We start from the raw sequence: 144,179 nt of genomic DNA on the forward strand, positions 1-144,179 counted from the left end.
TGAGCAACTTCAGCTGCATGCACCAATTCTGGCAAATTCTCTTTTCATTTTTATTTTATTACAAATATTTTCTAATTTTCCATGTTATGTTGTTTTAGATACATCAGTCATTTAAAAGTAGATATTTAATTTCCAAATACATGGGATTTTGTTTAAAGTATTTTTTAATGTTAATCTCTCATTTTGATACTAATTTCTCATTTAAATGCTTTTTTTCTCTGAAATCTCTCTCTGTGTTTTATTTTTTATTCAGTCTAACTTTATTAAGGCTTTCAGTGACTAAGTTGAAGATCTCTCTTGGTAAATGGCTCATTGCACTTGAAAATATGTGAGTTATTTTCAAATATCTTTTGATACTGATTTCTAACATAATTCCACAATGATAGAGAACAGACTCTGTGTGATTTCAGCACTTTTAGACCATGAAATTTTTGCACCTTGTTTAATGTCCCTGGATATGTTCTAGTATCTCCTAGTTTTTTTAAAAAAATATTTATTTATTTATTTTTGGCTCTGCTGGGTGTTCATTGCTGTGCAGGTTTCCTCTAGTTGTGGCCAGTGGGAGCTACTCTCCAGTTTCAATGCTCAGACTTCTCACTTCAGTAGCTTCTTTTTGTGGTTCCCAGGCTCCAGAGCACAGGCTCAGTAGTTGCAGTGTGCGGGCTTAGTTGCCCCATTGGCGCGTGGAATTTTCCCAGACCAGGGATCAAACCCATGTGTCCTGCCCTGGCAGGCAGATGCATAACCGCTGAACCACCAGGAAAGTACTTACTGTCTCCTAGTTTACAGTCTATGGGAACTTGAATAGAATTTGTATCCTACCATTGTATAAAAACTGTATAAATCTTAATTATGCTGAACTGGTTCACAGTGCTTTTCAGGTCTGTTATATTCTACGTCTCTGTATATTTGTTCTATTAATTTTTGCGGGTTTAATATTGAAACGCCAACTAAAAATCTTTTATAGTGGAACTATAAGTAACCGTGTTCTGTATTTTCCAAGTCTCCTGTAAATGTGTTATCTTACTTTCATAATTAAAAAAACAACAACACTAGAGGTGCAGGAGTCTCTGCCACCCCTGACTCTTTGCATCTCAGTGATATCTTCAAGGCCACAGATGACCCTTCTAGAGCTTGCCCAAATCCAGTCCTTCCCTCTCTACAAGCAACATCTGAAATTATGCTCTCCTGGGAGTCAAAGTGATAGGAGTCACTTCTGGTGAATTTCACAGAATTTCATAGCCTGTGTGAACCTCACTCAGCAGCTTATTTCCTGGAGTGTTGACAGTTAGGGCCAGGTGTCCCCAGTGTTGAGGCTACAAGATAGTGACCCTAGGTTGGTCTGTGTCTCGAGGTGGCAGTGTGTAGCCAAGCCCCAGGACAACAAGTGTTGGGCGTGGAAAGTTGGCACCTCTGCATACTTGCATCACCGAGCCATTGAAATGACACCATTGTTTGTTTCTGAAAGACAGTCCAACCTAGAGGCCCTGCTCACCACCTTAGAAATACATACAAACTAACAAAGTCAAATCTGTCTGCAATACAGGAGATTCAGGTTTGATCCCTGGGTGGGAAGATCCCCTGGAGTAGACCATGGGATCGCAGAGAGTTGGACAGGACTGAGGTGACTGAGCACACTCACATGCAGTATGTCAAAAGGTAGAAGGAGGGGAAGAGGAAGGAAGTTTCACATTTTTCTCATCATCTCTAAAAGACAGGAGTCCATGATCTTCCTCTGTTTGGGACCTGGGACCCTTTTTTGCAGTGCTTGCACGTGTACAAACCTCTGCTAGAGCAAAGAAATACAAAGACACTCTAAAGGACTAAAAATAACTGCATGCATACACAGCTGGGACAAATTCTGAACAATGAGCTACAAAGAGAGCAGATATTCCCCCTGCCACTTCTGAGGATCTGAGAGCAAAAGCAGAGTACTGAGCATGCCCCGTGCATATAACACCATTTAACGGTGTTATAATCCACCTAAGCCACCCCTCCAGTCTGGCCCCTGGACACATCCTAACATCACCCCGTATTAAGATCAAGGTTGAACTCCACTCCCTCCCCAAGTGAGCAAGCAAGCAAGGGAACCTGTTCTCCCTCCCTCTTGCTGCAGCAGAGGCCTCCATAAAGCCTTGCCTGAATTTCTTGTATGACCTGTAATCAGTTTCTACTGATTGAGTAGGCCAAGGACTCTGGTTGGTGACATTTACGTTTTATTTCAAATCATACTTCCCACATTGTTTAATCTTGGTCCTATATTTCGCAGCCTGATTTATTTCTATACTTTTTTTGTATGGAGATAATTGCTTTCATGTTTTGTTGGTTTCTGCCCTACAACAATGCAAATTAGCTCTAGACATATATATATATATATATATATATATATATTTATATATATATAAATGGGCTTCTTAGGTGGTACTGGTGGTAAAGAACCTGCCAGATAATGCAGGAGACATAAAAGATGCAAGTTCGATCCCTGGGTGGGGAAGATTCCCTGGAGGAGGGGGCACGGCAACCCACTCCAGCATTCTTGCCTGGAGAATCCCATGGACAGAGGAGACTGGTGGGCTACAGTCCATACAGTCACAAAGAGTTGGATAGGACTGAAGCGACTGAGCATGTATGCATGCAATAAATATATATCCTTTCCTCCTTGAGCCTCCCTCCTGCCCCCCACTCCCCATCCCCGTCCTTGGTTCTATATTTAACTTGATTCCATTTTCATCTCCTATCTTTTTACCTTGACTTCTCTGTTGTTGAATTCTTTCACTTGAATCTTTCTTATTTGGCTAGATTTCATTTTGGGTAGCTTTTTCAGCAGCCTCTCTGTTGCTTTTGTACTTGAAGAGATATCTTAGCTGTGTATACTATTCACACGTCAATCTTTCCCTTAGACTTTTGTAGACATTGCCCTATAGTTTTCCGTTATCGAATTTGGTATGGAGAAGTCTTTGTTTTATTTTTTGGTCATTCAACTTGTGAGATCTTAATTCCCCAGCAGGGTTTGAATCTGTGCCCCCTGCAGTGGATGGAAGCATAGACTACCAGGGAAGTCCTGAAACTTGCTTTTTTTTTTCTTTTTCTTGGAAAAAAAAAACACCTGCTTTATTGAGATATAGTGTACATACCATAAAATTCACCTGTTTAAAGTGTACAATTTAATGGATTTTAATATTTACAGAGTTTTGCAACCGTTACTGTAATCTACTTTCAGAGCATTTTTATTGCTCCAAAGAGAAACCTCCCATCCATTCGCAGTCACTCATTTTCTTCTCCCCTAGGTCCTGTGGCAACTGTTTATCTATGATGGATCTGTCTATTCTGGACATTTCAAACATATCAATACATGGACTCATACAATGTTTGGTCTTTTGTCTCTGCCTTCTTTCATGTAGCATAATCTTTTGAAGGTTCATCCATGTGTGGCATGTGTCAGTCCCACTTTATGGTCAAATAATATTTCACTGTATGAATGATTGTATCACATTTTGTTCATCCATTCATCAGTTGATGGATATGTGGGTTGTTTCTACTTTCAGGTTATTATGAATAATGCTGCTGTGAACATTCATATACAAGGTTTTGTGTGGACATGTATTTCAATTCTTTTGAGTATGCACCTAGAAGTGGAATTGCTGGATCACATGGTGGCTGGTGGTTTTGTCACTAAGTCATGTCCCCCTTGTAACATAGTAATGTCCAGAACTATGATCACCATAAGTTAACACTAATTTTTTTCCTAAGTGGTAGAATTTCAGGAGAGTCACTAATTTCTTCTTTGTACCTCTTTGAGTTTCAAGATGTTTTAAATAATGAGAATATATAATTTTATATTAAATTCATTATGACTTTAAAAAGTTTTCACCTTCAGTTTTTCAAATACTTTTAAACACGTTTAAAAGTGACTTCATTCCTTAATATCATTAGAGAACTGTTGACCAAAACCACCTGCCTCGGCCAGACCCTAGCACCTGAGTTGTCTCACAACAGGAGGAACATGGTGCTGTTGCCAAAAACTAACTGGGAGAATTCGGGAGGGGCCCAAAGACGGAGGAGATGACCAGTCTCTCGGAACCCTTCACGCTGGAATCCATCTTGATGGAGAGATGTGCGTTACCAGGAAGAACTTTGGGTCAGACTATGGGCCAAGCAAGGTCACTGGCCAGAGACAACCCAGAAACTAACCCCATCACCATAAACCCTGAGACTGCGAGCCACAGGGCAGAGCAGTGCTCCTGGGTTCCCTCACGCTGCTGATCTCTGCTCAGTCACCCCTTCCCAATACAGTCTCGAGTTTTGTCAGCGCGTGTGTCTCTCTTGACAGTTCATTTCCTAATGTTAGGCAAGAATCTATTCCCAGGCCCTGGAAGGGGTCCCCCTTTCTGCAAAAACATCACTGCAATGTTACACTTTACTATTTTTTTCCTCCAGCTTTGTTGAAATATAATTGACATGTAACATTGTATGAGTTCCAGGTATACAGCATAATGATTAGATATATGTATATATTACAAAATGAACACTACAAAAGGTCTAGTTAACATCTATCACTGTAGGCAGTTACATGTTTTCCCTTGTGATGAGAAATTTTAAAATCTACTTTCTTAGCAACTTTCAAATATATTAAACAGTATTGTTAACTATAGTCACCATGCTGTAAAGTTACATCCCCAGGACTTATCTTTTTTTTTTTTTTTAAATTCTTGACTGCAGTGGGTCTTTGCTGCAAAGTACAGGCTCTCGGGCATGCGGCCTTCAGCAGTTGTGGCTTATGGGCCCTAGAGCATGGGCTCAGTAATTGTAGTGAGTAGGTTTAACTGCCCCATGTTATGCGGGATCTTCCCCCATCTTCTACCAGGGATCCAACCTGTGTCCCCTACACTGGCAGGCGAATTCTTAACCACTAGACTACTAGGGAAGTCCCAGGACTTAATGGATGTTTATACCTTTTAACCTCTTCACCCAATTTCCCCTCTCCCAACACTTTACTAATTTTTGACCTGAAGATTCTTCATCTATGACCAAAGTAGCTAAATACTCATCGCTGTCAGAATATTGACCCTTTGGAACTATCAAGGCTTTGCACAGAATATTCCATTAATCATCAGCTGCAACACCTCAGAAATAGAAACTACTATTATCCCAGCTAAACAGATGCGACAACTGAGGCTTAGAGACATTAATCAGCTTTCCCAAGGGTAATTGAAGAAATGCAGGAAACAAAATCATACTTTGTGCCTTTATTGCTCTCCACTTCCCTCTCCAAGCCCCTTGAAGAATTCCCATGACTCTTATGGATAAGTGAAAATTAAGTAGCAAGGCGTACAAGACCCCGAGGCTTGGTCTTCTCTCTCGTCATTCCTTCTCCTTGCACCCTGCCCTTCAGCTTTGCTATTTCTTGTTTCTCCCCTTTTCTGCAGACTATCCCTGACAATTTATAGGGTTTCTCCCCTATGTATTCTACCTCTAGTCTACCAATTTTTAACCTGCCCACTTTCACTTGGTTTAATATTTGTCTCCCTCCAGGCTACATATTCCTGGAAGGCAGAGACTGTCTGATTCATCTTTCTACCCCCATAGAGTCACTCAGGGCTTAATAAATATTTGTCCAATTTCAAGGTCTAGTTCAAGTGTTAACCTCATTCTGTCGCTCCTACCCTGTGTTGACTTCTTCCTCTAAGCCCTGAACGTGCTTGTATTTTACACACCTGACCTACTGCTTAGCATATGCTGCTGTCTGTTGCTGCTTTTCTTTTTGATGTAGGTGGTCTGCGATAAAACAGCCGGAAAACACAAACATGCTTTGCTCTATCTGTCCTCAAACTTAGTCCCAGACCTTGTTCACATTAGAAACTCACGACAAAAGAAAGCAGCATGTTTTCCAAAATGCAGTTTGGTTATATACTTAAATTTTTTTAAAAAAGTCAACTTGTGGGACTTCCCTAGTAGTCCAGCGGCAAAGATTCCACACTACCAATGCAGGGGGCCCGGGTTCGATCCCTGGTCAGGGAACTAGATACCACATGCCTCAACTAAGACTCAGCACAAATTAATTAATTAAAAAAATCAACTTGTGTTAGGTAGAAGTCTAGGATGGCCCCCAAGTTTCCTTCCCCTTGGTATCTATGCCCCTTATAATCTTCTCCCCATGAGTGTGGCTGGGATTTGTGTATATGATGGGATTTTACGTTCATAGTTCTTTTTTTTACATTCATAATTTGATTTCATTATATAGCAAATCTGAAGGGCTTTTGCTGATGTGATTAAGGTCCTTAATCAATCAACTTTAGGCTAATTAAAAGGGGGATCATCCTGGGTGGTCCTAACCTAATAAGGGAGCCCTTTAAGACAAGGGTCCACAACCCCTGGGCCACCAACCAGTATGTCTGTGGCCTGTTGGGAACTGGGGTGCGCAGCAAGAGGTGAGTGGTGGGTGGGTGGGTGAGTGAGTGAGTGAGTGAAGCTTCATCTGTATTTACAGCCACTCCCCATTGTTTGCATTACTGCCTGAGCTCTGCCTCCTGTCAAATCAGCGAAAGCATCGGATTCTCATAGGAGCGAGAACCCTACTGTGCTTGAATCATCCTGAAACCATTCCCCCCACCTTTTGTCTGTGGAAAAATTGTCTTCCATGAAACCAGTCCCTGGTGCCAAAAAGGTTGGAGACCAATGCTTTAAGAGAGGCTTAAGACATGCCTTTGGGCCTTGAAGAAACAAATCACCAGGAGTTCAGCAGGGATGAATTCTGCCCAAAAAAAGTGAGCCTGGCAGAGGACTCAGAGGAGATCCCAGCCCTGGATGATACCATGATTGCTACCTTTGAGACCCTGATCAGGCTCCCAGGTATGCATCCTGAGCTCCTGAACCATGGAGACCGTATGTATCAGTACTTGTAGGTGTGTGGCTGTAGATGGTATTTATAGCTGCCTTCTACGATCCATTCTGTATTCACTTTGCCTTCAGTGAGAACCTCAGCTGGTCCTGGTTCTTTACCTGTTGAGGTGATTCAAACCTTCATTCCTGAAGGGTCTGGGTCATAATTAGTCATGCCTGGATTGAGTTGTAGTTTTCCATTGACCTTAATCACAAGGCATGGAAATACTGAGATGTCCTAAGAGGACTTCTGTATTCCAGATTTCCTCTGGGTTGTTAGGATCAATCAGTACAGTAACTTTCTGCCTCGCCGGTTGATTCAGAGTAACGAGGAATGCAGAGACCAGGTGGCAGTCTTCACTTTCAGTTCCTTGGAATCATTGCTGTCTCTCCTGATGTAAGCATTCCTCCTGTTGGAACCAAGACCTCTAAGCTAGCAGAGCAAAGTCACAGGAATTGGAAGCAGAAGTTTTGCTAGTAGGTCACTAAGGGTAACAGTGAGTGGGACCACTTCCATTTCTACCCCTTGATTCCTAGACCTGTGAGTCTTAGCTGTCAGAGAAATAGCATCATACATTGGACACTAATTCAGGGAAGATTGATACAGTCTTTGAAGAACCTTAACCTAGCCCTGAAAGGTATTGCCATAGCAGGTGCTGTAACTGAGTCTTCAAAAAGCCATTCCAAATGCAGTTAGAGATGATCATATTAAGTGAAGTGAGTCAGAAAGACACATCCCATATGATGTCACTTATGTGTGGAATCTAAAATATGACATAAACAGGCAAGGGTTCGTAGGGTGGGTGGTGGCGCAGAGCCTGGAGGTGGCTCGGAGAGCTTCAGTTTTGTGCCCAGCGGCAGCTTCTACAGAAAGAGACCAAGATGAACACAGAGCCCGAGAGAAAGTTTGGTGTGCTGGTGGTCTGCATCAGCAGAGCCGGCTCCGTACGGATCCGGGACCTGCAGAATCCACACGCTTCCTCGGTGTTCCTGAACCTGATTGGCTTCATGTCCAGACGAGAGCTGGGGAGCATTGATGAGGTGACGCAAATTTCTCTGGAAGAGAAGATCTCTTTCCAGTCAAGAGATCGAGGTTGCTTTATTTTTTTTATTGGAGGCTAATTACTTTACAATATTATATTGGTTGGTTTTGCCATACATTGACATGAATCAGCCACGGGTTTACATGTGTTCCCCATCTTGAACCCCCCTCCCACCTCCCTCCCCATCCCATCCCTCTGGGTCATCCTAGTGCACCAGCCCCGAGCATCCTGTATCATGCATCGAACCTGGACTGGAGATTCATTTCACAAATGACAACATACATGTTTCAATGCCATTCTCTCAAATCATCCCACCCTCGCCCTCTCCCACAGAGTCCAACAGACTGTTCTATACACCTGTGTCTGTTTTGCTGTCTCGTATACAGGGTTATCGTTATCTTTTTAAATTCCATATATATGCGTTAGTATACTGTATTGGTGTTTTTCTTTCTGGCTTACTTCACTCTAATGAGGTGGATGAAATGAGGTTGCTTTTACTTGCAGTGAGAGCTCCAGCCACGAGGACTACATCAGGCAATTCCTGAATGCTGGAAAGCATGTCCTTGTGGAATATCCCATGACACTGTCTTGGGTGGCAGCTAAGGACCTGTGGGAGTTGGCCGAGCAGAAAGGGAAAGTCTTGCATGAGGAGCATGTTGAACTCTTGATGGAAGAGTTTGCATTCCTGAAGAAAGAAGTGGTGGGGAAGGACCTCCTCTTCACAGCTGCCCCATTGGAAGAAGAGCAGTTTGGCTTCCCTGCATTCAGCAGCATCTCTCACCTGACCTGGCTGGTCTCCCTCTTCGGGGGGCTTTCTCTCAGGTCTGCCACTTTGGAAGAGCGAAAGGAAGACCAGTATGAAGATGACTGTGTGCTTGGAGACAGAGAACAAAAGCCCGCTGACCTGGATTGAAGAGAAAGCACCCGGCCTAAAGCGAAACAGACGTTTAAGCTTCCATTTCAGGTCTGGGTCCCTGGAGAATATGCCCAACGTAGGCATCAATAAGAATATTTTCCTGAAAGATCAGAATATATTTGTCCAGAAACTCCTGGGCCAGTTCTTGGAAGAGGAGCTGGCTGCCAAGAAGAAACGCATCCTGCACTGCCTGTGGCTCGCAGGAGAGATCCAGAAACACTGCTGCTCGAAGCAGTGAGGGGAAGGGGCAATACTGCTCTGCTCAGCAAAACCGGAGCCTGATCTTTATCGAGAGTTGACCTTTATCTCTATTCTTACCATTAAATGTGTCTTGGGTAGACAAAAAATAAATAAAATATGACATAAACAAATCTATTTACAAAAGAGAAACAGACTCACAGGCATAGAGAACAGACTTCTGGTTGCCAAGGGTGAGGGAGTTGGGGAAGGGATGGATTGGGAGATTGGGGTTAGCAGATGCAGGCTATTACATATAGAATGGATAAACAACAAGGTCCTACTGTATAGCACAGGAAATTATATTCAATATCCTATGATAAACCATAATGGAAAAGGATATTTAAAAAGAATGTGTATATATATATATATATAAATAACTGAATCACTTTGTTAGGCGGCATAAATTAACACATGGTAAATCAACTATGCTTCAATTTAAAAAAAACAGTAATAAAGAAAAGGGCATTCCACAATTCTGTCAAGCTAGCTGCTTCAGGTTAGTGGAAGACTTGGTAAGACTGGTGACTTCTGGGAGCATGGGCCCAATGCCACACTTATTTTGTCATAAAGTAAATTACTTGATCTGAAGCAATGCTGTATAGAAGATGGTAACCGTGTACAAGGCATTCTATAAGCCCACGGATGGTAGTTTTGGCAGAAGCATTGCCTACAGGAAAGGCAAATTCATATCCAGAATATCTATTACAGTAAGAACAAAATGCTACCCCTTCCACCGTACAGTCTAATGTAATCAACCTGTCACCATGTGGCTGACTGGTCATCCCAGGGGATGGTGCCACTTGGGGGCTCAATGTTGATCCCTGATGCTAGGAGCAGAGCGAGGTCGGCCTTTATGAGTGGAAGCCCATGCACAAAGTTCATCCCTGCCATCATGGTCACTTTGTTCATGAGCTCGTTGGGAAACAACAGGGGTGACTCGGGGGAGAGAGACTGACTGGTATCCATAAAACAGATCTATAGAGGTCTATTCACATACATCCCCCCAAATTTCTTTGTCACCAATTTTATAATCATATGCCTTCCAAGTCCCTGATATCCAACCAAATCATTGGCCACAGCCATGAATGGGTATGTAATCACACATCTGGCCATTTCTCCTCCCAGGCAAAGTGAGCAGCCAGGTGCACTATCTGAAGTTCTGGGAGGATTTACCATCCCCACTGTCCTCCAGGGATGTTCCAGAAAGGGACTATCATACATCTGTCCACTTTCAGGTGGTGCCTGCAAGTCATATAGAACCATCTTTAGCTCAGGCCTGAGACTTTTCTCTGTCTGTCAACTGACTGTAGGGAATGCCTCACGAGGCCAAGAGAGAGGTAGCTGCGAAAGAGAAGGCAATGTAAGAGGGGTGGGGACCACTGGCATTTGGGTGACTTCTTCATGCAACTTGTGTGTGCCTTCAGGGGCTGCCAAGGCCCAGTCGCATAGAAACACCACTTTCATTTGATGATGGAGTGCTGTGTGCACACCAAACTTTATGGTTTGGTGTGACAGATAACACTCAGTTCAGGAGGTGTAGCTCAGGTCATATGGTAATTTGGTGACCCCTGGTCAAACATTCAGTTCCTACTAAGGTCCACTAGGCAGGCCAAGAGCTATTTCTCAAAAGGAGTGTTTTTATCCACAGAGGATGGGAGGGTCTTGCTCCAAAATCCTAAAGGCCTATGATGTATTTCACATACTAGTGCCTGCCAAAGGCTCCAGACAGCATCCTTGTCCACTTTTAACATTCGAGCATCCACTGGTTGTGATGGATCATAGGCTCAAGTGGCAGAGTAGCTTAGCAGCCTGGACCTGTTGTAGAACTTTCTCTTGTTCTGGGCCCCACTCAAAGCCAGCAGCTTTGGGGTCACTCAGTAAATGGGTTAGAGGAAAAGACCCTGATGCTGGGAAAGATTGAAGGCAAAATGAGAAGAGGGCAACAGAGGAAGAGATAGTTAGATATTATCACCAACTCAATGGACATGAATCTGAGCAAACTCTGGGAGACGGTGGAGGACAGAGGATTCTGGCATGCTGCAGTCCATGGGGTCACAAAGACTCAGACCTGACTTGGTGACTAATCATCAAAGACAACAAACCCAAATGAGAGCTACGTTGCCTCCAGAGGCTAACTGGGCACTGCCTCTTTCTTGGTTATAGGAGAGGCCTTATTCATTAACGTAGAAAGGGTATCTTGACATTCTGCACGCATCTGGACTCCTAGCAATGTCACTGAGGTAGAAGGATCCTGAATAACTGGCTATATCTATCCTCTGACACACGTCTTACCAGTCCATCCAGAGCAGTGCTTACCCTTGTGCATGTGTGCTCAGTCGTGTCCGACTCTGCAGCCCTGTGGACTGCAGCCTGCCAGGCTCCTCTGTCGAGGGGAATCTCCAGGCAAGAATATTGGAGTGGGTTGCCATTTCTTCCTCCAGGGAATCTTCCCAACCCAAGGACTGAACCCGCGCCTCCTGTGTTACAGGAGGATTCTTTCCCACTGCACCACCTGAGAAGTCTGAATAGTGCCCACTTCCTACTTCCTAGGTCTAATCGGCACAGTGCTCTCAAGGTAATGGCCCAGTGTGATATCATGTGGAAGGGAAAGGTGATCAAGATCCCTTGGACTAAACTATGACACAGGGCAAAGAATTGATATACCCCTGCAGTAGGACCATGGAGGCTGAAAGCAAGCTGCTCTGAGAAACGTTATGGACAGAGTGAGAGAAAAAGGCATCTGCCTGGCCACAAGTTGCCTATCAGGTACCAAGGGACGTGTTAATTTGTTCAAGCAATGTGACCACATCCACTAGGCAGCTTCAGTTTGAGTCACCACTTAGTTAAGCACGTGATAATCCTCTTTCATTCTCCAAGATGCATCTGTCTTCTGCACAGGCCACATGGGAAACTTGAATGGGGATATAGTGGGACTCAGCACCCCTTCAACTTTCAAGTCCTTAGTCACGGTACAGATCTCTGCAATCCCTGCTTGGATGTGGCATTGTTTTAATTTACTATTTTCTTAGGATGAAAGTAAAAGTTGCTCAGTCATGTCCAACTCTTTGGGACCCCATGGACCATACAGTCCATGGGATTCTCCAGGCCAGAATACTGGAGTGGGTGGCTTTTCCCTTGTCCAGGGGATCTTCCCAACCCAGGGATCTAACCCAGGTCTCCCGCATTACAGGCGGATTCTTTAGCAGCTGAGCCGCAAGGGAAGCTTCCTAGGATGAGGCAGTTCCAATTTGGCCTTTCCCACTATAATAGCCCTCACTCTGAACATCAGGGAACCAAAGTGGGGATTCTGCCAGCTGAATAGACATATTTAGTATGTCTATTCCAATTTTGCATTCTGGAGCTGAGTAAGTAACTACAGGATGGGCTTAAGGATTTCCTGGGCCCACTGTGAGATGGACCTGAGTTAAAACTCCACTGATGTCCAGAACCCCATAAGCTTTGGCTGGAGGGCATATGACATTTTGGGTCTCTTGAAATCAATGCCTATTCACAGCCAGTGTCCCTGAAAGGTCTGATTATTTCCTTTTCGTCAATGCATAGATGATCTGGTAAAAGGTCCCTTTGGGAAAGCTGGGAATAAGATTAACATTATATGCTTTTGGTGGTATACTGGGGCTCTTTCTCAAGGCGTCTTGCTTCACCTTCATTCAAAAGATTCTGGGTCTGTCAACTGGCTCAAGTTTGGGAATTGATTAAGTGGGTGTGACTCTATGACTTGAGCTAGATCTTCATTCACTTGACCTAAAACTTTTCAATTAAAAATTGTATGTATTTTTGGCTGTGCTAGGCCTTTGTTGCTGTACGCAGGCTTTCTCTAGTTGCAGTAAGTGGAGGCAACTCTCTAGTTGCGGTGAGTGGGTTTCTCATCACGGTGGTTTCTCTTGGTGCCGAGCACGGGCTCAGTGGCACTAGGGTTTCAGTAGTTGCAGCACACAGGCTCAGTGGTTGCAGCTTGAAGGCTCTAGAATACGGGCTCAGTAGTTACAGCACTCAGCTTTGTTGCTCAGCAACATGTGGGATCTTCCTGCACCTGGGATTGAACCGCATCCCCTGCATTGGCAGGTGTATTTCTAACCACTGGACCACCAGGGAAGTCCAGAACTTTTCTGCTCATACAGCTCAATTAAGAATTTAGTAGGTTTCCTACCTATTTCAATGTTTAGTAACCCCACGATTAATAAGCCAATGCCACAGATTTGTGCACTACAGTGAGTCAAACTATAAAGATTGTTGCTTTGTCTCTGCTGTCTACTGCGCTAACTGTGCCTACCTGGCTTCTGGAGTTATGAAGCCAGAAAAGCCCGCCTTTGGGGCAAGCCATCATGAGTTCAACAGAAAATGAATTATACCAAGAAACCACATGAGATTGAAAGAGGACTCATGTTATCCTCCCCGTGGTGGATGCCATGACTGCAGCCTCATGAGGCCCTAACCAGGGGTGCAGCTATATACTACGCTGGGTCCCTGAGCATGGACTCTGAAATAATACTGCTTCTATATGTTTGTGGCAATTTATCATGTGCCACGAAAAACTGAAAATGTGCACAAATGTAATAGAAGAAAAAGCAGGGATGATTCACATCCTGAATGCAGTAACTGCAGCACCCTCATAGCCACACAACCCTGACAGCGCTTTAACAGCACCAATCACATGCTATTAAAATGACAAGTAAGCCTTTTAAAACACTGCCATGCTAGTTTGAATGAAAAGATTATACACACTTTCCTTGTAAAGTTTCCACGTCCCCTTTGTAAAACAAAAAGGCAAACTGTATGTGAATCAAGAATTTTATTAAAATCAGTCAGACTGACAGTCAATCACAAAAGGTGTGGAAAAACGTTTATTGATATACACAAAACTGAAGGAATATTGTACCTTGAGTTCTTCTTGAGGAACTCATTGGAGAACAAGTTTCAGACAACAATATGAAAAAAGACATCGACATGAGAACTGGTGGTAAGCACTAAATGCATAGTTACGGAACTAACTGAAGTTTACGGGGGAGTGCGGTATGCCCCTGCTGTTGATGTGCTCTGACAAAGCAGGAAGAGCACAGCTATTGAAAAAATGAGGGGAGACCCCTCAAGGAGTTGGAGCTTAGTCCCTCATCCCTTGAAAGTGGGCTATACTTAGGGACTTGTTTCCAAAGAGTGGTTAATGAAAAGGAGGTGGGGCCAACTATACACACTACATATAAAACATGTGTTTGTATATCTGTCTACTTAAAAAGTCCTAAAGACAATCACATACTCAATAGCACTGCCTAGATTGTGATGTTAAAGCACCACTTGCTAGAAACTGAAACCAGGGACTCACAGAAATGACCAGCTTGAGAAGCAGGAAATAGACAAGATGTGTTGGGACTATTTTGCCATACTAGAGAGCAAAATGATAACAGAAGAGTTAGGAGTCAACCTGAAGATACTCCTACTGCCTGCTAACATTATAAAAAGAGATAAAATTAGGCAGTAAGTAACCCCTATAGAGAGAATACAACACTGCACATAGTCCTACCAAAATAAAAAATCAAATATGAAGTGACCAAGATTCTGGATCCAGAAAATAGAGAATCATGTCTTACATACTATTAAGTATAACCGGCAAAAATTGGACTATGGGAAACTAAAAATTAAAGGATTGAGTCCCTTAAAAAATTGTAAGAAAAAAGGAACAGAAAGGCCATCTATAAAGATTTAAAGGGCATATCAAAGACAATAAGAATATATGCAAGATAAACTGTAATGTTTAGATAGACAAAATTTGTTATTAAAACCATAAACAAATGCAAAACTGTGATTAGTATAAATATCAAGATAGAGAAGTCCATTAATAGCAGAGTTTATTTACTAAGATAAATCACATTCTGGGCCATAAAACACATGTTAGCAAATGTAATAGAACAGAAATCATATAAAGAACATTTTAAGACTACAGTAAAATTAAAATAGAAATCAATAACAGAAAGTGAAAGTCACTCAATCATGTCTGACTCTGTGACTCCATGGACTATACAGTCCATGGAATTCTCTAAGCCAGAATACTGGAGTGGGTAGCCTTTCCCTTCTCCAGGGGATCTTCCCAACCCAGGGATCAAACCCAGTATCCTGCATTGCAGAATTCTTTACCAGCTGAGCCACAAGGGAAGCCCAAGAATACTGAAAATCCCCAAATATTTTGAGATTAAACAATGTACTTCTAAACAACACATGGGTCAAAGAAATTTCAAGAGAAGTTAAATATTTTTGAACTAAATGAAAATGAAAGATAAATTTTCAAAATATGCAAGATTAAATGAAAACAGTGTTTAGAAAGAAATGCATGGCTCTAAATACATGTAGTAAAAAAAGAAAAGAAAGATTGAAGATGATAATCTAAGTTTCCACTTTAGGGAACCAGAGAAAGAAAAGCTATTTAAACCTCAATTAAGCAGTAGAAATTATAAAAATCACCACAGAAATCAATGCAATTGAAAACAAGAAATCAACAGAAAAAAAACAACAAAACCAAAAATTGTTTAAGAATAGATATGTAAGAAATAAAATTTGAATTAACAATCAAAGAACTTTCCAGAAAGAAAATCGCAGGACCAGATGACTTCACTGGTGTGTTTTAAAAAATGTTAAGGAAGAATAAATAGAAGTCCTTTACAAATTCTTCCAAAAGGAAGGAGAGCAGGGAACACTTCCCAACTCATTCTGAGGCCTCTATTTCCCTGATACCAAAATAGACAAATACGTCAAACACAAAAAAAGTGCAGAACAATATCTTTAATGAATATATAATAAAATCCTTAAAAAATTAATAAATCACATCATGAACATCTCAATAGATGTAGAAAGAGAATTGATAAAATGGCAAGCCACTCCAGTACTCTTGCCTAGAAAATCCCATGGATGGAGGAGCCTGATAGGCTGCAGTCTGTGGGGTCGCTACTAGTTGGACACTACTGAGAGACTTCACTTTCACTTTTCACTCTCACACATTGAAGAAGGAAATGGCAACCCACTCCAGTGTTCTTGCCTGGAGAGTCCCAGGGATGGGGGAGCCTGGTGGGCTTCTGTCTATGGGGTCACACAGAGTCGGACATGACTAAAGTGACTTAGCAGCAGCAGCAACACCATTTCATGATTAAAAAAAACAAACATAGAGGGGAACTTAATCTTTTAAATGGCATCTATGAAAAACCCACATCTAACACCATACATAATGGTGAAAGACTAAACGCTTTACCCCTAAGATCAGGAACAAGACAAGGATGTTCTTTCTCATCACATTTATTCAATAGTTACTGAAAGTTACAGCTAGGACAATTAGACAAAAAAGAAAGAAAAAAGAAAGAAAGGTGTCCATATTGGATAAGGAAGAAGGAAAATGATCTTTCTTTGGATATGACATGATCTTGTATATATAAAATCCCAAGGAAACCAATGAAAATTGTTAGGACAAATAAACAAGTTTAGCAAGTTTGCAGGACATAAGATCAATATACAAACTGTATATAGATAAATACAAATTGTGTTGTGAGTGATATTCAGGAAGATGGCAGAGTAGGAAGCTCTAGGAATCTATCCCTCCACTGACCCAACCATCAAATTGCCAGGAACTGTCTGAAGCAACTCCCTTGTAGAGTTGCTGCAAGTAGAGCACTTGAAGCATCCAAGAGAGAGCTGGATGAAGAGGCTGGTAGTTTTTGTCAATTTCAGCTTTAATGAGATGGTGGCTACTTTTATTCATTTTTAAGCCCTGGAGCAGGCAGTGATGGAAAATAGCAGCCCACCCAAACTCCTGGTATGGCTTGCTGAACCCAGAGTGGGTAATAAGGGCTTTGTCTTCTAAAACTTGGAGTTGTCGGTTCTGTGGTATTTGAAGGGTGATTGGCAGCCATGGAGGGAGAACGTTGTTTCAACCCTCAGGTTGAAGTGCCTCCCAGACATGAGAGTATCTGAAGAAACAATTTTTCTCTCTCTCTCTCAGAGTCATTTATGGAAATCTTTGTCAGGACACTGGCTGGCTGTAGAGACAACAGAAGGGAAACTTCAGTGAACACACACAACAAAGGATATATACTTTGCAAAATATAGGATGGAAAAGCTACAAAAGGATGGCTCCAGCTGTGAATGAAGAAAACTCCAGCAATCACTGATGAGTGGGAAAATCAGATTTCCAGAAAGTTACCACAGCATGATGCTCAGAGTATCTACTTCTCAGCAAAACATAGAAAACGTATGAAGAAATAGATCAGTATGTTCCAGTCATGGGAAATAAAGAGTTTGACAGAAACTATTCCTGGGGAAATCCAGATATTAGAATTATTAGTCAAAGACGTTACAGTGACTGTCTTAAATGTTAATCAGCTAAAGGAAATCATGAACAAAGAACTAAAGGAAATTAGTAAGGTGATATCTGAACAAAATGAGAGTATCAATAAAGAGATATATATAGGAAACTATAAAGGGCAGTCAAAAAGAAATTCTGGATCTGAAAAGTACAATAAGTGAAAAACTCACAGAGGGATTCAACAGTAGATCTGAGCAAGTAAAACAAAGAATCAGTGAGTTTCAAGGTTAGACGTTAAGAAATTACCTAATCTGAGGAAAAGAAAGAAAAAAAGGAATGAAGAAAAGTGAACATAGTCTAAGGGACCTGTGGATACTAGCAACAGAACAATATACACATTATAGGAATTCCAGAAAGAAGATACAAATGGGCAGAAGAAATATTTGAAGAAATAATGGCCAAAACTTCCTAAATCTGATGAAATACATGAATACATACATCCAAGAAGCTCAACAAACCCCAAACAGGGTAAATTTAATGAGATCCATATCTTTGTAAGGGATACATTATAGTCAAATGGCTAAAACTCAAAAACAAAGAGATAATCTTGAAAGCAGCAAGACAGAAGTGATTCCTCATGTACAAAGGATCTTCAATAGGGTTAACAGCAGATTTCTCACCTGAAGCCATAAAGATCAAAAGGCAATGAGAAAACATTCTTTAAGTGCTGAAATAAAAACCTGTCACCTAAGAATTCTATATCTGGCGAAACTATCCTTCAAGAATGAAGGGGAAAATAAGGTATTATCAGATTAAAAAAAAAAAGCTGAGGATGTTCATTACCAGTAATTTGTCCTTCAAAAATTCTAAAATGAATATTCAGACTGAAATGAAAGAACACTAGACAGTAACTCAAAGACATAAGAAAATATTAAAAAACACTAGTGAAGGTAAAACTTCATCGGTAAAAAAACAAAGCCAGCGTTACTGTGCTTTCGGTTTAGTTTATGTTTGTAGTGTCTCCATTTTCATGCGATTTAAAAGAAACATGCATAAACTAATTATAAATCCATGATAACGGGCATATGGCATCCATGACAACAGCAACAGAGAGGGTGGAGAGGAGATGGACGGAGGGTGCACTATTACAACAGAACTATTACTCAAAACAGAGTATAATTTCAGGCACCCCATGGCAATTCCTAAGAAAATGACTTTAACAATATTCAGAAAAAGAAAGAAGGGAATCAAAATGGTACACTGAAAAAAAATTAACTTACCACAAAAAAGGCAGTCATGGAGGAAATGAGGAACCAAAAACACAGAAGAAACAAACAGCAAACCCTTTATATCAGTAGTCACATTAAACGTAAGAGCTTTAGATCGGATGTTTGTGTCCTCCCCAAACTTGTATGCTGAAATCCTGCCCTCTAATGTGATGGTATTAGGAGGTAGGGCCTTCCAGAGGTAATTAGATCATAAAGTGGAGTCCTCATGAATGGGATTAGTGTCCTTATCTCAGTGAGAGAGCTTGCTTCCTCTCTGCTTTCCCCCATGTAAGGATAGAACAAGAAGTCAACGGTAAGCCAGGAAGAGTGGTCTCACAAAGACATTAGGCATGCTGGCACCTTGATCTTGGACTCAGGCTTCAGAACTATGAGAAATAAAAGTTTGTGGTTTAAGCCATCCAGTTTATGGTATCTGTTCAGTTCAGTTCAGTTGCTCAGTCGTGACCGACTCTTTGTGACTGCATGAATCACAGCACGCCAGGCCTCCCTGTCCATCACCAACTCCTGGAGTTCACTCAGACTCATGTCCATCGAGTCGGTGATGCCATCCAGCCACCTCATTCTCTGTCGTCCCCTTCTCCTCCTTCCCCCAGTCCCTCCCAGCATCAGACTCTTTTCCAGTGAGTCAACTTTGTCGCATGAGGTGGCCAAAGTATTGGAGTTTCAGCTTTATCAGTCCTTCCAATGAACACCTGGAACTGATCTCCTCTAGAATGGACTGGTTGGATCTCCTTGCAGTCCAAGGGACTCTCAAGAGTCATCTCCAGCACCACAGTTCAAAAGCATCAATTCTTCGGTGATCAGCTTTCTTCACAGTCCAACTCTCACATCCATACATGACCATGGGAAAAACCATAGCCTTGACTAGACAGACCTTTGTTGGCAAAGTAATGTCTCTGCTTTTTAATATAATATCAAGGTTGATCATAACTCTCCTTCCAAGGAGCAAGCGTCTTTTAATTTCCTGGCTTCAATCAGCATCCACAGTGATTTTGGAGCCCAAAAAAATAAAGTCTGACACTGTTTCCACTGTTTCCCCATCTATTTCCCATGAAGTGATGGGACCAGATGCCATGATCTTTGTTTTCTGAATGTTGAGCTTCAAGCCAACCTTTTCACTCTCCTCTTTCACTTTCATCAAGAGGCTTTTGAGTTCCTCTTCACTTTCTGCCGTAAGGGTGGTGTCATCTGCATATCTGAGGTTATTGATATTTCTCCCAGCAATCTTGATTCCAGCTTGTGCTTCTTCCAGCCCAGCGTTCCTCATGATGTACTCTGCATATAAGTTAAATAAGCAGGGTGGCAATATACAACCTTGACGTACTCCTTTTCCTATTTGGAACCAGTCTGTTGTTCCATGTCCAGTTCTAACTGTTGCTTCCTGACCTGCATACAGGTTTCTCAAGAGGCAGGTCAGGTGGTCTGGTATTCCCATCTCTTTCAGAATGTTCCACAGTTTATTGTGATCCACACAGTCAAAGACTTTGGCATAGTCAATGAAGCAGAAATAGATGGTTTTCTGGAACTCTTGCTTTCTCCATGATCCAGCGGATGTTGGCAATTTGATCTCTGGTGCCTCTGCCTTTTCTAAAACCTGCTTGAACATCTGGGAGTTCACGGTTCACATATTGCTGAAGCCTGGCTTGGAGAATTTTGAGCATGACTTTGCTAGCGTGTGAAATGAGTGCAATTGTGTGGTAGTTTGAGCATTCTTTGGCATTGCCTTTCTTTGGGATTGGAATGAAGACTGACCTTTTCCAGTCCTGTGGCCACTGCTGAGTTTTCCAAATTTGCTGGCATATTGAGTGCAGCACTTTCACAGCATCATCTTTCAAGATTTGAAATAGTTCAACTGGAATTCCATCACCTCCACTACCTTTGTTCATAGTGATGCTTTCTAAGGCCCACTTGACTTCACATTCAAAGATGTCTGGCTCTAGGTCATTGATCACGTTATCATGATTATCTTGGTCGTGAAGATCTTTTTTGTACAGTTCTTCTGTGTATTCTTGCCACCTCTTCTTAATATCTGCTGCTTCTGTTAGGTCCATACCATTTCTGTCCTTTATCGAGCCCATCTTTGCATGAAATGTTCCCTTGGAATCTCTAATTTTCTTGAAGAGATCTCTTGTTTTTCCTGTTCTGTTGTTTTCCTCTATTTCTTTGCATTGATCGCTGAGGAAGGTTTTCGTATCTCTCCTTGCTATTCTTTGGAACTCTGCATTCAGATGCTTATATCTTTCCTTTTCTCCTTTGCTTTTCGCTTCTCTTCTTTTCACAGCGATTTGTAAGGCCTCCTCAGACAGCCATTTTGCTTTTTTGCATTTCTTTTCCATGGGAATGGTCTTGGTCCCTGTCTCCTGTACCATGTCACGAACCTCTGTCCAGAATTCATCAGGCATTCTATCAGATCTAGTCCCTTAAATGTATTTCTCACTTCCACTGTATAATCATAAGGGATTTGATTTAGGTCATATCTGAATGGTCTAGTGGTTTTCCCTACTTTCTTCAATTTATGTCTGAATTTGGCAATAAGGAGTTCATGATCTGAGCCACAGTCAGCTCCTGGCCTTGTTTTTGCTAACTGTATACAGCTTCTCCATCTTTGGCTGCAAAGAATATAATCAATCTGATTTCGGTGTTGACCATCTGGTGATGTCCATGTGTAGAGTCTTCTCTTGTGTTGTTGGAAGAGGGTGTTTGCTATGACCAGTGTCTCTGTTAGCCTTTGCCCTGCTTCATTCCGTGTTCCAAGGCCAAATTTGCCTGTTACTCCAGGTGTTTCTTCTATGTGTTATAGCAGCCCAAATTAAGATAGTATGTAAGTGGCGAGGAGATGGAATTAGTAATGAAAAATCTCACAACAAAGAAAATCCCAGAAACAGATGACTTCACTGGTGAATTATACCAAATGTAAAGAAAACTCAATATCGATTATTCACAAATTCTTCAAACAACTTGAAGAAGAGGAAACATTTCTGAAACCTACTCTATGAGGCTAGCATTACTTTGATACTAAAACTAAACAGAGGCACTACAGGAAAGAAATAACAGATGAAAACCTTTATGAATACAGATGCAAATATCCAACAAAATACTAGCAAGCCAAATTCAGCAGCATTTGAAAAGCATCATCCCATGATCAGGTGGAATTTATTTCTGAAATGAAACTATGGTTTGATATATTAAAATTAACAAATACAGTAAATCACATTTTAGAAAGAAGGAACAAACCCACATGATCATCCTGGTTGTTGCAGAAATAGCATTTAATAAAACTTAATGTAAAAAGAATAAACGAGGAATAGTAGGGAAATTCCTCTAAAATCCTCTAAATATGATAAAAGCCATATGTGGAAAACTCACAGATAACATCATACTCAATTGAGAAAGACTGAGAGCTTTCCCTCCAAGATCAGGAAAAAAGCAACAGTGCCAAGTTTCACCACTTTGATTCAACATAGTTCTGGAAGTTCAAACCAGAACAATTAGTCAAGAAAAACAAAAGGTATGGAAAGGATGAAGTAAAGTTCTCTCTGTATGCAAATGACATGATCTGACATACTGAAAAACCTAATGATGTCACAAAAAACTGTTAGAGCTAATATTAATAAATTAAGCAAGTCTGCAGGATATAAAACCAACCCACAACAATCAGTTTTATTTCTATATACTTGCAATGAACAAGTCAAAAGTAAATTGTAAAAGCAATTCAATTTACAATAGTTTCAAAAAGAATAAAATACTTAGTTTATAATGTAAAATGATACAGTCACTATGGAAACTAGTTTAGTGGTTCCTCAGAAAGCTAATGACAGAATCATCATACAATTCATAAATTCCTCTCCTAAATAAATATCCAGAGGAACTGCAACCAGGCATTGAACAGAGACTTATACATCAATTTTCATTACAGCATTAATTATAATAGGCAAAATTTGTATATGATTCAAGTGTTCACCAATAGACAAGTGGACAGAATAAAATGTGTTATGTATATTTAACAATATTATTCAGACATAAAAAAGAATGAACTTCTGATGCCTGCTACAACTTTGATGACCTTTGACAAACTCATGTTAAGCAAAATAATGCAGACACAAAAAGACAAATATTTTACAATTCCATTTATATGATGGCTTCCCTAGTAGCTTAGGGATAAACAATCTTCCTGCCAATACAGGAGACACAGGAGACATGGGTTCAATTCCTGAGTCAGGAAGATCATGTGGAGGAGGAAATGGCAACCCACTCCAGTATTCTTGTCTGGAAAATCTCAAGGACAGATGAGCCTGGAGGACTCTGTGGGGTCACAAAGGGTCAGATATGACTGAACATGCAAGCACAACTTAAAATAGGCAAAACCATAAAGACAGAAAATACTTTAGGGATTACCATGGGCTGGAGAAGGGGGACTAAAGAGTTATCACTTAATGCTGACAAAAGGGTAAAGAAAATATTTTGGAAATAGGGGTGAAGTTTGCATAACACTGAATGTAATTAATGCCACTGAATTGTATCTTAAAATGGCAAATTTTATGCTATATATTTCTTACTACAATTTAAAAATTAATAATTTAATATATAAACAATGAATTATACACTAAGTGAATTGTGTGGTATTTGAATTATATTTGTCAAGCTGTTCCAAACTAAACAAATAATAAGTACATTATCTAAAAATCAATTGTATCTGTATAGCAGCAATGAGCAATCAAAAAATGAAATTAAGAAAGTAGTTCTAACTACTCCCGTTTGCAACAACATGGATGGACTTGGAGGGTATCATGTGTAGTGAAATATGCCAGACAGAGAAAGATAAAAACTATGGTACAACTTATATGTGGAACCTAAAAATTAAAACTAGTAAATACAACCAAAAAATACACTCACAGATATAGAGAACAAACTAGCGGTTACCACTGGGGAGAGGGGAGAAGAGGCAAGACAGAAGTAGGGGGCTAGGAAACAGAAACTACTATTTATAAAATAAATAAGTTACCGGGATATATTGTACAACACAGGGAATATAGCAAATGTTTTATAACTATAAATTAAGAATAACCTCTAAAATTGTGAATCATAATACAGTACACCTAAAATATATAATATTGTAAATCAACTATACCTAAATAAAACTGATAAAAAAATGTTGTTGTTGCTGTTCAGTCACTCAGTTGTGTCCAACTTTTTGTGACCCAATGGACTGTAGCAAGCCAGGCTTCCCTGTCCTTCACCATCTCCGAGACCTTGCTCAAACTCATGTTGACTGAATCAGTGATGTCATCCAACCATCTCGTCCTTCTTTAATCCCCTTCTCTTCCTGCCCTCAACCTTTCCCAGCATCAGGGTCTTTTCTGATGGTCAGTCCTTCACATCAGGTGGTCAAAGTATTGGAGCTTCAGCTTCAGCAACAGTCCTTCCAATGAATATTCAGGACTGATCTCCTTTAGGATGGACTGGTTGGATCTCCTTGCAGTCCAAGGGACTCTCAAGAGTCTTCTTCAACAGCACAGTCCAAAAGCTTCAATTCTTCAGAACTCAGCCTTCTTTATGATCCAACTCTCACATCCATACATGATACTGTAAAAACCATAGCTGTGACTCTATGGACTTTTGTTGTAAAAGTAACATCTCTGCTTTTTAATATGCTGTCTAGGTTTGTCACAGATTTTCTTCCAAAGAATGAGAGTCTTTTAATTTCATGGCTGCAGTCATCATCTGCAGTGATTCTGGAGCTCAAGAAAAGAAAGTCTGTCACTGTTTTTATTGTTTCCCCATCTATTTGCCATGAAGTAGTGATGGGACCGGATGCCATGATCTTCCTTTTTTTAACGTTGAGTTTTAAACCAGGTTTTTCACTCTCCTCTTTCACCTTCATCAAGAGTCTCTTTAGTTCCTCTTCACTTTCTGCCATAAGGGTGGTGTCATCTGCATATCTGAGGTTATTGCTACTACTCACAGCAATCTTGATTCCAGCTCGTGTTTCATCCAGCTGGAGTTTTGCATGATGTACTCTGCATATAAGTTAAATGAGCAGGGTGACAATATACAGTCTTGACATACTCCTTTCCATTTTGGAACCAGTCCTTTTTTCCATGTCTAACTGTTACTTCTTGACCTGCATACAGATTTCTCAGGAGGCAAGTAAGGTGATCTGGTATTCTCATCTCTTTAAGAATTTTCCACAGTTTGTTGTGATCCACACAGTCAAAGGCTTTAGCATAGTCAATGAAGCAGAAGTAGAGGTTTTCCTGGAATCCTCTTGCTTTTTCAATGATCCAACGGATGTTGGCGATTTGATCTCTGGTTCCTGTGCCTTTTCTACTCCACCATCTTTAAGTCATAAAATAAAAAAATAAATCTAATTGAAGGGACCTGCCACAAATATTTTTGCTATATGAAACAGATCACATTTTTCCTACACTTACTGATGTCAGCAATTATATGGCAGTGGCAGGAAGCTGCAATGACATGAAGTCTCCTATGAAAAGGATTGTATCTTAGACTATAATTCTATCTGAATGTGTTAAATGAATTGTGTAATAAATAGTTAACATTAAAAAAAATAAGCTCTTCCATTTATAGTAGCATGAAAATAATATAAGTTAGGAATGAGTTTGACAACCGAAAAACTTTTACTCTGAATGTTATAGAACTGAAAGAAATTAAATTAGAACTAAATAAATGGAAAAACAGTCCATGTTCATAGACTGAAAGGCTTAACATGAAGGGGGAAATTTTTCCAAATTTATCTATAGATTCAACACAATACCTATCAAAATCCTAGATGATTTCCTTGTAGAAATTGACAGTCTATTTCTAAATTCACCTGGAAATTCAAGGGACTCAGGAAAGTCAGGACAATCTTAAAAAAGAATTACAAAATGTAGAACTCACACTTTCCAATTTCAAAACTTACTGTAAAGTTTTAGTAAATAAGACACATGTGGTAGTGGCCCAAGGCGAGATCAATGGAATAGAATCAAGAATCAAGAAATAAGCCTTTACAAATACAACTCACTTACTTTTGACATATTTCCAGGACAATTCAAAGAAGTTTGGTTCAGTTCAGTCACTCAATTGTGTCAATCTCTTTGTGACCCCATGGACTACAGCATGCCAGCCTTCCCAGTCCATCACCAACTTTCAGAACCTGCTCAAACTCCTGTCCATCAAGACAGTGATGCCATCCAATCATCTCATCTTCTGTCATCCCTTTTTCCTCCTGCCTTCAATCTTTTCCAGCAACAGGGTCATTTCCAATGAGTCAGTTACTCTCATCAGGTGACCAAAATATGGGAGCTTCAGCTTCAACATCAGTCCTTCCAATGAATATTCAGGACTGAATTCCTTTAGGATGGACTGGTTGGACCTCCTTGCAGTCCAAGGGGCTCTAGAGTCTTCTCCAACACCACAGTTCAAAAGCATCAATTCTTCAGAACTCAGCCTTCTTTGTGGTCCAACTCTCACATCCATACATGACTACTGGAAAAACCATAGCTTTCACTATATGAACCTTTGTCAGCAAAGTAATGTCTCTGTTTTATGTCATGCTATGTAGGTTTGTAATAGATCTTCTTCCAAGGAGCAAGTGTCTTTTAATTTCATGGCTGCAGTCACCATCTGCAGTGATTTTGCCCAAGAAAATAAAGTCTGTTACTTTTTCCTTTGTTTCCCATCTATTTGCCATGAAGTGATGGGACCAGATGCCATGATCTTATTTTTTTTAATGTTGAGTTTTAAACCAGCTTTTTCACTCTCCTCTTTCACTTTCATCAAGAGGCTCTTTAGTTTTTCTTCACTTTCTGCCAAGGGTGGTGTCATCTGCGTACCTGAGGTCATAGATATTTCTCCCAGCAATCTTGATTCCAGCTTGTGCTTCCTCCAGCCTAGTGTTTCTCACGATGTACTCTCCATATAAGCTAAATAAGCAGGGTGACAATATATGTCTTTGACCTACTCCTTTCCCAATTATGAACCAGTCTGTTGTTCCATGTCCAGTTCTGTTGCTTCTTGACCTGCATACAGACTTCTCAGGAGGCAAGTAAGGTGGTCTGGTATTCTTACCTCTTTAAGAATTTTCCACAGTGTGATCACAGTCAAAAGCTTTGGCATAGTCAATAAAGCAGAAGTAGATGTTTTTCTGGAACTCTCTTGCTTTTTCTATGAGCTTTTTCTATGAGCATTACTTTGCTAGCATGTGAGATGAGTGCAATTGTGCAGTAGTTTGAACATTCTTTGGCATTACCTTTCTTTGGGATTGGAATGAAAACTGACCTTTTCCAGTCCTGTGGCCACTGTCGAGTTTTCCAAATTTGCTGGCATACTGAGTGCAGCACTTTCACAGCATCTTCTTTTAGGATTTGAAAGAGCTCAGCTGGATTCCATCACCTCCACTAGCTTTGTCCACAGTGATGCTTCCTAAGGACCACTTGACTTTGCATTCCAGGATGTCTGGCTCTAGATGAGTGATCACAGCCTTGTGGTTATCTGGGTCATGAAGATCTTTTTTGTCTAGTCCTTCTGTGTATTCCTGCCACCTCTTCTTAATATCTTCTGCTTCTGTTAAACCCCTACCATTTCTGTCCTTTATTGAGCCCATCTTTGGATGAAATGTTCCCTTGGTATCTCTAATTTTCTTGAAGAGATCTCTAGTCTTTCCCATTCCATTGTTTTCCTGTTTCTCTGCATAGATCACTGAGGAAGGATTTCTTGTCTTTTTATTCTTTGGAACTCTGCATTCAAATGGGTATTCCTTTCCTTTTCTCCTTTGCCTTTCACTTTCTTCTTTTCTCAGCTATTTCTAAGCCCTCCTCAGAGAACCATTTTGCCTTTTTGCATTTCTTTTTCTTGGGGATGGTTTTGATCACCATCTCCTGTACAATGTCACAAACCTCTGTCCATAGTTCTTCAGGCACTCTATCAGATCTAATCCCTTGAATCTATGTGTCACTTCCACTGTTTAATCATAAGGGATTTGACTTAGGTCATACCTGAATGGTCTAGTGGTTTTCCCTACTTTCTTCAATTTAAGTCTGAATTTGGCAGTAAGGAGTTCATGATCTGAGTCATTGTCAGCTCCTGGTCTTGTTTTTGCTGATTGTATAGAGCTTCTCCATCTTCATCTGCAAAGAATATCATCAATCTGATTTCGGTGTTGACCATCTGGTGATGTCCATGTGTAGAGTCTTCTCTTGTGTTGTTGGAAGAGGGTGTTTGCTATGACCAGTGTCAAAACTCTGTTAGCCTTTGTTCTGCTTCATTTTGTACTCCAAGGCAAACTTGCCTGTTACTCCAGGTTATCTCTTGACTTCCTACTTTTGCATTCCAGTCCCCTATAATGAAAAGGACATCTTTCTTTGGTGTTAGTTCTAGAAGGTCTTGTAGGTCTTCATAGAACCATTCCACTTCAGCTTCTTCCACATTAGTGGTTGCGGCATGGACTTGCATTACTGTGATATTGAATGGTTTGCCTTGGAAAAGAACAGAGATCAGTCTGTTGTTTTGGAGATTGCACCCAAGTACTTCATTTTGGACTCTTTTGACTGTGAGGGCTAATCCATTTTTTTGTGCGACGAGTTGACTCACTGGAAAAGTGTCTGATGCTAGGAGGGATTGGGGGTGGGAGGAGACAGGGACGACAGAGAATGAGATGGCTGGATGGCATCACCGACTCAATGGACAGGAGATTGAGTGAACTCCGGGAGTTGGTGATGGACAGGGAGAGCTGGCATGCTGTGATTCATGGGGTCGCAAAGAGTCGGACGACTGAGCGACTGAACTGAACTGAACTGAAGGGATTCTTGCCTGCAGTAGTAGAGATAATGGTCATCTGAATTAAATTCTCCCAGTCTAGTCCATTTTAGTTCACTGATTCCTAAAATGTTGATGTTCACTCTTGACATCTCCTGTTTGGCCACTTCCAATTTACCTTGATTCATGGACGTTGCATTCCAGGTTCCTATGCAATGTTGTTCTTTACAGCATCTGACTTTACTTCTATCACCAGTCACATCCATAACTGGGCACTGTTTTCACTTTGGTTCTGTTTCTTCATTCTTTCTGGAGTTATTTCTCCACTCTTCTCACATAGCATATTGGGTACCTACCGACCTGTGGAGTTCATCTTTCAGTATCATATCTTTTTGCCTTTTCATACTCTTCATGGGGTTCTCAAGGCAAGAATACTGAAGTGGTTTGTCATTCCCTTCTCCAGTGGACCATGTTTCGTCAGAACTCTGATGGTGAATGAACAGTCTTTTTGGAGGGTGGGGAGGGATAAAGAGGGAGATTGGGATTGACATATGCACACTAATATATAAAATAGATAACTAATTAGGACCAATTGTATAGCATAGGGAATTCTTCTCAATTCTCTGTAATGACCTCTATGAACAGGGAAATAAGGAAAGAAATCTAAGAAAGAGTGAAGGGACTTTCCTGATGGTTCAGTGGTTAAGATTCTGCACTTCCACTGCTGGGAGCACAAGTTCGAATTCTGGTTGGAGAACTAAGGTCCCACATGCCACGTAGTGTGACCAAAACAAACAAACAAAAAGAGTGGATATAGGTATATAGAGAGCTGATTCACTTTAGTGTACAGCAGAAAGTAACACAATATTGCAAATCAATTATACTCCAATAAAAGTTAAAATATGACAAATAAATCCTCCATAAATTAACAAAAAAAAAAAAAAAGAATAGTCTTTTCAACAAATGGTAGTGGGACAACTGGCTGGGTATGTGCAAAAGAATAAAGTTCGATAAAATCCCTAGAAGAGATCATAGGCAAAACATTCTCCAACACAAATGGTACCAGTGTTTTCTTAGGTCAGTCTTCGAAGGCAACAGAAATAAAAGCAAAAATAAACCAATAAAATCTAATCAAACTTATAAGCTTTTGTACAGCAAAAGAAACCATAAACAAAATGAAAAGACAACCTATGGACTAGGAGAAAATATTTGTAACTGAAGCCACTGACAAGGACTTAATTTCCAAAATATACAAACAGCTCATACAACTCAATAAAAAAAAAAACAACCAAACAACTCCATCAAATTTGAGAAAAAGACCTAAACAGGCATTTCTCCAAAGCAGACATACAGATGGACATTAGGCTCATAAAAAGATGCTCAACATCCCTAATTATTGTGTGTGTGCCAAGTCACTCAGTTGTGTCTGACTCTTGGCAACCTTTATGGACTGTAGACTGCCAGGCTCCTCTGTTGATGTGATTCTCCAGGCAAGAATACTGGAGTGGGTTGCAGTGCCCTCCTCCAGGGGATCTGCCTGACCTGGAGATGGAACCCGTGTCTCTTATGTCTCCTGTACTGGCAGGTGAGTTCTTTACCACTAGCACCACCTGGGAAGCCCCACTAATTATTAGAGAAATTAAAATCAAAACTACAGTGAGGTACCACCTCACACTGCTCAGAATGGCCGTCATTAAATAGTCTACAAATACTGGAAAGGATGTGGAGGGTGTGGGTGTGTATACTGTTGGGAGAGAATGTAAATTGGTATAGCCATTATGGAAAATAGTATCAGTTCAGTTCAGTTCAGTCGCTCAGTCGTGTCCGACTCTCCGCGACCCCATGAATCACAGCACGCCAGGCCTCCCTGTCCATCACCAACTCCCGGAGCTCACTCAAACTCATGTCCACAGAGTCGGTGATGCCATCCAGCCATCTCATTCTCTGTGGTCCCCTTCTCCTCCCGCCCCCAACCTTTCCCAGCATCAGTCTTTTCCAGTGAGTCAACTTGTCGCATGAGGTGGCCAAAGTATTGCAGTTTCAGCTTTAGCATCAGTCTTTCCAATGAACACCCAGGATTGATCTCCTCTAGAATGGACTGGTTGGATCTCCTTGCAGTATAAGGGACTCTCAAGAGTCTTCTCCAACACCACAGTTCAAAAGCATCGATTCTTCGGCGATCAGCTTTCTTCACAGTCCAACTCTCACATCCATACATGACCACGGGAAAAACCATAGCCTTGACTAGACGGACCTTGGTTGGCAAAGTAATGTCTCTGCTTTTTAATATACTATCCAGGTGGTCATAACTTTCCTTCCAAGGAGCGTCTTTTAATTTCATGGCTGCAATCAGTGTCTGCAGTGATTTTGGAGCCCAAAAAAATGAAGTCTGAAACTGTTTCCACTGTTTTTCCATCTATTTCCCATGAAGTGATGGGACCAGATGCCATGATCTGTTTTCTGAATGTTGAGCTTCAAGCCAACCTTTTCGCTCTCCTCTCTCACTTTCATCAAGAGGCTTTTGAGTTCCTCTTCACTTTTTGCCATAAGGGTGGTGTCATCTGCTTATCTGAGGTTATTGATATTTCTCCCAGCAATCTTGATTCCAGCTTGTGCTTCTTCCAGCCCAGCATTCCTCATGATGTACTCTGAATATAGGTTAAATAAGCAGGGTGACAATATACAACCTTGACGTACTCCTTTTCCTATTTGGAACCAGTCTGTTGTTCCATGTACAGTTCTGACTGTTGCTTCCTGACCTGCATACAGGTTTCTCAAGAGGCAGGTCAGGTGGTCTGGGATTCCCATCTCTTTCAGAAAGTTCCACAGTTTATTGTGATCGACATGGAGGCCCTCAAAAAAGTAAAGTCACCATATGATCTTGAAATCCCACTCCTGGGTATACATCTGGAGGAAACTATAATTCAAAAAGATATATAAACTCCAATGTTCACAGCAGCACTGTTTACAAAATCTGAGACATGGAAATGACCTAAATGTCCATTGACAGATGAATGGATAAAAATGATTTGGTATATATATACATTGGAGAATGTATATGGACAGAGAATGGACTTCTCTGGTGGCTCAGACGGTAAAGAGTCTGCCAGGAGTACAGGAGACCTGGGTTCAATACTTGGGTCAGGAAGATGCCCTGCAGAAGGGAATGGCAACACAGTCCAGTATTCTTGCCAGGAGAATTCCATGGAAAGACGAGCCTGGTGGGTTACAGTCCATGGAGTCACAAAGGGTCGGTCACAGCCGAGCAATTTTCACTCATACAGTGGAATATTCCTCAGCCCTCAAGAAGAATGAAATAATGTCATTTGCAGCAACATGGATAGACCTAGACATTATCATACTAAGTCAGAAAGAGAAAGCCAAATACCATATGATATCACTTATATGTGGAATCTAAAATATGACACAAATGAACTTATCTATGAAACAGAAACAGATTCACAGCCATAGAGAACAGAATTGTGGTTGCCAAGGGGGAGGGGGTTGGAGGAAAAATGAATTGGGACTTTGGGGATTAGCAGATGCAAATTATTATATACAGAATGATAAACAAGTCCTACAGTATAACACAGGGAACTGTATTCAATATTCTGTGATAGGAATATGAAAAAGAGTATGTATAACTGAATCACTTTCCTCTACAGAAGAAATTAACATTGTAACATTAATTAACGTAACACTGTAAATCAACTATACTTCAATTTTTAAAAAAGGAATGAAGTTGGACTCCCTACTTCATATCATACATAAAAATTAACTCCAGACAGATTAAACACCTCAATAGGAGTAATAGTTACAGGCTGCAGGGCTTGTTTGGGGGGCAATGAAAATATTCTAAAACCGATTATGGTGATGCTTGCACAACTCTGTGAATATAGTAAAAGTCACTGAATTTCACACTTCAAGTAGGTGAGTTGTATGTTATGTGAGTTTTATCTTAATAAATATTTATAGTTATGGAATACCAGGAACACCTCTATACCCACAAATTTAATAACTTAGATGCAATGCTCCAATTCCTGGAAAGATAGAAACTACCAAGACTCACACAAGGAGAGGTGATCTGAACAGGCCTATGTCTATTTTAAAAATTGGATCAGTAATTAACAAATTCCCCAAAAAGAGAGTATACCAGGGCCAGATGCTTTCACTGCTGAGTTTGACCAAACATTTGAGAAAGAAATTGTATCAATTCTCTGCAATCCTCTCCCGAAAATAGAAGAGAGAGAACATTCCCTAACTCATTCTATTATGGAGACATTGATATAAGACTAAGACATGTACAAAAAAGAAGCAGAAACCAGTCCTTCTCATGAACACAGATGCAATGAATTGTTGGCAAGTTGAATCTAACTATGTGTAGAAAGAATTATACACAATAACCAAGGGATTTATTCCAAGTATGACAGCTTGGCTGGTTCAATAGTAAAAAATTAATTAATGTCATCTAAGATACCAACATGACAACATGATAAAGAAGATAACTCATATGATCATATTAGTGATGCAGAAAAGAATGAAAAAATCCAACATTCATTCTACAATTGAAAACTTTCAGCAAACTAGGAACAGGGAGTAACTTCAACTTGATAAAGAACACCTACTAAAAAACCCTACAGCTAATCTTACACTGGCAAGCCACTCCAGTACTCTTGCCTGGAAAATCCCATGGATGGAGGAGCCTGGTAGGCTGCAGTCTGTGGGGTCGCTAAGGGTCGGACATGACTGAGGAACTTCACTTTCACACATTGGAGAAGGAAATGGCAACCCACTCCAGTGTTCTTGCCTGGAGAATCCCAGGGACGGGGGAGCCTGGTGGGCTTCCATCTATGGGGTCACACAGAGTCAGACACGACTGAAGTGACTTAGCAGCAGCAGCAATGTTACACTGAGTGGTGAGAAACTGTACCTTTACCCTATGACTGAGAACAGGGCAAGCATATCCTCTTTAGCCACTCCTACTCAAGACCTTACTGGAAGACCTCCTGGAAGGAGGGCATGGCAACCCATCCAGTATTCTTGTCGAGAGAATCCACATGAACAGAGGAGCCTGGCAGATTCATAGGGTCACAAAGAGTTGGACATGACTGAAGTGAACTAGCACAGCACAGCACAGTACGAGGAAATAAAAACTATACAAACTGAGAAAGAAGAAATAAAACTGTATTTGTTCACAGACAGAATTACTCTTTACGTGGAAAGTTCTGAAGAATCAACAAAAACATCTGTGAATATAGCAACATCACAGCACACAAGGTTAATAGTAGATAAATGTGGACCACTCTCGCATATACCACCAGAGAACAATTAGAATTTGAAATAGAGAATTCCCTGGAGGCCAAGTGTTTAGGACTCTGTGCTTTTACTGCCAAGGGCCTGGGTTCAATCCCAAGCTAGGGAACTAACATCCCACAAGCTATCCCACTAACATCCTACAAGTGTGGCGTAGCTCCCCCCCCAAAAAAAAACAGTGAAATAAAAAATATAGCACCATTTACAAAAGCACACACACAAATGAAATACTTAGGTATGAATCTAATGAAATATGTACAGGCTGTACATGAGGAAAACTACAAAACTGATTAAAGAAATCAAAGATCTAAACAAATGAGGACAGTCCAAGTTCACAGACTAGAACACTCTACATTATTAAGATGTCAGTTCCTTCCCAACTTATCTACAGAGTCATGTAATACTAGTCAAAATCTCAGCAAGCTGTTTGTAGGTATTAACAGATTCTAAGGTTTATACAAAAAGACAAAAGACCTAGAATAGCCAACGCAATACTGAAGAACAAAGTTGGAGAACTGATATTGTCAACTTTAAAACTAACTGTAAAGCTACAGTAATCAAAACAGAGTGGCACTGGCAAGAGTAGACAAGTAGGCCAATGGGCAGAATACAGAACCCAGGAAAAAACCTCTTCAATTACAGTCAACTGATCTCTGGCAAAGGAACAAAGGCAATTTAATTAAGAATAGTCTTTTCAAGAAATGGTTATGGAACAATTGGACATCCATGTGCACCCCCCACCCCCAAACCAGAAAACTCCACACAGATCTTACAAATTTCACAAAAATTATCTCAAAATGGATCATGATAGCCTAAATGTAAAACACAAAACTATAAAACTACTATATCAAACCAGGAGAAAATCTAGGTGACCATGGGTTTGGCAATGAGTAAAGCACAATTCATAAAAGAAAAAACTGATGTTGTACAGCATTAAAATTAAAAACTGCTCTTCAAAAGGCACTATTAAGTAAATGGCAACATAAGTCATAGACAGGGAGAAAATATTTGCAAAACACTTACCGGAAAGAGGACCGGTATCCAAAATACACAAAAAACACTTAAAACTCCATCAGAAAACAAAGAATTAAAATACAGGCAAAGATGTGAACAAATACTTCATCAAAAATTATATAAAGGTGGAAAATGAGCATTTGAAAAAAATGCTCAACTTCATGTAATGAGAAATCACTACATACCTGTTCGAACGGCTAAAATCCAAACACTGACAACACTAAATGTTGCTGAGGATGTGAGACAACAGCAACTCTTATTCTGCTGGTGGGAACGTAAAATGGCATAGCTGCTTTGGAAGACAGTTGGCAGTTTCTTATAAAACTAAGCACAGCTTTACTTTATGACCCAGCAACCACATTTCTAGGTTTTTAACCCAACTGATTTGAACACTTTTCTACATGAGAACCTGAATTTGAATGCTCACAGCAGCTTTACTCATAATAGTCAAGAGCTCGAAGCACCAAGACGTCCTTCATTGGCTAACAGGTAAACAGACTGTGGCATAGTCACACAGCAAAACGGCTCAGGATACACTTGGCAGATGGAATAACCTCAAATTATGTTGATCAAATAGCCAGAAACAAGTAAGTACATGCTGTATGATTTTACATGAAGTTCAAGAATGGATAAAACCAATCTATGATAACGGCAGCAGATCAGTGTTTACCTTGGGGTTTGGGGATGGGTGCAGAAGTGTATGGACTACAAAGGAGCATTCTTTCTAGGGTTATACAGTAATGCCATGGCTCTTTATTTGGATCTTAGCCATGGTTGTATGTATGTGTCAAAATACACAAAACTGTAAATTTAAGATGTGGTATTAAACTCTCTTGGAGAAGGCACTGGCAACCCACTCCAGTACTCTTGCTTAGAAAATCCCATGGACAGAGGAGCCTGATGGGCTGCAGTCCATGGGGTCGCTAAGAGTCGGACACGACTGAAGTGACTTAGCAGCAGCAGCAGCATTAAACTCTCTGTAATTATACTACAATAAAATTGATTATTTTGGAGTAAAAGTTAAAATGGTTATTTTAGAGGGAAGAAGAGGGCTGTGATTGGGAGACAGCAGTTTGTGACTACCAGAGTTGTATTTCTTACCCTGGGGGATCATTTCAAAGTTGTTCTTTTAAGAACTTACAAGGCTATATATTTGTTTCCTGTACTTGTATCTGTGCTGTGAAAGTGAAAGTGAAGTCGCTCAGTCGTGTCAGACTCTTTGCGACCCCATGGACTACAGCCTACCAGGGTCCTCCATCCATGGGATTTTCCAGGCAAGAATTCTGGAGTGGATTGCTATTTCCTTCTCCAGGGGATCCTCCCAACCCAGGGATCGAACCCGGGTCTCCTGCATTGTAGGCAGACGCTTTTACCATCTGAGCCACCAAGGAAAATTTTATAATAAAAAAGTTCATCCTTTCAAAGCTGTCCCTTTCATCACAGGTTAGGTTGGACTATATAACCTCTAAAATAACTTTAAACTCTCAAACTGAGACTTAATTACTATGATAAAAAAAATAAGGTATTTTCTAGTTAATGATCTTTTACAATACCCAGGTTTTAAAAAATAATATGATAAACTTGTAAGTTTTCTGGACCAGGAGCCACTGGGTGTCTGGACTTCTCAGCACCATCTCCTGGTCATAAATCCCCGGAAAATACAACTAAGATAAAATCACCAGTAAGGATTTATACCAACATTTGTTCATACATCTGTAATAATGAAAATCTAACAACCTGAATGTCTTTCTACAGGTGGACAGAGAAGCAACTTGTGGAAGGAATATACATATTCAGATGACAAAATGCTTGCCCTTTAGCAATAAAAAGCAATGAGCTATTGAAATAAGCCATAGGAGTAAATTTCAGCATAAATTTCCACCATTCTGAGTAAAAGAAGCCAGACTCCCTCCCTCAAAAAATAATATAATGTATGATTTCATTCATATGAAATCACAGAAAGTGCAAACTAGAGTGGCAGAAAGCAGATTAATGTTTGCCAGGAGATGGGTGGAGGGCAGGTAGGGGCTGAGAGGCAAGGTGTCACAGAGGCACAGGGAAACTTTTGGGTCTGGTTTCTTCCCTCTCTTGACTGTGGTGAATGTGTCATAGGTATTTACATAGGTTAAACCTTATCAAACTGTATACTTCAAGGTGCTTAGTGTGTCAACTGGTGCTCCATAAAGCTGTTTTTAAATAACAGTGTGTACACAGATGGTTCACTCCCTCCTCCATCCCCTCCCGCCTTCTGATCACACTGTCCTCACAAGGTGAGGGAAGACAGAAAACACCACTGTTCTCACCTGCCCTGACATCAAAGCTTGCACTGACAGGCTTCTTTTGACCAGTCCTTGGGGTGGCGAAGAGTCGGGCACAACTGAGTGACTGAGCACACACAATACTTACAGAGAGACCAGGCCTCTGATGCAGGATCCCAGATACCCAGGTCCTGTCCTTCACAGGCCAGCACACACACATCGCTTGGCAACACATACAATGAGAAGCAGAGGCAAAGGAGCCCTGTTCTAACATCGTCACTGGATTGCACAGAACACGAGACTATGTCTAGTGCACAGTCAGCAGTGGCTTCAGGTCCAAACACTCTAGTGAAGCAGCCTAGACAATGCAGGCCATGCGGCCACTCTGGAAGAGGGCAGAAAGCCTGCTTCGTTTCTCTTCCCCAGTCCTATACCAGGTGAGAGTTTACCACTCCAGTTCAAGGAAGGCTGTCTCAGGAGAGCCAGACTCTAGTTGTGGTGCACAGGCTTAGCTGCCCTGTGACAGGTGAGATCTCAGTTCCCCAGCCACGGTTCTAGAGATCCTGCACCTCAGTGAAGATCCCCCGTGCTACAACTAAGATCTGACCCAGCCAAAAGCAGAGAAAGCAAGCCCAGGCTACCTTCCCACTCCAGCGAGTTCACAGAAGGTAACCTGGTAAAGAAAATCCACTCTCCTGGGAGTCCTTCCCCCATTACCGCAGCCTTAACTGTCCTATAATATGACCAATTTATAACATCGGTTCCAAAGACTGGATCAAATTTGGCACAGACTCTCAGATTTGTCTAGGACAGACAAAAAGCCAGCCTGGGGACTTACTGGTGGTCTAGTGATTAGGAGTCCGCCTTCCACTGCAGGGGATGCAGGTCAGGTCCCTGGCTGGGGAACCAAGATCCCACATGCCACAGGGCAACTAAGCCTGTGCACCACACTAGAGTCTGTGCTGCAACTAGAGATCCCACATGACTCAACAGAGATCCCCCATGCTCCAACTTAGACCTGACGCAGCCAAAAACAGAGAAAAGCAAGCCTAGGCTACCTTCCCACTCCAGCAAGGTCACCTCGCCAAGAAAATCCACTCTCCTGGAAGCCCTTCCCCCATTACCACAGCCTTATTTTTTGTACTATAAAATGACCAGTTTATATCTACAATGAGGTACAATGTAGTCTCATATTTAAGATAATCAAAAGCCCACAGGTTTCATCATCTGCGACATCTTCAAGATACCAAAGTGAGTGGAACTCTGTGTGGAGCAACCAAACTTTAACAGAATAGACTCAACAACGTGAGAGAAATGCCAGAAGGGTAAACACTCAAGTGACGTGCAGTGCAGCACTGATGAGCTTCATAAAAAGATGCAAACTGCTGATGTACAAAACCTCTTTGAGTCCTTTATTAACATTTGGAGATGTGCCATACGTATAATTAACAGCATCACACCAGCTACAGAAGTACAGATAACCAAGAATGTACTTCGGAACAAGGGTCTCAGAGCAACTTATGGTGTTGCCTGCTCTGAACCTCCACAAAAACCCAACTCTGACACACGCAGGACAGACAATATAACAATTTCACTTTGAAATGGTTCTTTAGAAAATGACAAGAATTGGCAGTTCAAACCCTTTAGAGTGAGATGTGGCAGTCTCTCAAGTGCCACGGCACTGCTTGAGAAGGCCAGCGTGGGCATCTGAAGGTCAGACAGAGTAAGAACCGACTAGGGTGAGGGGAAGAGGTTTGATCTTCAGTGTAGAGAGAAAACAGATGGTCCAAATGGATACTCGCAGTTCAGGCTCAGTATGGGTCCTGCAGGCATCCATCAGATAAATAGTTTATCAACTGGAAGGCTGAAAAACGCCAGCCTGTCACTCGTGTCACTGATTCCAACTGGAAGACCCTGCTGCAACCGGAGTCACGCACGACACAGCAAGCGTGAGAGGGAGACGCCTGAGAGAAAGACTGGAGTCCACAGTCAGATCAGTGCTGATCCTTCCACGTCACTGGATGCTCTGGGTCCCTCTGCTTTCACGTGTGAATTAAGGAACGCTTTCCTTTACCTCAATGTTCCACTTTGAAAATAACCAATCCCTTCCCCCACCCCCAACATCATTCTCCATAAATTCTTTTTCCAAAGTCCTGATTGGGGGTCTAGACTTTTTCCTTTCGCTTCAATTTTGACACCTTCTTGACAGTCCCATTCTTGTTTAGAAGCTTCAGGACACGATCTTTATGATCTAAAACTTTAAGCATGGAGTCTCTGGCCTCACTGATTTGATCCATCACAAGTTTACACCTCTGCATATTTCCCTGAAACAAAAGACATGACACCATCCATCAGCAATCGTCAAGACAGTGTGGCTATTAAAGAACTTCTTTCTCACCTTTGAATTGAGCCACTTTGAGGGCTTCACATAGGAAAAAAACACTTTACTGTTTCTGGATAATACAGGCTGAAGAAAATAATTGGTTTTTATCAAAGATATTAGTGGAGAGAGGGGAAGGGAGAAATAAGGGGAGGGAAAGGGCTTCTTCAAACCTGTATCAGTTCATTTATTCGGTGTAAATCATCATCAGTTGCTGCTTTTTTCTTTGGGATAATCCCTTCCTGTAGGCTGGTGAGTCTTTCGTAAACATCATGTTCTAGATTCGTCTGCAACAAACAAGAAGGAGGGAATCATGACCTCAGAAATACTGTTCTTCATCAAACTCAGGCAAAAAACCCACCTTGAATCACCTGTGTAAACTGGTATCAGGTCTGTTTGGGTGATAAAATCATTTCTCCCAATAACTAAGATACAGTACAGTAAGGAAAGTTAATCAACAATTTACATCACAATTGGCTGTAATTCAGAGTATCTTCTAGGATAACTTTAATTCTGGTTGCACCACGCAGCATGTGGGATCTATCATAGTTCCCTAAGATATCCAACCTGACCTCCTTGCAGTGGAAGCTCAGAGTCTCAACCACTGCACCACCACGGAAGTCCAAGGATAGCTTTTAAATTCTTCCATAAATTCCCAATTTCTCTGAAAAACAAGTCTATAAGTTCCATAAAAATATGCTTTCATGCTAAATTTAAACCTAGCCATGGCACTACTTTAAAAAAAAACACTCATAAAAAGACAATGTTCTTCAGATCATGGCTACTCCAAAGACAGAAAGACTTTGTGAGATTATTTTGATCTGCTCCTCTTTATCTTGTTGAAGGAAGGAGTCTTGCCCAAGGGTTATGGAAAGGGCTGAACACAGAACGCACTGGACAGATGAGATCAACAGCAGTTTACTCGTCAGTATACTCGCGGCCCAGGGGACGAGGACACTGCATGCCGTGCCGAACCACAGAGGGGGCGCCCTCCATGACAGAGAGAGCAAAGAGGGAACGAGCAGGGATTGTAGGAGGCAGGCTCTGTAGTATAAGAGGGCGTGGTGCCCCCAGGAGGACATCACTGGCTTATCTGAGTATCTCAAGCTGGCAGAGAACTGAAGCCCACTGCTCAGGGACAAGTGTGAACTATGCCTGATTCCCACAGTGAGGAGCAGAGTGAGAATGGGTTCACAGGCCCCCTGAGGCCCCCTCTGTTTCAGATGTCACAGCAACACATAATATGAACCTTAACTGTAGGTCTTACAAACTAAAGTTGATCAGTGTATTTTGGTTATGAGGAAACAAAACTTAAGATACATTTAGATTACATCCATGGAATAGATAGTTATATTACACAGCACACATAAAAATTCCACCATGACCCATGTTAACTGGGAACGCTTCAGAATCACTCTAAAGAAAAGGCTCAATGGACTCAGATGTCCTCAGCAGGACGTAACAACTGCTAGAGTGCCACCTACCAGCTGCAGCAACTGGGCAGCACAGAGGTGAACCTTCCAGCCTTGGGCACGACACGATACTCCTTTCTGATTAGCTATTTCCTGCAGCATAGCTTTCTTCTCCTCTGGAATCATAAAAAAATAAATAAATAACAGTCATTGAGAATATAAGTCATAATTTGAATAAAAGCTCTTTTGGCTCACTCCAGCAAAATAAGACTTACTTTGCTAATCTAATGAGTTCAAAAGAGAGTAAGCTAATACTCTAAAGTTTTCAATGAGGGAAACGGTCTTTAGTGGGTTGGAGCCTTGCTCATGTGTGATGTTTGCAAGCATGTGGAGAGTCTGGGCATTAAGCTTAGAAGCTTCGTGGTGTTACCTAGATCTTGGAAGAAATCATAGGTCTCCAACTTGAGTAACATTTTTAAATTCAGGTGGAAAAGTCCAGGAATCAGCACTGTAGTAAACTAAAGATGAACTTTATAATTTGGACTGGGGAATGACAAACTAGGATTGAGGGGCACCTGTAAGAGGTGAGTTCAGATGTATCTGTGAAGTTTTAATATTACTGCTCACCAGGACTTAAAATGGATTTACACATTACATGGATAATCAAAAACTATTTTTAAAAAAGCACAAAAAAGTATCTTATTGAAAAAAGTAATATTTTTCCTGTTTAAAATTTTGGCTGCACTGGATCTTTGCTGTGCACTCAGACTTTCTCCAGTTGCAGAGCTCTAGAATGCATGGGCTCCGTTCTTGTGGTATGTGGGATCTTAGTTCCCCACTAGGGACTGAACCCTCATCCCCTGCATTGGAAGGTAGATTCTTGATCACTGGTCCACCAGGGAAGTCCCTAAAAAATTAACCTTGAAAAAAACCCTACCTATATATTTGTCAAAACTGATATAATGCATTAAGATCAAGACCGAACCTCACTGTAAATGATGGACTCTGGGTGACGATTACTTCGGTGTGGGCTCACCAAATGTGCCACGGTGGGGAGGGACGCTGAGAGTGAGGGAGGCTGTGCGTGTATGGCGACAGGGATGGGGGCAGACATGGGTGATCTCTCCACCTCCCGTTCAGTTCCGCTGTGAACCTAAAACTGATCAGCTTTACTTCCTAGAGCAATCAGCAACACCACAAAACCCCCCAACTTATCTGGCAGACAAATATTAGCAAGAAAGTGATTTAAAAATCTTAAGCTTTTTGAGATAATTACTGATTCATATGCAATTTTAAGGAATAACACAGAGAGGTCCTATGTATTCTTTATCTGGTCTCCTATCTGCAAAACCACAGTGTAACATCACAACCACGCTACTGACAAAGTCCACTGACTCTCTTCAGCTTTCATCAGTCTATATGGTCTTGTGTCTGTCGTTACGAGCATTATATAAAACTTTTCAGCTCAAAAGAATTACAGATTCACAGAAGCTGCAAAGACAGTACAGAGATATATCTGGTAAGAGACCTGTATTTAGAACATAGGAAGAATTCTTACCACTCAACAATAAAGACAAATGAATTAAAACGGGCAAAATATCTAAATACACATTTTTTCCAAAAAACACATACAAATTGCCAACAAACATGAAGATATTCAATATCATTAGGTATTAGGGAAATGCAAATAAACACTGCAGTAAAGTGCCATTTCAAACCCCTTAAGATGCCATAATAATAATACAAAAAGAAGAGTAAGTGTTGGTGAGGACATGGAAAAATCAGAAGTCGTATGCATTCCTGGTGGGAAAGTAAAATGTATTTGCTTTGGAAAATACTTGCAGAGTTCCTAGAATGTTAAATATAGTTATCAAACAACCCAGAAATTCCATTCTTAGGTGTATGTACAAGAGAAATGAAAACAAATGTCCCCACAAAAATGTAGACACAAATGATCATAGGAACATTATTCATAATCAAAAAGTGGAAACAATACAAATGCCCACTGAGGGATGAATGGATAAATAATATGTGGTATATATCCATAAAATAGAGTATTATTTGGCAGGAAAATTGACTTGAGTCCTGATACATGCCATATGGATGACTTTTGAAAACATTAAATTAAGTGAAATAAACCTGTCACAGAAGAATGCATGGTACATGGTACATGATTCTGTTCATAGGAAATGTCCAGCAATGGGAAATCTAGAGATGGCAAGTAGATAAAAGAGGCTGCCTAGGGTTGGGGGTAGGGAGAGTGAAGACGGCAGGACTGGTGATGATAGCTGAGGGCTGTACTAATAGCTAAGAGTTATACTTGGGCTAATGAAAATGTTTTAAAACTAAATGTAGAGATAAACATGCAACTTTGTGAATACACGAAGAATCACTGAATTGTACATTTTAATAGGTTAATTGCATGCTACATGAAAAAGCTTTTGTTGGGGCAAAAATAAAAACATAGTAAGGAGAGGTCCAGTATTTCCCTTTTCCTAGTTTCCCCTCACTGTTTACATCTTAGTAACTGCAGAACAGCGATCACAGCCAGGAAACTGCCACCAATGTAGAGTGAGTATGTGTCATTACATCACATGTAAATTCATGTGACTGCCATGTCAGTCGAGGTTCAGAGCTACTCACCACCACGAGACCTCCTGTGCCACACACCTTTGTGGTCACACCACCCCTTCCTCACGATTAACCCTTGATCTGCTCATTTCTTCTCTATCTGTACAACTTTGTCACTTTGAGATTATATAAAAAGAATCACACGGTATGTGTCTTTTTTCTGGGGAAGGGAGGGGGTGTGTGTTTTGAAAACTGATTTCCCCGTAAGCCTAAGCACAATGCCCAAGCTGTTGCATAATCGACAGTTCTTTCCTGTCCATTGCTGACAGGAGTAGACGGCTCGTTTGTTTAACCGTTTGATGCCATCTGTGTTGTTTCCAGCTCTTGGCTATTACCAAAGACACTGCTATGAACACTTCTATCCAGATTTCTGTGTGGACAGAGGGTTTTCATTTTTCTGGGATAAATGCCCAGGAAGGCAACTGTTGGGTCGTGTGGTAAGTATATGTTTTAGTGAAACTGCCACAGTGTTTTCCAGAGTAGCTCAGTAATGTGTAAAAGACAGCTGAATTGTGATATGACAGTGTTCTGCTAAGCAGCTTCCCCAGTGGAACTGGAGAAATGAAAAAAAAAAAAAAAAACCCTTTAAACCTCTGGAAAAAGGCCCTAAGGGCAAACAGCAAGGCAGAAACATCTATTCAAACAAATCTACTAAAAGGTGAAAGACCAGTAAGTCTGTGGCATTTGAGCCAAGACTGAGCCCTCTCTCCTTCTCCCTCTAGCTTGGAAGGTGGAGACTCTGCTCCAGATTGCTGTAACCCCAAGCACAGGGTTCCCTCTCCTTCAGCTCCCAGAAGGAGCAGGGCATTTCCCATCTCGCGCCCTGTTGCTGAGGCTGTCTCAGGTCATGAGTCTAGTCGACATGTGGGGGCTCCCTTCTTTTGCTCAATCCCCACTTGTAGAAGGGAGACTGTACCTTAGGCAAGATGAGCTGAGAACAGTGGGGCCCAGGGGCCCTTCTCCTGGCTTGTGAAGCGGTGGCATCACCCTAGGAGAGGCAGGCCAAGTGGAAGACAGGCTGCTCATCCCACCTCCCCTCCAAAGAGCACTCACCTGCTAAGCTGCCACTGGCCCACCCCCACCTCCAGAGCCCCAGGCTCAGAGGTTCTGCCTGGAGAAAGAAACAGCCATAAAACAGGAGGCTTCTAATCTCTCCCCAAAGGAGTTGGCTCCATTTTCAAGTGTGAAGTTCAAACCTGAAGATGCTCCTAAGAGCAGTGGAGGGTGTAGGTAAGGCAAGGGGGAAGAAATGTGCAGACATAGTGAAAACACAGCCTAGACTGTGGGCTGACCCATTTGCAGGAGGGAACGGAGAGTGAGACAGCTGGCAGGAGCTCTCCTTGGGGGCAGAACGATTATCAGACACTGACCCCAGAAACCATTCTGGCAAGGAGCTACAATACAACTGCATTAGTTTGCAGAGGGATGTGTGTTTAGGGCAAATTCCAGTATTGTGTTCTTAATAGATCAAATGGCAAGTAATAAGTGGGGTTTATCAGTTGGACGCGGTCAGGGAAACAGTAGGAGAGAAGTCTGCCAACGCCACTGTCCTCCCACGGTGGCTGTGTGCACACTCAACGCTGTCTCCCCAAGGAGTAACATAAGAGGCTTAACACTTGGTGGTGCTGGTGGGGTGGAGCTGATCAGACGTCACTGAGAGAATCCAGCCAGTCACTAAACAGCTAAAAATGCAAATAACTATAGCGGGTCTTTGAGGAAGCAGTGAGACCAGTGCCTGGGGTCGCTGCATTATCTAAAATGTCCAGTTTCTAACAAAAGTTATGGGGCATCTGAACAAACAGGGAAGGATGACCCACACATGGGAAAAAGAAACAGGCACCAGAAAATGCTTGACAACAGTGACCAGATGTCAGACTGAACAGAAAGAGTCCAAAGCGTCCGCACAGAGGCAAACTCATCATTAGAGCACCAGTGCATGTGTAACGAGCACCAAAGGAGCAGCAACAAGCGGAGGAAGTAAAGGAAGATGGCGTGAGACCTCTCAGTTACTGAAAAACAGTACCGCATGTATCAGGGAGCTCAAGGCTAACTAATGCAGGTAGACGTATCACAGCAAAAATGTTGAAAGTCAAAGCTGAAAATATCTTCAAAGGAGTAAGATAAAACATGATGCATCACTTACAATATAATCCCATGAAAATCACCAGCTGACTTCTCAGGAGAATCAATGAAGTCCAGAAGGCAGTGGGATAACAACCACAACGCTCAAAGGAATGTATGAGAAATTTAGTTTCTCTACATCCTCAGCAGCATGTGGCATTATTGGTATTTCTAATACTGTATATCCTTATGGATTTTGTCTGGATGATCTGTCCACTGATGAAAGTGGAGTGTTAAAGTCTCCCACTGTGACTGTGTTACTGTCCATTTCCCCTTTATGGCTGTTAGTATTTGCCTTATATTTTGAGGTGTTCCTATCTTGGGCGCATGTTATTTACTTCTTTGTTACTGTGAGTCTATTTCGCCTGGTATGAGTACTGCTACTCCAGCTTGCTTTTGATTTCCATTTGCACAGAACACCTTTTCCCAGTCTCTCACTTTCAGTCCGCATGTGTCCCTAGCTATGAAGTGGTTCTCTTACAGAGAGCATACTTAGGGGGCCTTGTTTTTGTATCCATTCACCAGTCTATGTCTTTTGGTTGAAGCATTTAATCAATTTACATTAAAGGTCATCACTGATATGTATGTTTTTCAGTTCAGTTCAGTCGCTCAGTCGTGTCCGACTCTCCGCGACCCCATGAATCACAGCACACCAGGCCTCCCTGTCCATCACCAACTCCCGCAGTTCACTCAAACTCATGTCCATTGAGCAGGTGATGCCATCCAGCCATCTCATTCTCTGTCGTCCCCGTCTCCTCCCGCCCCCAATCCCTCCCAGCATCAGAGTCTTTTCCAGGGAGTCAACTCGTCGCATGAGGTGGCCAAAGTATTGGAGTTTCAGCTTTAGCATCAGTCCCTCCAATGAACACCCAGGATTGATCTCCTTTAGGATGGACTGGTTGGATCTCCTTGCAGTCCAAGGGACTCTCAAAGAGTCTTCTCCAGCACCACAGTTCAAAAGCATCAATTCTTTGGCGATCAGCTTTCTTCACAGTCCAACTCTCACATCCATACATGACCACGGGAAAAACCATAGCGCTGACTAGATGGACCTTGCTTGGCAAAGTAATGGCTCTGCTTTTTAATATGCTATCTAGGTTGGTCATCACTTTCCTTCCAAGGAGTAAGCGTCTTTTAATTTCCTGGCTTCAATCAGCATCCGCAGTGATTTTGGAGCCCAAAATATAAAGTCTGACACTGTTTCCACTGTTTCCCCATCTATTTCCCATGAAGTGATGGGACCAGATGCCATGATCTTTGTTTTCTGAATGTTCAGCTTTAAGCCAACCTTTTCACTCTCCTCTTTCACTTTCATCAAGAGCCCTTTGAGTTCCTCTTCACTTGCTGCCATAAGGGTGGTGTCATCTGCATATCTGAGGTTACTGATATTTCTTCTGGCAAGCTTGATTCCAGCTTGTGCTTCTTCCAGCCCAGCGTTCCTCATGATGTACTCTGCATATAAGTTAAATAAGCAGGGTGACAATATACAACCTTGATGTACTCCTTTTCCTATTTGGAACCAGTCTGTTGTTCCATGTCCAGTTCTAACTGTTGCTTCCTGACCTGCATACAGGTTTCTCAAGAGGCAGGTCAGGTGGTCTGGTATGCCCATCTCTTTCAGGATTTTTCCACAGTTTATTGTGATCCAAACAGTCAAAGGCTTTGGCATAGTCAATAAAGCAGAAATAGATGTTTTTCTGGAACTCTCTTGCTTTCTCCATGATCCAGCGGATGTTGGCAATGTGATCTCTGGTGCCTCTACCTTTTCTAAAACCAGCTTGAACATCTGGGAGTTCACGGTTCACATATTGCTGAAGCCTGGCTTGAAGAATTTTGAGCATGACTTTACTAGCGTGTGAGATGAGTGCAACTGTGTGGTAGTTTGAGCATGCTTTGGCATTGCCTTTCTTTGGGATTGGAATGAAGACTTACCTTTTCCAATCCTGTGGCCATTGCTGAGTTTTCCAAATTTGCTGGCATGTTGAGTGCAGCACTTTCACAGCATCATCTTTCAGGATTTGAAAGAGCTCAACTTGAATTCCATCACCTCCACTACCTTTGTTCGTAGTGATGCCTTCTAAGGCCCACTTGACTTCACATTCTAAGATGTCTGGCTCTAGGTGAATGATCACACCATCGTGATTATCTTGGTCGTGAAGATGTTTTTTGTACAGTTCTTCTGTGTATTCTTGCCACCTCTTCTTAATCTCTTCTGCTTCTGTTAGGTCCATACCATTTCTGTCCTTTATCGAGCCCATCTTTGCATGAAATGTTCCCTTGGAATCTCTAATTTTCTTGAAGAGATCTCTTGTTTTTCCTATTCTGTTGTTTTCCTCTATTTCTTTGCATTGATCGCTGAGGAAGGTTTTCTTATCTCTCCTTGCTATTCTTTGGAACTCTGCATTCAGATGCTTATATCTTTCCTTTTCTCCTTTGCTTTTCACTTCTCTTCTTTTCACAGCGATTTGTAAGGCCTCCTCAGACAGCCATTTTGCTTTTTTGCATTTCTTTTCCATGGGGATGGTCTTGGTCCCTGTCTCCTGTACAGTGTCACGAACCTCCGTCCAGAGTTCATCAGGCACTCTATCAGATCTAGTCCCTTAAATCCATTTCTCACTTCCACTGTACAATCATAAGGGATCTGATTTAGGGTTTTCCCTACTTTCTTCAATTTAAGTCTGGATTTGGCAATAAGGAGTTCATGCATGTTCTTACTGCCACTTTATTGTTCTGGATTGTTTTCACAGGTCTTCTTTCTTCACAGGTCTTCTTTTGCTCTTTTGTCATTTGATGACTAACTTTAGTGCTGTGTTTGGATCCCTCTTCTAAGTGTGTATCTACTGTCCATTATGTTTGTGGTTACTATGAGGTTTTGATACAATAGTCTATATATAGACGAGATTGTTAATAAGTTGCCGGTTTTTAAATTTCAAATCCATTTCCAATATCCTACATTTGTGGTCTTCTCACAACTGCTGGTTGTGATATCATATTTGTGTGGTTATGATTTCCTACCTTTACTGTACATTTGCTTTTACCAGTGAACTTTTCCATTTGCAATTTTCTTGTTTTTAGTTGTGGTCTTTTCCACTTAGAGAAGCTCCTTTAGAATTCGTTGCAAAGCTGGTCTGGTGGTGCTGAATTTTCTCAGCTTTTACTTGTCTGTAAAGCTTTTGATTTCTCCATTGAATCTGCATGACAGCAGTGCTGGGTAGAGCATTCTTGGTTGCAGGTTCTTTCCTTCCATCACTTTAAATATATTGCACCGTTTCCTTCTGGCTTGCAAAGTTTTTGCTGAGGAATCAGCTGATAATCTTACAGGAATTCCATGTATGTTATCTGTTGTTTTCCCCTTGTTGCTTTTAATGTTTTATTTTTGTCTTTTTGACAAAAATTACTATGTGTGTCAGTGTGTTCCTCCCTGGGTTTTTCCTGCCTGGGACTCTGTGCTTTCTGCAGTTGGGTGACCATTTCCCTTCCCATGTTAGGGAAGTTCTCAGCTTTTATGTCTTTAAGTATTTTTTCAGGTCCTCTCTCTCTCTCTCCTGGGACCCCTTTAATGTGAATGTTGGTACATTTAATGTTGTCGCAGAGGTCTCTCAGATTGTTTTAATTTCTTTTCATTCTTTTTTCTTTATTCTGTTTTATGGCACTGATTCCCACCGTTCTGTCTTCTAGAGCACTCAAACGCGAAAGCTTCAGTTATTCTGCTACTGATTCCTTCTCGTGTAGTTTTCACCTTAGTTACCGTGCTGTTCATCTTTGTTCTTTAGTCCTTCTAGGTCTTTGTAAAACGTTTCTTGTGTCTTTGTGGTCTATGCCTCTGTATGTTTTCTGTGTGGGATCTTCTTCTCTATCGTTATCTCAGACTCTGTTGCTGGCAGGCTGCCTGTCCTCACTTGGCCATTCTTCTGGGGTTGTACCTCGCTCCTTCGTCTGGGGCATGCTCGTCTGCTGTCTCATTTTGTCTAGCGTCCTGTGATTGTGGTTTCCCTTCAGCAGGCTGCAGTACTATAGCCGTTGCTTCTGCTATCTGCTCTGGTGGATGAGGCTGTCTAAGAGGCTTGTGCAGACTTCCTAATGGGAACGAGTGGCTCCTGCCCAGGGGTGGGTGGAGCTGGGTCCTGTGCCTCTGGTGGTCAGGGCAGTGCTCAGAAGAGTTAAGCTGTCTGCTGGATGGCACTAGTGGTAAAGAACCCGCCTGCCAATGCAGAAGATGCAAGAGAGGCAGGTTTGACTCCTGGGTCAGGAAGATCCGCTGGAGTAGGAAATGGCAAACAAATTCAGCATTCTTGCCTTGAGAATCCCATGCACAGAAGAGCTTGGAGGGCTATACTCCACCAGATCAGTCAGACAGGACTGAAGTGACTTAGCACAAGCATGAGCTGATGGGTGGGGCTGTGTTCCTGCCCTGTTGGTTATTTGGCTTGAGGCATTCCAGTACTGTAGCCTAGAGGTTGTTGGGTGGAGCTAATGGCAGCCTCTGGGAGGGCTCATACCAATGAGTACTCCCCAGAACTGCTGCCGCCAGTATCTTTGTCCCTATAGTGAGCCACGGCCATCCCCAGGTTTAATTTCCATGGGTTGGAGGTTTTTCTGTTACCTGTCACTGGTTTCTAGTTTGAGTCGATCATGGCCAATGAAGATACTCTACATGATTTCAATTCTCCCCAGATTGTTGAGGTTTATGATCCTAAATAACGCCTATGTGCATCTTGAGAGGGTATGTATTCTGCTGCAGTTCAAGTGTCCTATAAATGTCTACTAAATGTTGGTTTGTGGTATTCACTTCTTGTATATTCTTGCTGATTCTCTATCAAGCGCTTCTATCAATTGCTGAGTATGTTGATGTTCTAACTACAGCTACATATTTGCCTACTATTTCTTTCAGCTGTTCTTGCTTCATATTTCTGAAGCTCTTGGTTTCTGTTGACTATTTTTTAAATTGGTATGTAATGCCTTTCTTCATTTCTGGTAATTTTCTTTCCTCTGAAGTCTGTTTTATTTGATATTACTATAACCACTCTTTTGAAATTAATTTTTGCAGTATCTGGTCTTCCATCCTTTTACTGTCACTCTACTGATACACTGTATCTGAAGTTTCCAACAGACAGAATATGGCTGGATCTTTTTTTCATTCTCTTTGCTAATCTGTGTGTTAATTGATATGTTAGATTATTTACACTAAAGATAATTATTGATATGTGAGGCTAAGTCTGCCAGGTTATTTGTTTTCTGTGCTTCTTGCCATTTCTGTTTTCTTTTCTTCAAGTGAATTACCTGTTTTCAGTATTCTGCCTTTGCTTGTTTATATGACTTTACAGCTTAGGCAAAACAGTTCAACTAAAGTTTAATAGTCAAGAGCCTTGGCACAAAGTGATTAATACATACATACTTGAACAGAAGATTTAGGAATCATCAATATTTTAAGCTGTCAAATTACCTTTCTTGAGATAGCTTATGAAGAGTGAATTCCAATAAGCAATAAGTATTTTCTTATAAGGCTTAAAATGTTACTAGGGGAACTGTAAATATTTTCCTGCTACAATATGGAATTCTGTGGTGTGAAGAAATGTTTGGTGGCTCATATGCTACTTTCACCCAAGGCCCACATCCTCTGATTTCTCTTTGGAAGTCTCACCCTCTTTTCTAAACTCAGGGTACACTCATGAGGAAGAAAAGCTGGGCAGTGCAGCCACCTCTGTGCTCCCATTTAGAGACTGAACTGTCAAGATCTTCACTCCTGCTCATGGGCTTTAGTTTGCATCATCTAACTTGGACTCATCTTGAGGCTCCAAGGGAACCCTTGGAGAAGCTTCCAAATACAATTTATTTGAGGGAATGGGAAATACGGCCAATTCTCTGAAAACTCACATTTCTCTATGTAATGATTATATTTGAGATTAATAACACTTAAAGTCTCTCCATAGAAATATTTGCAGATTCAAGCAAACTGCTATCAGCCATTTTCACTATAAGTGGGTTTATTAGAATGTTATTCTCAAGTTCAACAACCACAAAAACATTTACTGTGTGCTCACATTAGATCATCCCACATATGTTTGAACAAATGTTGAACAAAAGATCTTTTGTTTCACATATGTTAAACAACAGGTCTTTTGGAAAATACACTTTCTAGGGCTTATGCTGAATGCACATCTGAGCATCCTGGGACTACTGTAGTCTATGTCCTGTAACAATCTAGTATAGCTCCTCCTCAACTACTTTAGGGGCTAAGGAGGTCATCTGTCACTACTTGGGAGCTGGCAACACCGGTAGTCCTATTCATTAGACTGTGCCTTAGAAAGTACATATAGCTTTCTAAGGCAAAGGATAATTCTCCAAATTTTATGCTCAACTGTATATTATGCTTAAGAGTAAACAATCAAGTCTTGAGATTTATGACAAAACTTACGGGGTTCTTTGAGAAGCTGGAAAAATGTAATTCTGTCTTTTCATTCTACTGTGACTTTAACACAGCTGAGTGAAAGACCAACTGCATGAGTCAACACTAACCATCTCTGGCAAAACTGACCTTTGACCCGGACATCACTGTACCGCTGGAAGTGGTGGTAAGCAGCTTTCCAGGGGTTCCGATAGTGACGGAGCAAAGTAATGGGAGGTCTTGGACGCACTGGGACATACCTTACACCTTCTTCATCTATTTAAACGAGAAGAAAAAGAAAACATTATATAGCTTACTATATATTTTCAACAATATTCCTGGTACAATTTCTGCAGACGAGCTGTAAGTGAAATCTAGCTATTGTAAACAGCCTCAGGGATAAACTCCTAACTTCAGTGGGAAGCTTTCCATGACAAAAGTTAACTCAAGCGAGCATTACCAATATACTCCTTGGGAGGAGACTTGCGCTTCTCCGCCTTCACCAGAAGACTCTTGGCCGTGGACTTCTCGTCATCAGTGCTGTTTGTCTCCATCATATCCCCTTCTTCTGTCGAAATCACATGCTGCTGCTTCCGAGGCTTTTTCCTTGGCGAAGCACCGGGGGGTAAGTCACTTGTAGGCATGGACAGGTTGTTAGCCAGCAATGCAAGAGACGGAGACACAGTGTTGGCAGCCAGAGGAGGAACTGCTGTCATAGGAAACAGGGCACACGTGTATGAGGACCCAGACACGGTGGAAAGTGTCAGCTGACTTCCATCAAAGAGAGAGTTAACACAGACAGAAAAGAAAGCCAACATTTACACGTGCCCAGGACGGTGCTAAAGCACTCTAACTGTGGCAGAGGTTGCCAACTGCTCTCTGACACCTCACACCCTCATCTCCCTTGGCACAAGTACTACTCACCCTGAAATGGGCACACTCTCACTCAGCTGAAGGACCATATTTACTAGTTTCCCTTACAGTATGGTATGGCTATTTGAAATGAAAATCCTAGTGCTTTGCAGAAATTTTTATAAGTTTCCTTAAAAGAAAGAAGGCCTTACCCACTCCGTGTCCTCTTCCTGTAACCCTGGAACTCAGATGGGATAGCTGGAGTTCCAGCAGCTACCTTGAATCAAGAGCATTAGGGTCAAATGTTAGGGGTGGTAGAAGCCTGGATCCCTAAAGATTTTATGGAATCCACATACCATGCCTGGACTGTCTGCCTCAGGATTCACTTCGAGGGAAATAATAAAAACTTACATGTTCAAGCCACTATTTTTCAAGTCTTTCAGCAGTAATTTCTAGGAGATAACCCATTACCTCATATAATCTTAAATAATAAACTGAGTAAGTAGACAGGATTATCCCTCAATTTAAAGACGGGAAAACGTGGCACACATCACACAGAGAACGATGGCGAGTTGGGCACTGAGAGAGGCAGTCTGGTTTCAGAGCACAGTCAGTCCAGTGTCTCCAGACAAAGAACATTCTAAGTACAAAGTCAACAACGTTTGTGGGGGCTTGCATGGATCACACGTCTTCTGACCTGCAATTCAGGACCAAAGTTCACCTCAACTCTTCTGCTGTTTCCTTGGTCCGTCCTTCCCTTCTACCATTCCTCAGCCATCCATCCCCAACAGTCATAGCCTCAACTCTGCCATCAAATCTCAATTTCTAACATCTGACTTTCCAGTCAAAAGCAACTCTTTCCAGGTCACTTCTCTTAGCAACTCACCTCCAACAATTCTTATACAACATTAAGAACTATTTTCCATTGATCATGCTAGTTTTCTTGCTGTCATTCATCCCTCTAATATCTTCTCATTCCTATCACAGGGTTTTAGCTCTCCTATCAATTTTATTTATTCACTTACTGTCCTTTCTCATGCTATACTGCACTCACTGAACAAAAAGCACAGCAGGTTAAACCCAACTCTCCAACTAAGTCTACACCTATGCTGCTGAGGGCAGCCAGAGAAAAACACACAGCAATGCAAAGACACCTCCTGACAGCATGCTTACTAACCTCAAGCAGGCCGGTACTGCTGCTGGAGGATTCTCCTGCATCTGCCAAGCCCATTTGCCCTGCATACTTCCTATACTACCCTTTCCCTCAGCTAATGACTATGCTTTCTATTTGACAGAAAAACACAGAAATCATCAGAAGGAAACATCCATAAATTCCCACCACATACACCCACTCACTTGCATAGTGACCAGGCACTTCCTTTCTCTCTGTGCCTTTCAGGAAAGGCAGATTCCTTCACATTCAAGGTAGGTCCCACCCACTCTCATCTCCTCAGACATCGCCGCAAGAATTCATCTTTTTCCTGCATCATCAGTTCTTTGCTCTTTAATGGCTCATTCCCATTAACACACAACACTCATTTGTCCTGTCTTAAAAATAACCTTCGGGACTTCCCTGGTGGTCCAGTGGTTAAGAATCCACCTGCCAATGCAGGGGACATGAATTCGATCCCTGGTCTGGGAAAATCCCACATGCCGCAACTGCTGAAGCCTGCATGCTTGGAGCCCGAGCTCCACCAAAGAAACCACGAGAGGTCTGTGCCAAAGCGAAGACCAGGAACCAGAGAAGCCTGAGTGCAGCGACGGAGACCCAGTGCGGCCAAAGAGAAAACCCTCTCGGCATCATTTCCCTTCAGATATGTCCCTCCTTTTCTGGTGCTTTATAACAAGTCCCTCAAGTGCTGTTTACACTCAATGTCTCTCACAGTTCTCTCCCAGCTTTCTCCTGAACCCACACTCCACCATGCTGTGGCCCAGTACGATTACATGGCAACTGCTCTTCTCAAGATTTGCATGACCTTCATGTTGTTATACGCAATGGTCGCTGCTCAGTCCTCACCTTACTTGATCTCTCAGCAGCTTTCCAGGACATCACACACCCCACGTTTTATTCCTTGATAGGAATAAATTTATTCCAGCCTGTCCATTTAGTCTTCTTTGCTAGTTTCGGACTCCTCCCTTCTCAAAATGGTGCAGTGCCCCAGGACTCAGTTTACAACTACTTCTGTTTCTTATCAGCACTCACTCCTCAGATGATCCTATTCATTACCCAGCTAGGCTCATGGCTTTAAACATAATTCATATATACAATGGCAACTCCCCAATTTACACCGGTAACTTAATTTTCTTCCGAAAGCTGGGCTGACAAATCAGACTACTTGATGTCCACTTGAAAGTCTAAGTCAAACTCACCAGAGCAGAAACTCACTCCTAACTCTCCCTACACAATGGAGCCCCCCTGCTGTACTGAAGATGAGGCTTTCAGTTTTGCATTTGCACTCGGTCGCTCAGTCATGTCTGACTCATTTGAGACTCCACAGACTGCAGCCTGCCAGGCTCCTCTGACCATGGAATTTTCCACGCAAGAATACTGGAGTAGGGTGACATTTCCTACTTCAGGGGATCTTCCTGACCCAGGGATCGAACCGGTGTCTCTTGCGCCTCGTGCAGTGGCACATGGATTCTTTACCACTGTGCCACCTGGCAAGTCCTATGCTTCCAGTTACTAAGATCAAAACCTTCAGCTTCCTCTGATGCTGTTCCTCACCCACAGTAACCCTCTTTAAAGAAATCCTCTCAGTTCCTCAATAAAACATCTGCTCTCACCACTGCACGCCACTGGTACTGCTACTACCTTGGCTGAAACCTTCACTGGTCCCTGCTGTTAAAGCAGCAGCCTCTAAACACATCTCCCTAATTCTAATCTGTTCCCAGTCTTTTTTTCTACAGAATAACCAGAGTGGTCTATTAAAAACAGAAGTGAGCTCGAGTCCCTCCTCTACTCAGAATCCTCTCATAGCTCCCAGCTCCCTCAGCAAAGTCAAAGTCCTTCCAGAGGCTCATAAGCTCTCCCAGTCCTGACCCGTATCTTTGGCCTTCTCTCTCCCACGCCCCTCGCTTACTTAGCTCCATCTGTCGACGCCTCTGTGCTATTTGTTGAGCAAAGAGGTGTGTTCCTATCTTAGGCGTTTACATTTACTGCTCTCTTAGTCTGAAATGCATTTTTTCCAGATACTCTCATGGCCAGCATTTCATCTCTTTAATGTCTCTACTCAAAGATCATTTCTTCGGTAAAGCTTTCACTTTAAAACTCTAAAAAAAAATCACACCTCCAGCCCTAACTTTCCCTTACATTTTGTTCTTTATTTTACTGCTTACCACAATAAACTGTGGAAAATTCTGAAAGAGATGGGAATACCAGACCACCTGATCTGCCTCTTGAGAAACCTGTATGCAGGTCAGGAAGAAACAGTTAGAACCGGACATGGAACAACAGACTGGTTCCAGATAGGAAAAAGAGTACATCAAGGCTGTATATTGTCACCCTGCTTAAGTAAAGTAAGTAAAGTAAAGTCGCTCAGTCGTGTCTGACTCTTTGCGACCCCGTGGACGGTAGCCTACCAGGTTTCTCCATCCATGGGATTCTCCAGGCAAGAATACTGGAGTGGGTTACCATTTCCTTCTCCAGGGGATCTTCCCGACCCAGGGATCAAACCCGGGTCTCCTGCATTGGAGGCAGACGCTTTAACCTCTGAGCCACCAGGGATTTAACTTATATGCAGAGTACATCATGAGGAACACTGGGCTGGAGGAAGCACAAGCTGGAATCAAGATTGCTGGGAAAAATATCAATAACCTCAGATATGCAGATGACACCATCCTTATGGCAGAAAGGGAAGAGGAACTAAAAATAAACAGCCTCTTGATGACAGTGAAAGAGGAGAGTGAAAAAGTCGGCTTAAAGCTCAACATTCAGAAAACTAAGATCATGGCATGTGGTCCCATCAATTCATGGCAAATAGATGAGAAAACAGTGGAAACAGTGTCAGACTTTATTTTTTGGGGCTCCAAAATCACTGCAGATGCTGATTGCAGCCGTGAAATTAAAAGATGCTTGCTCCTTGGAAGGAAAGCTATGACCAACCTAGATAGCATATTAAAAAGCAAAGACATTACTTTGCCAACAAAGGTCCGTCTAGTCAAGGCTATGGTTTTTCCAGTGGTCATGTATGGATGTTGAGAGTTGGACTGTGAAGAAAGCTGATCACCGAAGAACTGATGCTTTTGAACTGTGGTGTTGGAGAAGACTCTTGAGAGTCCCTTGGACTGCAAGGAGATCCAACCAGTCCATCCTAAAGGAGATCAGTCCTGAATGTTCATTGGAGGGACTGATGTTGAAGCTGAAACTCCAATACTTTGGCCATCTGATGTGGAGAGCTGACTCATTTGAAAAGACCCTGATGCTGGGAAAGACTGAGGGCAGGAGGAGAACGGGATGACTCGAGAATAAGATGGTTGGATGGCATCACTGACTTAATGGGCATGGGTTTGGGTGAACTCCAGGAGTTGGTGATGGACAGGGAGGCCTGGTGTGCTGCGGTTCATGGGTTCACAAAGAGTCGGACATGACTGAGCAACTGAACTGAACTCCTGTTAGAATGTAATCTCCAAGAAGATGGGAGATGTGCATGATCTGTACAAAGTGCCTGGTGAAGAGCCTGACAGAACCAAAGCTGGTGCTGAGCCCTATAATTTGAGGAAGAACTAGGGTCAGATTCCTAGTATGGAAAGGTAAGAGGAACTATCTAGAAGGATGACAGAGCAGATGAACAGCATTTCATTTCCCCTCCAGGGTGACACATTGCATCTTTCTACAGAAGTGCTGAGGTATCATAGGGTGTTACCATAGGATGCTTCATGGCATTATAAATGAAAATAAATAAATAAATACACAGCAGATTTACAAACTTTAGGCACAGCATGACCACACCTCTTAACTGAACGAATGTTATGGGAGGTGGGGGCCTTCATGCCAAAGTGGTAGAGGGTAATACTAGGTAACTACACCTCAAAGTGACTTGCTTTTCACTTTGGCTTTGTCTGTATTATATAAATTTCATACATTGAATGTTACTTTTATAGTCCGGAAAAATAAGACTCCACAATAAATTATGAAAAAAATAGAAAACAGCGACTTCCCTGGTGATCCAGTGGTTAAGAACCTGCCTTCCAATGCAGGGGACATGTGCTTGGTTCCACTGACAGGGAACTAAGACCCCACATGTCATGGGGCAACTAGGCCATGTGCTGCAATCAAAGATCTGGCAGGTAACAATGAAGATCCTGAGTGCCTAACCAAGGACTACAGCCCCCCAAAAATGCTCCCAAACAACAAAAAACCCAACAAACAAACAAATGCCCAGAAAACCCAGCAAACAGAAAGAAAGCTTCTAAGTGACCTGCCTTTTTACAAACTGGAAGTTTAGAGTTGAGAAGAAAAGAAAAAGGGATAGTGGTACTTTTGAGATTTTACTAATCATAAACATGTTTATCAAGAGACTATTTTTAACAATGCAGATCTTACTTTATTGCATAAACAAGGCAAAAAATATTGGCAGGAAATAAATCATAAATTAATCAGCACTTAGCTATAATCACATTGAGAAATGGAATATTACCTGCCATATCAATCAATAAGGATGTCACACTCATCTAGCTCTCCAAGATAAGCAGGAAGGAGAACTATACCTGTGATTTGGCAGCCATCAGGCTGCAGCCACTCCCTGCGGTGAGCACTGAGGAGAAACGAAGGCTCCTGGCCACAGACAGCCGAGACACATATGAAAGGAATGATTTCAGTGAGCCCAGACTCTCTCCTCTTCCCACACACAGAAAAGTGCTACATGCCTTACCTTGAGATATCTGGTTTTCTTCAATTCACAACAATATTTTCACAGCTCATACTACCTGCCCCGTGTTGCAAACTTCTATATAACCCTACTCCTCCCCCTGCCTCCTCAGAGTAATTCTTTAAGGGTCACTTGAGATGCTGTCTCCCAGGCTAAAAGTCCTAAAAATTTCCACTGAATAAAACATAACTCTCAACTTTTAGATTGTGACTATTTTTTAAGTCAACAGTACCGTGATTCTCTTTATATGGTAATAACTTCCTTAATGAATACAAGAAGCTAGGTTTAAAGATACTCTTGGGGAAACAATCTTTTCACTGATTTGGGTGAGAGATAAAATTAGTTACAAAAATGGCAGCAATATGGTTTTAGTTTTGAAAAGGATGCTTTCTTCTATTTATTAAAATAATGAAATGGAAATTTTAAATGGGCATCGAGGAGTCAGGCTTCCAGTCTGAGGGTCATACAAGAGTTTAGACTCTTGATGAGAGTAAGAAAAGGGGAAGAAGCAATTGCTAGCAAACAGTATCCTACAAATGAACTTACCAGAAACTGGCCTCATGATGTCCATTGGTTCCACTTCTTCTTTAACTTTTATCTCAGGTACAGGAGGGCCCAAAACAGAAGAGAGACTGCCACCCACAGCTGCTGATGGTGGAGGGGCAGTGGCAATGGTAGTGATGGGTGGAGTGATGGGAACTGCTCCAGGAATGGTTGGAAGGGCGACCGCTGGTTGTGACGGGGGACTAGCTGCTGCAATCATAGTTGGAATGGCTGGTGGAGGCTGCTGAGTGGTGGGTGGGACTGCAATGGTGGGCTGATCACTATTTTGACTGGACATGGTCTCCATAGACACAGTGACTGGAGTGGCCATTGATACGTGGATTTCTGACTTGGGTTTGGCACTGGAAAACAAAGGCAAAGATGATGCAGCAAACAACAGAAACTTTACTTAACTTGGATCATCTCAGAATGTGAATATTTGTCCAACACACAGCACAACTAAAACTATTCCTGGATTTTAGAAGTTGAACTTTAAGGTAACTTTAACAGGTAATTCAAGTTTTAGAACCATCGCCATCAAGTTTTTATAGGCAGTAATAAAACTAACTTAGAAAACAAAGAACAGTTTAAACAAATTACTAAAAGTCACTTCACTGAAAGGCAATCAGTTTTTATGAAACTAGTGTATTTTTCCCTCCAAGAATTTATTACTGTGTATGTTGCGTTAGGAGCTTTAAAAATTGAGTAGATACAAAACAACACAAATTGAAAACAACTCCCCTCCACTTTGCATACCCAGCCCTCTACCCACAGGCACCACCCTTACCAATTTCCAGTATGTGTTTCACCAGAGACGCGTCAGACATCTACAAATACAGTGCTCAAAAATGTACTGATTTTTGTCAGCTTTATATGACAAAATTAGTGTCCTTACAAATTCTTCTCAAACATTTTTTAAGTCAAATATTTCAATTTAACAGCTGTAAAAGTCTGCCTATTTATATTACTACTACTGAAAATTCAAAAGTATCAAAAGCAACACAAGATAATGCCCCTCAAGCTCAAGGCCAAAAACAACTGGATTTGTATAGGCAAAAAATTCAATATTGATTGAGACCTCAAAAAATGAACTAAAAAGGGATCAGAAATCTAAACGCAAAAATGTAAAACCATGAAACTGTTATGATCAGAGTTCTTAGACGTGATACTAAAAGCATAATCCATAGAAGAAAAAAAAACATAAACTGGGCATCATCAAAATTCAAAAATTCTACTATGCTAAAGATCATTAAAAGAGGTTGAAAAGACAAGGCACAGACTGAAAAAAACCACCAAAAAATCATCTGAGGGGTGCATCTCAGGACATTGTACTAAGTAAAATAAGCCAATCACAAAGACAAAGACAGCTGGCACTCTATCTGGCAGGCTCCAAATCTGCGGATTCAACAAGCAGGGAATGGAAAATACTCAGGGAAAAAAAATTCCAGAAAGTTCCAAAAAGCAAAACTTGAACTTGCTGCATACTTGCTGTGACTTACACAGCAATGACACTGTATGTATGGTAAGCGGTCCAGAGATGCACAGGTTACATGCAAATACTGTGCCATTTTATATAAGGGACTTGAGCTTCTATGGATTTCAGTATCTGCAGTGGTGTGGGTTTTGGAAGCAGTGCCCCAGGGATACTGAGGGGTGATTGTACTACAGGACTCCATCTATATGAGGCACGTAGAAAAAGAAAGCAGAGTGGTGATTTCCAGATGTGCACTCATCTCCTGTGGGAACACCAAAATCACACTAGCGGCTAACAACCACCGACAGGAGGATGTCTGAATCAAAAAAGCGAAGCCCCGTGTCCAAGGACAAAGGGGAGCTGCGATGAGGTGGCAGGAGGGGCGCGCTCACGCGAAAATCAGATCCCACCCTGCTGAGACCGGAGACTCACAGTACCAGAGAAGCTCTCCCACTGCAAAGGATCTAGGCCCCACATCAGACTTCCCAACCTGGGCATCTGGCAAAGGGATGGGAATCCCCAGGGAATCCGACTTTGAAGGACAGCGGATTTGATTACAGAACTGCCACAGGATTGGTGAAAACGGAGATGCTTGTAGGGCATAAACAAAACAATGTGCACACCAGGACCCAGGGGAAAGGAACAGTGACCCCACAGGAGACTTGAGTCAGACCTGCCTGTGAGGATCTGAGGGTCTCCTGAAGAGGCATGCATTGGCAGGGGCCTGCGGCAGGCACAGGAGCACTGGCAGCAACAGTCCTTGGAGGTGCGTGTTGGCGCAGATCCTTTTGAAGGTAGACTTTAGCCTTACACAGAGCCTGTATGACTTCAGGACTGGGCCGCCTAAGGCCAAACAGCTAACAGGGAGGAAGCACAGCCCCACCCACTGGCAGACATTGGATTAAAGATTTAATGAGCACTGCAACAAAGGGCAAAATGATAGGATACTGAATGAGGAATTCCCCAGGTCAGTAGGTGCCCAGTATGCTACTGGAGCTCAGTGGAGAAATAACTATAGAAGGAATAAAGGGATGGAGCAAAAGCAAAACCAATACCCAGTTGTGGATGTGACCAGTGACAGAAGCAAGGTCCGGTGCTGTAAAGAGCAGTATTGCATAGGAACCTGGAATGTTAGGTCCATGAATCAAGGCAAATTGGAAGTGGTCAAACAGGAGGTGGCAAGAGTGAATGTCGACATTCTAGGAATCAGTGAATTAAAATGGACTGGAATGGGTGAATTTAACTCAGACGACCATTATATCTACTACTGTGGGCAGGAATCCCTTAGAAGAAATGGAGTAGCCATCATGGTCAACAAAAGAGTCCGAAATGCAGTACTTGGATGCAGTCTTAAAAATGACAGGATGATTTCTGTTCGTTTCCAAGGCAAACCATTCAATATGACAGTAATCCAGGCCTATGCCCCAACCAGTAATGCTGAAGAAGCCGAAGTTAATCGGTTCTATGAAGACCTACAAGACCTTTTAGAACTAACACCCAAAAAAGATGTCGTTTTCATTATAGGGGACTGGAATGCAAAAGTAGGAAGTCAAGAAACACCTGGAGTAACTGGCAAATTTGGCCTTGGAGCACGGAATGAAGCAGGGCAAAGGCTAATAGAGTTTTGTCAAGAGAATGCACTGGTCATAGCAAACACCCTCTTTCAACAGCACAAGAGAAGACTCTACACATGGACATCACCAGATGGTCAACACCGAAATCAGATTGATTATATTCTTTGCAACCAAAGATGGAGAAGCTGTATACAGTTAGCGAAAACAAGACCAGGAGCTGACTGTGGCTCAGATCATGAACTCCTTATTGCGAAGTTCAGACTTAAATTGAAGAAAGTAGGGAAAACCACTAGACCATTCAGATATGACCTCAATCAAATCCCTTATGATTATACAGTGGAAGTGAGAAATAGATTTAAGGGACTAGATCTGATTGATAGAGTGCCTGATGAACTCTGGATGGAGGTTCGAGACATTGTACAGGAAACAGGGACCAAGACCATCCCCATGGAAAAGAAATGCAAAAGAGCGAAATGGCTGTCTGAGGAGGCCTTACAAATAGCTGTGAAAAGAAGAGAGGCGAAAAGCACAGGAGAAAAGGAAAGATATAAGCATCTGAATGCAGAGTTCCAAAGAATAGCAAGGAGAGATAAGAAAGCATTCCTCAGTGATCAATGCAAAGAAATAGAGGAAAACAACAGAATAGGAAAAACAAGAGAGCTCTTCAAGAAAATTAGAGATTCCAAGGGAACATTTCATGCAAAGATGGGCTCGATAAAGGGCAGAAATGGTATGGACCTAACAGAAGCAGAAGATATTAAGAAGAGGTGGCAGGATACACAGAAGAACTGTGCAAAAAAGATCTTCACGACCAAGATAGTCACGATAACGTGATCACTGACCTAGAGCCAGACATCTTGGAATGTGAAGTCAAGTGGGCCTTAGAAAGCACCACTACGAACAAAGCTAGTGGAGGTGATGGAATTCCAGTTGAGCTATTTCAAGTCTTGAAAGATGATGCTGTGAAAGTGCTGCACTCAATATGCCAGCAGATTTGGAAAACTCAGCAGTGGCCACAGGACTGGAAGAGGTCAGTCTTCATTCCAATCCCAAAGAAAGGCAATGCCAAAGAATGCTCAAACTACCGCACAATTGCACTCATCTCACACGCTAGTAAAGTCATGCTCAAAATTCTCCAAGCCAGGCTTCAGCAGTATGTAAACCGTGAACTCCCAGATGTTCAAGCAGGTTTTAGAAAAGGCAGAGGCACCAGAGATCAAATTGCCAACATCCGCTGGATCATGGAGAAAGCAAGAGAGTTTCAGAAAAACATCTATTTCTGCTTTATTGACTATGCCAAAGCCTTTGACTGTGTCGATCACAATAAACTGTGGAACATTCTGAAAGAGATGGGAATCCCAGACCACCTGACCTGCCTCTTGAGAAACCTGTATGCAGGTCAGGAAGCAACTGTTAGAACTGGACATGGAACAACAGACTGGTTCCAAATAGGAAAAGGTGTACGTCAAGGTTGTATATTGTCACCTTGCTTATTTAACTTATATGCAGAGTACATCATGAGGAACGCTGGGCTGGAAGAAGCACAAGTTGGAATCAAGATTGCCGGGAGAAATATCAATAACCTCAGATATGCAGATGACACTACCCTTATGGCAGAAAGTGAAGAGGAACTCAAAAGCCTCTTGATGAAAGTGAAAGAGGAGAGTGAAAAGGTTGGCTTGAAGCTCAACATTCAGAAAACAAAGATCATGGCATCTGGTCCCATCACTTCATGGGAAATAGATGGAAAAACAGTGGAAACAGTGTCAGACTTTGTTTTTTTGGGCTCCAAAATCACTGCAGATGCTGATTGCAGCCATGAAATTAAAAGACGCTTGCTCCTTGGAAGGAAAGTTATGACCAACCTTGATAGTATATTAAAAAGCAGAGACATTACTTTGCCAACCAAGGTCCGTCTAGTCAAGGCAATGGTTTTTCCCGTGGTCATGTATGGATGTGAGAGTTGGACTGTGAAGAAGGCTGACCGCCGAAGAATCGATGCTTTTGAACTGTGGTGCTGGAGAAGACTCTTGAGAGTCCCTTATACTGCAAGGAGATCCAACCAGTCCATTCTAGAGGAGATCAATCCTGGATGTTCATTGGAGGGACTGATGCTAAAGCTGAAACTGCAATACTTTGGCCACCTCATGCGACGAGTTGACTCACTGGAAAAGACTCTGATGCTGGGAAAGGTTGGGGGCGGGAGGAGAAGGGGACGACGGAGAATGAGATGGCTGGATGGCATCACCGACTCTGTGGACATGAGTTTGAGTGTACTCCGGGAGTTGGTGATGGACAGGGAGGCCTGGCGTGCTGTGATTCATGGGGTCGCGGAGAGTCGGACACGACTGAGCGACTGAACTGAACTGAACTGTCTTGCCCATCGGAGTAAGACCTAGTTTTCAGGAAGGCTGCACAAGCCTCTTATCCTTATCCATCAGAGGGCAGACAGAAGAATCAAGTGCTATAATACCACACCCTCCAGAACAAAAACCACATCACAAAAAGTGAACAAAAATGATCACAAGGATCACAGCCTTGTCTAACCCAATGAAGCTATGAGCCACAACATCCACACAGGGCCAACCAATGTGGACAGGTCATGGTGGAGAATTCTGACAAAACATAGTCCACTGGAGAAGGCAACAGCAAACTACTTCACTATTCTTGCTTCGAGAACCCAGTGAACAGTATGCAAAGGCAAAAAGATATGACACAGGAAGATGTATAGAATATATACACCCCAGGTTGGTAGGTGTCCAACATGCTACTGGGGAAGAGCAGAGAAACAGTTCCAGAAAGAATGAAGACGCTCGGCCAAAACAGAAATGGCACTCAGTTGTGGATGTGTTTGGTGGTGAAAGTAAAGTCTGATGCTGTAAAGAACAATATTGCATAGGAACCTGGAATGTCAGGGTCATAAATCAAGGTAAACTGGACATGTGGAGCAGGAGATGGACCAGAATGGGCAAATTTAATTCAGATGACCATGATATCTATTACTGTGGGCAAGAATCCCTTAGAAGAAATGGAGTAGCCCTTATAGTCAATAAAAGAGTCCAAAATGCAGTACTTGGGTGCAATCTCAAAAATGACAGAATGATCTTTGTTTGTTACCAAGGCAAACCATTCAATATCACAGTAATCCAAGTCTACGCTCCAAATACTAATGCTGAAGAAGTGAAGCTGAACAGTTCTACAAAGACCTACAAGACCTTTTAGAACTAACACCCCCCAAAAATGTCCTTTTCATTGTAGGGGATTTGAATGCAAAAGGAGGAAGCCAAGAGATACCTGGACTAACAGGCAAGTTTGGCCTTGGGATATAAAATGAAGCAGGGCAAAGGCTAACAGAGTTTTTCCAAGAAAAAACACTGGTCATAACAAACACCCTCTTCCATCAACACAAGAGATGACTCTACACATGGACATCACCAGATGGTCAATACTTAAATTAGACTGATTATATTCTTTGCAGTCAAAGATGGAGAAACTCTATACACTCAGCAAAAACAAGACATGGAGCTGTCTGTGGTTCCAATAATGAGTTCCTTATTGTACAATTCAGGTTTAAATGGAAGAAAGTAGGGAAAATCCACGAAACCATTCGGGTATGACCTAAATCAAATGCCTTATAATTATACAATGGAGGTGACAAAGAGATTCAATGGATTAGACCTGACAGATTGCCTGAAGAACTACAGATGGAGGTTTGTAACAAGGTACAAGAGGTGGTGACCAAATCATCCCAAAGAAAAAGAAGTGCAAGAAGGCAAACTGGCTGAGGTCTCATAAACAGCTGAAAATAGAAGAGAAGTGAAAGGCAAAGGGGAAAGGGAAAGATAGACCCAACTGAATGCAGAGTTCCAGAGAATAGCAAGGAGAGATAAGAGAGCCTTAAGTGAACAGTGCAAAGAAATAGAGGAAATCAATAGAATGGAAAAGACTAGAAATCTCTTCAAGAAAATTAGAAATAGCAAGGGAACATTTCATATAAAGATGGGCACAATAGAGGACAGAAAGGCAGGGACCTAATAGAAGCAGAAGAGATTAAGAAGAGGTGGCACAAATACACAGAAGAACTATACAAAAAAGGTCTTTAATGACCTGGATAACTGTGATGGTGTGATCACTCAACTAGATCTAGGCATCCTGAAGTGTGAAGTCAAGTGAGTCTTAGGAAGCATTACTATGAACAAAGCTAGTTCAGGTGATGAAATTTCAGCTGAGCTTTTCAAATCCTAAAATATGATGCTGTTAAAAAGTGTTGCACTCAATATACCAGCAGATTTGGAAAACTCAGCAGTGGCCACAGGACTGGAAAAAGATCAGTTTTCTTTCTAATCCCAAAGAAAGAAAATGACAAATGTTCAAACCACCATACAATTGCACTCATTTCACATGCTTGCAAAATAATGCTCAAAATCCTTCAAGCTAGGCTTCAACAGCATATAAATCAAGAATTTCAAGATGTACAAGCTAGATTTAGAAAAGACAGAAGAACCAGAGATCAAACTGGCAACATATGCTGGATTCAGAAAATGCAAGGGAATTCCAAAAAAAATGTACTGCCGCTTCATTGACTATGCTAAAGCCTTTGGCTGTGTGGATCACAACAAACTATGGAAAATTCTTAAAGAATACCAGACCATTTCCTGTCTCCTGAGAAACCTGTTTGCAGGTCAAGAAGCAACACTTAGAAATGGACATGGAACAACAGACTGGTTCAAATTTGGGAAATGAGTACATAAAGGATGTATAATTTCACCCTGCTATTTAACTTATAGGCAGAGTACATCGTGCAAAATGCTGGGCTGGATGAATACCAAGCTGGAATCAAGATTGCTGGGAGAAATACCCAGGACCTCAGATATGCAGATAATATCACTACAATGGCAGAAAGTGAAGAAGAACTAAAGACCCTCTTGATGGAGGTGAAAGAAGAGAGTGAAAGAGCTGGCTTAAAACTCAACATTCAAAATATCAAGATCATGGCATCAGGTCCCATCACTTCACGACAAACAGACAGGGAGAAAATGGAAATAGTGGCACAGTTTATTTTCCTGGGCTCCAAAATCACTGAGGACAGTGACTGCAGCCACGAAATTTAAAGACTTGTTCCTTAGAAGGATAGCTATGACAAACCTAGACAGTGTACTAGAACGCAAAGGCATCACTTTGCTGACAAAGGTCAGTATAGGTAAAGCTATGGGTTTTTGCAGTAGTCATGTATGGATGTAAGAGTTGGACCATCAGAAGGCTGACACCGAAGAACTGATGCCTTCAAACTGTGGTGCTGGAGAAGATTCCTGAGAGTTCCCTGGACTGCAAGGAGACCAAGCCAGTGAATCCTAAAGGAAGTCAACCCTGAATATTCATTGGAGGGACTGGTGCTGAAGCTGAATCTCCAAAGCTTTGGCTACCTGATATGAAGAATTGACTCATTTGAAAAGACCCTGATGCTGGGAAAGATTGAAGGCGGGAGGGGAAGGGGACAACAGAGGATGAGATGGTTGGAGGGCATCACCGACTCAATGGACATGAATTTCAGTAAACTCTGGGAGTTGGTGATGGACAGGGAGGCCTGGAATGTTGCATTCTATGGTGTTTCAAGAAGTCAGACAAGACTTAGCTACTGAACCAACAATAGAATCATATATATTGATAATTGTCTTAGAATAAATGGATTAAATGCACCAACCAAAAGACATAGACTGCTTGGATGAAAATAAAAACAAGACCCATGTGAGACCTAGGAACACTTACAGACTGAAATTAAGGAGATGGCAGAAAGTATTCCATGCAAACAGAAATCATAAGAAAGGTAGAGTAAGAATATTTGTATCAGACAAACTTTAAAACAAATATTGTTACAAGAGAAAAAGAAGGACACTGCATAATGCTCAAGGGTTCAAGCCAAGAAAACAATATAACAACTGTAAATACACGTGCACTCAACATACGAACACCTCAGTGTGTAAGGCAGACACCAGCAACCATAAAGGGATGAACTGACAGTAACGCCACAATAGTGGGGTAGTTTAATACCCTGCTTTCAACAGTGGACAGGTCTCTGGTAGAAAATTAACAAAGAAACTCAGGCTTTAAATGACACGTTAGACCAGATGGACTTAATTAATATTCATAGAGCATGCCAACCAAAAGCAGCAGACTACACCTTCTTCTCAGGTGCACATGGAACATTCTCCAGGACTGACCACTTGCTGGACCAGCAGGTGAGCCTTGGTAAATTTATGAAAACTGAAATCATATCAAGTATCTTTTCTGATCACAACTGCTATGAAATCAGAAATAAAGTAAAGAACTATAAAAGACACAAACACATGGCAGCCAAACAACATGCTACTGAACAACCAATAGGATCACTGAAGAAATTCAGAGAAAATAGAACAATACTCAGAGAGAAATGGAAACTAAAGCACAACGGTGCAAAACTTACAGGATGCAGCCAAAGGCGCTCTAAGAGGGAAGTTTATAGCAGTACAATGTTACCTCACGAACAAAGAATAATCTCAAATAAACTACATAACCTTACACGTAAAACCCCTAGAGAAAGAAGAACAAACAAAATCTAAAGTTAGCAGAAGGAAAGAAATCATAAAGATCATAGCAGAAATAAATGAAAAAGAGACAAAACAATCGCAAAGATCAATGAAATTAAAAGCTGGTTCTTTGAAAAGATAAAATTGATAAACTTTTAGTCAGACTTATGAAGAAAAAAAGGGAGAGGACTCATATAAATAAAATTAGAAATGAAACAGGAGACATTACAACTGACTCCACAGAAATACCAAGAATCATGAGGCTACTATGAGCAACAGCATGTCAACAAAACGGAGAGCCTGGAAGAAAAGGACCAACCAATCAGAAGCAATGGAAGCGAAACGGTGATTGAAGACCTCCCAGTAAATGAAAGTTCAGGACCTGACTGCTTCACAGGGAAATTTAATCAAACGTTTAGAGAAAAGTTAACGGCTGTCCTTCTGAGACTGCTTCAGACAACGGCAGAGGAAGGAGCACTTCCGCACTCACCGTGAGGCCACCATCACCCTGACACCAGCAGCAGACGAAGAGGGCGCACAGCGCTGCATAATGGAGCCACGCGCGGCAAACCCACATCCAGCGCCAGTCAGTGCCAAAAAGCAGAACACGCTCCCTCTAAAACCAGGAGGGACACAAGCATGCCACTCTCACCTCTTTCATTCAACATAATGTCGGGAGTCTTAGCTACAGCAATCAGGGAAGAAAAAGAAGGAAAGGGAATCCAAATCGGAAAAGAAGTCGTTAAACTGTCACTGTTGACAAAATGACATGATACTGTACACAGAAGATCCTAAAGATGCTACCAGAAAACTACTACAACTCATCAATGAATTTGGTAAAGTTGCAGGTTACAAAATCAACACGCAGCAATCTGCTGCATTTCTACACACTAACAACAAAAGATTAGAAAGAGAAAATTCAGGAAACAATTCCATTTACCACCACCTCATAAAGAATGAAATACCTATGAATAAACCTACCTAAGGAAACAAAAGATCTGTTCTCGGAAAAGTATAAGATGGTGATGAAAAAAACTGAAGACGATATAAACAGATGGAAAGATATACCATAATCATGGACTGGAAGAATCAATATTGTCAAAATGACTGAACTACTCTAGGCAATTTACAGATTCAGTGCAATCCCTATATAATTACCAATGGCATTTTTCACAGAACTAGAACAAAAATCTCAAAATCTGTTTGGAGACACAAAAGACCCCGAATAGCCAAAGCAATCTGGAGAAAGAAAATGGAGCAGGAGGAATAAAACTGCTTGACTTCATATTATACTACAAAACTACAGTCATCCAAACAGTATGGTCCTTGCACAAAAACAGAATTACAGAACAATGGATCAGGACAGAAACCCAAAAATAAAATCACGCACCTGTGGTCAATTAATCTATGACAAAGGAGGCAAGACTGTACAATGTTGGAAAGACAGTCTCTTCAACAAATGGTGCTGGGAAAACTGGACAGCTACATAAGTGTTTAAAAAACATGAAATTAGATCATTCCTTAACTTCATACACAAAAATAAGCTCAAAATGGATTAAACACCTAAATGAGAAACTGGACACTATATAACTCCCAGAGGAAAACATAGGCAGAACACTCTCTGACATAAATCACAGCATTATCTTATTTGATCTGTCTCCCACAGTAATGGAAATAAAAACAAAAATAAACAAATGGGACCTACTTAAACCCAAAAGTTTTTGCACAGCAAAGGAAACAACAAAATGAAAAGACAAACCTCAGACTGGGAGAAATCAATCACAAAATTTACTAACAGCTCAAAACACCTAACAGCCTCTGATGCTGGGAGGGATTGGGGGCAGGAGGAGAAGGGGAAGACAGAGAATGAGATGGCTGGACGGCATCACCGACTCGATGGACATGAGTTTGAGTGAACTCCGGGAGTTGGTGATGGACAGGGAGGCCTGGTGTGCTGTGATTCATGGGGTCGCAAAGAGTTGGACACAACTGAGCAACTGAACTGAACTGAATTGAAGTAAATTTCAGTTTTACTGTTTTTTTTTTTCCCATTTCCCTATATATTACGGGCTTCTCTGGAGGCTCAGATGGTAAAGAAGCTGCCTGTAATGCAAGAGACCCGGGTTTGATCCCTAGGCCAGAGAGATTCCCTAGAGAAATAGGAAGAGCGTTTTTAATATTTTCACAAATGCTTTTAAGGTCACAGAAAAATTATAAATAACCACGTACAGTTTCTGATTACACGGTTATTTGTACATTTTGCACTAATGTACAAAGTGGTGACTACAAGTACTCCTACATCAAAGTCCAGGTCCCTGCTCTTTCCTCTGCCCAACACAGTCTTACATCAGGGAACATGTGGCTCTTAAAACCTCTGCTCAGAGAAGCCTTTCTGTGAGTCATCACCCCTTCTCCCATCACTTATATTCCTTTTACACTGGTTTCTTTTTCTTCACATATTTATTATTTCTCTACTTTCACCAGACAGTAAGCTTAAGGAGAATGGACCCTTTGTTTCAGTCACTTTTATTTTCCTGGATTCTGAAATGATACTTAGTACACACATGGCATTCATAATTTTTTGAATTAAGTTTTATGAAGAAGTAGATCTAAATATATTAACACAGTAAGCTATTACTGATATAAGTAAAAAATTCCATATAATAAACAATCAATAAAATCTTATTTTTAAGAACTTATCAACTTATCTACACATGTATGTGGAAAAAGATGTGGAAAGATACTTAACAAAACTTTAACCAATTAATATTACTCTGGGAGTGCTTTCCAGGTGGCTCAGTGTTAAAGAATTTGCCTGCCAATGCAGGAGATGCAGGTTCAATCCCCGGGATAGGAAGATCCCCTGGAGAAGGAAATGACAATCCACTCCACTATTCCTGCCTGGAAAATCCCACGGACAGAGGAGCCTGGCAGGCTATATAGTCCATGGGGTTGCAAAGACTCAGAGGCTAAAACAGTAACAAATTACTCTGGGGAGTGGGACTAGAGAGGTGAATGGGGAATGGGACAAAGATTTTTATTTATACTTAATTTTTATATTGTCTCATTTTCTTTTCCAAAATACTACTTTTAGAGTTAAGAAGATAAATAGAATGTATTAACTATCGTCATAATGCCATTTTTGACAGCAACAGGAACTGGGTGTTTACTATGAGGCAGGCTCTATTCTAAGTGCTGTGAATACACAGGAATCCTATGAGGAAGATGTTATAAGTATGCCCATTTCATAAATAAGGAAATTAAGGACCAGAGAGGTTGAGAAATGTGTCCAGATCACACAGCTTAGAAAATGGGTTTTTCAGATGCACAGAAAAATTATGTGAAGTTTGTTGCACGTTACTAGACTTCCTGTCCTCAATTATGTGCTCACCCTGCAGGCCTGGGCGACCCGGACGTACTCCGCATAGAGCTCTCCACGCGAGGGCTGGCCACGTCAGGAGGCTGAGGGGGAATGAGGGTTTTCCGCACTGCCATTCTAGAAGAGACAAGAGACAAACCCGGAATACAAGAGTCTGCGGGCATTTGAAGGGTAAGAACTACACATCTACTATGCGGATCTACGGTAAAATTGAAGCACTATGTTGTCAGGTGCTTTTTAATGGATTGAAAAATTTTGTCAATGTAATAAAGGCACATTATTTAAAAAGTCAAATAGTACTAAAGAGCTTTTAACAAAACACAGCAGATCTCTTTCCCATCCTTCATCAATTCCTGCCTGTCTCTCTTCAGGAAGCAACTATTTTGACTCTTACCTGCTTCTTCTACTTTCTACCTACACATTTCCTTTGTACTTAAAATTTAAATTCGTTTAGTGTTCACAATCATTATTACACCTATTAACCTAAGCAAGTTAATGGAAGCTGAGTGAAAAAAGTCGATTAAGGTAGCTAGTGATCAAATGTGTCATGTAGTAGAGAGGCCACCCGCGGCTCAGACCAGAGGTGAGTGACGTGGAAGTCATAAATGATCCTGATGTGTAATTTTGGCAGAGTGGTAGAAGCAAATGCTAGAAGAGAACTGGTTTGAGAGAAAATGTCTAGAATGAGAACATACCATTCTGCAACGCAATGAATTCAGATACTGATCATCAAGACTGTTAATATCTCAAAAAAGGGTGACCAGTAGACAGCATATTTCTCCTGGTATAATACTAAAACCAGGCTTCCCAGGTGGCCAGTGATAAAGATCCATCTGCCAGTGCAGGATATGTGGGTTTGATTTCTGGGTGGGGAAGATCCTCTGGAGAAGGAAATGGCAACCTACTCCAGTACTTTTGCCTAGGAAAATCCATGGACAGAGGAGCCTGGTGGGCAACAGTCCATTGGGTCACAAAAACAGTTGGATGCGACTTAGCAACTAAACAAAAAAACAATAAACTGCCAACTTATGAAGGAATTTTGCTAAAAGGGGGGAAAAACTAAGCCTTTAGATTAAAGTAACAACTTGGAAAATGTGGAGGAGAGAATAAGTGAAACTAGGTGATGGGAGAGGGGGGCATGGATTGTGTTCCCTAAAATGAGCCACTGGAGTCCTAATTCCTAGTGCTTGTGAATGTAAAAACATAGGGTCTTTGCAAATGTAAGTAAGTTACGGATCTTGACATAAGATCATTCTAGATTTAGAGTCTTTTAGACTCTAAAAGACTAGGTAAGGGGAGTAAGGTAAGACTAGGTAAAGGGAGAAGGGGGAACAGAGGATGAGATGGTTAGATGGCATCACCTACGCAATGGACATGAATTTGAGCAAACTCCGGGAGACAGTGGACGTCAGAGGAGTCTTGCGTGCTGCAGTCCCAGGGTCACAAAGAGTAGGACACAACTTGGCGACTGAACAGCAACAAAAAAGTTACAGGGTAGGTCCTAAATCCAATGACTGATGCAACAGAAAGGAGATGGAGATCTGAGACGGACAGAGGCAAGGGCATGTGAGTGTGGAAACATAAACTGGAGTGGTGCATCCACAGGCAAAGCAACTCAAAGGCCTGCCAACCGCCACCAGACGCTGGGAAGGAGGCAGAGTGGATGTCCCCGAGAAGGGACTTCTAGTCATCACAACTGCGGGAATAAACTTGTGCTGTTTCAAACCACCAAACCGGTGATGATTTGTTATAGCAGCCCTAAGGAAACGAATACAATGGGAGTACAACTGACAAACTCAGGGAAAGAGACGGCGGGGGAAAGGGAGAACTCCAAGGGACAAAAGAGCTGGTAAAAAGGTAATGGATAGGCACACAGATAAAACATGGACTAGGTTAATAACTGAAGCTGGACTATGGGAATAAATTCTTATGTTCAAATTTGTATTATGTTAAACTTTCCACAATAAAATTAAGAAAGCAAGACCAACTCCACTCCCACCCCAGAAAACAAACAACCCCGCCAAACCCATAAAGAGATTTACTATAAATGTACAGAATGACCAAACTTACAAAGAGTGCCGAATCACAAGTGTTGGTGATGACAAAGGCAAAGACTCCACTGCTAGTGAGGGTGCAAATGGGTCTAACGCCGGGACAAACTGCTGGCGCTACCTGCGAGGGCAGGACACCAGCAGGCTACATCCCAGCAAATCCCTTCCGGGGCACTACATTTACGGACAGAGGCGGTGTACAGAGATGCTGGGATAACATTACAGCCTCAAACTGGAAAAAGCCCAAAGATCCATGGATAAATGATGCCACTCTTATATAAGGGTATTTTAAACAACAACTGAAAAGTTACAATCGCATGTAGTAACATGGATGAATTGTCCAAAACCAAGTGAAAGATGACAGAGTCACAAAAAATATATGACTCTATGGGAACTCAAAAAGAGGCAAAAGAGGGTAAGAAGAAAAACTGGTTAGCAACCTTTGGGAGGAGGTACTGGTAATCACACAGAAGTACACTGGGTTCCCTTTGTGCTAACTCATCACACTGTACATCCATTATCTGTACAGTTTTCTATACATCAGTGAAAATGCTGAAAAGAGAAAGAGAGAGACTGGAAGAAGTCATGCGAGCAAACAGAGACAACTCCTTTATTTTCACTGCAAACAGGAGAAATAAAATGGGGTAGAGAATGGGGGAAAGTGGCTTAATAGAAGGATTTTTTTTTAAGATGGAAGAACTGACAGCACGATTATACTTTTTATGTGAATAACCCACCTGCAAGAAAAAACTGATGAAGAAGGAGAGAGGGAAGGGCTGCAGCTGGAGGAGGTGCAAAGGGTTCTGATCCGAGCTCTGAAGAGACACCCCTGGAGCTCACCTGTTCTGGGGAATGGAGGTGGAGCAGGGAAAAGAGGCTGGCAGGCAAGACGTGACCGCTAGTTTGTGAAGTGCTCTTGCGCTTGTTGCCATTTTCTCAACAAAGTAGGTGGCACTTTCATTAGCTACTAGTGAAAGTGGGAAGAAGCTGTGGAAGCCTGGAGAAGAACAGAGGCACCTGGTTGTCTGCAAGGGTGGTGGAAGAAAGCAGACAGTGCTGGTCCACCACGAGATCCCAGTGGAGGTGTGTGACGTTAAGCAGGACCAGGCAGCGTGGTGCTCCCTAACACACTGCTGCACATATGCAGGCAGCATAACACAAATTAGGACTTAACTTTGGTTTTGACAAAGCCAAGAGGAGGGTTAGGAACCTGAGGAAGGATGCAAGGAAATGATGGCAAAGGCCCACAGACTCTGAACCAGAGAGCAGACAAAGATGTCAGGAAAGGTGGCTAGAAGAGTGAAAAGGTGGTTAAGGACCAATGGTCTGCAGGCTTCCAGCTGGGTCTTGTTGAGTCACAGTTCTGCTGCCAGGGACACGGAAGGAGGCAGGCTGTAGGCCACTGGGGTACAGAAAATGCTGCTAAACTTTTGAGCTGTGGAATGCTTGTGCTCCAGGGGGTGCTCTGCTAAGGGAGGGTGGATGCAAGGGACACATTCAAGCAACTGAGAGGCCACAAAGCTGGGAAATGTCAAATTTCTCTTTACGTTAAAGACAGTATGACAGGCAGACACTATATACCTTCTGAAGGACACACACAGTCTCTAAATCAAACCTGACTCTGTCCCAACAAGGTGGCTGCCAGTCACATGGGGCCACTAAACACTCGAAAGGCTGTAAATGCAAGTGACCAGCAGGACGTCTAAGAATGTTTCATTAGGGGCTTCCCTGGTGGCTCAGACGGTAAAGAATGTTTCACTGAAGTTAATTTGAATTTAAAAACTGGTATTTGACTAGAACAGTCAAATTCACAGAGTTAGAAAGTACACTGGTAAGGGGTGAAGGGACTGTAAGGGTGAAGGAACAGGGGGAATGGGGAGTTAGTATTTAACGGAGACAGACCTTCAATTTAAGAAGGTGAAAAATCTGGGAGGTGGATGACGGTGAGAGCTGCACAACAATGTGAATGTATTTAATGCCACTGAAATGTATGTTCAGTTCAGTTCAGTTCAGTCGCTCAGTGTGTCCGACTCTGCGCGACCCCATGAATCACAGCATGCCAGGCCTCCCTGTCCATCACCAACTCCCAGAGTTCACTCAAACTCATGTCCACAGAGTCAGTGATGCCATCCAGCCATCTCATTCTCTGTCGTCCCCGTCTCCTCCCACCCCCAATCCCTCCTAGCACCAGACTCTTTTCCAGTGAGTCAACTCGTCGCATGAGGTGGCCAAAGTATTAGAGTTTCAGCTTCAGCATCAGTCCTTCCAATGAACACCCAGGATTAAATATGGTTAAAATAGTATGTTTTATATTATGCGACTTTTATCACAATAAAAGAAACATTTAAGAAAACATATAAAATAAAAACTGGTATTTGATTCGGTTACTGGAAAACTTTTCAGTGTATCTGGATGAAACTGCTTATGTGAAACTACTTTTCCAATAGCAAATTTTATGAAATTTACATACAGACCAGGAAGCATATCTGCTGTTGAAGAGGAGTGGACTGAACATGGCAACAAGGCACCAAGAGGAGTGTCACCCCATCTGCAGGCACAGTGACAGGAGGGGATGCGGAGGGAGAGACAGCCACCACTCTGGGGAGTCGAGCAAAAGGCCCCTGAGACCCCAAAGAAGAGCCGGGACCCAGTTAGAGCAAAAAGCCACGCTCAGAGAAGTCAGGCCACAGCGGGCTTGGATGGGAACAGGTCATCACGGAAGGTGCAGCAGAAGGACCTTGGGAGACGACACAGCACGGGAGAGGCAGTCTCACTGCGTCCCATGCTGTGAAGGTTCAGAGTACAGTGTGTGTCCACTGCACATACTGTGCCAAGCATTTTGTGGTTTGTTAAATCAGGAAACTCTTACTCTTCAGTTTTGGTAATTTACTATGATCTCTTCTCTTCCAAGGCAGGATTCTCCTGAACTGGTACTTTAATTTTTGGTATTTTCTCCCCTTTTGTCTTTTTGCTCTGAGAGATTTTCTCAGTTTTACCTTTCAACTCCTCTACTGAGTTTTCGATTTCTGCTCCCACACCTTTAACTTCAGAACACTCTTGTTCTCTGACTGTTCCCTTTGAGAATCATGGCCTTCCTGTCTGATGGATGCAGTTTCTTTTGTCCTTTGAAGATGGCACTGTTCATGCGTTCTTAGGCTTTGTTTTTAGTTTTATTCTCTTTGCCTAGCCTTTGCATCTTCCAAACTGCCTTTTTCAGTGGTTTCTCTCTTGTACTGTTAGAATCCCCACCAGGCACGTGATATGCTGGGCTGCATGCTCATGATGAAGGAGGAGTAAAAAGTTGATGGGATGCTCTGAGCTTGTGGCAGGTTGTCTACCTTAAGGGTGATCTGATCCCTGTCTTGAAGGGTCCTTAAACCCCTAGTGTAGGAATTTTTAGATCTTTCCCATTGGGCTGATGGACCCTAGAAGGAGAGTAGAGTCCTCTTCTCAAATTCTTTTTAACTGCCAGGGTTGGGTCAGCCAAATGGGAAAAGTGGACAGGCAGTCTCAACACGCCACGTTGGCTAGGTCATCTAATCTGTTTCTGGTAGAGTACCATGTCCTCTGCTGTGCTGGCTGATCCTAGTGGGCCATCTCCAGAGTTCGCTGGGGCTGGGGAGGAGGGGCAGTACAAATCCGCTGTGTGGGCAGAGAAGGCAGGGCTCTAACGACTTTTTAGACAGATTTCAGCCAGGCTTCCTTTCACGCTCAGTTCTTCCTGTTTCTGGTTCTTCTAAAGATTTACAGTGTTAATGAGGATGGTTCTCCGTTGTTCTCTGCAGACTTAACATCCACCATCCTCACTGCTAAGGGAGTGAGTGAGTGCTTGCCTATCTGCTTTCGAGCCTCAACGTCTTGTTCCTGCTGAGTCTTCTCCTGTTCTCCCCATCCCTGTGTATTTATGATCTTTTAAAAAAGCCTCTTTACTAAAAGTTCTGTAGGGTTTTGACAGGAGGAGAAATTAAAAAGAGCATGTTCAATCTGCCATCTGCATTACAAGCTCTGCCTTGCATTTTCCTTGATAAGGTTACTGTGTCATTAAAACACAGAGACTTGGACCTCTGTTTCACAGCAGAGCACATATCTTCTCTCCTAAGACCCACCAACTCAGAAGCTTATATGACAACACGGAACACTATCTGATACTAAATATGACTCTTAATACACTTGGAAAACTGCTTGCCTGAAGCAACAATTCATTTAGGATAACGAGGAAAAAACAGACAGCACACATTACTGTGCCTAACTAGGTAAGCCTGAAAAATTCAGTACAAGCTAGGGGTTCCAACATTAAACTCTCAGAACCAGAGAACTCTCAAAGTAATTAATATGCAACAGATGTTTACAAACTGACACCCAACTGAATCCTGGATTCTTACCATCTTACAGTCTGAACTCAGCAAGGCTCTACTCAACAACCTGGTTGGCAAGTTATTTTGGCAGAAATTGAGTTTGCTACAGCACTGGATTAGTGCCTACTGTTTATACCAATGATATCCAGAACTAGAGGTGTCATTTGACACTTCTGGGTCTACTCACCCATCTGTGGCAGGTTTCTTTCGGAGTATACTTGGCCGTGGGGATGAGCCCTGGGCTGGAGCGTTGGTGCTTACACTCTGGCTGTGAGTCTGCACCACAGTTGTTGCTGCTGGAGAAGCACTGAATGGGCTGCTGATAGGGTTGGCTACAATTGTGGCTCCATCCGCCAACACCACTGCTAGAGGACATGGAGGGGCAGGAAAGAACAATGAAAAGAACGAAACAGAAGCAACACTACTAAAATGTCATAAAAGACAAAGAACAATGATTAGACTACCAAACTTAAGAGTACCCATGTTAGGACTTTTCAATTTCAAGCAGAGGTATAAGAACAAAAGCAGATGGCCAAATGGGAGAAGTTATAAAGCCTACTGATCAAAAACCACTTTTCTTTGCTCTACAATCATAATTACTAATAAATAAGATACATAAAGTACATACCATACTTCAAGAAATGTTCTCCTACAGATGTTCTGTAGAATATCACCGCTTCTTAATTCCTAATAATGGTACTAACACTCCAGTCTATCTTAACTTTATGCTTTACAAACAACTTCAAAAACAATCATAGGAAATTACTTGGCTGTCTAGTGGTTAGGACTCTGCGCTTCTAATGCTAGGGCCTGAATTCAGTCCCTGGTTGGAGAACTAGATCCCACAAGCTACACAGTGAGATGAAAAAGAAAATCCTAAAATGGAATGTAAATACTACCCTTAAAGGGTGAATGTACCTCCTCAGCTAAGTGCGCTCCTCCCCCTATGCAAATGTGTATTAAGCTATTTACATATGTAGTTTCTAATGCTTACAATGATCCTGACAGGTAAGTTCTAAGCAACTCATGTTCCAAAGAGGAAGCTAAGGTTTAGTGAGGTTGAGACCACAAAGCCAGCAAGTGGCAGAACCGTGATTTAAAACCTATGCATCTTTTCTCTCCATACCAAATTCCATGTAAAAAATTAAAATTACCTGAAGTCTTTCCTTCAGGCTGAGGCTGCTGGGTCCCTATTGGCGCAGGCTGAAGTCCTTGGGTGCTGATGGGGGTTGCTGAGTGAATTCCCTGTGTGCCAATGGGGGCTGGCTGGATCCCCGGGGTGCCAATGGGGGCTGGCTGGATCCCCTGTGTACTGATGGGGGCTGGCTGGATCCCTTGGATATGTCGAGCGTGGGAGGCGTCCACTGTCATCAACTGCATGGGGTTCAGGTGGACTGTGGATGCCACCCCTACTCCAGTCTGAGCTGTGATAGCAGAGTTTGGAGCCTGGGCTGAAACTAAAAGTGATGCAGAAAGTGACAAGAATGTTAGCTCTAATTAGATATAGTCCACCTAAGGAGAAAAACACTCAAAACAATTTTTCCATGTTCAAGATCTACACTCTCAATTAAAAGAAAAGTGCTGTATAAATCTCTAAACATTGACATTTTCTCCACCTTACTTTCTACTAATCTGAGATGATCTTTCTGCAGAAAAAGCATTAAAATGAGAAAAAAGCAATCATTTATTAAAAGCCAAATGTGAGCCAGGTAACTATGTAAATAATTAATACAAACTTCTGAGATCTATCCATGCCTCCAAGTCAAGAATCTGTGCTTTAATTGATAGAAGAAACACTATCAGAGGAATTTCTGAAATATAGTAGTTATTAATTTTAAATTCTAAAATATGCACTTAAGAGAGAGAACAATCAACCTGTCCTTTTTTCAATCATCTACTGTGTACATTAAAAACGGACTCAACAACAAAACTGAAAACACAAACATTCCCAGAAAGAACAAAAAAAGAAGGGATTTCTCACTATTTGTGGAAAGAAAACAAACAAAAGACTTTTCATCTCAGAAAACAAATCTGGAAAAAGATATATGTATCTTCCACGTTCCCTGCAGTGCTGCTTACAATAGTCAAGATATGGAAACAATTCATGTCCACTAGTAGATGAGTAGATCAAGAAGACATGGTATATACACACACAAGGGAACATTACTCAGCTATTAAAAAGGAAAAAAATCTGAAACACTGCCATTCGTGACAATATGAATGAATCTCAAGGGTATTATGCTTAGTGAAGTCAGTCAGTCACACAGAGAATGACAAACATCATCTGACCTCACATATATATGGAATCTGAAATGCAGAAAATCACAAACTGAGACCCTGGATAGGGGAAACAGACCAGTGGTGCCAGGGGCAAGGGCAGAGGGTGGGTGAGACAGGCTAAAGTAGTGAGAAGGCATGAATTTCCAGTTAAAGACATTAAGTTATGGGGATATAATGTACAGCATAATAATTATAGTTAAATACACAGTATTGTAAATCTGGAAGTTTCTAAGAATAGATCTTAAAAGTTCTCATCACAAGAAAAAAGCCAATCTGGAACTGTATAGTGACAGATGCCAGCTAGACCTGTGGTGATTATTCTGCAATACAGATAAATAATGAATCATTATGCTGTACATGTGAAACTAAGGTATGTCAACTATATCTCAACTGTGGAATTTTAGAATTTCTTGGCAGAAAAGCTGTGACAAATCTAGACAGCATATTAGAAAGCAGAGACAACACTTTGCCAACAAAGGTCCATCTAGTCAAAGCTGTGGTTTTTCCAGTAGACATGTACAGATGTGAGAGTTGGACCATAAAGAAGGCTGAGTTCTGAAGAATTGATGCTTTTGAACTGTGGTGCTGGAGAAGACTCTTGAGAGTCCCTAAGAATGCAAGATCAAACCAGTCAATCCTGAAGGAAATCAATCCTGAATATTCATTGGAAGGACTGATGTTGAAGTTCCAATACTCTGGCCTCCTGATGTGAAGAGCTGACTCACTGTAAAAGACCCTGATATTAGGAAAGTTTGAGGGAAGGAAGAGAAGGGGATGACAGAGGATGAGATGGCTGGATGGCTCAACGGACATGAGTTTGAACAAATTCTGGGCAATAGTGAAGGATAGGGAAGCAAGGCATGGCAGTCCATGGGGCAGCAAAGTGTCAGACACAATTCAGTGACTGAACAACAAATACTTCAATTTTAATAATTAAAAATGTTTTATAAATGACAAATAAAAAGGTAAGTTATTATTATGCATTAAGAATAATGAAATGATAGAACATGCAAACTTAAAACAATGTTATAGTACAATTCTTCCTTTGTAGAATATACACATACACAATTTCCAGAGCATTATAGTTTCTTCCTGAGAAGTGTATCCATGTTATTGCTGTTAAACAACAGTTTGTGGTCACTTGCCTGCTGTAGGACCTGCAGTCTAGTCACTACTACAAGCCTTGTAAGACCCAGTCTTCTTTCACACTTTGCATTCTCACCCACACCATGCTGCGTGTGTGCGTGCTCAGTCGTGCTCGCCTCTGTGATCCTACGGGCTACAGCCTGCCGGGCTCCTCTATCCATGGGTTTCTCCAGGAAAAAATACCAGAGTGGGTTGCCATTTTTCCTCCTCCAGGGGATCTTCCCAACTCAGGGAGTGATCCTACGTCTCCTGCATTGGCATTAAGGTTCTTTACTACTGAGCAAGATCGACTCTTATTCCACACTTTGCATTCTTACTCACACTACGCTTCCACCAAAACAAAACCACTCTGTTTTTTCAAGCACATTTTTAGCTATTACTTTATTCACAGACCGAAATGTGCTTTTCTCCAGTCCTACCATGGCTCTGCCCTATCCATTCTGAAAGATGCTTCCCAAATGTCATTTCTTTTAGGAAATCATTCCTGACCGCCAACCCAACCTTCTCAAGTAGAAATAACCTCTTACCTCCGAAAGAGCGTGGCTTTGCTCAAGCCTCTCTTGTGAGCTTGAGCATATTATAGTATCTTTTCACATCTCACCTCCTTACTAGACTCAGTTTGTTGAAAGCAACATCTGTTTATAAGGCAATTTTAAAACAGAGATAGCACAGGATCTTACACAGAATTTCAATAAATATTTGTGGAATTAATAAATGCATGAATGAGTAAAAGAATGAGTGAAACGGAAAACACCTCCGCAACAGGTGAATCTTCAGGAACAACATGAGAGGGATCAATTCCTTGCAAAGTATATACACTATATACCTATACTCACACACAAATATATATACAGTTACATATATGTGCTGTCACTTCAGTCATGTCTGAATCTTTGCAACCTTTGCACTGTACCCCTCCAGGCTCCTCAATCCACGGGATTCTCCATGTAAAGATACTGCAGTGGGTTGCCATATCCTCCTCCAGGGGAACTTCCCAGCCCAGGGATTGAACCCGAATCTCTGGCACTGCAGGCAGATTCTTTACCACTGAGCCACTGGGGAAGCCCTATGGTTATATATAGTTATGTATCTAGACTTATATATTCATCTCTCCACCTAACTTATAACTAATAGACCAAAAAGATCTCATCTGTAAAAGCAACCAAGACCACGAACAATCGTTCTAATTACCATAAACTATATAGTAAAGCGATCCATATTTGGCAAGATCAGAGCCTATTATATACAAATTTTCCTGTTCTGTTCTTGACTTAAAAATATGTTTTAAAATAAGCTAATAAATTCATGATACTTGAAAACAGGATACTGTTAGCTGGTTTCTAAATGATGTACTCATTTGTGTCCATCCATGTGCAGATTTATATGTTTGACAAATACTACACTATCTCTCATCTGCACCAACAGTGATGGTTTGATACTGGAAGAAATAAAGTACTGACTGTGCTATTTATTTTTCTGTGTTAGTGTCCATCAGGGCTACTGCAGAGGTGAAAAAATAATAATGTAGAGACAGACGACGGGCAGGATCCCCAAAACTTCAGACTGTTCTTATGAAGAATTTTTACAACAGAAGTTTATACGTAAGTGATAGTGTCTGCATAGGCAGCTCTAGCTCAAAAGACTCTGCATGCTCTCTTCAGGTGGTGAGCGTTCACAGACATACATAGTGGTTATGAAGGACTGATGCCTTCTCCAGAAAGGCAAAGCAACTGCACTGTTAGGGAAGCATCAATGGGCTGAGGTAGTGGATGAAGCAGGGAACCTGAAGGCAAGTGCTGTTACCGACAAAGAGACTCAAAATTTTCAGCCATCAGTGTACAACATACTCACACACAGACATGCTTCTACAATAGTTTTAGCATCCCACTTTTGGCAACAATCAGTTAAACAAGATTTTACTTTATAAGATTGCTAATAAAGAACAGTTATGAATTCCTTTTAAAAAGAAAGTTTTTAAAAACAAACATCTCCTCCCCCACCCTCAGCAAAAATAAAAAGAAAAATCAAAGCACACACACAAAAAATGTAGAGGCGGAGGAACCTGTTTCCAAAGCTGTTTAAACATCCCAGTGTTTGAAAGCTTTAGATTAGCACTGTCCATCAAAAATATAAGTAATACACACAATTTTAGATTTTCCAGTAGCCACATTAATATAATAAAATATAGGCCAAATTAATTTTTATGACACATCTTGTTTAACTCAATATATTCAAAAAATGATAATTTTAAAATAATAATCTTAATAAGAGTTATTAGTAATGTGTTATAAATTCTCTTTTCCATATTATGTCTTCAAAATTCAGGGTATATTTTACTCTCAAATCACATTTCAATTCAGAGACTAAATTTTTATCAGAAATACTTGATTTCTATTTTGATTCCATAAAATTGACAATTTTGCAAAAAGTAGTTTCATACTGCTAAGTTGTTTCAAACGTATTTGAAATTTCTCTCATTTTAATTTAAGTAAAACAAAAAATTCAGTTCTTCCTTTGTGCCAGGTCTGCTTCAAATGCCCAGTGGCCACAGGCGGCCCTGGCTGCAGCCCCAGAGGCACGTGAGAAGGACAGCGGCTACAATCTGATAACCTGGTTTTCTCAGGCCTAAAGTGCCCATCAGCAGATGAATGGATAAGAAAGCTGTGGTACATATACACAATGGAGTATTACTGAGCCATTAAAAAGAATACATTTGAATCAGTTCTAATGAGGTGGATGAAACTGGAGCCTATTATACAGAGTGAAGTAAGCCAGAAAGAAAAACGCCAATACAGGATTCTAACGCATATATATGGAATTTAGAAAGATGGTAATGATAACCCTGTATGCGAGACAGCAAAAGAGACACAGATGTATAGAACAGTCTTTTGGACTCTGTGGGAGAGGGCAAGGGTGGGATGATTTGGGAGAATGGCATTGAAACATGTATATTATCTTATGTGAAACGAATTGCCAGTCCAGGTTAGATGCACGATACAGGATGCTTGGGGCTGGTGCACTGGGATGACCCAGAGGGATGGGATGGGGAGGGAGGTGGGAGCGGGGTTCAGGACGGGGAACACAGGTACACTTGGGGCGGATTCATGTCAATGTACTGCAAAACCAATACAATATTATAAAGTAATTAGCCTCCAATTAAAATAAATTTATATTAAAAATAAATAAATAAAAGGTATCCTATAAATCTAAAAAAAAAAATAAAGTGTACTGAGGGTCTCACAGCAAAAGATTATACAAACCTTGCAGTTTAAGTATTGTTTACTTTGGATTGGCAAAAAGAACACTATTAACAAGACTGGATGGTGAATGTTGAGCATAATTGGGCTAACATTAAAAACACAACAAATAACCCATGAAACAGATGCCCCATAAGAGTACAGCTTTATTCATTTTCAACTGCACTACCATTTTAAGGGATAATAAAACTGTTATCATAATTACCCTCAGGGTGGGATAAAATCATGCTAATATCAATAATAAGCAACAACCTTTTACAGTCATAGAAATGGTGATTTACAACCTTAAAGCTTTAGATTTCAGCCTTATCTGACTCTGAAAATTGAAGCTAGAATCATTAAATTCATACTAGCAATACCCACTGATCAATTTCTATCTCATTGCTTGCAAAAACTAAAATGTTAAAAGTCACCATAACAGTGGGGTTCATACCTGGATACTGTCGAATGGTGGACACAGAGCTGGTGATTGGGGTGTAGGTGTGAGCAGCCAGTGGGTATGCAGAAGGTGGGTACGTTGGGAGAAAGTACTGGAACTGAACAGGAACAGATGGTCTACAGATGAAACACAGATAATATGAACCAAAATGGTCTATTTCCTTCTTTCCCTTCAAATGGTCCTATCCCCTACAAACTCTTCAAACTTTTAACTGATACACCAACATTTCTCAAATTGTGTACCAAACAATTATATCAAAAGACACAGACCTAGTGTACTACTACACAGAGAGTAGTATTTTAACACCGATGGACCTAGAGATTATCAATATTAAGTGAAGCAAGTCTGAGAAGACCAATGTCATATATCATTGATATTTGGAATCTAAAATATGATCCAAAGGAGCAAAACGGAAACAGGCTAAGAGATGTAGAAAGCAAACCTGCGGTTACCAAAGGGCAGGGGGGTGAGGAGGTATAAACTGGGAGTTTGGGGTTAGCAGACGCCAACAACTATAGACAAAATAAACAACATGGTCCTACTATGTAGTGTAGGGAAACACATTCAGTATTCTACAATAAACCACAATGGAAAAAAATGTATACATGTACATGTAACTGAATCACTTTGCTGTATACCAGAAACTAACACAACACCATACACCAACCATCCGTTCCGTTCAATCGCTCAGTCGTGTCCGATTCTTTGCGACCCCGTGAACTGTAGCCTACCAGGCTTCTCCATCCATGGGATTCTCCAGGCAAGAATACTGGAGTGGGTTACCATCTCCTTCTCCAAGGGACCTTCCCAACCCAGGGATCGAACCCGGCTCTCCCGCACTGGAGGCAGACGCTTTAACCTCTGAGCCACCAGGGAAGCCCTTGATAAAAGCAAACAAACACTCCCCAAGCTGATAAGCGTTTCTGGGGTGGGATGGGGAGGGAGGTGGGCAGGAGGTTCAGGAGGGAGGGGACATGCGTATGCCTGTGGCTGATTCATGCTGAGGCTTGGTAGAAACCAGCTCAATACTGTGAAGCAATTATCCTTCAATTAAAAATACAAAGATTTAATTATAAAGAATAAGCATTTCTATCCGCCATAATAAGCAAACGAGCACTAAAAATGACCCAATCGTGAAATTACTTCATAGGCCCTCTGCCAGGTTCTCACGGAGGCAGGGGAAGTGAACTAGAAACACAGAACGTGGGAGGCAGTGGGCTGAACCAGAGGCACCGGGTGTGCTAGTTCTAACACGGTCACCGACTCCCTACCCCACCCGCCAGAGGGCCTAGAAGAAACGACAGTCCAGTAAAGACAAACAGAGCTAACGCCTAGAGCTCGGTTCCAAATGATGCAAAGGAATCAGGGCTCAGAGAGGTCTAGCTCAAGAGGAGCTTCAAGTATTCTGTTGTGGTGGGAAGTAAGGAAGGGCCAGACTGACCAGGACATAGTAAAACCCACAGAGACTGGGCCAAAGGGGTTCCCAAGGACCAACCTGGAGACAATTTGAGCCCTGAAACGGGTGACGGTAATGGATTATCATTATGAATAAACAAAACGAAGCCCACGAGCCCACGTGGATTTTAAAAAATAAAATACACAACAAAAGGAATAAATGAGGATTGATAAAATTTCTTTACAAGAGGATGCCAACAGATAAACATAAAAGAAATGATAAAAAAAAAGAATCACTATCTTGCAACCATTATATTGCAAGCATCAACAGATCCAGCCAATAATCAACAGAAGGAAAGACTACTGAGTAAAAGTTCACTGGGGAGTAGGATATCTATAGTCTCAAGGTATTTCCACACAAATTAGTTATTTACAAAGAAGAAAAATACACTTTACAGTAGAAAAATCTAACAAACATCAACTTCATGAAGCAATGTTGACATAACCAATAATGGGAGAAAAGGAGAGCATGAGCTGTGATATACAGCAATGACAAGAGCTTATCACCTGATGGTATTCAGCCCGAAAGTCCACAGGCTGAATCTAACTGTGAGGAACAATCCAACAAGCGCAAACCGAAGAATGTTCTGCAAAAACAACTAGCCAATCCGTACTTTTCTAAAGTGTCAATGTATGAAAGAGAATGGATGCTAAAGGACCATTTCAGATACCCATACTGTGGTTGAATAAGAACAGTTTTGTTCTCTGGAGGAAAATGGGAAACTATACTTAGGTATAAAAGGGTCATGATGCTGTCACCCTCACATTCAAAATGGCTCAAAATAAATTAAACCAAGAAATACACAAGACAAAAAAAAATGATGATACTTGAACGTTCATCAAAAGGAGAATGAGTAAATACAGCACGGCTTCATTCATAAAATTAAAGAAATTACACAATGCACTGGATTTTCAGGGGTAAATTTGAAAATAAGGAAATATATGCCATATTTGTGGGATAATTTGCTTTACTGGAAAACCAAAACAATTGGTGACATGATGGGGCACATTCCCTCCTACCTATTATCACTGCGGGTTTCCATGGCCACAGGATTTGGGGAGGCTCGATGTCCCGAAATGGGAATCAGGCTACTCCTCTCTGCAGGGTAGTCTGGCTGGATCCGAGGAGAAGTGTGTGTGATTTGCTGAGGCACCACCTTAGCTACAAAAAAAGTATCATCCAATTACATTACTGCTCAAATGCTTCTACTGGCATGCCGAAACATTCTCGGCCAGAAACAATCTTAAGAATGCAAATGGTAATAAGAAGCCTAGATTTTTAATCAAAATAAAAAATGAAAATATGAGTACCTATGGGTTCAACTGAATTATTTCAATCTGATAATACACTGATACATTCACAACTGTTACTTGTCAAAGCAGGGCTCAATATTAATACTTTATCAAAAACATCAGCAAGCAGGCCCTTTCCCCTGACCTGGCTTCCTGGAGATTTTATTTTTTTAAAGGAGAAAACTTAAAAAAAAAAAAAAAATGAATACAGAAATGGCAGACACTTTTGATTCTTCTCCAGGGCCTATAACTAATTAGCAATAATGTAGCTAATTAGTAATGAGATAATTTCAAGCTCAGTTTTCTCATCTATGAGGAAGTCCTCTTTAGATGACCACTTTATTTTTAAAGTCTCTTGAGTGTCCTATAATTTTGCATATTTTATGGCAAAAGTAAAAATAATAGTTTTCAAATTTAATTCCACCTGTATAAGGACCCAACCCACAGCAATGACAGGCACGCGAATACCAGAGACTGGGATGGTGTCAGCACATCACTCAAAGAACAGCACACTGAATAGCAGCAGCCTGCCCCCACCCCCACGCTCAGCTATCTTCTGCAGGAAGATGGGTGGGATGCCCAAGGTCACCGCTGAGGATGGTCCCTGATATCTAATGCAGACAGAAGTCGGCATGATGCGCTTTTCATCAGTAGTAAGCAGAGTCTGTGTTGAGTAAAAAGCAACTAAGCCTTGTTTTGTCAGTATGCCCATAAAAGGGAGGAGAAAAATAATGCTTCCAATAGGGAAGTAGCTGTCATTTGGCAGAGAAGCTAAGCAGAGGCTGGTTACCACAAACACATACATGAATAATATTTTTACTTTTTCCTAAATAAAAATCATGTCTTCAATTATTAAAAGAAAAAGAAAAACCCTTCAGGAAAATCACAATGCAGAAATCATAAATTGGGGCTATTTTCAAAGATAATTCCTGTTTTCCGAACACCATGATCACTTAATTCTGAGACCACTGTCATGTGTGGAGAAAAATAAGGATGTCATTCTAGTGGAAACAGCTGTTTAGAGCAGGAAAGAACCCTATGCTTACAGTTAATCAGACTTTTTCCTCCTGACCCAATACTTTCCTATTAATAACAAAGGCTGAATCCAATACTTAATCTCACCTGGAGAAAGCAAGTGACACAAGTACAGCCACTTAGGTGGCTTTAATACACCTCTTACGCCCCTAACTTGAAAATCAATACTCTGAGGGTTCTTATCAGGTATCCCTTCTCAATCGAGGCCTTCTGTACAGGGATCTTATTATGATGTAACAAGTATGTGGGTTATTACACAAGAGGAAACAAAACTAGAGCAAAAATCCTGATGGAACTTAGACAAAATCACATTAAGTGGCAGATGTTTAAATCTGTATGGACACGTCTGTTGAATGATTTTCATATCTAGAATTTAGTAAATGGTAAAACGTCAAAGATACATGAGCTAGGGTGTTAAGAAAATATAACCACAGACTAGAGTTAGAGAATATAACCACAAATGCTCAGGAGAGGCAGAAAGTTGGTAGGTTCAGCCAAATGAACGAACATTACTTGCCTCCTAGTACTTTTGGTGAGTTTACTTCCACAGAATTACCCTTAGGAAGATACAATGACATTAATAAAAACTGATCTGTAAATAATTCTTCACAGAGAGGGTTCAAGACACAACTACAGAGCCCCTCTAGGGTACACAGCTCCTCTTTACTGGTCTAATTTTCTTCATAGCTACACACTCCTTAGTGAGACTCTTGACTATAAAAATGAAAAGAATGGGCTTGGCTCTGACTTTATACAGGGCTGAGGATGACTGATGACACTGTTAGATATAGCCAGAAAACAATCTGAAATGACAACATGCAACAGTCAGCGATCTTCTTCAACAAAAGTGCTTTAATGCTAGATACGCCACCCCCAAACTTCACAAAAGTGATATTAAATTCAGAGGGGTGGGAAAGAAGTTTGGGCTCTCCAATGCCAAGTCACAGTGAGCAGGAACATGAGAAAGACCACAGTATTCTCTCGCTGAAAGCGTTCTGTGGGGCTGAACACCCACTGAGGGGCTGGTACTCTGGCTTCTCTGAAAGAGGGGTAAGAGTCTCCGGGGTCCTACTGATATTCTGGTCAAAGTCTGCTAACAGGGCTGTGGAAGATATAGCCTGTGACATGCACAAGGGAAGGACGTGGGGAGGGAGGGCCCACCTCAGAGCTGGGACACAGCAGGCTAGGGAGTCACAGCTGTGTCTGGTCACCAGGTCTGAGCTGTCAGTGTGTCCTCTCACGAAAGGCAGCTCTGCTTTGAACAGTGCAGTGTGGTATACATACAGCGGCTGTCTCATATCTTTAGGAGTGAAGGAAAGTAAGGTGGTACACTCACTGCTACAGAACCAGGGCCCAGTCAACACTACCGACCTGAAACCTTTGACTTGTGGGTTAAAGAGGGGAGTGTTCTGCCTCACACACCACAGTTTCTGCTTTGGAAGCTCTGAAGTGAGCTATCAGCTCTGAGGATTGGTGTCGGCAACGCACAGGCCAAACCTTGCTGATGGCTGTTTTGGCCCATGAGCGAACAGTGGGTCTACATTTTTAAATGGTTGGGGGAAAACTAAAAAGAAGAATATTTTGTGACATGTGAAAATGATATGATATTCAAATTTCCATGCCCATAAAAAGCCGTACTGAAACACTCATTTGTTGACATACTGTCCGTAGCTAGGTGGCTGCACACACCCATGAGGCCTGCAGAACCTGAAGCATGGATGATCTGGCCCTATGGAAAAAGCTTGGCAATCTCTTCTCTCCATCACTCAAGTCTGGCTGCCAAAACCTTCACAGATTTTTTTCCTGGCCACACTGAATGGCCTGGGGATCTTAACTTCCTGAACAGGGATCCAACCCTGACAGTGAAAGCGCTGAGTCCTAACCATGAGACCACCAGGGAAATCCCTCAGAGATTTTTTAATAGTGAAAATACACACGTATTTAAAGGGGGAATAAACAAAGTCTGGAAGGAATTTTAGAATGTTCATGAAGTACGCTGGGTGTCACTCGAGACAAGAACCTCAGGGAAGTGACTTGAGGGTTGCATTCTTCCCACTGCTGCATCACCCAGAGATTTCTCCCGAACAACCTATTAGTGTACAAGTTCCTTTCATTCCTGATTTTCGCTTCTTTCTTGCTTTTCCTGCTGCTCCTGTCAAACTTTTACCAGTGAAGTTAATTTATTTTTTTAAAAGGCACACATAGAAGAGGTAAAGTTTGATGAGTAAGTCCAAAGTGGAGCTAAAATAGTTTACTTTGAGCTCTCAAAGACTGTTACCTTTTCTTGCTCTACCATCAAAATGCGAAATCTGTATGTCAAATAATATTCTAAGTTAAAAGTCAGTGTTGCTTTGAAAATTCACAATTAAAAAAAAGGTCAACACTAGCCATCTATATGAAGACCCAGTTAGATGGGCTGAAAAACTCCTTGTAAGCTTCTGTCTGCACACTGCATGACACTTACCAACTGGTATGTTTGAGGTGGTCACGGCAGTAGCATGGGACGAATGTGAAGGCATTGTCATGGTAACAATTGTACTTGTGGGAGCTTGTGTGTGTGACACCGATCCTGGAACGGAGACAGGGAAATTCTTCAACAATGGCCTCTCTGCACACATTACACACTCTCAAAATCCCAAGATTTGGGGAAAGGTTAAGAGAATTTTTCCAGCCCAATTCTCATTCTCTGCCTGAAACTGAGACGTAAAAATGGAACCCACAACTTATGCCTCCTCCTTACCTGGCAGAAAGAGCAGGGTTGCTGACTTACCGGCTGTGGTTGCAGAAGGAATGGTGTTGGTTGCCAAAATAGGAGCTACTGTTGCTGCAGCCACTGGTGTGCCAGTACTAAAGATCGTTTTCTGTGTGGGGAAGAGCCCACAATACAATCATAAACAATAACTTCTCGCACTCAATCCCCTTTAAAAGCAACCATTCCCTTCAATATTGCCAGGCTTTAAGCCAGACTTGCACAATTCTGGTTTTAACCCACAGAGTATACAGATGGCTCTTCACCTCTGGTTTTACCTGCGCCATGGTATGCAGCTGCTGTTTTGGTGTTCCCAGCGCAGGGTGAGATGGCAGTGTGATTCTTGTTGTCACATCCCGTGACTGGGCAGGACGCTGAATACTAATCGCTGCAGACGGTGGATGCTGGAGAGACAGAGTTGGCCGACTGGGAAGACAGAAAAGACGTGACATTCTATGACTTTTCTCAGTCTTGTGCAAGATCACAGTCAGAGTTTTTTTTCACATGTCTAAGAAGTCCACAGGTGAACCAATAAACTTAACTGCCCATCAATTTTCTCTTTAAACTGCCATAACCTGATGTGTGTGACCTAAGTCGCTTCAGTCGTGTCCGACTTTTTGCAACGCTATAGACTGGAGCCCACCAGGCTCCTCTGTCCGTGGGATTCTCCAGGCTAGAATACTGCAGTCAGTTGCCACGCCCTCCCTCCAGGGGATCTTCCCCACCCAGGGACCACATCTTTTCTGTCTCCTGCACAGGCAGGTGGGTTCTTTACCACTAGTGCCACCTGGGAAGCCCAAGAAGCAAATAAATTAATCCGTAATCATCTGAATATCTTCAACATTAATAATCAACACTCTCTGACAATCTCGAGTAAGTATTATTATAATAAACACACTTCACTTCGTGAACAAAGTGAAGATAAGGTTTTAACTGTTATGAGGGAAGATTACAGAAAACCCTGATTAACAGAAGTTTAACCTTGATTCCTGAAGCACTTCTTTCTTTCCCCAGTTTTATATCATCCCTTGCCACGTGATAAAGTTACAGTTATGAATGCCTAATAATTGAAAGGGATATCAACACAGACAGTACGTCAAATTTAACTGGCAGAAAGCTACTGAAATTGCAAAAATGGTAAGATAATTGAAGCTGAATTCAAATCAAAGAGAGGGAGAATGGGCTATTTAATAAATGATGCTGGGAAGACTATGTAGTCATTTGAAAAAAATAAGACTGAATCCCTACCTTCACACAGTACACCAGAATAAATATGAAAATAATGAAAGGTTTAATGGAAAAAAAAAAACACATGTAAAAAAGATAGAATTTTTTTATAGCCTTGGAGTGGGGGAGAGCTTTCTAACAATCTAACAAAAACTTGAGATTTTTGGTCTCAAAATCCAAAGCTATAAAAGATCAATAAACTTAACTCTAAACAAATAAGCAAACTCCTAAAACACACCACAAGCACAGTATCATAAAGATTCATAGATGAAAGTGTAACTTTAATATACTACTTTAATATAACAGCTCCTAGAAATCCACAAGAAAAATAATAGTCCAATAAAAAAAGAGGCCGAGGATATGAATAGGCAGTTTGCTAAAAAGAAAACAAAAATGGCCCCTTGACAAAGCGCAAAGACTCTAAGTCTTGATCAGAGGAAGAGAAATATAATTGAAGACACTGCATCATTCACCTATCAGATTGGCCAAAATCCCCCAAAGTGACAGTGTACTCTGTTGTTTAAGCTGGAAGGGAACAGGAACTTTTAAATATTCTGGAGGCAGTGTAAGCTGGAACACACCCTAAGGAAGGCAATTAAGACACAGGTATCAAAATTACAGTTACATTCACCTTGTGATCACTTTGGGAGTTTATCCTACATATTTCTCGCACACATGCACAGTGACCTACGTATAAAGCTGCTCACTGTAATATTATCTATGACAGTGCAGGTCAGGAGACAAACCTCACATCCTTTCATACAACAGACCATCATATTGTTCCTAAAAGAGCAATGAAATGCCACATACTGAAATGGAAAACTTTCAATACATGTTGCTATTTAAAAAAGAAACCACACCGAAAGAGGACTATATGAATTAAGAGATTCACACACAGCCAGCTGCAGTAAGAGAGCAGCTTAGGAATCCATGAATTATACAATTTTGGGGGTAAAAGGATAAAAGTTAAGAACTGCATTTGAGTTTGACTGTAGTTATGAAACACTAGAAGGATACCCCAAAAGCTATTAACATGTTACTTTATAAAGGCAAAGGGAAAGGAGCAAAGGAACTTAGCCGATGAGGGACAGAGGAGTGATACTCCTTACTGTACATCTTTTACCATGTGAATATAAATTAGGAGGAAGAAAACACGAAAATTTAAGCTGTAAGGGTGATGTGACTGGGATCGCATGTATCCAAACTAAGCAATGGTTTCACCATAGAGATCCTCTCTCAAAAAGGTTTCAATCAGACCTGGTGGGATATCAGTGAATAAGTTTACAAATTGAATTTAAAAGATAAGATCCAGTATAGTTCTCCAAAGTGAGGAGCATACTCTGATCCAGTAAACCAAAATGGTCTGTAACAGTGGGAGATGCCGTTAAAGTAGAACCTGGACCCTGACCACTTTCAAGATCCAAGAGGCAAGGCATGAACTAGGAATGACACAGATACGGAGAGCTCCACAGGGAAACTGTGGCGAAACTCAGGAAGAGAGAAACTGCCATTTTCAGCAGTGCCTTTTCATTGGCAAGAGAGAAGTAATGGCCAAAACCCCTCAAAACAGCATTCTGAGTCTTTAGGAAAACTCCTAACCCAGTAGAGAGCTCAGCCTGTAAGAACCAACTACAGATGGTTGGTTGGTCCAGACTAAGTTCATTCAAAGATTAGGATTCAGAAAAGAACCAGCACAGTATCTACTTAAAGATGGTGCAAGAAAAAAGATGGACAGAAATAAGGGTGTCCACTGTGAATGTTCTCACCAAGCAGATGGAGATTGTACCTGCTTCCATGAAATGAAAACACAAAGCAAAGACCTAAGAGCTCCCTGGAAGTGATGATAAGACAACGAAAGAAGACAAAATATAAGGGCAGAACTCGAGAGAGAACTAGAAAAAAACATTCAGCTGTCAGGAGTGAAGGCAGAATTAGTAGTAGAGCGTGAGACACAGTGCTGAGAGTTTGGTAAGGGGCAGAAAAACCATGAGAAAAGTAAGCAGAGTCAAGAGAGGAAAAAAATAGTTTAAAAGGGTTAGACAAGGAAGTCATGCTAAAAGATCCAACAAGCACATCATCGGATGTTCCTCCCCACCCCAAATAATAGAACAAAATTGAAAAAATATAAAAAGATACAACTCACGAAAACTTTCATAAATATATAGTGTCATGGTGCAGATTAAAAAGGCACATCATGTTCCAGAACTAATGGTGAAACATGTCCTAATAAAGTTCCTGAAATTCAGAGAAAAGGTTAAAAAAAAAAATCAGGCTATAGACTACTCAGCTCTAGAAAGCAGAGGGAAAATATCACATGAAAATACTCATAGAAAAAAATAGAGAAACCAGGACTTCCCTGGTGGTCCAGTGGTTAAGAATCTGCCTGCCACTGCAGGAGACACAGGTTCGATCTCTGCTTTGGGAAGACTGTACACGCTGCAGGGCAACCAAGCGCCTATGCCACAACTACTGAGCTCATACTCTAGAGCCCATGAGCCGTAACTACTGAAGCCTGCACGCTCCAAAGCCTGCGCTCTGCAACAAGAAAACCCACAGCAATGAGAAGCCTGTGCACCCCAACTAGCGAGCAGCCCCTGTTCACCCCAACTAGAGAAAGTCCATGTGTAGCAATGAAGACCCAGTACAGCCAAAATGCATAAACAAGTAAAATTTAAAAGAAAGATAACATGGAAACCAAAAAAGTTCTTTATCAGCCAAACAATTTTTAAGGATATCTGGGAAACAATTTACAGCATGTGAAAATTCAAAATATTGGCTCTATAAGCGCATGCCAAAAGAGAATAAATTTTATTCAAGTAAGTGATGATCAAAGAACTGGCAGACAGGACTGAATTTATTTAACAGATGAAGACATACCACTTAAATTTCTTTGGAAATTTCTTTTTCCAGTTCTCGAACTAATTTAATTATCTTCGGTTTATTGGATCTTTTAGAGTGTGGTAGAATTCAATGAAATCATCTGGGCCAGGTGATTTTCTGGGAGATAGTGCTTTGAAACTTGCTATTTTTTTCTATGGAAATCGGTCTGTTTAAACTTTCTGTCTCTAGAATTTAAATATTTATCTGGCTGCATCGGGCCTTAGCTGTGGCATGCGGGACCTTCGTTGCGCCATGGGGGTCCCTCACTGCCCAGTTATGGTAAAGGCTCAATAGTTCTGGTGTGCAGGCTCAGCTGTTCCGAGGCATGGAGGACCCTGGTTCCCTGACCGGGGCTCAGACGTGCAGCCCCTGCATGGCAAGGTGAATTTTTAACATCGGACCACAGGGAAGTCCACCATCTATCTCTAGAATTTAAAAGGGAATTAGACATTAGAATTGGTTTCACAAAAGGCAGAGGAACCAGAGATCAAATTGCCAACATCCGCTAGATCATCGAAAAAGCAAGAGAATTCCAGAAAAACATCTATTTCTGCTTTATTGACTACGCCAACGCCTCTGACTGTGTGGGTCACCATAAACTGTGGAAAATTCTGAAAAAGATGGGAATACCAGACCACCTGACCTGCCTCTTAAGAAATCTGTATGCAGGTAAGGAAGCAACAGTTAGAACTGGACATGGAACAACAGACTGGTTCCAAATAGGAACAGGAGTACGTCAAGGATATATATTGTCACCTTACTTATTTAACTTATATGCAGAGTACATCATGAGGAACGCTGGGCTGGAAGAAGCACAAGCTGGAATCAAGATTGCCGGGAGAAATATCAACAATCTCAGATATGCAGATGACACCACCCTTATGGCAGAAAGTGAAGAGGAACTCAAAAGCCTCTTGATGAAAGTGAAAGAGGAGAGTGAAAAAGTTGGCTTGAAGCTCAACATTCAGAAAACAAAGATCATGGCATCTGGTCCCATCACTTCATGGGAAATAGATGGGGGAACAGTGGAAACAGTGCCAGACTTTATTTTTTGGGCTCCAAAATCACTGCAGATGGTGAGGGCAGCCAGGAAATTAAAAGACGCTTGGCTCCTTGGAAGGGAAGTTATAACCAACCTAGATAGCATATTGCAAAGCAGAGACATTACTTTGTCCATCTAGTCAAGGCTATGGTTTTTCCAATAGTCGTGTATAAATGTGAGAGCTGGACTATAAAGAAAGCTGAGCGCCAAAGAATTGATGCTTTTGAACTGAGGTGTTGGAGAAGACTCCTGAGAGTCCCTTGGACTGCAAGGAGATCCAACCAGTCCATCCTAAAGGAGATCAGTCCTGGGTGTCCATTGGAAGGACTGATGTTGAAGCTGAAACTCCAATACTTTGCCTACCTGATGAGAAGAGCTGACTCGCTGGGAAAGACTGAGGGCAGAAGGAGAAGGGGACGACAGAGGATGAGATGGCTGGATGGCATCACTGACTCAATGGACATGAGTTTGAGTGAACTCCGGGAGTTGGTGATGGACAGGGAGGCCTGGCGTGCTGCAGTTCATGGGGTCGCAAAGAGTCGGACACGATTGAGTGACTGAACTGAACTGAGACATTAGAAATTGATCGTAGTTATGGATCATTTAAACAGAAAAAAATCATTTGATCTTTACAGTTTATGACTGTTTAACTCCCTAGTACATTTCTAATGCCTAGAGTAGTGACTGGCACAGAGAGGGTGCACAACACATATTTCTTTAATGAGTGAAGAGATAGTGTTACATGCTGAAAATATATTTGACAAAGTTCAACATCCATTTTTCTAGTAAAAACACAATATACTGAAAAAGATAATTCAACATTGTTTAAAGAAAAAAATCTAACCCTAGTTTTTATTGTATACACATTTATACCCTGTTAATTTTATCACACCATCTGAATGTATTAATTTTTTAAAGGTACTATAAAGTTAACATGAATAACACAGTCTATTTTATGGTGGGCAATTATATCTCTTTGTATCTCAGACAACATACTCTATTACCAAAAAGTAAAGTGTCTTCGTTTTACTGAAGAGGGGACTAAGGATTAGATTAATTTTAAAACTTGCCTAAGGGATTGGGGGCAGGAGGAGGAGGGGACGACAGAGGATGAGATGGCTGGATGGCATCACCAACTCGATGGACATGAGTTTGAATGAACTCCAGGAGTTGGTGATGGACAGGGGAGGCCTGGTGTGCTGTGATTCATGGGGTCGCAAAGAGTCGGACACGACCGAGCGACTGAACTGAACTGAAGGTTACACATGGAGAAGGAAATGCCAACCCACTCCAGTGTTCTTGCCTGGAGAATCCCATGGACAGAGGAGACTGGTGGGCTACAGTCCATGAGGTCACAAAGAGTCAGACATGACTAAGTCACTAACACACAAGTCACTACTAAAAGACACAACTAGTAAATGACAGAGCTAGCGGTTATTTAAAGTTAAGTTCTAGGCACTTTTCTGCATTTAAGTGTTACTTTCTTCAGAGTTCTGTTCCAGGCCCTCTTCTCATTATATTTATTCCCCCTGGATAGACTCAGTTACCTGAAACTTCAACTACAGCCTGTGTTAATGACATTAAAATCCTGTATCTCAGGCAAAGACATCTCTTCAATAATCTGTTGCCACAGCCACTTGATTATTTGACAGATAAACTCAGTATCCCGAATCTCAACCTTCTCTCTAAAATCTGTTTTCCTTCCCTTGCCTCCTTTTCATTTACTTGGTCAAACAAGGAAGAAACCAAGAAGGCATCTCAGACCGCTTCCAACTGATAAATAAGTCTTACAGATGGTCTCTAGTTCTTGACGGCTCTGCTCTACACGGCCACTACCCCTTCTTTTGTTCAGCAAGTCACTTCTTGTTTACACTGCCAAAAGCCTCTTCCCTGGCACCCACATAAGCTATGACAAGTATCAGGAAAGACCACTAGAATTCTGCACGCTCCCGGGAAGACTCACCCCATGCCTTCCCCTATGGCCCTCCAAGCGTATTAATGGTGAAGGCTGTGAGGACAAACAACACTGTGTCTTTATCCCTACTGAGTCATTCACAAAAAGCACTGGTGACCATCCCTCACTGACCAGACTGTCCCTGTATGGCTTGTAAATCAATTGTACTATCTTCATTTTTCAAACATTTAACCTTTCCACTCTACCCTCTGGACTCACAACCGGTCTTTAGCAAAATCCCCTATATCCTCAACCTCTTCTGTGAATATATCCACTATCTTCCTGCCCCAGTGAATCTTGGGTTTCCCTCAAGAACACTGCCTCCCTCAACATACCTCTCAACCGGGAGCCATTTTCTCTCTCAAAAACTTCTTCCTTATCCACGCTTTCTTTCTAAATTATATCATCCAGAACTCTTCCATGGACCCCAGATTGATATATTAACCTTTCTCAACATCTCCACTTGAGGGGCTCAGAAGTCAGCACAACCTTAAAATGCCCCAAAGTCTGGGATTCCTGCCCCAAACCTACTCCTCACATTGCTCCTCATCTCAAGTTAAGGCAACTCCACCCTCCCAGCTGCAGAGGCAACCAGTGCTGGCATAATCCTGACTGTTCTCATTCTCCCATAACCCCATACATAATTCCTCAGAAACCCTCTTGACTATCTGCAAAATTCTATTCAGAATCTAACTATGTCTTCTCATCTCCAGCGATCATCTCTCTGGATTCCTGCCATCCCCTTCTAAACAATGTTTTTAACTTGGCCTCCTCGCAGCCTACTCTCTCCAGCAACCAGGCTGATCCAGCTAATTCAGATTATGGTGATGTTTTGCTCCAAACTCTGCTAAGGCTTCCCTTTAAGCACACTCCTGTCTCAGGACCTTTACTTTTACTGTTCCCACTGCCTAGAACACTCTTATCCCAGACATCCAGAGGGCTCATTTACCGTATCTTTCCATTTTCTATTCAAATGTATACTTATCAACAAAGCCCTCCCTGATGACCTTATATGAAATAGTAAGCCCCTTGCACTGCCTACCTGTCACTCTAAATCCCATCTGCCTTACCTAATTTCTCCCCAAAGCACTCTCTGCCACATTTTTCAACTGCATGTCTCCAGTCAATAGTTTCAAAAAAAGAAACTCTATGAGGGCAGGAATTTCTTTTTATTTGTTCATGGCTTTAACCTCAGTATGTAAAACACTACCATGGCTCATTAAAAAAAAAAGCACTCAATAAATACTGAGTTGAATGAAGAAATGCAAGAAGGAAGAGAAAAGAGGAGATAAGAAGGGAAGATGACACGATGGCTGATCTTCAGACCCCCAAATATACCTAAGTGTGGAATCAGTGGCATGGGCCGCTGTCGTGGTAATGACTGGAGACTGAGCTCTGGTGGCTGACACGGTTGCTACCACAGCAGGAGGGATGGTGTTAGAGGTGGTCACAGGTGGACGAGACTAGCAAGAGAAGAGAAAACAAACACTTCACTTAGAAAGCAAAACACAGTATGCCAAACACTGCAAGGATAATGGGAACCTGGCCTTAAATAACTATGTTTATATCCAATGAGGAAACTCTAACCGTTCTCACTAAGGAACTCTTTTTAGATAGACTAGACAGCACACAGGTCCCTCCTTCTCAAACATGACCAGATTCAACATTCTGTCCCACTATCAGTACAAACTGGAAGCGAACCCTTCAGCTCCAGTTACCATAGATCTGGGGCTGGTCCGAGAGCAGACACGTTTCATGACTATACGATCCTTCAAAGAACTAGATGGAACTGCTGGCTCGCACGCTGAACAAGTGAATACCTGGAAACAGCATTCTTTACCTGCAGAAGATGCAGGGCCCCAGACGCTTTCATATGGGTATACGTCCCTTACTCCTACGTCCGCGTGTCAGATCTTCACCTGCAAACCAATTCCACACCGGACGGCCCTTGCTAGTCTGCTGTCAGTTCCCTCCACCACCTGAGCTCTAGAGTAGCCCCCCTTTCCCGACCCTGACACATGCAGGAAGCTCGGCAAACCCTGTGCATTCCTGCTGCTTCTCACCTGCAGACCTGTGCCCAGCGCACTGCTCTTACGCGCTGTCGTCTCACACTGTGCTGTCTGCTGTGCTCTCTTCCTCCCTAGCGAGCTCCTTACCTTGGTTCTCTTGTTTTTCCAATCCTTCCTATCGTTACACTTCTGGGGCCCTGGTCTAGTATCCAGATGAGTTTTACTAGCCAGCAGTCTTCTGTTTTCATGTGAAAGCTCTAGGCTGATACAGCTTTCCCAGCCTTCTAATCAGCACTCTCCTGCACCATCTTAAAGCTGCTCCGCGTGCACTGCCAGCCTCGCCCCTAAAGGCGCTCAACTTCCACGCTCCGTATACCGTTCAGCCAGATTAAACTTTCAGAGCTATTTCTGTGATCACGTATCACTGTATTTAAAAAATGCAGCAGCTCTCTGCCGTGTAAAAAACCAAGTTTACACTCTTAGAGTCTCCAATTTAGAGACAAGGTACCACACAGTATATGTTATTACTTCAGTAGTACTGAGGCCACAGATTTCCTTGAAAAAAGTGGAAAGGTACGGACCGTCTTCTTCAAAACACATACGGATGTGCATAAAAATATGCTTAAACTGTTCACGGGTTCACATACCCCGATCCAAATCAGAATTACCTAGTTCTGACTAGTGTTCACTCCACACTGTGTGCAACCAACCGCCAGCTTTCTTGCCTTGCTCAGAACACTGCGCCCTTCACTCCCCTGAATCCCCACTGCCACACCCATCCTGACAGAAAGCCTGGCCTCCCTACCTCTCTCCTAAATTCTCACATGACACTGTATATAATTCAGCTTGCTCTACATCCTGGCAACTAGATCGAAAGTCACTTGAAGTTTAAGGACTCATGCAGTGCCCAGCAGAGCGAACAGCTCAGAGCAGGCCCTTAACACTTGCTGGCTGACTCCCCACAGCCCCAGCGTGCCTGGATGGGCTGGTGGATGATGTGCTGCACTGCCGGCTGAGCTGCAGCAGCGTTTGGCAGCTGAGAAGTGGGTCTCAGGACTGTGGTCACTTTAGAACTGGACATCACTGCAGCAGCAGCTGCACCTGGAAAAAGAGCATTTTTTCATTAGTATGGCTTCTGGGCTCACAATTTACACAGCTGAAATTACATTCCCCATACGCTCAGTATGTCAGAATTGAGCTTGAGTGTTTTATGTGTATTTCCCATTTCATCACATAGGAAATTAAGAAAACGTGCGCTCAAGGGCTGAGGTTAACAGTCTGTACTGCTTCTTCAAGGATGTTCTTTGATGAAACTGGCTTTTTGGTGTAACTATAGGTGTACAGCAGTGAAGCACGGTACAGTGTTGCCATGTTGGTTCAGGCCAAGGCTCCAGCAGGTGAACCACCCGACAGCAGAATTCAAGGGAACCACCACTGCCTTTGTGCCATCAGTGCCCATGCCAGCACTGAGAAAAGGGCACAGGTATTAGTTTTGACCTCACCAGACTCCCCTGCAGTATCTGAACCTCATTCTGAGAACCACTAAGGTATGTTGAGAGACAGCATCCACCAGCATGCTTTTGCCAAAATAATTTTATCCTCTCTCATAGGAAGTGACAATTTCTGACCAAGTAGTTGAAAACTCTCACTAAACTTAATACTGTACAAACTATTAGAACGTAATTGTAAGAACAAATTCAGCTTATTGCCAGATGAGCAAAGAGATTTGAGTAACCATTTCCACTAAACTTCAAAAATGCTCAGTATTAACATTTGTGAGTTACTTATTAAAAATGAAGACCATGTTTACATTACCATAGCTTTTAGGAGCTCCTCATTACTAAAGGACAATTTTTAGACCATACTAAAAATCTGAATTGCTTTAAGTTTACACATAGACACATACTTGTAATTACAACTATAATAAGCAACTATTAGGCCATGCTAATGGAGAAGGAAATGGCAACCCACTCCAGTGTTCTTGTCTGGAGAATCCCAGGGACGGGAGAGCCTGGTGGGCTTCCGTCTGTGGGGTCACACAGAGCCGGACACGACTGAAGTGACTTAGCAGCAGCAGCAGCAGCAGCAGGCCATGCTAAAATTGTGCATTTATCTAAGTTTATTTTTCCTGTCCTGCAGCTTCAAAAAGCTCATTCTGGATATGCTTTGTGTTACTCTATCTTTTACCAAATGTATACCTGTCATTGCATTTCAAGAGTTTGAACAAAACATGCAGCCTTACCTCGAGGTAAATGAGACGCTCCAATGTGAAGAGGGGGCCCAGGAGCATTGCTGCGGATGATAGACATCTGTACATTTGTGGTCATGATGTGGTGCAGGTTACTGGGGTGTCCCTTCAAAAAATACGATGGGATATTATTTCCAAGTGTCTGGTCTTAGCCATGAGTGCTTAGGCATTGCTTCCAGGAAGCCAGCTGCCTCTAAATGTGGGCTGGGTCGTTCCTTATAGATAGTGAGCACCCAAGGGACAGGACATTTAGCTTTCTTTATACAGCACATTGCACAATGACCCGGGCCAGCAGGCATGTGGTGACAGGGAGGACCCAGCAGCTGCCTCGGGTCTAGCTGCTGCTACATCCCTGTCACTGATGACACATTTGACTGAATCCCTGCAGACAGCCGCATTCCCAGCAGTGGTCTTTCACCCTTGCTTTCTCTATCTTGGCCAATAGCTCACTTTTTCTTACTCTCACTGTTTCCTTTGCACGCCACTACATGCGTGCACTCTTTACGCCAGCCAGGCTTTCTAAGTAAATTCAGTCGATCTCCAATGGGCATTCCCCTGCGAGTTCTTCAGCTCACCCCTCAGCGTCCCGCCCTCACACTCGCCCACCCTTGCTGCCAGAGCCGCTCAGGTGGACATTTCAACACCTCTGGGAGGATTCAGCAGTAGGACAAAATGAAAAACCACAGTGCATCTTTTTGGAACACCAATTTTTTTCCTATAAACTTTAAGGAGAAGTTCTGAGATTCAGTTTTCATTGGTAAGTAATTTAAAATATTTAAAGAAATAAAATGCTTATTATGGAGGAGGATTACAAATTTAAAAATGAAGCTAAAAATGAGACTTTAAAATAAATGTTCACGACTGGTGGGCTGCTGAGAGAACCTGTCAGTTGCTCAAAAGATACACATTACTCTCCCCAGAGAATAAGCTAGAGAAGCACTGCTACTGTGAGGCTGCGCTTAACCCACCAGAGTTCTGTGCCGATAAACCAAGCACAATTGGACTCTGAGCTCAAAGTCACAGGCTGGCTTATCTAGGTTTGTTTCTCACACTGCGGGTGGAGCCTCGCACACAGCGGATACTCAATACATAAGGGCTAAATGACAAGACCACTGTGCGTGTCGGTCTTACTCCCTATGCCATCCCTCTCTGTCAACTCTACTCTCGTCCCCTTGCAGATACTGTGACTACTTAATTTTTTAGCTTAGTCCAGTGCCTAATATACTGCTGGCATTCAATAGATAATGATCAACAGTTTGGCATCTCAGTTTGAAAATCAGCAAATTAAGAGGAAAAAAACCTGTTGTCCACTGATTGTTGCCACAGGGATGGCTGAAGCTTGAGGGATGCTACTCTCCATGGTAACGGTAACCTGCCCTGGAACCTTGGGGGGAAGTGACAAGGTAGAAGGTGGAGCAGGAGCAATGGGACGGCTAGGCATGGTGGGCTTCGGGGGCGGCTGCAAACAGAAAACCACACAAAACATATCAATAGCTTTTTACTAGTGATGCATTTCATTCTATATAAGTACACAAATCAAACCTGGAGAATGCCAGGAAAGATGCCAGAAGCCTTGTATATTTTATCTCTCAGCATTACAGCCTTTCCACTGAAGTACTACCATTTCCATTTTACAGATTTGCAAACATACAAAGCAAGGCTAAGTTCCTTGCTCAAAGCCACAGACAATAAAAACGAGAAATGGGAATAAAGCCCAGATCTGTATGGCTCACATCCCACATTCTTTCTTCTATACTGTGCTGCATCTCCAAGTCTGGGTGGAAGTAAACAAAACTCCCAGTAACTAAAACATATCCACAAGGTAATACACACAAGGCCATGTTCTCAGATATCCCCAAATTAGTAAATAAAATCTTGGAGAAGAATGCCACTCCAAGATAAAAGCTACAATAGTATGCCCATAACTTCTGAATAAAATCTATGTCAATGTGGATACTAGAAAAGATCCTTTGATGCCAACTGCCCAGTGGCACGGGACTAGGCACTGAGGAACAGTGAAACTCTGAGTTACAGAAAGGAGCTGGACTGATGGGTCAATGCCAGGATCCTAGCCTTTGTGAGCATTGTCAGGAATACTAGCCAGTCTTTAGCTGCGGTTCAATGTGAAATTTTAAACCTCTCCATTACCTTCATAAGTCCCTCCGAAAATGAGAGTGGCACTGCTGGCGTCAGATGTGCTGGTGGGGCTGCCACTGTGACAGGTGTGCCCGAGGCGACGGCATGGTGTGTAGACAACATCTGCACCTGCGGGTAGGGCCTGACCACGACAGGCTCCTGCTTCTCTTCACGGGGCTGTAAGGAGCTGCCGGAACCCATGTGCTCCCTGGCAGCGACTTCAGCGTCTCGACTGGGTTCATCGTTGACTAGCGAAGACATGAAGCAGAAAGAATGAGCTCAAGTAGCTGAAACTGTAATATGAGACGTAAGACAATTTCATTTAAAATATTTATTTAAAAAGTTACAGAAACTTAATATTAAAAAGGTTACTTTAGTTCTTAAGTCTAAGAACATACAATATTTCAAAACAAATTTCTCAGTCCATTCCCCTACAGAGTGAACAAGTAAAGCTCTACTGTTACCACAATGCACGTACTCTTTGAGATTCAACAATTCCACTTGGAGGGATGTATCTTACAGATATAGAGCATATGTATAAAATGAGTTAGGTACAAGTTATTTGTTTCAACATTTTTATACCAGGAAAGGAATTGAAAAAACCTACATGTCCATCAACAGTGGTCTGGTTATATAAATTATGGCATACTCACACATATGGCATGCAAATATAAAAACAAAACAGGAAAACTTTTTAGGTACTCTTGTGGAAAAAATGCATAATATTTATTATGAAAAATATATATGAAAATAGCCAGGTATAGCACAGAGAAAAAATAAAACACACACAAACATAAACACATTTATATTTGAACAGTGATAACGTATCTCCGAACCACCTTGGGTGCCTGAAGGGAAAGTGGAGCATGGGGGACAGGGAGAAGAGATACTCTTTAGTGTATACTTTTTTCCTTTGGAACTCTGGACCATGAGAACTTGTATTTAGAAGTTAAGGAAGTCAAGGCACTAATGTAAGCCAAAGAGGAAAAACTGTGAAAGTATTAATCTGCACTGTCACTTTCCTAAAACAATGCTATTCTTCTGAATATAAGGATTACACTTACATTTGGTTTTAAATTATTTGGAAAACTATACAGAAAGTAAAACTGCTCCCACAGTCTCCCCTAAAAGCACCAAGTTACGGTTTTGGTGAAACCTCAGACACTGCTCGGCTCCTTCATGTTAGGTCGGTTTTTACTTATTTTTGGTGCGCTGCACAGCATGTGGGATGTTAGTCCTCTAAGCAGTGACTGAACCCGTGAGCCCTGTAGTGGAGAACAGATCTTAGGCACCAGGCTGCCGAGGAAGTCCTCATTTACTATAACCTTCACAAAACAAGTGCACAAAGATTAATTTTACAGCTTAGTGAACTTTCACAAACCAAATACACTTGAGTTGCCAGCACCTAGATCAAGCAGCAGAATACTAGTGGCTCCCCAAAACCCTCTGCTCAGCCTGATCCGGTCACCGCGTCTCCCAATGACGCTTCCCATGCCAACTGTGAGCACTACAGGTTGGTGCTGTCTTATCCCTGAGCTCCATATAGATACACTGATACCTAAGGTGCCAGGTTGTGTCCTGCCTCTGTCACTTACAGGAATGAGCCTTCATCCATGTTACGCCATGTAGCTGTAGACCTTTCATTTTCAGTACAGTATGCCAATTCTTGCCTGGAAAATCCCATGGATGGAGGAGCCTGGTAGGCTGCAGTCCGTGGGGTCGCTAAGGGTCGGACACGACTGAGTGACTTCACTTTCACTTTTCACTTTCCCACATTGGAGAAGGAAATGGCAACCCACTCCAGTGTTCTTGCCTGGAGAATCCCAGGGACGGGGGAGCCTGGTGGGCTTCTGTCTATGGGGTCACACAGAGTCGGACACGACTGAAGTGACTTAGCAGCAGCAGCAGCATGCCAATTCTTGAATAAATCACATATCATCCATTTTACTGCCAGTAGGCTGTTAGTTTTCAGTTCTTTCACTATTTATGAATAGGAGTGCTAGGAATATTCATGTACGTCTTTTGGTGAACATTCATATCATTTCTATTAAATACATATATATACCTAAGAGAGAAATCACTGAGTAATAGATATATACTGTATCATTTTAAAAGGGCTAAATGGAATTCCACTGCATAGTTGTACTATAGTTTTTTAAACCATTACATCACAGATGAGCTTTTAGGTTATTTCCAAATTTCTGCTGTTATCAATGACTATGGAATAAATAACCACATGGACTCTGAGTCCTTGTTTGATGATTTGCTCAGGAAAAAATCAGAAATTTTTTTCTTGTCGGAAAAAAGCGCTAGGAGAAAAGATTAAAATATATTTTATATTTTGTTATATGTTGATTTTTCTCCTAGCTTATTCGGATTTTTAAAAATTTTGATTTTTAAAATCACTTTAATGACGTATAATTTGCATGCAATAAAACAGCTATTCTAAGAGAGTTCAATGTGTTTTTTTTTTAAACATTCTCACCAACATCCGGTGGCACTAGTGGTAAAGAACCCACCCGCCAATGCACGAGATGTAAGAGACACGGGTTTGATCCCTGGGTAGGGAAGATCCCTGGAGAAAGGCATGGTAACCCACTCTAGTATTCATGCCTGGGGAATCCTATGAGCAGAGGAGCCTGGCAGGCTACGGTCCATAGGGTCGCAAAGAGTCAGACACAACTGAAGCAATTTAGCACACATTCACCAACAAATTAGCATACTGGTTAGGTCAAATAAGTAAACTTTATACAAAGCTATCAAATTGCTTTCCAAAGTGGCTGACTCATCTGAAGTTCCTACCAGCAACATATTGGTGGTCCAGCTGCTCCTCATCCTCACCAGTTCTTGATATGCAGACATTCTAGTGGGTGTGAACTGGGTATCTTATTGTGGTTTTAATTAACATTTCCATGGTGACTAGTAATGTTGAAGTTCTTTTGACACAATCACAGGTCATATTTCACAAAGGGAAATATATGTTCATATCTTTAGATCTTTTTCAATCAATCGGCCTTACTGAGGTATAATTTACATGTAAAATCTACTAATTTGTTCTATAAAATTAAATGCACATAAACGTATTCAGTACTGTAATCACTACACAATCACGACACAGAACATTGCCTATTTACTCTAACAGTTCATTCATGCCCCTTTGCAGTCAATTCCCTTCCCTTCCACGCCCTCTCCTTAGAAACCGCTGATCTGCATTCTATCACTAATGTTTGGTCTTTTCCGGAATTTCACGTAAATAGAACCACACAATAAGTGGTCCTTTGGGTCTGGCTTTTTTCTCTCAATAAAGTGCTTCTGACGCTCCTCCATTTTATTACATGTAATGCTAGTTTGCTTCTTTTTATTACTGAGTAGAATTCCACTGTATGGATTAAACCAAACTTTGCTCATCCAGTCACCAGTTGATAAAATCTGGGTTCTTTCCAGTGTTTGGCTATCACGAATAAGGCTTCTATGAACCACTGAGGAAGTCACTGTACGTGTGACACACATTTTCATTTATCTTGGGTAAATACCTAGGAATGAGATTGCTGGGTTATATAGTAAGCTCTTGTTTAATTTTTTAAGACACTGTATCAAACTGTTTTCCAAAGTGGCTAGATTATTTTGCATTCCCACCAATATATGGGTTCTACTTGCTCCACAAACATGTCAAAACTTGGTACTGTCAGCCTTTTTTAGTCATTCTGTTGGCTGTACAGTAGTTTCCATTGTTTCAAATTGGCATAGCCCTGGGATTAATACAGTTTAATTTTTTTAATGTGTTTATCTGGCTTTTATACTGGCATCTTTGATGAAGTGTCTATTCAAATATTTTGCCCATTAAAAAAAAACCAAACCGGCTGTTTGTCTTTTTGCTTTTGTGTTACAACAGTTTTTAACATATTCAGGAGGTAAGTCCTTTGTTGATACATTTATCACAAATGTCCTCTCTTATTTGGTGGCTTGCCTTTTTATTTTACTTAATGATGTCTTGTGCAGAGCAGTCATTTTAGTACAATATATTAGTTGTCTCCTTTATAATCAGCACTTTTTGTGCCCTAAGCAATTTTTACTTACTCCAAAGTAACAAGTAGCTTCTTCTATGTTTTCTTTTACAAATTTTAAGTTTTATATTTAGGTTCACAATTACACATTGAGTTAATTTATATGCATGGTGGACATAGAGGTCAAGATTCATTTTCTTTTCATGTGAATATTCTAGTGTTCTAATACTATCTTTCAATACCCTATTGAATTCTCTTTATGTACTTTTATAAAAAATCAATTAACCATCATGTGGTTAATAAACCACTGTGGTTTACTTCTGGATCCTTGAGTTGGTTCCCCAGTGATTTATGCCAATTTAACAGTCTTCATCCGGAGAAGGCAATGGCAAGCCACTCCAGTACTCTTGCCTGGAAAATCCCATGGATGGAGGAGCCTGGTGGGCTGCAGTCCGTGGGGTCGCTAAGGGTCAGACATGACTAAACAACTTCACTTTCACTTTTCACTTTCACACATTGGAGAAGGAAATGGCAACCCACTCCAGTGTTCTTGCTTGGAGAATCCCAGGGTCGGGGGAGCCTGGTGGGCTGCCGTCTATGGGGTCGCACAGAGTCGGACACGACTGAAGTGACTTAGCAGCAGCAGCAACAGTCTTCATCAGTGCAGCTTTACACCAAGTCTTGAAGTAAGGCAGCAGAGAAAAGGCAACTTTCTTCTTTTCTGTCCAAACTGCTTTGGCTATTCTAGGCCCTACGGTTTCTACATAAATTTTAGATTCAGCTGTCAGTTTTTAGAAAAGTACCTGATGTGAATTTGATTAGGATTTATATGAATCTACAGGTCCCTCTGGGTAAAGGAAAATACTGAGTTTTCCAATCTATAAACATGACAAATCTTTTCATTTACCTAGATCTTTAATTCCTCTCAGCAATGTTTTACACAGTTTTCTAACCCCAGGTCATACACATATTTTGTTAGTTTATTCCTAAGTATTTTTTAGGTTTTTTAAATGCCAATGTAAATGACATTGAAAAAATTGCACTGTTCATTACTAGTATTTAAAAAATAACTGATTTCTGTACACTGAACTTTTATCTTGCAACTTTACTAATTTCACTTATTAGTTCTAACAGTTTTTTAAAACATTCTTTAGTATTTTTTTGTATATACAATGACTGTGAATAAAGACCACTTTTCTTCTGTCTTTCCATTTTCAATCGATTTTTAACCTTCCTGACTACCCAGATTTTCCTCTAAGTAAAATTTTAAAGAAAATGGATAATTTCATAACTTTCTCCCAAACCTATTTGTCCAGGAAGACTTTAATTTTTAACACTTTTATTAAGTTATAATGCACTGATAATTTTTCATTAAGCTCTTTTTGAAACCATTTATTGTTTCCTTCCAGGCATTTGGAGTTATTTTTATCAGAAAGAAAAAAAATCTTCAAGCAGTAGTTAAGACAATTGATTGTAATCTATACTTTTGAACTGTGAACGTGTACTTAAAATCCTGACGTGCTTAGGATCCCAAATTACTTCTTTCAACAAATGCAACAGGAAATACAGAAAGACATCTAACCATGTAAGGAAAACTTTTGTTTTCTTTCTTAGACCAATTGAAGGAAAAAAGATACACGTATCAGAAGTAAAATTACAGACAATTTTGGCCTAAGTCAATGATTTCCTTCTCAACAAAATCTGAGGGCAATTATTGCTAACTGATATCCTTCTTAATAATTCTTACAAATCTACATTCAAAAATATTCTCTTTATGTATGCTCCTTTAAATTATTCTGGTGTGGGAATTCCCTGGCAGTCCAGTGGTTAGGATTTAGTATATTCACTGCCATGACCCAGGTTAAATTGCTGGTTGGGGAACTAAGATTGTGCAAGCCACACAGCTCGGCAAAAAAAAAAATTCCGCTGTGAATTTATACCAGAGAAAGCACTGTCAAAAATATTCGTTAAAGAGTAAAGAACTTGAGGCAGCTCTATAAGAATTTGTTGATGTCTACACTGTAGCAAGAATAGCACATGCAAAGGAATATGGACAGGTAAGTCCTAGCTTTCTTTCTAGGAGGAGGTTCTACCCTGAACTGCTGTGGATGATGGAGTCAGTAAAGACTTCCCAAAGAAAAGTGACATCTGAGATGAAACCTCAAGAAAGAACAAAGAATATCCAGATAAGTAAGTGTGGAGAGGAAGAAAGACTGTAGCCAAAAAAAACCACAAAAAACAAAAAGCACAAAAACCAGACTATGTAAAGTCCCAAGGTCAAGAAAATTGGGAACTTATCGCTTACTCAGAAAATGTCAGCAGCTACTGTTAAGTAGGAGGAATACCATGATAAGGAGCAGCATAGAAATCAGGCAGTTAAGAAAGGAATAGAAAAAGGAGTACTTTATTTCACTTGGCCAATACAAAAATAATAATACTTTTTACTTGATAGATATAATATACAGAATATTTGGAGGAGTAACTCAACTTCAGCACTGCTAATTAAACTGGATACCTTGTTGGGGGTGGGCTGTTCTGCATAAAGTAGGATATTTAACAGCATCATCCCTGGACTCTAAATAAATATCAGATGCCAACAGCACCCCCTACCAGTGACAACTAAAACTGTATCCAGACATTGCCAAACATTCCCTGGCCAGCTGAATTACTACCAGCTGAGGCCACTCACTGATCTACAGCATTCACAGCATACAGTTAAAACCCAAGCTGCATGTATGTGCGCATACACATTTTAGAAAAATCTTTTTCCCTAAACAGTAAGTTCCTAAAAGGTAAGTTCCTATAAGTTCCTATGCCTCTGCCCACCCTCAAGGCACTATTATCATACTTCTTGGCCTTAGTTAAAAAACAACATATTAATACACTTAAAAAATGTATGTTATAAGCATGCTTTAAGTTTCACCTATACTCTGACACATGTGAAACAAGTGATTAAAACATGACGGAAAAAAAGCCTTATTTACATTAGAATTGTAATATATCCTTGCTTCAAATTCAATAACCTAGTATTTACTAAAACCCCACCAAGAATTTGCTAATTTTTAAGTTGGAAAACCTGCAATATTTTAAAAGCAGAAAGCAATGCAGAAAAATATCACATATCTCACCTGTTGCAGCTGGGTTGATCAATCCTGCAGAACCACTGTTGGCTATCTGTGAAGGAGCCTGGCTTAGCCCGGTGGAAGGGGTTCCTAACCGAGGAAACTGTTGAGAACTCATTTCCACCTGCAGTGCATAGTCACATGGTTATTACTGGATTCTGAGATTAGAATAATGAGAAATTAAAGCATTTTTAGTACCGATACCTCCCTTTAGGAAAGCAAATGCAGCATCATTTATCGAAAATAATAATTGTGTTCAATATACAGTGCAGAAATGGTCTAAATTGTTTAAGTTTTCCATGTACATAGGTTCAATTAATGGTAAAATCGCTTATGTGATACTAAGGGATACTATGACTCCCCCCCCAATACCTGTGAATTGCCACACGAAAAAGTCGACACTACATCGTGTGCAGCAGCCACACAATACATATATTTCTCTGTAAAGTTTCATGACAAATGGCTTGTGCCTTTGAAAGCCAAGCCTCACACCAAGGTGTACAAAACTGTCATAAGTGTGTCAAAGGAGGAATCGGAGGCAGATGCCCTGTCCTAAGAAAGGATCAGAAACCTTACATCAAGACCTGATCCAAAATGAATTCTCACGTTTTTCTGCACAGGCCTTCAGTTACGGATTTCATCCCGCCCCTTTCACACACCGCCACCGAGCCAAAGGGAACCGAGACCTTCACCACCTTCCCTAAAATCGACCCTCACTTTCCCCTCAAAGAGTCAAGCTCTGCCGATATCCTCGATACGCCCGCAATCCTACCCCAACCCAGAAGCCCACAGCTGAGATCGGAGAACACGGGTCTCCTGACACATGGGGTCTCTAAGACTTCTCGGGGAGGGGGTTAGGCATTCTGAGGAGCTCAGGATCAGTATGTCTCTTTACCTGCAGCCGCCGCCCGCCGCCCGCCCCTCCCGATTCCACCTCGCCAGGCTGAGAGGGCCGCGGAGGACCCATCTCGGTGGCAGCGCTGGGTTCCGAGGTCGCTGGGAGGGCTCGTGCCGCAGCGCGCCTCCGGCCCGCCGCTGTCCAGCTCCTCCGGCCCCGCTCACCCGGGCCACCCTGCCACCGCTCCGCTCCAGTCCTCTTCCCCCGAACCTGCCCCTACCTCCCCCGTCTGCCCATTGGCCCCACGCCGGGCGCGTCACTCCAGCGCCCGGACCAATCCACCGCTGTCTGCCAGTTCTGATCCCGCCCCACCCTCCCGCCGACTGCCAGCCAATCAGGCGCGAGCCTCGCCGGGGCAGCCCAAAGCCCTCGAGGCTGAGCCAATAGCAGAGGCGGACAAGCGCTGCCGGCGAAAGGGGCGGGGAGCTAGGAGGCCCCGCCTCGGTCGGGGTCTGAAAGCGGCGGGCGCAGGGCCCGGATGTGGAGAGTCACTTTAAACTGCTCCAGGAGCCAAACTCCTTGGGCCGCCCGCCCGCCCGCGCTTCCCCGGCCTCTCAGCTTCCCCGCCAAGGCCCACGCCCGCCACGCCCCCACGCCCGGATCAGCCCAGCCCTCCCGACGCCTCTCCTTTCCTTGCCGCAGGACACTGGGCCTTTGCCGCCGGGCCAACTGCCATGCTCGGCTCGCGAAAGAGCCCAGGTCTACGCCGCAGGAGACGAGGCACCGCTGCCCTTCCCCGGGGACGCGCAGCGGGACGGACGCTGCAGCCCGGCTCGGCCGCCCCGCCCCCTCGTCTCCTCCCCTCCCCTTCGCTCCCGGGCGCCCGTCCCGCCATTACCTGGGTGCTGCGCCAAGTGGCCGCCGCGCCACTTCCAGCTTGCTTCCGTGCGCTCTCCGCCTGTGGAGCTGACGTCCTCGGGCTTCGGGACCCACCGCCGCCGCCGAGGCGCTAGCACTCTGCCCCCCACCCCTCAACCCAGCGCTGCTGCTTCCGCCGCCGTAACGAGCCCTTCACCCATTGGCAGGATTAGGCCCCGCCCTCCCCCGAGGAAGCCAGTCACCGCGCAGTGTGAGCAGAGAGAGGATCGGCCAGCCCCTCGGGGCCGCTGAGGCCTCTGGGAAATGTAGTCCCTGATGCTTAGAGGGCGGGCCTGGGCGGGGCGTCCTGGCGACCCGGCCCGGGCAGCACACCCCTTTGCTGTCTGGAGTCGATTCTGCATTTTCCGTGTGCCTAGTAAAAAGGTCCCACCCTTTTGCTTCAGCTGATGGCACCAGGTTTCATTTTCTCGAGGGAGGCGCCTCGCGGGAAAAGAGTAATGGAGGCCGACTACAGTGGGCCGAAGGAGCTGCAGGCAGGGCCGAGGGGTTTTCTGACTGTACTTGATGTTCGCACCGAGGCCATGGCCCGCGAAGCCTGAGCGTCGTGGGAGGATCAGATGCACGAAACTGGAGCGACTCTGTTGGGTTTACGCTGGACTCCGCGTCGGGAGCTGCTCATCGGACCGGACCCACCAGAGAGCTGAGCTGTGCATTCTCAGGTTTAAAGCCGGCTCGGAGAGGCGAAGGACTCGGACATGTTGTACCTGCTTGGTTTCTCCAGATTACGAAGAAGCGGAGGGAGTGGTGGTGGTTTGTTGTTTTGTTTAGAGTGGAGGAATGGCGTTTATACGGCTGTGCAAGACTGAGTCAAAACTGCCGAAGGAAAATCCGAGTCTGATAAATAGAGATTATGTCTCCCTCCTTCCTTCCTAGATGGTAATTTAGGTCTGGAGTTTTGTGTTAAGAAATGAAAAGGGCTCACATCCTTCTTCCTTTCATGTACAGCTATGTTCTTGCTAGGAAGAGCGTAGCTCTTGGCTGCAAGAATGAACATAAAATACCCCTCTCCTTCTTCAAGCCACTTTCACTTCTCACTCGCTTCCCTTCTCAAATTTCTTCTAAAATTTAGTAACTGATGTGATATACCTTAGCTTCCTCTCTCTTTAGGCTGTTAATTCTGCTTCTGCCACTGCTTCTCAAACTGCTCCCACTAAGTTGCCAGTGACCCTCTCACCTCACCCAGTGGTCCTTGCTTAGTTTTCAGCTTGTCTAATTTACCAGCAGTTCAGTTCGGTTCAGTTGTTCAGTCGTGTCCGACTCTTTGCGACCCCATGAATCACAGCACTCCAGGCCTCCCTGTCCATCACCAACTCCTGGAGTTCACTCAAACTCATGTCCATCAAGTTGGTGATGCCATCCAGCCATCTCATTCTCTGTCGTCCCCTTCTCCTCCTGCCCCCAACCCTCCCAGCATCAAAGTCTTTTCCAATGAGTCAACTCTTTGCATGAGGTGGCCAAAGTATTGGAGCTTCAGCTTTAGCATCAGTCTTTCCAATGAACACCCAGGATCGATCTCCTTTAGAATGGACTGGTTGGATCTCCTTGCAGTCCAAGGGACTCTCAAGAGTCTTCTCCAACACCACAGTTCAAAAGCATCAATTCTTCGGCGTTCAGCTTTCATCACAGTCCGACTCTCACATCCATACATGACCACTGGAAAAACCATAGCCTTGACTAGACGGACCTTGGTTGGCAAAGTTATGTCTCTGCTTTTTAATATGCTGTCTAGGTTGGTCATAACTTTACTTCCAAGGAGTAAGCGTCTTAATTTCATGGCTGCAATCAGCATCCGCAGTGATTTTGGAGCCCCCCCAAAATAAAGTCTTGACACTGTTTCCACTGTTTCCCCATCTATTTTCCGGGAAGTGATGGGACCAGATGCCATGATCTTAGTTTTCTGAATGTTGAGCTTTAAGCCAACTTTTTCACTCTCCTCTTTCACTTTCATCAAGATCCTTTTGAGTTCCTCTTCACTTTCTGCCGTAAGGGTAGTGTCATCTGCATATCTGAGGTTATTGATATTTCTCCCGGCAATCTTGATTCCAGCTTGTGCTTCTTCCAGCCCAGCGTTCCTCATGATGTACTCTGCATAGGAGTTAAATAAGCAGGGTGACAATATACAGCCTTGACGTACTCCTTTTCCTATTTGGAACCAGTCGGTTGTTCCATGTCCAGTTCAGTAGTTCCTCCTTAAAATGTTCTTCCCTATGGGAAAAGAATACTGAAGAATAGATACATGTATATGTGTAATTGAATCATCTTGCTGTTCACCTGAGACTAACACAACATTGTAAATCAACTATAAACTTCTTTGGTCTCCAGAAAAACACTCTTTGCTGATGCTACTTCTGTCTCAATTAAGTGCCTTTATGCCTTGTCTTTCTCACATGTACAGCATTCTCCAAGGCTCCAGCCCTCTCTCAATGCTCTGCCATCTTCCTGACTAGTTTAATGCACCCTCACAGTTACAAATATTTTCAAAATGACTCAGTTTCATTGGCATTGTGACCTCTCTCATGATTTGTACACCTACAGTTCCACGAATATGTCTTACAAACCCCTGAGACTTAACATATTGGACACTTTTATTGATTTGCCTCACCTTTGTACTCCTCCTCCTGATTTCTGGGTTTGGTTAATGGCAATGGCATCACCATCTACCCTTTCTACCTTTGGTTTTATTCTTGTTGGTTTCCACTCTTCCATCTTCTAGAGTCAGCCTATGGATTTCTGTACTTCCTTTCCTGTTGCATTCATAGACTTGGCTCAACATTTCATTAATTCCTGTCTGGACTTTACTAGTGTTGCCTCCACTTAGATTTCTTCCTACCCGCAACCTGTCCTCCATAGAGTTCTTTTTCTAAAGCATTCCTCTGAATCTGTTATTTCTATCCATGATGTTCCAGTGACTTCAGAATCTATTAATATTCCAAATCCCTAAACCGAGTTCAAAGGCTGGGTTTAGTCCCTCCTGCTTCTCACGTATGGTTGAGTACTGTCTCAACCATAATTTCCACCTGTTCTCTGCACTGCTTGGCTTCCAAGCTTTTGCTCAAGCTTTGCCTTCTGTAGGCCCCACCTTTCAGCTGGCATATAGTGGAGTGCTGCCCATTTTACAGTGCCTAAGTGGGAAAAAAAGATTTATCTTCTCCAAGAAATTTTCCTTGAATTCCTCTCTTTCCCATACACTGCGGGATACTTCCTTAGATATTTCCTCAGTACCTCTATTATAGCACTAATATATCTACCCTGTCTTCTTCCTGGGTTAGGCAGAGAGAGAAATTATTCATCTTTATATCTCCCATCAACAGGAAGGATTCAATAAATACTTACTAAGTATAATCCCAAACACATCCATAGTACATGAAAGAAATCCAGATTTTCATTAGTTACTGCTTTGTTCACTTATCTCTCTAGTCCTTCACATAATGGATACTTGAAGGAAAATAGATGTTTCACCCCTGGTTGAGTTGCTAGGGTTTAGGATTCCATTCACTGAACTTGGTGTGCTGAAGACAGCCTCTGTGTAGCACATCCAGGTTGAACCATCCACACTTTGCAGGTCTTCAAGCACCCCCTGCTAGTTGCAGGGACTAATTAGTATCTTGGGTTCTTAAAGAAAGTAGTTTGGATGGATTGAACAGAGACACCATCAGGCACCACATCTGGTGGGTGGTTCTCTGGTAACAAAGAAGGCAGATTCTCAGTGCAGGTATTCTGTGGTGGTCAGTCAAGTATCAGTGGGTGATCTGTACCCTCTGGTCTGCAAGTATCGGTGAAGCTCTCTTTGGCCTCTGCCACTGAATCCAGTTGGCTCTCAGTCTGCCTTGTGGGGTCTGATGATACTGACTCTTTGGTTCCTGTAGGTCTAGATACTCTCTTTGGTCCAACCCCCCAGCCAATGAAGTATAGTTCCTTCCAGCTAACTCATCTGAAAAATGAGAGTATCGTTGTTGTTTTTTGTTATTTGATCACTCAGTTGTATCCAACTCTTTGCGAGCCCGTGGACTGTAACCCACCAGGCTACACACGTAAAGGGTGTGAGGGATATGAGCTTACTCACACCATTGTTTTCATTACCTTCATCTGGTTTGTGACCCAGGCCAAACGCAGACTCTGTCTCCTCCAGAGTATGGTGGGCAGACTCTAAAAGTGAAGGGAAAGTGAAAGTCGCTCAGTCATGTCCCAGTCTTTGTGACCCCATGGACTATACAGTCCGTGGAATTCTCTAGGCCAGAATACTGGAGTGGAACCCAGGTCTCCTGCACTGCAGGTAGATTCTTTACCAGCTGAGCCACAAGGGAAGCCCAGACAGACTCCAGGACAACCTCTAATGATCCCACTATTGGTGTTCATGTCCTTTTGTAATCTCTTTCCATTGTATGTGGCAGGACCTGTGACTCTTCTAATAAATAGAATATGGCAAAGGTCACTTCCTTGACCACGTTACATTGTAGAAAACTCTTGCTGCAAGACAGTCTAGGGGTTCTCATATCTAGACTGAGGAGGCAGCTATGCAGCTCACATGGCAAGGAACTGTGGGTGGCCTGTAGGGACTGCAAGCAATCTCTGGCGGTTGAGGGCGGCTTCCACCCAAACACCTGCAAGAAGCTGGACCCTCAGTCCTACACATCAAGGAAATGAGTTCTGCCAACAACCTGAGTGAACTTGGAAACTGATTCTTTCTTCATTAAGCTTCCAGATAAGAAGTTAGTCTATATGATACCTTAATTGTAGCCTATGAGGCCTGATCAGAGGACTGACCTAAAGCATGCCTGGACTCCTGACACACAGAAACTATGAGATAATCAGTGTGTGTTGTTCTTAGGGCTAAGTTTGTAGTGATTTGTTATGTAGCAATAGCTAACTAATACACCCAGAGGAGGATGGCATTTTATCCTAGGGCCGCTGTTCTTACTACAGGCTGTCTGGAAGGAAAGTTCTGTTCAAACTATAAGGGTTGCAATTAACCAACCTTCTCAGTTCTCTCCAGAATGGGATTACTATCTTCTGCTCTGCCAAATCTCACCTACTGCCTCATCACCCAAGTCGGCAGCACCAGCTCCAGCCATCTATTCTGCTTCCACTCCAAATGGTCTAATGCTGAGTGGACTGTAATTCAGTCCTGATACTAACCACCCAGAGTTAGCACAGGCCCAGAGATTGAGAACAGAGTTCTCCACAGGGTTGCCTTTACTTCAGGTGTCAGCCACAAGTCTCAGGGGCTCCCCAGGCCACCTATACTTCTGGCTCACTGGCTGCAGCCATGAATTTGTTTGATAGTTCACTTGAATGACACACAGAACTCAGGGAAGCACTATATTTACTATTACAGTTTTATTATAAAGGATACGCATAGGGTGAGGTCTGAGAGACAGCATAGAACTTCCATGCCTTCTCCTCAAAGAACTGGGTACATCATGCTCCCAGCACATCAGTGTTTTCACCATTCCAGAAATTCCTCTGAACCTACAGAGTCTCTACTGGGATTTCACTTTAGGCGTGATGAATTAAGTTATTGGCCATGTGACTGAACTCAATCTCCAGCTGTCTTTTCTTCCTCGAAGGCTGGGCAGCTGAAAGTCCCTACCTCTCATTCTAAAGGTATCTGGGTACTATATATAAAAGAGATAAATAATAAGGACCAGCTGGGGCTTCCTGGATGGCTCTGTGGTAAAGAATCCACTTGCCAGTGCGGGAGATGCAGGTTTAATCCCTGGGTCAGGAAGACTCCCTGGAGGAAGAAATGGCAACCCACTCCAGTATGCTTGCCTGGAAAATTCCATGGACAGAATGGCCTGGCATGCTACAGTCCATAGGGTTGCAAAGAGTCAGATACGACTGAGCAAGTGAACATGCAAAAATAGCCAATTAACAATGCTGTGATAAGTTCAGGTGCAGAGCAAAGGGCCTCAGCCGTATGTAGACATGTATCAGTTCTCCTCTAGACTCCCCTCCCATCCATGCTGCTATACAACATGGAGCAGAGCTCCCTGTGCTATACAGTGGGTCATTGTTGGTTGTCCATTTTAAATATAGCAGTGTGTACATGTTGATTCTAAACTCCCTTAACAATCCCTTCCCCTGATCCTACCCCCAGCCCTGGGTAACCATAAATTCATACTTGAAGTCTGTGGGTCTGCTTCTGTTTTGTAAACAAGTTCATTTGTGAAGATATTATTTTTGAGCAAGGAGGAAAGATTGGCTGTTGGGTAGGCAACCAGTAGTCTTTGCATAGACCTTACCCAAAGTGAAAGTGAAGTTGCTCAGTCATGTCTGACTCTTTGTGACCCCATGGACTGGGGCCCACCAGGCTCCTCCATCCATGGGATTTTCCAGGCAAGAATACTGGAGTGAGTTGCCATTTCCTTCTCCAGGAGATATTCCCAACCCAGGGATTGAACCCGGGTCTCCCGCATTGTAGGCAGATGCTTTACTGCCTGAGCCACCAGGGAAGTCCAGATCTTACCCAAACGATAAAATAAACACAAAAGGTAGAGAGTTCTTTGACTCTGTGGGAAGTGGAGATATCAAGGAACCACTACATGGGAGCATTGTCCTGGAGCAGTGTCCTGGGCCCCATTCCCAAGAATGGCTGCCAGATCAGAGTCGAGTATGCCCACATCAGAGCCTAGATTATTGCCTGTGGTATGAGCAGGGACAAGAGAGATTATCCTAGCAGCCAGAGGTGAAGACAATGGCACATGTTCCATGGAGCAGACAGGAAGAATCGCCCACTCACTGTACCAGTAGACTGAGCGGCAGGGATTTCACAGAAGCTAGGTGTGCAGAGCCGAACAAAACAGGTCTATTGCCACCCTTAGGAACCATTCAGTTCAGTTCAGTCGCTCAGTCGTGTCCGACTCTTTGCGACCCCATGAATCACAGCACTCCAGGCCACCCTGTCCATCACCAACTCCCGGAGTTCACTCAAACTCATGTCCATCGAGTCGGTGATGCCATCCAGCCATCTCATTCTCTGTCGTCCCCTTCTCCTCCTGCCCCCAATCCCTCCCAGCATTACATACATACAAAAAACCTGCCCTACAAAGAGGTGAAGCCAGACTATAAGAACTAACAATTCGTGACCATTACTATAACAATGCTTTTACTCCCAGGCCTGTGTGGACTTGGAAATCTCAGTGAAGAACCATGATTGAATGTTGCAGTGAGCAACTGGAGTTTCAGACTGACCCATATTCCTTCCTGTTAGAAACTACTCATCTTCACAACCCTTGAGTGTAATTCTGACCATCACTTGGCCATGGCCCCTGACCACAAAGAGGAGTGTGGGCCTCACTGGAAGAGTGAATCCTTTCTCATGAACTGGAGACTTGCATGGAGCCCAGCCACCCATGGCAGCCCCTCAAGGTTCTGGTACACAGAAAGCCAGGGCTGCCTGGGCTCCTTCTCCCCCGGCCCCGGCCCCACCCATGCTTTCAGCTCTTCCTTCCATTTGTGTGCTCTCTAGTATGCATCTAGTTTTCTACTGCTGTTAAAAATAAAGCCCACATTTACTATCTCATTTTTCTGCAGGTGATCCAGGAGGTACCAGTCAGGCTGCTTTCTCTTCTGCAGAATCTAGAGGAGAATCCATGTCCTTGATCCCTAGGACATATACTAACTGATACCATGCCTTTCAAGGCCTTACTATAAAGCTGCCATAACCAGGCCCATGCTGCTGCTGCTGCTTAGTCACTTCAGTTGTGCCTGACTCTGTGCAACCCTACGGACTATAGCCTGCCAGACTCTTCTGTCCTTGAGATTCTCCGGGCAAGAATACTGCAGTAGGTTGCCATTCCCTTCTCCAGGGGATCTTTCTGACTCAGGGATCGAAGCCTGGTCTCCCGCATTGCAGGCAGATTCTTTACAACTGAGCCACCAGGGAAGTCAATCAGTACCATATGGTATTTTATTTCGGTAAGGATAGATGCGGGGGCTTCCCAGGTGGTGCAGTGATAAAGAATCTGCCTACCAATGCAGGAGACACAGGAGATGAGGGTTCAGTCCTTGGGCTGGGAAAATTCCCCAGACTAGGAAATGGCAACCCACTCCAGAATTCTTGCCTGGAAAACTCCATGGACAGAGGAGACTGGCAGGCTACAGTCCATGGAGTCACAAAAAGTCAGACATGATTGATCAATGGATCAAGTATGCAAGTTTAAACGTGCCATTTGTGGAACAGAATAGAGTCTAGAAATAACTCCCCCTAGTATACGACGCAACTTCACTTTCACTTCCTGCACTGGAGAAGGAAATGGCAGCCCACTCCAGTGTTCTTGCCTGGAGAATCCCAGGGACGGCGGAGCCTGGTGGGCTGCCGTCTATGGGGTCGCACAGAGTCAGACACGACTGAAGCGACTTAGCAGCAGCAGCAGCAGGACAGAGGCACCAATGGTATGCTTGTCCAGTGAGCCCTCCGGAGAAACCTGCTGGCACTTTGATCTTGGACTTTGAGCCTTCAGAATTGAAAGGAAATAAGTTTCTGCTGTTTAAACTCCACGGTCTGTCCTATTTTGCCATGGCACCCTCAGCAAACTACGTACCATACCTATGCTATGTACAGTCAGGCATTGTTTTGTGAGACTGCAGTGGCAGTCGTGTGCATGTGCACTGGGTCTCATTGCAAAATGCTTTTCTCAGCATGGGCTGTAGCCCAAAGTGTTTGAAAAGCACTGGGAGATTTTGCATCTCAGTTCTGAAATAAGCCAACTGAACCAAAACTTTCTACTAGGCAAATCTAGAGAAGTCCTAGCTCCACTTTTCCCAGGAAGCCTCTAAGGACTTTGGGTTCCTCGTGAAAATAACTCTAGAACAGTGTTCTGGAGTGGAGTCTGGGGACAGAGTTTGCAGGGTCTGTGAGCTTGGACAGAGAAAAGGTACATGTTTCTTTTCACTGCTGTGTGCCTGAAAGTGACTGTTTCCTTTCACTGTGAGTAGAAGTGATAAATTTTAGTAATGTTGGTAGCGCTTATAACTCTGTCACCAATTGAAATTGTGTATATTTTCATATCATATTATGCAAACTCTAAACAACAAACTGCAACCATTTCTGTATTGAAAGTATTTATAACGTACAAATTTGTTTTTTTAAATATATTTTGATAATAATCATGTTCATATATAATCTGTTTCCTCTGAGACCCTAGGTACTTTATCTTATGTGTTTAAGAACACTTTTCTGAGAAGAGTCCAGAGGTTTCATAAGCCTGCCAAAGGTGGTCTGTGGCAGGTAACTGGTTAAGAAAATCTCCACTTTTTAATAGACTCAGCTCCTGCCCTTGCTCCATTTCACCTGAGGCCTTTCTTAGCTGTTTCTTTCCACTTCCATCCTTTTGGTTATGACCCAGACTCTCATTCTGACTGGTCTCTTTTAACTGAGGACGTCTTTGATTCTAACTTTGACCTGACATCTTCCCAAAGGCTGCCTCTTTGCTTACACCCTTGCTTTGCAGTGCAGCTCAAGGGCAGTGGCTCTGCCCTGATACCTGGCCCAGGAAACTGACCTACGCAGCAATGATTTCTGGATTGCTGAGGACCAGGGAGATGGTATCTTCTCCACCAAGGTCACAAGGCCACCCAAAGAGTTTATGACCACTAGAATACCAGCTGATAACATAAGCAGCACAGAATGGGACCCCTTCAATGCAGGCCTTGTAGACCTATTCCAACCCCCTGAGGGTGTCTGGCTTACATCTGTGGCTTCCTTCATCACTTCGTTTCCTATGAAGACTTCCAGCTCAGGACCTGACTCTGTAGCCCCACACAAAGCCATCCAGACCCAGGAGGTCCACATTGCCAGTGCCCACTATCCATGGCCACATGAAGCTTCACTCCCCACAGTGTGGAATCTGTCAGTTCACAGAAACTGGGGTTTTCAATCCCTGTGGATTCCCCAAGCACACAACATTCTTATTCTGGGCTCATCCACCTGGTCAACACTGGGGGAGTTCCATACTCCTACAGGGAGCAGAATGATGTCCTCCAGGGGTGAGCAAAGACCACACTAAATCTCCTCTCACCTTCTGGAGAGGGATAGATCATCAAGAGCAGCTGGCCCCTGCTAGGCCACTGTGTCAGTAGCACACGCTGGCCTCTAGAGGGAGCCCCATGAACGATGAAGAACAGGAGCAGCAGCTCTGAGCATTTAGGGAATGGGGGGATGGAAACCTTGAATTCCACCTGTCCTGGGGAGTGGCGCTCATGTGGGCCACGTATCCTAGGTTCACAGATTCCTTTAGTGTCCTTTGGGCAGGAATGCCTGACTTAATTTACTCTGGTCTGGCTTCCCACCACAGCCAGTGTTTATCTATGTGGGGATGATGATCCAGATCGGTTTTTTAAAATCCCTTTTATTTTTATTACCACTAGTAAACAATTAGGAATTAAAATACGAAGGTATCTACAAACAATAAATGCAGAGAGAGTGTGGAGAAAAGAGAATCATCCTACACTGTTGGTGGGAATGTAATTGGTACAGCTACTATGGAGAACAGTTTGGAAATTTCTTAAAAAGCCAAAAATAGAGCTACCATATGACCCAGCAATTGTACTCATAGGCATATATCTGGAGAAAACCATAATTTGAAAGGATGCCCATACCCTGATGTTCATTGCAATAGCCAAGATATAGAAGCAATCTAAACCAAAAGTCCATTGACAGAGGACTGGATAAAGATCTATCAGCCAGTTCAGTCTCTGAGTCATGTCCAACTCTGTGATCCCCCATGGACTGCAGCATGCCAGGCTTCCCTGTCCATCACCATCTTCCACAGCTTGCTCAAACTCCTGTCCATCGAGTCGGTGATGCCATCCAACCATCTCATCCTCTGTCATCTCCTTCTCCTCCCACCTTTAATCTTTCCCAGCATCAGGGTCTTTTCCAGTGAGTCAGTTCTTCCCATCATGTGGCCAAAGTATTGGAGCTTCAACTTCAGCATCAGTCCTTCCAATGAATATTTAGGACTGATTTCCTTTAAGATGGACTGACTTGATCTTCATTCTAAGCACTAGGTCTTCTCTAGTGGATCAGTTGGTAAATAATCTGCCTGCAAAGCAGGAGACCTGGGTTTGATTCCCAGATTTCCTAGAGAAGGAAATGGTAACCTACTTCAGTACTTTTGCCTGAAAAATTCCTTGAACAGAAGAGCTGGGCAGGCAATAGCCCGTGAGATCACAGAATCGGACACGACTGTGCAATTTTCACTTTTCTAACACCACAGTTCAAAAGCATCAATTTTTTGGTGCTCTGCTTTCTCTTTAGTCCAACTCTCAAATCCATACATTACCACTGGAAAAACCATAGCTTTGACTAGATGGACCTTTTTTGGCAAAACAATATTTCTGCTTTTTAATATGCTGTCTAGGTTGGTCATAGCTTTTCTTCCAAGGAGCAAGCGTCTTTTAAGTTCATGGCTGCATTCACCATTTGCAGTGATTTTGGAGCCCAAAAAAATAAAGTCTGACACTGTTTCCATATCTATTTGCCATGGTACCGGATGCCATGGTCTTAGTTTTTTGAATGTTGAGTTTTAAGCCAACTTTTTCACTCTCCTCTTTCACTTTCATCAAGAGGCTCTTTAGTTCCTCTTCACTTTCTGCCATAAGGGTGGTGTCATCTGCATATCTGAGGTTATTGATATCTCTCCCAGCAATCTTGATTCCAGCTTGTGCTTCATCCAGCCCAGCATTTTGCCTGATGTACTCTGCATATAAGAGAAACCCAAGTAAGATGGTAGGTATTGCAAGAAGGCATCAGAGGGCAGACACACTGAAATCATAATCCCAGAAAACTAGTCAATCTGACCACATGGACAACAGCTTTGTCTAACTCAATGAAACTAAGCCATGCTGTGCGGGGCCACCCAAGATGGGTGGGTCATGGTGAAGAGGTCTGACAGAATGTGGTCCATGGGAGAAGGGAATGACAAACCACTTCAGTATACTTGCCTTGAGAACCCCATGAACAGCATCAAAAGGCAAAATGATAGGATACTGAATGAGGAAGTCCCCAGGTCGGTAGGTGCCCAATATGCTACTGGAGATCAGTGGGGAAATAACTCCAGAAAGAATGAAGGGATGGGGCCAAAGCAAAAACAATACCCAGTTGTGGATGTGACTGGTGATAGAAGCAAGGTCCAATGCTGCAAAGAGCAATATTGCATAGGAACCTGGAATGTTAGGTCCATGAATCAAGGCAAATTGGAAGTGGTCAAACAGGAGATGGCAAGGGTGAACGTCGACATTCTAGGAATCACTGAACTAAAATGGACTGGAATGGGTGAATTTAACTCAGATGACCATTATATTTACTATTATGGCTGGAATCCCTTAGAAGAAATAGAGTAGCCATCATGGTCAACAAGAGTCTGAAATGCAGTACTTGGATGCAATCTCAAAAAGGACAGAATGATCTCAGTTCGTTTCCAAGGCAAACCATTCAATATTACAGTAATCCAAGCCTATGCCCCAACCAGTAATGCTGAAGAAGCCAAAGTTGAACGGTTCTGTGAAGACTTACAATTCCTTTGAGAACTAACACCCAAAAGATGTCCTTTTCATTATAGGGGACTGGAATGCAAAAGTAGGAAGTCAAGAAACACCTGGAGTAACAGGCAAATTTGGCCTTGGGGTACGGAATGAATCAGGGCAAAGGCTAATAGAGTTTTGCCAAGAGAACGCACTGATCATAACAAACACCCTTTTCCAACAATACAAGACGAGACTCTACACATGGACATCACCAGATGGTCAACACCGAAATCAGAGTGATTATATTCTTTGCAGCCAAAGATGGAGAAGCTCTATACAGTCAGCAAAAACAAGACCAGGAGCTGACTGTGGCTCAGATCATGAACTCCCTATTGCCAAATTCAGACTTAAATTGAAGAAAGTAGGGAAAACCACTACTAGACCATTCAGGTATGATCTTAATCAAATCCCTAATGATTATACAGTGGAAGTGAGAAATAAATTTAAGGGACTGGATCTGATAGAGTGCCTGATGAACTCTGGACAGAGGTTCATGACATTGTACAGGAGACAGGGATCAAGACCATCCCTATGGAAAAGAAATGCAAAAAAGGAAAATGGCTGTCTGAGGAGGCCTTACAAATAGATGAGAAAAGAAGAGAAACTAAAGGCAAAGGAGACAAGGAAAGATATACCCATTTGAGTGCAGAGTTCCAAAGAATAGCAAGACAGATAAGAAAGCCTTCCTCAGTGATCAGTGCAAAGAAATAGAGGAAAATAATAGAATGGGAAAGACTGTTCCAGAAAATTAGAGATACCAGAGGAACATTTAATGCAAAGATGGGCTCAATAAAGGGCAGAAATGGTATGGACCTAACAGAAGCAGAAGATATTAAGAAGAGGTGGCAAGAATACACAGAAGGACAGTACAAAAAAGATCTTCATGACCCATATAATCACGATGGTGTGATCACTCACCTAGAGCCAGACATCCTGGAATGCGAAGTCAAATCGGCCTTAGGAAGCATCACTATGAACTAAGTTAGGGTAGGTGATGGAATTCCAGTGGAGCTCTTTCATATCCTGAAAGATGATGCTGTGAAAGTGCTGCACTCAATATGCCAGCAAATTTGGAAAACTCAGCAGTGGCCACAGGACTGGAAAAGGTCAGTTTTCATCCCAATCCCAAAGAAAGGCAATACCAAAGAATGCTCAAACTACCGCACAATTGCACTCATGCTAGTAAAGTAATGCTCAAATTCTACAAGCCAGGCTTCAGCAATACGTGAACCGTGAACTTCCAGATGTTCAAGCTGGTTTTAGAAAAGGCAGAGGAACCAGAGATCAAATTGCCAACATCCACTGGATTATCGAAAAGCAAGAGAGTTCCAGAACATGTACTTCTGCTTTATTGACTATGCCAAACCTTTGACCGTGTGGATTACAATAAACTCTGGAAAATTCTGAAAGAGATGGGAATACCAGACCACCTGACCTGCCTCTTGAGAAATCTGTATCTAGGTCAGGAAGCAACAGTTAGAACTGGACATGGAACAACATACTGGTTCCAAATAGAAAAAGGAGTACGTCAAGGCTGTATATTGTCACCCTGCTTATTTAACTTATATGCAGAGTACATCATGTGAAATGCTGGGCTGGATGAAGCAGAAGCTGGAATCAAGATCATTGGGAGAAATATCAATAACATCAGATATGCAGATGACACCCACCCTTATGGCAGAAAGTGATGAAGAACTAAAGAGCCTCTTGATGAAAGTGAAAGAGGAGAGTGAAAAAGTTGGCTTAAAGCTCAACATTCAGAAAACTAAGATCATGGTATCTGGTCCCATCTCTTCATGGCAAATAGATGGGGAATCAGTGGAAATAGTGGCTGACTTTATTTTGGGGGGCTCCAAAATCACTGCAGCCTCGAAATTAAAAGACACTTACTCCTTGGAAGAAAAGTTATGACCAACCTAGACAGCATATTAAAAAACAAAGCCATTACTTTGCCAACAAAGGTCTGTCTAGTTAAGGCTATGGTTTTACCAGTGGTCATGTATGGATGTGAGAGTTGGACTCTAAAGAAAGCTGAGTACTAAAGAATTGATGCTTTTGAACTGTGGTGTTGGAGAAGACTCTTGAGATTCCCTTGGACTGCAAGGAGATCCAACCAGTTCATACTAAAGGAAATCAGTCCTGAATATTCACTGGAAGGACTGATGTTGAATTTGAAACTCCAATACTTTGGCCACCTGATGGGAAGAGCTGAGTCATTTGAAAGGACTCTGATGTTCAGTTCAGTTCAGTTCAGTCGCTCAGTCGTGTCCGACTCTTTGCGACCCCATGAATCACAGCACACCAGGCCTCCCTGTCCATCACCAACTCCCGGAGTTCACTCAAACTCATGTCCATTGAGTCGGTGATGCCATCCAGCCATCTCATTCTCTGTCGTCCCCTTCTCCTCCCGCCCCCAATCCTTCCCAGCATCAGTCTTTTCCAGTGAGTCAACTCATTGCATGAGGTGGCCAAAGTATTGCAGTTTCAGCTTTAGCATCAGTCCTTCCAATAAACACCCAGGACTGGTCTCCTTTAGAATGGACTGGTTGGATCTCCTTGCAGTCCAAGGGACTCTCAAGAGTCTTCTCCAGCACCACAGTTCAAAAGCATCAATTCTTCGGCGATCAGCTTTCTTTACAGTCCAACTCTCACATCCATACATGACCACGGGAAAAACCATAGCCTTGACTAGACAGACCTTGGTTGGCAAAGTAATGTCTCTGCTTTTTAATATACTATCAAGGTTGGTCATAACTTTCCTTCCAAGGAGTAAGCGTCTTTTAATTTCATGGCTGCAATCAGCATCTGCAGTGATTTTGGAGCCCCAAAAAATAAAGTCTGACACTGTTTCCACTGTTTTTCCATCTATTTCCCATGAAGTGATGGGACCAGATGCCATGATCTTTGTTTTCTGAATGTTGAGCTTCAAGCCAACCATTTCACTCTCCTCTTTCACTTTCCTCAAGAGCAGCATCAGCATCATATGTGCATGATTTCTTTTTCTCACCACCGCCTCCACAAGTCCCACGAGGGTGATGCAGTGTGGACCTGATAGCTTTTGTGCACACAGTGAGTTTTCATGACAGCTGAGAAACATGGAGCTTGGAGAACTCACTATTTTATAGCAAGCAGTATGCAAGCCTGATCTCTGCCCCAGAGAGAAACAGCCTCGCATCTCTTAGGGCTGCTTGCCGCAAACACAGTCCTAAGGAACATGTCAGGGACTTGTGTTCTTGGCATAGTGTTATAGTGTTGGGCCCTCAGTTGTGCCAGACGCTTTGCGACCCCGTGGGCTGCAGCCCGCCAGGCTCCTCTGTCCAGGGCATTCTCCAGGCAGGGATACTGGAGTGGGTTGCCATCTCCCTCTCCAGTGTTCTTGGCACACCCAGCAAGAAACGGAAGATGCGTGGAGAACCGTCTGTCTCGACACGCTTCTCCTACTTCACAGATGTGTTGGCCTCCCAAAAGGGCTCCCCTAGGCAATCGCCATGTAAGGGCTTCCTGGGTGGCTGTGCTAGTGATAGCCAACAATAAGCATCGAAGATAAAGCTCTATTAGTGCTCTCATCAGTGGGAATGTCAAGGAGAAGCAGCTTCATCAGCTGGAGGTAGACGGTGACGGGGTAATGGAAAAGGTAGCCAGATTACAGAACCAAAGCTATTTATGCATTAATTAGGGGTGGGTTTTGTACAAATTCTTATCTCACTGGTTGGATTTGGATCCTAAAAAGCTTTCACAGATGCTACCAGAAAGGGAGCACACAGGTGAGCAATACATGTGTGGTACAGGGGTGTCAGTGAGTGAAGGGACTGAGGACATGCAGATAGGAGGACATTGGTGGGCATCCCAGAGTTAAGAGGGACTTAACCAAGCTGAAGTGAATCTTAGGAAGTACTACTATGAACAAAGCAAGTGGAGGTGATGGAACTCAAGCTGAGCTATTTCAAATCCTAAAAGATGATCCTGTTGAAGTGCACACTCAATATGCAAGCAGATTTGGAAAATTCAGCAGTGGCCACAGGACTGGAAAAAATCAGTTTTCATTCCAATTCCAAAGAAAGGCAATGCCAAAGAATGTTCAAACTACTGTACAATTGCACTCATTTCACATGTTAGCAAGATAACTCAAAATCCTTCAAGTTAGGGACTTCCCTAGTGGTCGAGTGGTTAAGAATCTGCCTTGCAATGCAGGGGACACAGGCTCAATCCCTGGGCAGGGAACTAAGATCCCACATGCCATGGAACAACTAAGCCCATGCCACAACTAAAGATCCTGCATAAGTCAATAAAGATGCCACATGCTGCAATTAAGACATGTCACAGACAAATAAATAAATAAATATATTTTTAAAATTCTTCAAGTTAGGCTTCAATGATACATGAACTGAGAAATTCCAGATGTACAAACTAGATTCAGAAATGGCAGAGGAAGCAGAGATCAAACTGCCAACATCTGCTGGATCATAGAAAAAGCAGGGGAATTAAAAAAAAAAAAGTCTGCTTCATTGACTACGTGAAAGCCTTTGACTGTGTGGATCACAACAAACTGGAAAATTCTTAAAGAGATGGGAATCAGTTCAGTTCAGTCGCTCAGTCATGTCCGACTCTTTGCGACCCCATGAACCACAGCACGCCAGGCCTCCCTGTCCATCACCAACTCCCGGAGTTCACTCAAACTCATGTCCATCGAGTCGGTGATGCCATCCAGCCATCTCATTCTCTGTCATCCCCGTCTCCTCCTGCCCCCAATCCTTCCCAGCATCAGAGTCTTTTCCAGTGAGTCAACTCTTCGCATGAGGTGGCCAAAGTATTGGAGTTTCAGCTTTAGCATCAGTCCTTCCAATGAACACCCAGGATTGATCTCCTCTAGAATGGACTGGTTGGATCTCCTTGCAGTCCAAGGGACTCTCACGAGTCTTCTCCAACACCACAGTTGAAAAGCATCAATTCTTTGGCGATCAGCTTTCTTCACAATCCAACTTTCACATCCATACATGACCACTGGAAAAACCATAGCCTTGACTAGACGGACTTTTGTTGGCAAAGTAATGTCTCTGTTTTTTAATACGCTGCCTAGGTTGTTCATAACTTTCCTTTTGAGGAGTACCAAACCACTTTACCTGTCTCCTGAGAAACTATGAAGATTAAGAAGCAATAGTTAGAGACGCGGGAGACGCCCGGCTCCAGCGGCGCAGACGCGGGAGACGCCCGGCTCCGGCGCAACCAACCACGTGCAGAATCGTGGCTGAGATGAGCTACCCCGCGCCCAGGGTTAGGGCGGTGGCCGAGAGGAGCTGTACCACATCCAGGAGGCGGTGGCTGCTTGGGCACCGGAGGGCCGAGAGGAGCTGATCCACATTCAAAGCAGGAGGGGCGGCCTTGAGGAGATACCCCTCGTCCAAGGTAAGGTACAGTGGCTGCGCCTTGCTGGAGCAGCTGGGAAGAGATACTCCATGACCAAGTGGAATATAAGAATCCAGTGTTCTGGGGAGGAAGGAACAAGATGGCGGAGGGATCAGACGGCGAGACCACTTTCTCCCCAACAAATTCATCAAAAGAACATTTGAACGCGGAGTAAAGTCCACAAAACAACTTCTGAATACTGGCAGAGGACATCAGGCTCCCAGAAAAGCAGCCCATTGTCTTCTAAAGGAGAGAGAAGAAATCCAGCTCCACCCACCAGAACACTGACACATGCTTCCCTAACCAGGGAACCCGGACAAGTCACCCGTCCAACCCCACACACAGCGAAGAAACTACGTAATAAAGAGAACTCCACAAACTGCAAGAAGAGGGAAAGGCCACCCCAAACAAAGCAATATAAGCAAGATGAAGAGGCAGAGAAATACCCAGCAAGTAAAGGAACAAGATAATTGCCGACCAACACAAACAAAAGAAGAAGATATAGGGAATTTACCTGATAAAGAATTTCAAATTTTGATGGTGAAAATGATTCAAAATCTTGAAAGCAGAATGGAATTACAGATAAATAAGCTGGAGAAAAGGATTGAGAAGATGGAAGAAAGATTTGATAAGGACTTAGAAGAAATAACAAAGAGTCAATATACAATAAATAATGCAATAGATGAGATCAGAAACACTCTGGAGGGAACAAACAGTAGAATAACAGAGGCAGAAGACAGGATAAGCGGATTAGAAGATAGAATTGTAGAAATAAATGAAACAGAGAGGAAAAAAGAAAAACGAATTAAAAGAAATGAGGACAGTATTAGAGACCTCTGGGACAATGTTAAACGCTCCAACATTCGAATCATAGGAGTCCCAGAAGAAGAAGACAAAAAGAAAGACCATGAGAGAATACTTGAGGAGATAATAGTTGAAAACTTCCCTAAAATGGGGAAAGAAATAATCACCCAAGTCCAAGAAACCTAGAGAGTCCCCAACAGGATAAACCCAAGGCGAAATACTCCAAGACACATATTAATCAAATTAACAAAGATCAAACACAAAGAACAAATATTAAAAGCAGCAAGGGAAAAGCAGCAAATAACACATAAGGGGATTCCCATAAGGATAACAGCTGATCTTTCAACAGAAACTCTTCAGGCCAGAAGGGAGTGGCAAGACATACTTAAAGTGATGAAAGAAAATACCCTACAGCCCAGATTACTATACCCAGCAAGGATCTCATTCAAATATGAAGGAGAAATCAAAAGCTTTACAGACAAGCAAAAGCTGAGGGAATTCAGCATCACCAAACCAGCTCTCCAACAAATGCTAAAGGATCTTCTATAGACAGGAAACACAGAAAGAGTGTATAAACTTGAACCCAAAGCAATAAAGAAAATGGCTACGGGATCGTACTTATCAATAATTACCTTAAACGTAAATGGGTTGAAATTTTCAAAAAGGCTAGGAAACAATTCTCATAGCCATCAATAGTTCAGTGTTGAGTTCATGAATAGTTTTTAAAGTTTGGGACACACTGTAGTATTTGCTATTTGAAGTACTATTTGTAATTGGCATATTACGATGTAATATTGGTCTTCATTTCCAACTTAAAACGCCTAAAAATGCCTAACAGGTTTTTAGATTTGTGAACTTTAGTTGAAATGTATTTTACGATGTTACTAAACCTGCAGAAATATTGAAATATTTCAGAGAACTCATTCACTGTACATTTAATTTATTTTATTTATAAAAGTTATGAACTGTAGAAAGTTTTACTTGTTGGGTCAAATGCTTGTTGCTTCAAATGCTTGTTGCATTTGAAGTGCTAGTTACAAGAAAATCAAATACCTTCAATGTATAAATGCTATTAAGTTTTTAAAGGACTCTGGAGTATAAGTAAGTTTGTTTAAAGAAATTTAGTCCGTTCTACTTGAAAAAAAATAAATAAAATTGGAAAAAAAATAAATAAATAAAAGAAGAATAAAAAAATTAATTATGAAAAAAAAAAAAGAAGCAATAGTTAGAACCAAACAAGGAACAATTAACAGGTTCAAAATTGGGAAAGGTGTCTGTCAAGGCTGTATATTGTCATGCTCCTTATTTAACTTCTATGCAGAGTACATCATGTGAAATGCCAGGCTGGATGAATCACAACCTGGAATCCAGATTGATGGGAGAAATATTAACAACCTCAGATATGCAGGTGACACCACTGTAATGGCAGAAAGTGACATGGAACAACAGACTGGTTCCAAATAGGAAAAGGAGTACGTCAAGGTAGTATTTTGTCACCCTGCTTATTTAACTTATATGCAGAGTACATCATGAGGAACGCTGGCCTGGAAGAAGCACAAGCTGGAATCAAGATTGCCGGGAGAAATATCAATAATCTCAGATATGCAGATGACACCACCCTTATGGCAGAAAGTGAAGAGGAACTCAAAAGCCTCTTGATGAACGTGAAAGAGGAGAGTGAAAAGGTTGGCTTGAAGCTCAACATTCAGAAAACAAAGATCATGGCATCTGGTCCCATCACTTCATGGGAAATAGATGGGGAAGCAGTGGAAACTGTGTCAGATTTTATTTTTTGGGCTCCAAAATCACTGCAGATGCTGATTGCAGCCATGAAATTAAAAGACGCTTACCCCTTGGAAGGAAAGTTATGACCAACCTTGATAGCATATTAAAAAGCAGAGACATTACTTTGCCAACAAAGGTCCATCTAGTCAAGACTATGGTTTTTCCAGTGGTCATGTATGCATGTGAGAATTGGACTGTGAAGAAAGCTGATCGCTGAAGAATTGATGCTTTTGAACTGTAGTGCTGGAGAAGACTCTTGAGAGTCCCTTGGATCTCCTTGCAGTCCATTCTAAAGGAGTTCAGTCTTGGGTGTTCATTGGAAGGACTGATGCTGAAGCTGAAACTCCAATACTTTGGCCACCTCATGCGAAGAATTGACTCCCTGGAAAAGACTCTGATGCTGGGAAGGATTGGGGGCAGGAGGAGAAGGGGACGACAGAGAATGAGATGGCTGGATGGCATCACCGACTCGATGGACATGAGTTTGAGTGAACTCCGGGAGTTGGTGATGGACAGGGAGGCCTGGCGTGCTGTGATTCATGGGGTCGCAAAGAGTCGGACACGACTGAGCGACTGAACTGAACTGAACTGAAGTTGGCTGAGGCTCAATCACGTATCACCCAGAAACCTGGGCTAGATAGAAAGAACAAAAGAGAAGTTGGTAGAGCTTGGATACCCACACCTCATGCAGAAAGATGATGGGGCCATGTGGCTTGTGACTACTCTGTTTCTCATAACTATCTGTGCTTACAAGCCAAAATTACTTTTTTCTTGCCTGACACCTTACAACAGTGAAACCTTGGAGTCCTGACCACTGGACTGCCAAAGAATTCCCCGAAATTACTTTTTTTTAATGGCAACTGTGGTTCTCCCTGTTGCTCGTTTCTAAGGGGCAGAGGTCAAGCACAGGCCAAAGTGCATTATAAATAGAATTGCAGCACAGTGGACAGTGAGCATGGATGGAGTAGCTCTCAGAATGGTTTCACTCAAGAAATCCTTGCTGATGGGTTATAGAACAGATATAATAAGGAATAAAATATATGAAAACTCCAATGAAGTTGTAGTTGCTGTTAAGAAGCAAAAATGTTTTAGTTGTGGCCTCCGCAGACCTGATTTGAGCCAAACATTGTAGGGTCATTTTCTATCACCCGATTCTCACACTGAGGCAGTTTACAGCCCCAGGGCCTCTTAAATTGAAGGGGAAGGAAATCTCTCTGAGGAAAAACCTTGCGAGACTTCCCTGGTAGTCCAGTGGCTAAGACTTCACGCTCCCTATGCAGCAGGGCCTGGATTTGATCCCTGGTCAGGTAACTAGATCCCACATGCCTCAACTAAGAGTTAACATTACCACAGCTATAGCTCCTGCATGACGCATCGAAGATAGAAGATCCCAGCTGCCAGAACTAAGACCTTATGCAGCCAAATAAACGAATTAAAGAAAATCAAAAGACCCTGCAGTGTGGCTACTCTTCTTCCTTGCTTTCCATGTGCACCTGTGGCCACTTACCAGGGTGACTGTGTATTGCAGGAAGGAAAATGCTCAGGATTTTCAAGGATTACTGGATGCTGTCACTTAAGTGATGTTATTTTCTGTTTTTTAAAAAATTATTTATTTATGCTGAGCTGGAACTTTGTTGCTGCGTGAGAGCCGTTTGTAGTCGTGGTGAGCAGGGGCTGCTCTGTTGTGGTTTGTGGGCTTCTCATTGCAGTGGCTTCTCTTGGTGAGGAGCATGGGCTCAGTAGCTGTGGTGATGGGTTTAGTTGCCTCTCAGCATGTGGGATCTTCTGGGACCAGGGATCGAACCCTTGTCCCCTGCATTGGCAGACAGATTCTTAACCACTGGACCACCCAGGAAGTCCCAAGTGATGCTTATTTTCTGATGAACCTTTGAGTGGTAGGCTGAATAATGGCCCTCCCTAAGTAGTTCACTTCCTAAGCCCCCAAATGGAACCTGTGAATAGATGACTTTGCTGAAGTCCTTAAAGATCTTGAGATGGGGAAATTATCCTGAATTATCCAATGGAATCTTAAGGGTCTTATAAGAGGGAGACAAAGGGCCAGAGAGAGAGGATATATGATGACAAAAGGTCAGAGTGTGCAGAGCCATGATCCAGAGAGAGTGGGAGGCTCCTAGGGGCTGAGAAAGGCAGGAAACTGATTTCCCCTTAGAGCCTCCAGAGGGAGTGCGGCCCTGCTGGCCCACTGTGAGCGTCTGACCCTAAAACTATAGTGGGGTTCTCTGGTGTCCTAGTGGTTAGGATTCTGGGCCTTCACTGCCATGGCCCTGGGAGATCCTGCAGGCCACATGGCCAAAAAACCCCCAAAACGACAAAAGTAACAACAAAAAAAACTGACAAAACCATATAAGACTTTGTACTTTACTAGTCAAAATGGGGACTTATGGAGTCATATTATATAAGAAGTTTTTATCCAAGTCTAGTGGCCTGTGACTCGTAGCGACCCCATGGACTGCAGCCTACCAGGCTCCTCCGTCCATGGGATTTTCTAGGCAAGAGAACTGGAGTGGCTTGCCATTGCAGAATCCCAGGGACGGGGGAGCCTGGTGGGCTGCCGTCTATGGGGTCACACAGAGTCGGACACGACTGAAGTGACTTAGCAGCAGCAGCAGCAGCAGTGGCCTGTGAACTCACTCTGTATTTTTTTCTGTCTATACACAATAATAGAATCCCAGTAGCTTTCTGACCCATGAAACAAAGTTTGCTATTAAGGTCAGAAGTGCCAAGTGGAAGCCTAGGAATTACCCCACACATCACAGCAAAAATATAACAACCTCCTAGGAAATTCCAGAGATCAGCATCAAAAAAGAAGATGTAGGGGTGCTGATTCCCCATTTATCTTGCCTATTAGTTTTGTGCAAAAGGCTAATTTCAGATAACAAAGGATTCTTGTAAATTTAATTATATTTGCATCTGATTTCATAATATTGTCTCTTTAGAGCAAATTGTCCTATTTGGTAACTGGTTCGCAGCCATCATATCAACTGGAAATTGATGTGGCAAATGTTTTTTCCTAAATGCCAATTAAACAAAACCTACTGGAAATTGTTTTCCCCTGGCAATGAGAGCAGTAGTGTACCTTCATCATCCTTCATCAAAGGTGTTGAATCTTTGGCTCTATGTCATAATCTAGACTACAGAAAACAATCTGTCATTAAGTCATCATCCTGTTCTATTACAAGGTATTGAGCAAATTACACTGGATCTGATAATGAGGATACTTCAAAGGCCCTAGATTTCTTTTTTTTTAATAGTATTAGAAAAAAATTCACACAATATATTTATTTACTTTTATTTTTGCTTACTTTTTGGCCATGAGGCATGTAGGATCTTAGTGCCCTCTACAGTGGAAGCACGGAGTCTTTTTTTTTTAATATCAAACTTAATTAAAGTATAGTTTACATAAGATAAAGTACAATTTGATTAGTTTTGACAAATGTATATTGTCTTGGATCCATCACCACAGTGTAGATAAAATATTTTCATCACTTCAAAAACTTCCGTAAGGCCCTTTGTAGCCAATATCCTTCCCCAACTCCTGGTACACAGATTACCTTTTGAATCCTATTGGATACCTATTGGATCCAGTGAGTTCTATCATTCAATAACTAGAACTCTTGGAATGTTCAACACAGAAGTCAATCATTTAATCCACCAAACATAAAATATACCCAAAAAGGACTACAATAAAGGAGTTCTCAATATACAGCATGCCAATTTGTGACCTTGGAGCACCATTACAGAGGGACCTTTTTCACTTTTTTGGTTGAATCCAAGTGTTAGTCATTCAGTCATGTCCAACTCTTTGCGATTCCATGGACTGTAGTTGGTCAGGCTTCTCTGCCAGGCAAGAATACTGGAGTGGGTAGCCATTCCCTTCTCCAGGGGATCAAACCTGGGTCTCCTGCATTGCAGGCAGACTTGTAACCATCTGAACCACTAGAGAAGCCCAGTTGAATCCAACATCCATGAAATTTAAGCCTCCTTCATCCTTTAAGGAAGCATGAAATTTTAACCACTGGACCACCAGGGAAGTCCCTGGATTTCTTTTTAATACTCTTGCATGACTGAGGATGGGAGAGAAACCTCATAAAAACCCAGAAGTTGGTCACTTTGTTAAAGTTTCTAAAGGTTTTTTTGGTCTGGGGTATGTTGAGATACCGCCTCCTGAATGAAATGAGTTACTGTAGCTTGTGCCCTTACCACTAATACAGAGGCAAAGTGTTTTGGTGGGTCACTTTGGATTATGGAGGCAACATATACATTTGACCCATCTACTGCGTAATACGTAACATTTCAGTTTTGAGTGAAAGTCTGAGCAAGAGAAGGCACTGCAGTTTGTTCAACTTTACTGCAAGCTGCTCTGTCACTTGAGCCTAATTACCCAGCAAATTGAATAATTCAGAAGCATCTCTGATATTCTGATGGTTATGATGGGGCTTCTGGAAAACCCCAATAGAGAAATGTCAGTTCAAACTTCTAGGGGTTTGGGACCAAAGTAATGCCATTTTCTGAAGATCAGTTCAGTTCAGTCGCTCAGTCGTGTCCGACTCTTTGCGACCCCATGAATCACAGCACGCCAGGCCTCCCTGTCCATCACCAACTCCCGGAGTTCACTCAAACTTATGTCCATCGAGTCGGTGATGCCATCCAGCCATCTCCTTCTCTGTCGTCCCCTTCTCCTCCTGCCCCCAATCCCTCCCAGCATCAGAGTCTTTTCCAGTGAGTCAACTTGTTTCATGAGGTGGCCAAAGTGTTGGAGTTTCAGCTTTAGCATCATAGCTATTCCCTTTTGTGAAATACCTCCTGATACTCCTCAGCCCTAGCAGAGACCAAAGGGAAACTAAGTTATTACTCCACCTCTGTTGGTTACTACGATCTAGGTGTTTGTTATTGATCTACAAAGCTAAAAAGTCAGTCATGCACACCAATAATTCCCCATCAAATGGAAACAGCACATAAGACTGTGCATGAACATTTCCTGAAGGCACAAGTGAATTGTGTGAGCAGATGACTTTGACCCCATGGTAGCCACTCCTGCTGCACTGACACTGCTCTCTCAACCCACATCATGGCCTCATGGGGAGTCTTCTATGACCCATCCACCTAGAAAGGGCAGTTTTGATGCTGATCAGGGTTCTTGACCTTCCTTGATTTATAGAAATTGACTAGAAGCCAGACAAGAAACTCAGGCAAGGCTTCGAAGGGGCCCCTGCTACAGTAGGAGGGAGCCAGAACAAGGAACAGGTTCTCTTGCTTGATTGCTCCCTGGGCGGGTAGGAGCTGGTTCCTTACACAGGGGGAAGGTGGGGTGTGTCTAGGGGTTGGACTGGAGGAGTAGCTTAGGTGGTTTGTCCACCCCTTAGATGGTATTGTATGCAGAGAGCATGGGCAGTACCCTGCTTTTGCTCCCAACATCCTGTTTTTGCTCCAGAAATGGCAGTTGGTTTTTTGGTCTCTTTGTATCATTTGTCCAGATTTTGTCCCAACTGCACATTCATGTGGTTTCTTTTTTTTTCTCCATCCCACATAGTTTCTTTGTGTGCTTTCCAGGTGGCTCAGTGAGTAAAGATTCCACCTGCCAAAGCAGGAGATGCAGGGTTCTCCTGGGTCGATCCCTGAGTCAGGAAGATCCCTAAGAGTAGGAAATAGCAACCCACTCCAGTATTCTTGCCTGGAAAATTTCATGGACAGAGGAGTCTGGTGGCCTACAGTCCCTGGGATGGTGGAGTTGGAAATGACTTAGTGACAGTATGCATGCACACATAGTTTCTTTGTATTTTATTGCTCAGGGAGATGTGTGTCCAGGTGCAAACACTGCAGCATTGCAATAAAGGGTCCCAGGTCCCAGACTGTCTCAGTTTTCCCCACAGGCTTGGTTTATAGATGTTTCCGTGCAAGGATGGCTCAGCAGTAAAGAATCTGCCTGCCAATTCAGGAGACACAGGTTTGATACCTGGGTTGGGAAGATCCCCTAGAGAAGGGAATGGCAACACATTCCAATATTCTTGCATGGAAAATCCCATGGACAGAAGAGTCTGGTAGGCTATGGTCCAGGGAGTTGCAAAAGAGTTTGACACCACTTACTGACTAAACAACAAGGAGATTATGCATGCATGCCAAGTTTTTTGCTTTGAAAAAATGTAGACTCAGAAATTTGTGAAAAAATCAATTTTCTTTTCTGCAACCAGTTTCTTTGTTGACCTTAGATTCTTACAGTTCCTAGCTAGTTTTGTATGATACATTTAAGTTTAACCAAAGGTGTACATAGAGCCCCATTAACAGTTATTTCAGTTTCCTGCAGATTTGCTTTGTAGGTTCTATGTAACTCCCACTGCCAACTTTATAAAAGCTGTCTCTAATTTGTGTAGATTGGAGCTGTTTTTTCACATTTATTTTATTGATATGTACTTCAGTTACAATGTTAATTTGTACGGTGTTAATTTGTACTGTACAACAAAGTGATACAGTTCTCTCTATATATATATTCATATTCTTTTCCATGATTTTTTTTAAAGTCTTTATTGAATTTGTTACAATATTGTTTCTGTTTTATGTTTTGGTTTTCTGGCCTCAAGGCACATGGGATCTTAGCTCCCCAACCAGGGATCAAACCCGTGCCCCGTACATTGGTGAAGTCTTAACCACTGGACCACCAGGGAAGTCCCTCCATTACTGTTTATCCCAGGATATTGAATGTGGTTCTCAGGACTATACCTTGTTTATCTATTCTATGTAATACTTTGCATCTGCTAATCCCAAATTCTCAAGCTTCCCCCTTCTCCCCTCCCCCAGCCATTTAGCAACCACAAATTTTAGAACCTGGTTTCTGGCCGAATGTTGTTCCCCTCTCTTTCTCTGAGTATATCCTCCTCCCTGCCAGACACCTCCGTTTTCCTTGGGCAGTTCAAAGTTTAATTCTTTCCTCTTTTTAATCCAGTCTTGCATCCTCCTCCAACAATTTAGTAAGACAGAGGAGCCATATGACACTGTATCAGTTCAGTTCAGTCACTCAGTCATGTCCAACTCTTTGCAACCCCATGGACTATAACACACCAGGCTTCCCTGTCCATCACCAACTCCTGGAACTTGCTAAAACTCATGGCCATCTAACCATATCGTCCTCTGTCGTCCCCTTCTCCTCCTGCCTTCAGTCCCAGCATCAGGGTCTTTTCTAAGGAGTCAGTTCTTCACATCAGGTGGCCAAAGTACTGGAGCTTCGGCTCTTCAATGAATCAGTTCTTCCAATGAATATTCAGGACTGATTTTCTTTAGGATGGACTGGTTTGATCTCCTTGCAGTCCAAGGGACTCTGTGGGTTGCCATGCCCTCCAGATCTTCCTGACCCAGGAATCAAACCGGGGTTGCCTGCATTGCAGGAAGATTGTTTACCAGCTGATCTGCTAGGGAAGCTCAAACAGATATGTGACACTGTATAGAAGCAGCTAAATAAGTGGCAAGACACTAAGTGCTAAGAGCTCCAAGGACAAATGTGAAACAGATTTCCTTACACTAAATAGGCACTTCAATGCAAGAGCATGTGAACGTTATATAAGTGGACGTGTACATTCAGACAAGGAACCACAGGTTAGGAAAGGGGGAGACACAAGGGCCCAAAAAGGCCTATCGTGAAGCAGAGTGGGGACCAGTGATACAGACCAGACACTGCTCATCAAGTTGTCTGAAGTGATAAAATTAACAACTGAAAAGTCTCCCAGGAGCTTCAGTTCCTTTTTATAAATTAGGGATGCCATTATGGGCCAATCAATAAAGATGAGAGAATAAGATGCTGGATCAAAGATGTAAAATAAGAACTGATTTGACAGAAATACAAGTAGAAGAAAGATGTAAATGTAATCAAAGATAAAGCAGTGTAAAAATACTTAAAGGTAGGCATTTACAGTTAAAAGGGCTTCCCTTGTGGCTCAGCGGGTAAAGAATCTGCCTGCAATACGGGAGACCTGGGTTCAATCCCTGGGTTGGGAAGATCCCCTGGAGAAGGGAAGTCTACCGTGAAGAAAGCTGATCGTCGAAGAATTGATGCTTTTGAACTGTGGTGCTGGAGAAGACTCTTGAGAGTCCCTTGGACTGCAAGGAGATCCAACCAGTCCATTCTAAAGGAGATCAATCCTGGGTGTTCATTGGAAGGACTGGTGCTAAAGCTGAAACTCCAATACTTTGGCCACCTCATGCGAAGAGTTGACTCACTGGAAAAGACTCTGATGCTGGGAGGGATTGGGGGTGGGAGGAGAAGGGGACGACAGAGAATGAGATGGCTGGATGGCATCACCAACTCAATGGACATGAGTTTGTGTAAACTCCGGGAGTTGGTGATGGACAGGGAGGCCTGGCGTGCTGTGATTCATGGGGTCGCAAAGAGTCGGACATGACTGAGCGACTGAACTGAACTGAACTGAACCCACTCCAGTATTCTGGCCTGGAGAATTCCATGGACTGTATAGCCCATGGGGTCGCAAAGAGTCGGACATGACTGAGTGACTTTCACTTATATATGGCTATTTTTAGAAATTCTGTCTTTACTGTGTTTATTAACTTACTTTTGGGCAATTTCTTTTGCCAGATGCTGTGGAGCCCTATACCAAGGTCACAGGATAAAAATCTCTGGAATTGACCAACACCCGTAGAATAGCAACTGTTGCCATGAGCCTCTGGGATCTAAACCAACCAGTTCCCTGATCCCATATTAGGTGAACTATCCATCCTACTATCCACCCTGTAGCATCCTCACCAATCACCTAATGCCATCATTTCAGTAGGAATTTTCTCTGTCTAGAGGCTATAAAAATTGGCTGCAAGGCTGTGAAAGGGCTCAGCTCTCCCTTGAGTTAGCCCACTATTCTAACAGCATCTCCCACTCTAATAAACTTTATTCTCCTCTCACTCTGCCTCATGTCTGGAAATTCATTCCCAACCCATGTATGGACCATGACAGATCGTTCTTTGTTGGGAACTCTAGTAAGACAACTCTGT

At 42.4% G+C, this 144,179-nt stretch overlaps 1 protein-coding gene and 1 pseudogene across 10 annotated transcripts; one reads left to right on the plus strand and one right to left on the minus strand.

Annotated features, from left to right (window-relative positions):
* The first annotated feature begins 7,746 nt into the window (after positions 1–7,746).
* On the plus strand, positions 7,747–9,150 carry LOC129538464 (biliverdin reductase A-like; annotated as a pseudogene).
* Positions 9,151–38,393: 29,243 nt separating this feature from the next.
* SAP130 (Sin3A associated protein 130) lies at positions 38,394–114,766 on the minus strand. 10 transcript variants are annotated; one of them, XM_055398660.2, is made up of 21 exons: positions 114,607–114,765; positions 112,877–112,994; positions 105,757–105,992; positions 104,909–105,067; positions 103,603–103,714; positions 102,337–102,461; positions 100,690–100,814; positions 92,527–92,674; positions 92,270–92,360; positions 91,964–92,068; positions 88,192–88,333; positions 85,711–85,832; positions 79,749–80,051; positions 78,782–78,959; positions 72,201–72,305; positions 59,202–59,560; positions 52,397–52,645; positions 52,087–52,212; positions 40,872–40,975; positions 39,561–39,674; positions 38,394–39,331 (listed from the first exon to the last, which is right to left on the minus strand). In XM_055398660.2, the coding sequence occupies exons 2-21, from the start codon at positions 112,986–112,988 to the stop codon at positions 39,173–39,175; spliced, it is 3,174 nt and encodes a 1,057-aa protein (XP_055254635.1). In that variant the 5' UTR covers positions 112,989–112,994; positions 114,607–114,765; the 3' UTR covers positions 38,394–39,172. The 10 variants fall into 10 exon arrangements, with proteins under 10 accessions (XP_055254635.1, XP_055254633.1, XP_055254632.1 ...); XM_055398658.2 differs by having other exon boundaries at positions 78,782–78,956; positions 92,515–92,674; XM_055398657.2 differs by having other exon boundaries at positions 92,515–92,674.
* Positions 114,767–144,179: the final 29,413 nt, after the last annotated feature.

The sequence above is a fragment of the Moschus berezovskii genome, chromosome 2, assembly GCF_049115385.1.
Source record: "Moschus berezovskii isolate FMDL1 chromosome 2, NW_MosBer_1.0, whole genome shotgun sequence".
NCBI lineage: Eukaryota > Metazoa > Chordata > Mammalia > Artiodactyla > Moschidae > Moschus > Moschus berezovskii.

Excerpts from the sequence above, each read along its gene's own strand:
- SAP130 (XM_088831050.1), bottom strand. The coding sequence starts at position 113,837 with ATGGGTCCTCCGCGGCCCTCTCAGCCTGGCGAGGTGGAATCGGGAGGG. Across the intron at positions 88,334-91,963 it reads CACCTCAAACATACCAGTTG|CTAAGGTGGTGCCTCAGCAA; the intron begins GTAAGTGTCATG and ends CTTTTTTTGTAG. Across the intron at positions 85,833-88,191 it reads GAAACCCGCAGTGATAATAG|ACCATCTGTTCCTGTTCAGT; the intron begins GTAGGAGGGAAT and ends TTTCATCTGTAG.